At 36.8% G+C, this 144,179-nt stretch overlaps 7 protein-coding genes, 2 long non-coding RNA genes and 1 pseudogene across 13 annotated transcripts in view; 4 read left to right on the forward strand and 6 right to left on the reverse strand.

Moving 5' to 3' along the window:
* Positions 1 to 846, reverse strand: part of LOC145813708 (ATP phosphoribosyltransferase 2, chloroplastic-like) — a 5,979-nt pseudogene extending 5,133 nt beyond the window's left edge. The window contains exon 1 of the transcript XR_014356934.1: positions 790 to 846. The product of XR_014356934.1 is annotated as an ATP phosphoribosyltransferase 2, chloroplastic-like (transcript). The remainder of the gene's footprint in view (positions 1 to 789) is intronic.
* Positions 847 to 5,293: 4,447 nt separating this feature from the next.
* On the forward strand, positions 5,294 to 14,069 carry LOC114281775 (uncharacterized). Its single transcript, XM_028224350.2, has 11 exons — positions 5,294 to 5,735; positions 7,370 to 7,494; positions 8,078 to 8,522; positions 8,614 to 8,726; positions 9,314 to 10,103; positions 10,633 to 11,097; positions 11,362 to 11,550; positions 11,638 to 11,865; positions 12,344 to 12,698; positions 12,822 to 13,008; positions 13,356 to 14,069. Exons 1-11 carry the CDS (start codon positions 5,529 to 5,531, stop codon positions 13,837 to 13,839), a joined length of 3,588 nt encoding a protein of 1,195 aa, XP_028080151.2. The 5' UTR covers positions 5,294 to 5,528; the 3' UTR covers positions 13,840 to 14,069.
* Positions 14,070 to 19,479: 5,410 nt separating this feature from the next.
* On the reverse strand, positions 19,480 to 20,271 carry LOC145813711 (uncharacterized). The gene is made up of 2 exons (XM_082909610.1): positions 20,179 to 20,271; positions 19,480 to 20,046 (listed from the first exon to the last, which is right to left on the reverse strand). The coding sequence occupies exons 1-2, from the start codon at positions 20,269 to 20,271 to the stop codon at positions 19,480 to 19,482; spliced, it is 660 nt and encodes a 219-aa protein (XP_082765736.1).
* Positions 20,272 to 25,049: 4,778 nt separating this feature from the next.
* Positions 25,050 to 36,111, reverse strand: LOC114320668 (uncharacterized). Its single transcript, XM_082914451.1, has 5 exons — positions 35,634 to 36,111; positions 28,463 to 28,650; positions 27,538 to 27,636; positions 26,744 to 26,795; positions 25,050 to 25,596 (listed from the first exon to the last, which is right to left on the reverse strand). Exons 1-5 carry the CDS (start codon positions 35,956 to 35,958, stop codon positions 25,454 to 25,456), a joined length of 807 nt encoding a protein of 268 aa, XP_082770577.1. The 5' UTR covers positions 35,959 to 36,111; the 3' UTR covers positions 25,050 to 25,453.
* A 1,048-nt stretch (positions 36,112 to 37,159) lies between these two features.
* LOC114320669 (ATP-dependent DNA helicase Q-like 4A) lies at positions 37,160 to 82,483 on the reverse strand. 3 transcript variants are annotated; one of them, XM_028267727.2, is made up of 27 exons: positions 82,213 to 82,483; positions 77,085 to 77,153; positions 76,790 to 76,921; positions 76,529 to 76,702; positions 67,141 to 67,198; positions 66,220 to 66,651; positions 65,594 to 65,764; positions 65,376 to 65,506; positions 64,729 to 65,104; positions 64,459 to 64,590; positions 63,518 to 63,604; positions 63,286 to 63,413; positions 43,387 to 43,507; positions 43,153 to 43,304; positions 42,951 to 43,086; positions 42,116 to 42,239; positions 41,958 to 42,028; positions 41,769 to 41,837; positions 41,460 to 41,588; positions 41,224 to 41,382; positions 40,997 to 41,077; positions 40,710 to 40,871; positions 40,494 to 40,549; positions 38,613 to 38,724; positions 38,428 to 38,522; positions 37,820 to 37,897; positions 37,160 to 37,744 (listed from the first exon to the last, which is right to left on the reverse strand). In XM_028267727.2, exons 3-27 carry the CDS (start codon positions 76,807 to 76,809, stop codon positions 37,366 to 37,368), a joined length of 3,633 nt encoding a protein of 1,210 aa, XP_028123528.2. In that variant the 5' UTR covers positions 76,810 to 76,921; positions 77,085 to 77,153; positions 82,213 to 82,483; the 3' UTR covers positions 37,160 to 37,365. The 3 variants fall into 3 exon arrangements, with proteins under 3 accessions (XP_028123528.2, XP_028123530.2, XP_028123531.2); XM_028267729.2 differs by having other exon boundaries at positions 77,041 to 77,153; positions 82,213 to 82,470; XM_028267730.2 differs by having other exon boundaries at positions 77,072 to 77,153; positions 82,213 to 82,425.
* LOC145820046 (uncharacterized) lies at positions 51,010 to 51,583 on the forward strand. Its single transcript, XR_014360964.1, has 2 exons — positions 51,010 to 51,106; positions 51,191 to 51,583. It is a non-coding gene; the product is annotated as an uncharacterized LOC145820046 (long non-coding RNA).
* On the reverse strand, positions 53,150 to 53,547 carry LOC145820047 (uncharacterized). Its single transcript, XR_014360965.1, has 2 exons — positions 53,413 to 53,547; positions 53,150 to 53,317 (listed from the first exon to the last, which is right to left on the reverse strand). It is a non-coding gene; the product is annotated as an uncharacterized LOC145820047 (long non-coding RNA).
* Positions 82,484 to 119,542: 37,059 nt separating the features above from the next.
* Positions 119,543 to 120,992, forward strand: LOC145813722 (uncharacterized). Its single transcript, XM_082909618.1, has 2 exons — positions 119,543 to 119,635; positions 120,651 to 120,992. The coding sequence occupies exons 1-2, from the start codon at positions 119,543 to 119,545 to the stop codon at positions 120,990 to 120,992; spliced, it is 435 nt and encodes a 144-aa protein (XP_082765744.1).
* A 3,074-nt stretch (positions 120,993 to 124,066) lies between these two features.
* On the forward strand, positions 124,067 to 132,733 carry TH1 (thiamine biosynthesis protein). 2 transcript variants are annotated; one of them, XM_082914452.1, is made up of 10 exons: positions 124,067 to 124,246; positions 124,510 to 124,794; positions 124,903 to 124,977; positions 125,395 to 125,470; positions 125,546 to 125,621; positions 126,410 to 126,544; positions 126,990 to 127,054; positions 127,152 to 127,279; positions 131,055 to 131,311; positions 132,032 to 132,733. In XM_082914452.1, the coding sequence occupies exons 1-10, from the start codon at positions 124,193 to 124,195 to the stop codon at positions 132,561 to 132,563; spliced, it is 1,683 nt and encodes a 560-aa protein (XP_082770578.1). In that variant the 5' UTR covers positions 124,067 to 124,192; the 3' UTR covers positions 132,564 to 132,733. The 2 variants fall into 2 exon arrangements, with proteins under 2 accessions (XP_082770578.1, XP_082770579.1); XM_082914453.1 differs by having other exon boundaries at positions 124,181 to 124,334.
* Positions 132,734 to 137,999: 5,266 nt separating this feature from the next.
* LOC114320672 (serine/threonine-protein kinase SRK2A) lies at positions 138,000 to 142,612 on the reverse strand. The gene is made up of 9 exons (XM_028267735.2): positions 141,929 to 142,612; positions 141,666 to 141,740; positions 141,483 to 141,584; positions 141,329 to 141,382; positions 141,101 to 141,193; positions 140,930 to 141,022; positions 139,821 to 139,925; positions 139,628 to 139,726; positions 138,000 to 138,703 (listed from the first exon to the last, which is right to left on the reverse strand). Exons 1-9 carry the CDS (start codon positions 142,046 to 142,048, stop codon positions 138,368 to 138,370), a joined length of 1,077 nt encoding a protein of 358 aa, XP_028123536.1. The 5' UTR covers positions 142,049 to 142,612; the 3' UTR covers positions 138,000 to 138,367.
* Positions 142,613 to 144,179: the final 1,567 nt, after the last annotated feature.

The raw sequence follows: 144,179 nt of genomic DNA on the forward strand, positions 1-144,179 counted from the left end.
CTATTGAACGAATTGCAGTTTTGCTATTTATGTTAGTCAGTATTGTGGCTACAGCTTAGTTAGAGTTGCACCCAAAATGTGTGCCAAAACATACAGGAATATAGGTAGCTAATAATATACATACAAACATAACCTTCATAAAAATAACAAATATCACTTTGGACTAGTCATCATATTAAACTCTCCCCCAACAATTCCCATACGCAATGGTCAAGAAATCCTGCTCATTACTGCTTTTCCAATAAATAGTAAAATAATATGTACAGATTTATGAAAATGTACTAAAGAATAAAAGAACGAACCTGCAGGAGTTTTGAAACTTCAAATAATTAAGTCCTATCCTCCTACACATTCAGATTCAGAGCCTGAAACTATTATACCCTCCTAAACCAGATGATCCATACCCAAAATTATAATATCAGTCCCTAAAAAATACAAAATCAGTTCCAAAATCAGTCCGAAATTCAGAATATACCAGTCCCGAAAATCAGTTCCAAAATCAGTCCAAAAATTAGAATATATCAGTCCGAAAATCACAATATCAGTCTGAAAATCACTATATCAGTCCGAAAAATCAGATTGATGACAAAGACGAAAAAGAGGAAGATGAGAGAGTGTGAGGGAAAAATCAGTCCTATTGATTGTGTTGTGTTCTGCAGTGCCGAACAAGAGAATGAAATTGATGATAAAGAAGAAAGAGAGGAAGATGAGACAGTGTGAGAGAGAGAGTGAGAGGGAGAAGGAGAGGGAGAGGGAAAGAGAGACGAAGAAGAGGGAGAGAAGACATACCTGTTTCTCTTCTGTGCCGCTCCAGGTTGTGGAATGAGAAGACGAAGAAGACACATTTTAGGTCAATCTTGTTTATTCGGTCATTAAAAAAAAAAAAAAAAAAAAAGACAAATTCAAAACGACGTCGTTTTGACAAGAAATTTATTGGCGACGAAAATTATTATGTTGCCATAAATATCATTCACTTTTCAGCGACTATTTTAATTCCGTCGCCAAAAAATCTAAATTGGCGACAAACATTTTCGTCGGCAAATATTAATTTCGTCGCCAAAACTTTTTTAGCGCTCCCGCGCAGAAAATTAAATTGGCGCTAACCATTTTTGGCGACGAATTAAGATATTTGTTGCTAATAGTGTATTTTTTGGCGACCAACACATATATTGTCGCCAAAAACATACAATTGGCAACAAAATTCAATTTGGTTGCTAAAAAACGTCGCCAAAAATGCTTTTTGTTGTAGTGGCGGGTTATGGCGGATGTAGGTCAAACCCGCAACTCGCCCGTAACTCGAATAATTGTTATATTCCAAACTGTACCCGACCCTATTATGTTTGTGAAACCGCCCATATGTGTGCGGGTCGGTTCGAGTATGGCGGTTTGTGCAGGTCGGATAACCCGCTGCCCAGCCCTAGCATATAGCATCATTCTTTCTCTAGAAGCATGTTTTGCAAAAGTGCTTCTCTAATAAATGTGATAAAAAACAAAATAGGCTTTTTTGGCTATTTTAGCCACAAAAAACAAAATAGGCTTTTTTAGCCATAACAAACAAAACATCACATCCAACCCATAATCATTACATTCTTCTCTCACAAAAAAATTCAAAAAAGTCAAAAAGCCAAAAAGCCCTTCCCAAACCAAGCTTTTAAGCCCAGGCTAAAATAGCCAAAAAAGCCAAAAAGCCAAAAAGCCAACCCACTTCCCAAACGGAGGCAAAATTGTGCTAATTTTATTTTTTTGGGTTTATAATTTTTATTTTTATTTTTATTTTTAAAAGGGGTTAAAATTCATGATTGTCTTGCTTTGTAACTATTTTAACCTGATAATCCCTCGAACTCACATGCCAAACGAGTGCTCTATAAATTGAAATGCCTTTAAGAGTTCGTTTGGCATTAGCTTTTTTAGTCAACTTTTTTATATTGAAACTTTTTTAACATGACTTTTTTAATTTCGTTTGATTTTTGTTTTGGAACGTTTTTGTTAACTTATTGATTTCTCAAACTTTGAGGTTAAGAAAATCTCTTTGCCTCCGTTTGGGAAGTGGATTGGTTTTTTAGCTTTTTGGTTTTGTTGACTATTTTAGCCTGGGCTAAAAAGCTTAGTTTGGGAAGGGCTTTTTGAGTTTTTGATTTTTTTGACTTTTTTTGTGAGAGAAGAGTGTAATGATTATGGGCTGAGTGTGATGTTTTATTTGTTATGGCTAAAATAGCCTATTTTATTTTTTGTGGCTATTTTAGCCCCAAAACCACTTGCCAAACACCACCTTTTATTGCCCTATTGACAAAAGTGGGAAAAATAAAGGCTCCATTTGATTTAGTTTTGGAATTATGATTCTTTTTTTGGAGTTGTGATTTGAGTGCGAAATTGTGAGTTGAGTTTTGAGTAATTGAAAAATTGTTTAGTTATAAATTTTGAAAAATATTTTAAATTTTGAATTTTGAATTTTGAAAAGAGCGGATTGAGTTTACCTGATCGTCTGGCCGGGCATCTGGCCGGTTGACTGAGACAGTGCGATTTTTTTTTGTGCAATTGCAGCCTGTTATTTGAATATATATATATATATATATGTATTTGTTTTAAATATTTTTTATGAAATTATTTTTTTTAGATTTTTTATAAAATAATTAACAATCACATCACTAACCATCTTCAACACTATATCATCAAAAGAATTTTGAAAAGAGTTTTTTTTTGAGTTGTGTGTTTGGTTATTAGTTTTGAAATTAATTTTTGAATTGTATATTTGGTTATAAATTTTGAAAAATAATTTGAAAATTTTGCCTCTAAAATTATGATTCCTGAGGCAAACTAAACGGATCCAAAATGAGGTAAACTCTTAATGCAAAATTTATTGTTAATCACTCGATAAAGTTTACAATAAAATGAAAAAAATGAATAAAAAATTATGACCATCAATGCATTGAGGTTTTGAAAACATATTAGTTGAAATAATTTACATAATTTATTTTGGCAAACATAAATTATATGTTACTGAAATTTGTTTAGATACTTATCAATTTTTGAAATTTGGTTGTCAAAAGAAAAAGGGGATAATAATAATTAGCTTGTTTGGTTTTAGTTTTCTGAAATTTTTATTTTTTTATTTTTCGTATTTTAATATTTTGAATGAATTTTTTAATATTTTAAGGATTTTTTTTTTAAAAAATTTTATACACACCTAACATAAACACACTTAAAAAATATAATATTTATGAAAAAATCTTTAAAAAATACATTAAATACCAAAAAATACGAAAATTTAGTACATTTTTGTATTTTTGTGTATTTATTAATTTTTTAAAATATTTTACTATTTAGGTACATCTAAATAAAGTACATCTAAAAAAGTAAAAAAATTACTTAAAATTTTAAAAATATTAACTAAAAACAAAAAAACACAAAAAATTAAAAAATTAATTTAAAAAAAATTGAATTCAAAAAACTGAAACCAAACAGACTGAATAATATTATAAAAATGGTACAATATTGATTTACATTTTTTTTTCATTTATTTAATATTCTTCGAAATAAAAAAATAAAAAAAAAAATGGCAGCTTTCATCATATATAAATAAAAGGACAAAGTGGTCAAAGAGCCGAGGATAGGGGAGAGAGAACCGTTGGGAGAGCGTGACGACGTGGCAATCTTTCTTTCTGGATAAGCAAACAATTTTACGCATTTCGGCCTGTAGTTTCACATTCATTGCAAACGCGCCTTAAAATAAAAATTAAAAAATAAATTATGTTCACCTATTTAAATTTTGAAAAAAATATAATAAGTTATTTTTATCTAATTATATCAAATTTTGTTTAGTAAAATTAAAACCATTAAAACTAATATAAATAGTAAATATAGATATTAAAATAAATAAAGATAAATTTATATTTTAATAGGGTTTGACTCTTCACAAGTTGTTCATTTTAATTTGAAGGATTTGGACTTAGTAGACTCATTTTGGATCAATTTCAGTGATTCGATTTGTTCATTTTTTAAAACTAGTTGAGTAGAATATTTATAAAAAAAAAATTAAGATGATTAAATATTAATAGTTATATATTTGAATTAAATTTGTATTATAAAAAATAGATTGCTATTATTGAAATTATATTTATCGACATATTTTAAAACAAATATAATTAAATTAGATAGCTACCAATGTCTAATCATTTTATTTTTGCATGAATGTTTTACTCAACAAGTCTTAAAAAGTGAATGTTTGAAACATCAAAATCGGTTTCAAAATAGATCTACTTAAGCCCAAATACTCTCTCAGTAGGAGTGTAAAAATGGGTCGTGGCTTGTGGGCGGCTTGAAACTCACCTGCGGCCCGGGATGGACCCGGTCCCGAGCTCATGGGCCAGGGCTTGGGCCACCATTTTGAAGCTCGCCCTAACCTGGCCCATCGGCCCGCTTAAAGCCCACTTAAGGCTCGACCATCAGTCCAGTGTCTTTTTTAGTAGAAAATAATAAAATTTTGATAAAAAAAATTAAAAAAAAAAATGGTCAGGCCTGCCCAAGCCCGAGTCCCGAATATCTCTGGGCGTGGGCCTAATTTTTTGGTCCGTGGGCCGGTCCGAATATTGGCAGAAGTCCGCGAGGCCCGACATGGCCTGACCCGAGCCGGGTCAGATTTACACCCCTACAATATAGCAATTTAAAAGAAGTCAAACTCATTTAATATAAAAGATATGATAATATTATTTTTTTATTCATATTGATGAAAAGTGCTCTAACTGATATGTAAATTAAAATTGCAAAGAAAATTAAGATAATTATGTCAAAAATGTTGAATTAATTATATTTTAGATAAATTATAAATACATTTCTTAATATTTGCTTAAAAGACTAATTATCTCCTTTTAAAAATTACATCACAACTTTTAAAATTTCTAATTACATTAAATCAATTAATAATTTTTACTGATATCAAGAACATATTTCAAGTAACAGTTATGCTAATTTCATTATTATATAAAAATATAGGTAACATTTTTACCTTTTCTATCAAATTTTATTAAATGACAAGAATATTTATAATTTTTAAAATTATAAAAAATTAATTTATATTTTAAATAAGAAAAACACTATGATATGCACATTATAACTAAAAAAAAATATAATTTTAATTTTTTGAATTATAATTTTTTTTAAAAATATCATAACTAAGCACAATCTTAAAAATGTATTTATAATTTTCTTTTATATTTTCTCCAAATTTGGTGGAGGTGAGGGTAATTAATCCTTATTATTATTATTATTATTATTATTATTATTATTTTATTTTACAGAAAAAGCAAATATAAAAACTAAACTCGACAGCTCTGAAAACGCAAACACCGATACGCAACTCCACAGCCGTCGCGACCTTTCCTTCTCCGAATTCCCTCTCTCTCTCTCTCTCTCTCTAAAGACACATATATTGATTGATTGTGTATATACATATCGGTTCTATTTATCTATCTATAATTAAACGTTAATCGTTAAAGATTAGCAATTTGAACTGTTGTTGTAATCGGAGTTTGATGATGATTTCAATGGCGGTGGGAGTGGATTCGCCGGAGACAAGTAGGGTTTCCGGAGTTGCGATGGAGTTTCCGGCGACCGATGATACGGCGTCGCCGCCGAGGATTCCCCGGAGGCTTCGGAGGAGGCTTTTGGAGACCAAAACCTCTCCATCGACTGTCGAAGAAATCGAAGCCAAGCTTCGAGATGCCGATCTTCGTAGACAGGTCTCTATCTTAAATTTTTCGTAAATTAATAATTAGTTTTGATCGATAATTGGAAAACTTTTGTTCTTTGCTTTGCTTACAATCTTCTTGGCTCTGTTTGTTTTGTTTGTGAGGAAATCTAGAAGTGTTTTTGTGTATTTGGTTGAATTGGTGTCTAATTAAAGAATAATTGAACGCAACTGAACTAGTTTTGTTTGGGTTCAGTTTAGGTAAGAGTACCAAATTAAGGAAACTATTATTAATTTAAAAAAAAAAAATACAGTTCTTTTCTCCAGTCTGAATTTTGAAATTTTTTATACCCACTGTTTGGCTTGTGAGAAACTCGAGGAAAAGGAAGGAAAATTATTGAAAATTTCAGAAATTTGTTTTCGGTCTTATTTATTTATTTATTTTTTATAAATTATTATTATATAATTATTATATAAATAAATGAATTAATTATTTGGCTGATTTTGTTTCTATTATTAAGAATTAGATAGATGTTGATCAAAATCAGAGCTTTTCCTTCCATTTCCCAGAAACCAAACAAATGGTTCGTTTCTATTATTTTTGTAATAATTCTCTTTTTATTATTTTACCTTCGTGTTAGGTTAGAAGGTAGATGTTTCTTCTGTTTGAATTTTGTTTTGTACTTTTCCTTATGTGCTCTTTTTCTTTTCCTTTTTTTCACATGGGCATGTAATGTTGTTCACTGCTCTTTTTCACACTCTCTCTCTCTCTCTCTCTCTCTCTCCCTCTCTCCCTCTCTCTCTCTCTCTCTCTCACAAAAATTATTGCAAAATTTTGGATACCCTATTTTTCATTTAATTTTTTATTTTCTTTCTCTTCTCCCTCATCTAACTATATTTGCATTTTTGTCCCCTTTTTAATTTTATATTATATATATGTACTTTTTAGGCTGGGCCTTCATTTTTTATTTTTATTTTTTCTAGGAGGGAAGTGATTGGTGTTTAGTAATGGAAATACTATGGAACACACCTTATAACTAAAAAAAAAATACTAGCATAATTTCATATTTTATTAGTTATAACTAAAAAAAAAATTATCATAAGTAAAACACAACCTGAGGAGATATGGAACACACCTTATAATAAAGGGGACAAAAAAAACATAATTTCATATTTTCTTAGTCATAACTAAAAAAAATATCATAACTAAACACAACTATAATAAAGAACTCATGAATCATAACTAAAATAATGCCATCACGAAAGAAGAAAATGGCATAACTAGGGTGCATACGGTACACCTTTTCAAGGTGTGTATTTAGAATTTCCCTTAGAAATTTTATTGAGTTCACTTGTACTAGAAATTCAAGCTTATATTCACTTTATGAAAACTTTAATTCCATTAGTTCAATTTAAGTTGACATAATTTCACTTTTGCAATTTTGATTTTTTCACAATTTAGGTCTTGTTGGTGCAATAATTTGTTTGTAAAAAGGGTTTCAATTTTTTTTTAATTGTATTCAATTCTTTGAAAGTTATAACTTTGAATCCATTTTGCATTATGCAATCCATCCACAAAAAAATAAATTATGTTATTGAGGATTATTTAGTGTTAACTTTTAACAGCATCAACCTACCCGAGTTTCACTGATCTTTTTTTTTAAAATTTTCTTTTATTTATTGCAGAAATTCTACGAGAACTTGTCAAGTAAGGCTCGTCCGAAGCCAAGAAGTCCTTCGCAGTCTTCATCCCATGAAGAAGACCTAGGACAGCGCCTTGAGGCAAAGCTCCAAGCTGCTGAGCAGAAAAGGTTAATTTTTATTGCATAGTATTTGGTCCTTTATTATAAGCTTTGAGTAATAATTACTGCTATTGGTTAGGCTCTTGAAGAACGTTTTGTTTACATTTTTTGAAAAGCTTAGCTGGTTTATTGTTTGGGTGTTTGAAAGGTCATCCATGTCATTGCGTAGGCCCTATCCCAAAATATCCACTTTCAATTAAACAATTTTATTTGGTCAAATTACTTTTGTTTGTGATGATTATAATATTTTTGTTTCAGCTTGCTACTTAATTTTCCCCTCCATGTTCATGGCATTCTTTTGACTTTTTTCCCCTCCCTTTAAAGGCTTTGAAGATGTAATTGCACTCTACTTGTAATTCTCCAAAAGTTGTCCTTGTAACGTTCTGTTTATTTTGTTTATTCCATGGAAAGTTTTGTTCAAAAATTTCTCTTACTTTCTTATCCTTGAGAATGCAAAAGTTAATTGAAGATTCCTCCCCTCCTGCACCATGCATGGCTTTGAGTGAAGACTAGGATGACTACTCTGCTTATAGTAATGTACATATTCATAATTGACGGTTCACACGTACGCCTTTATTGTTTGGACGAACAGGTTGAGCATTCTGGCAAAGGCTCAGATGCGCCTAGCTAAGTTGGATGAGTTGCGGCAAGCTGCTAAAACTGGAGTAGAAATGCGTTTTAAGAAGGAACGTGCAGAGCTAGGTACAAAAGTGGAGTCGCGGGTTCGACAGGCTGAAGCAAATCGAATGCTTATTCTTAAGGCTTACAGGCAACGCAGGGCCACTCTGAAGGAGAGGACATCTCAATCATTATTACGGAGGATGGCTCGAGAAAATAAGTATAAGGAGCGTGTGCGTGCTGCAATTTCCCAAAAGCGTGCAGCTGCTGAGAAGAAGCGATTAGGGTTGCTGGAAGAAGAGAAGAAGAGGGCACGTGCTAGGATGCTGCAAGTGCGAAAGATCGCCAAATCTGTATCCTACCAGCGAGAGATTGAGAGGAGAAAAATGCAAGACAAGTTGGAGGACAAACTGCAAAGGGTATACACATGATAACATTTTCCACCAAATTTATCACCATTTTATGGCGCTTGCTTTATTTTTTTACTTGTGGAATTTGATATTGAAATAGGCGAAGAGACAAAGAGCAGAATATCTAAGTCAGAGAAGAAGGCTTCATAACTCTGTTCATGTTGATTGGAATATGCACAAGCAGGCTGACCTTCTCTCTAGAAAGTTGGCAAGGTATACATGTTCTATAGATGATCAATCATTAACCTTCAATATAATAAATTTCATAGTGTTTCTGTGATTTCATAATGATTCATTGTTTTAAAGGCATTGCTGCCTGATCAAGCCATATATAGCTGTCTATGAGCCCTAACTTTTACGGTGTTATTAACTTGAGGGAACTTTCTAATTTTGTTAGCTATTTGTTTATGTTGATTTGGATTTAAATAATGCATGTATTGCAGTGTGAATAACAAAAAAGGATTCATGCATCTGACCTCACTTAATTGGGACACAAAGCTTAGTTTGGTTTGGTTTAGTTGGTTTATATGTTTTAGAGTGAATGACGAATAGTAGTAATGCAACCACAGGTTTAAATTGAACAACAGCTATAATCAATTTCACTGGGGCTATCTGATTTTCGAAGGGGGAAAGCGAATATGTTTTTTTTATTTTCGCACTGTGGCTGAACCTTTTTTATTCCAAATACTCTCACATGCATGACTTTGGATTCGTAGTTAATTATTTTAAAGCTACTTAGAATTTTAGTTGGATATATAGTAGAGCCATGGTTTTACTTTGGTGGTTATTATGCTTTGTAGGTGCTGGAGACGTTTCGTTAAGCTGAACAAGACTACCTTAGATTTGGCAAAAGCTTATGACGCTTTGAATATTAATGAAAGATGTATGGAATTGATGCCATTTGAGCAGCTTGCTCGTCGTATTGAATCACCTGCTACCCTTCAGACAGTAAAAGCTTTACTTGACCGTCTTGAGAGCCGCTATAAGCTGTCAAAACCTGTTGTTGCTACCAGTAATCCTTCTAGTTCGGATGACATTGACCATCTTCTTAAGCGAGTTGTTTCCCCAAACAGGAGGCGTACACCCAGGAAATCACCTACCCAGAGCAAAGATGCCAAGAGACCAGTGTCTGTTAGAGAAGTTGCCAAGAGTCCTGTTAAATTGTCAAGGTACCAGGTGAGAGTTGTGCTATGTGCTTATATGATACTGGGCCATCCAGATGCAGTTTTCAGTGGCCAAGGAGAACGTGAAATTGCTCTGGCCAAGTCTGCTGAAAAGTTTGTTCGAGAGTTTGAGTTGTTAATGAAGATAATACTAAATGGGCCTATACAGAATTCTGATGAAGTGTCTGACCCTGAACAATCAAGACGTTTGACCTTCAAGTCTCAGCTTGCAGCTTTTGATGCAGCATGGTGCTCCTACTTGAACAGCTTTGTCGCGTGGAAGGTTAAGGATGCTCAATCGTTGGAGGAGGATTTGGTGAAAGCTGCCTGTCATCTTGAGCTGTCTATGATCCAGAAGTGCAAGATGACTCCAGATGGGGATAGTGATGGTGATCTAACTCATGACATGAAAGCTATTCAGAAACAGGTTTTATTCCTTACCTCCAAAGAATTCCTTTCAAGCAGAATCATTATACCCAATAAATAAAATTACACAACAAAATTTAGGTAGTTGTAATAAAGTTGGTAAACGTATTGCTAAATAAATTATTCTTTTCGAATCTTTTCATACTGATTTTTTTTTTTCTTTTATTATGCTTGAAGTGTTTCCAGTATGTAACCATAAAAGTGCATTTTATTAATTTTTTTCACGTGAAGATGGATGTAATATAGCCGACCCATTTGATGGGACTTAAGGCTTGGCTTGGTTTGGTTTGGTTTGGAAGATGGATGTAATATAGTGTGTATCACTGATTGATTGCTGGGGTGGGGTGCTGGGAGAGGTGCACTCAATTCATGCTAACCACTGGCAGTATCTGCATGAAGTGGCTACTTTTAAGAATTGAACATACATTTTCATTTGGAAGCCTAAGATTTTAACATTTGCGCCAACGAGTGTTTAATTTTGTTCTCCCACTGATGTGACTAATGGTCTATTTGGTTACTTCTGTTGAAAGGTCACTGACGATCAGAAACTTTTGAGGGAGAAAGTGCGTCATCTCAGTGGAGATGCTGGGATTGAACGAATGGAATGTGCTCTTTCTGACACAAGAACCAAATATTTCCAAGCAAAGGAGAATGGAAGTCATCATCCAGTAGGGTCTCCCCCAATCATGCATATTCCATCTCCAAACCCACCTATTTCCCGAGCTTTTACTTCTATTTCTAACTCAGATAAAAGAGGTAGTACAATCGAAGGTATTCAGAAGCCAAGTCCTGTTGTTCGCTCCTTATTTCAAGATGACTATCGTTCTCCACTCAAAGAAGTCAGCTCATCTGCTTCTAGCAGCAGTATGAACCAACTCCATGAGTCTGACGAGAAGTTGGCCATGGAGAATGAATTGATGGTGAATGAAGTTCTTCATGAGCTTACATTTGCAGATAGTTTGAATGTCACTCCTGAAGACCAAAGCAGCATGAAGGTTAGTATATTGTCTTGATTATTAATTTCTGATAAATCACCTATAAATAAATGACTGCTCTCATTTTGAAATTTTTATATCTATATCTATACTATAATATGAAGCCTACACCTGAGTTGGTGTAGACATAGACACGTCTCGTTTTTTTACAAAGCATAATGGAAATTGTGTCCATTCTCTGTGAGTGGCCACATGTTTGAGTTTGATAGGTTGACATTTTCAGCTGTTCGTATGGACTCGATTCCTCATTTCTTTACCCTGCAGGCAAAGATAAAAGAGACAATGGAAAAGGCTTTCTGGGATGGCATCACAGAATCTATGAAACAGGATGAGCCTAATTATGACCGGGTTGTTGAGCTAATGAGGGAAGTGAGAGATGGATTCTGTGAGATGGCTCCTCAGAACTGGAAAGAAGAGATTTTTGGAGCTATTGATCTGGACATTCTCTCTCAGGTAGCATGCTCAATCACTTTTTCTATTGTTGCGGCCAAGATTTATTCACTCTTTTTACACAATTTATTTTCTTTTTTCTTTCCTCAGGTGCTGAATTTGGGTAAGCTAGACATGGATTATCTTGGAAAGATTCTGGATTTTGCATTGATCACTTTGCAGAAGCTTTCTGCTCCAGCGAAGGAGGATGAACTAAAGGTTGCCCACCTGAAATTGCTGAAAGAACTAGCTGAGATTTGTCAAGCTGGAAATGGATCAAACCAATCATACATTGTTGCGTTGATCAAGGGTTTGCGCTTTGTCTTGGAGCAAATACAGGTATTTGTCTATGCCTTCTCTATTCTTTATATTTATATTTCACTCTATTGCATATTGTGCAACAATGTGGTAATAATATTTCCCTAGGGGTTGGCATTGTTGCAAGAATGAATAATGTAACTTCATAAATCATAAACTGCAAAATTAGCCCATGAGAGCATAACTGGAAATTGAATTTCATAAATTTTGGAGATCAAATTCATCACAAGTAGGTTGTCTCAGATAAATCTAATGTAAAATAAATTAAGATTATAAAGAAAACCGGGAACAACACTATATGATCAGACCAACTTTGTTTCTTAATTTGGAGAATCTTCTTTACGAGCCACAACTCCGGTAGGTAACCACTTAAAAGAGTGATTCGTTTTACAAACCATTGCCATGGATGCATGGGAATATGTCACATACCCTTATTTGTACATTTTCTGTATAATTTGTAGCCTGTGCATGAAAGCGATTGTTACACTTTTCCCCACAGGCACTCAAGCAAGAGATCAGCAAAGCACGTATAAAAATTATGCAACCACTTCTAAAGGGGCCTGCCGGTTTGGAGTATCTGAAAAATGCTTTTGCCAAACATCACGGACCTCCCTCTGATGCCTCTACTGCTCTACCTTTGACAACGAGGTGGCTTTCGTCTGTGTGGGATAGCAAAGATCAGGAATGGCACGAACACACAAATGCACTCTTGGAATTGACGAGGAGTAATGAAAGTTCTTCTCAGAGGCTTCTTCTTTCCACCACACTCAGAACGGGTGGAAGCATAGTCAAAACAAGTGGAAGCCAACTGACTTCAGTCCCTTCTACCAGCAAAAATGCAACAAATGCAACAGGTTTAAATGTTATACTCATTTGGGGTCTGTTATTTACTGATATTGTTGTTGTTTGAAATGAACTACTGGTACACAACGTGATGTACATACATTTAACACTGGGACTATGTTCTTCTGTTATAGGATCAGATAATAAACTAGAATGCAAGGGAGAGAAGGTTGATTTGTTAGTGAGGCTTGGCTTGTTGAAGTTAGTGACTGGTGTATCTGGGCTAACACAAGAAGCTTTGCCTGAAACTCTGAAGCTCAATCTCTCTAGGCTTAGGGCTGTTCAAGCCCAACTTCAGAAGATCATTGTAATTTCTACGAGGTATGTGAAGTAGATCATCCCCCACCCCCCCCCCCCCCCCTTCCTATTCATCTTTTTTAATTTAGTAGTGTGCTATGCAAACAAAGATTTATACAGAATTTTGATCGAAATTGATGTGGCAGCCTTAGCTACTATCACTTTAAAAACAAATGCCCATCAGCGTGAGTTATATTTTCAAGATTGCCACTGTCACATCACATTGTTCTGGCATGAAATTCTATATGAATTTATATTTTTATGAATCACATTCTGTTTAAAATTCTAGTTCCTTTTGGTAACAAAGGTTTCTGGCCAATTTTATCATTGTCTCACTGATGCGTCCTTTCTGATTCGCTTAATCTGAGCAGCATTCTAGTTCTTCGGCAAACTCTCCTCAGTGAGCAGATAGTACGCAACCCAGCAGACTTGGAAAACATAATATTGAGCTGTGTTAAGCAACTTTCCGAGCTTCTGGACTCCGTTGAGGACGCTGGAATCAAGGAAATCACTGAACTACTTGGTTCATTTACACAAGGTGATGACAAAACCGGTGACACCATAAAACTCGAGTCCCGGAAGAATGTTATGGCGAGGTTGTTAATGAAAAGCTTGCAAGCCGGGGACCCAATATTTGTTCGGGTGTCCCGTGCTGTTTATTTAGCTGTTAGAGGAGTTGTTCTTGGGGGAAATGGGCCAGGAGGAAGAGCATTGGCAGAGATGGCACTCCGCCAGGTGGGTGCAGCTTCTCTACTCGATATGGTGATGGGATCCAGTGAAGTGGTGTTGGTAGCGGCTACGGTGTCCTGCGGTGTCCATGGCCCATGGTATGTTCATTTGATTGAGAAGATGTGATGGTGATGGGTTAAACCTAAGAAATCTTTTTTAGGTCCACTTTGTACATTTTAGTTGCTGATTCTTCTTATCTTGTATAAATTGAATTGTAGATTTCTATCTGTATATGAAAAAAATGCTCTGTTACTTTGTACTACTACTACTATTACATGTGTGCAGTGTAAGTAAATTAGTGTATAAATAAACTGAAGATTAATTGCTATAAATGGCTTCTCTTGGTGTTTGGATTATTGCTTTCCTCCAGATTTCTTCTTTCTTATGCATCTGGGAAAAAAATTATGACTATTTTTCATGGATGATATTGGGATAATTAAAATGACACTTTCATGGATGATATTGGGATAATTAAAATGACACTCGTGATAGCTCAGAGGCCTCTCAGGGTTCAAATTTAAATTTGAGAGACCCATTTAGGCCATGCTTGATCTGCGGGGAGGGTTGGGCAGAGCTTTTTTTGTCTTTTGCTTTTGAGTAAATTTTAATTTTATTTGGCACTTTCTACTTTGAATTCAATTCAAGTAGTTCCATTTGTCTAACGTCATTTTAAAAACTAACGTCATTTCAAAAACTAATTAAGAATAACTACGTGACAATATTACTTATATTTAGCATCTATACAGTTCTATCAAAATTTTATTGTCAAAATTTGTTTTGACAATACGCAAAAATAGTTAAAAATAATTAATTTTTAAAGGGATTTCTATTTACACGTCATGAATCATTTCAGTATATACCAATTATTTAAGAGTATTTTGAGAAGATGGTTAAAAGTTAATATTAGCAATCAATTTTTTGTTCCTACTAAAAAATTATATGAATGGAATGTTAATGGTCTTAGTCAAAATTAAATTTTACAAAAATTAAATCATATGCCCATAGTTGTAAATAGTTACCTTAGTAATTATCTTGGTTACACTCAATCTGAAATAGTCTCCCTACTTATATCTGGATTTACAGGTTTGCTCAAATCTTGGTGGGATAAATAGTCTCCCTACTTATATCTGGATTTACAGCTATGCTCAAATCTTGGTGAGATAAATACCTAACTTCTGATACACGTGAAAGTATTCAACATGCTCAACAATTAGATGAAAATAATTTCCCAGCTGATTTTTAGCTTTTAACCAAGCTTTTTGACTCTTTTGGAAAGTGATTTAGGAAGTTGGTAAAAAATTGTTTTTGGTTTTTTTGGTTAATGTTTTTGGCTTTTTTAGAAAATGATTTGAAAAATTAGTAAAAAGTTACTTTTGACTTTTTTTTTGTTAATATTTGTTTACGATGTCACATCACAATAAAATGACCAAATTACCCCACCCAATTTAAGAAATTTATATTTTCATCCATGTATAACCCTAAACAACATAAAAAATATAATTATAATTTCACAAATAACTTTTTTAGACCGTCCCAAATGACTTTTATGTTAAAAAAACCAATCTAATTTTTTTAGACAAGCTGTAAAACACAACTTTTAACCAAAGTTTTCAAATAGACACTTAATACACACATGATAATTTTTAGATTATAAAAATATCTCAATTCACACTCTAACTTGCACTTTTTAACCTAAGCTAATAAACTGAGAACGCACCACAACACAATACAAGACCACGTAGACAAACAGGAGTTTTCTCTCAGGAACTAAGCTGACAAACGGAGGCTTTCAATCAGCCGGCGAAAGCTGTAGTTTGTCCAGCAAGTTTCATCTCTGATGAAGAAACGATCATCATCTCGTAGGTCATCTAACGATCTGCGATTCTCACCTAGGCTATGGTGTGTACAATCCGTTCCAACATTGCTACATTGGGTGAGTACAGAATTCTACAAAAATCAGTTTTAGTATTGTTTATAAATACATAGTTAAAGAAACTAACTAAACCGAAATGCTTAATTTTTTATGTATGGATAATATTTGATCAAATATAAATAATTAAATATTTTATAAATTTTTATGTATGAACATTTAATATCTAATTAAATATAAATAATTGAACATTTTATAAATGCTCAGCTCTTATTTGAATACATAATGAATAAAACATCTTCTATACGAACAAGACAAACAAACAAAAAAATTTCACCTTTTCATTGTTGTATTGTTCCAAATCAACAATTTGAGTGTCACCTGTGATGTGCAATATTTCAAAATCAATTGATTTCAATATTCTTAGCCTCCGTTTGGGAAGTGGGTTGGCTTTTTGGCTTTTTTGGCTATTTTAGCCTGGGGCTAAAAAGCCTGGTTTGGGAAGGGCTTTTTGACTTTTTTGGCTTTTTGGCTTTTTGGTGAGGTGTCATGTTGTTAAATGACGAAATTGCCCTTTTCCATTTTTTTGATTTTTTTATTTGGGTTTGGATTTGGCATATTTTCGGTTTTTTTTTTTTTTTATATACAAATTTGGCTTTTTGTTGGGAAAAAAAATTTGGTTTTTTTGTTTTGGTATTTTTTTTTCCAATTTTTTATTTTTGTTTAAATTTATTTATTTATTTATTTTTGGATTTGGCATTTTTTTGTTATATTTTTTTAAAATTTTTTTTATGTTATCTTTCGATTTCACGTATTTTGCTATTTTTTTTTTGAGGGTTTGGATTTGGCTTTTTTTTTTTTGTGTTTATTTTCTTTTTCTTTTTTTTCATATTGGGTGTCGATCTGCTGACTTTTGATTAATTTGTTTATTTATTTATTTATTTTTTTTGGAATTGAATTTGCCATATTTTGGTTCTTCTTTTTTATTTTAATTTTGTTATGTTGGGGTTTCGATTTTGCCTTTTTTGTTGTTTTGTTTTTTTGGAGGGGGGTTTCGCTTTGGCATTTTTCGCTTTACGTTTTTTTTTTTGACAATTTTTGTATGTTGTGTTTCGATCTCCCGAATTTTGCAACTCCAAATTTTGTCTTTTTTATTTTATGTTTTTTTTTTTTGTAGTTTGGCGGATTTTGCGTTAACTTTTTTTTTTGTTTGAAATTTTTTTATTTTGCGCTTGGATTTTTCATATTATGCTTAATTTTTTTTTCCTGTTACTTTTTTCATTTTCGGTTTGGATTTGGGGTATTGTGCTTAAATTTTTCGATTTTTATTTGGGAATTTATGTTTTTGTCTTTTTAAATTTTTTTTTTTTACTATAACTATGTTTTTTTTTAACTATGTTTTTTTTTTATCTTCGATTTTTATTTTTAACTAAGTCTTGTTTTTTTTAATTGGTATACAATAACTTTTTTTTAATATATTTATGTGTTTCATTTATTTGTAATTCACGTCGCACATTACAATTTGTGTATTAGTTTTCTTTTTAATTTGTTTTTATTTGTTTCACCTTTTTTTATTTTTCCAAAAGCAAAATTCGTATGGATTGTTATTTTTTAAGTTAGGCACGTCAGCAACTGGAAGGGGTTACATTCCCCTGGCAACTCATACATATTATACATAATAATATATTTGAATACAGTCTGTTCCACGTGTGTCATTACGTGACGACCATACGAACATTATTTCGAGTACTATATATTTCCTAACATTCCGTTATTACGCATGTAACATAATTTGTCACGTATGTGAAGGCGGACCAATGCCATATGGGGGTCCTCATCTCCAACCATTAAACCATCCTCGTCATGTTCAACTTCTGGTATGGCATTTACTATTGTCATAGCCTCTTCCTCGTCACAGATTGGCTGAACAGTTGTTGGGTTACCTGTGTTTCGCCGTATATAATTATGTAATGCCATTGACGCACCTACTAACTGAACTTGCACATTTGCAAAGTCATACCGAGGCATGTCTCGAATAAACCCCCATCAATTTTTCCAGGTACCGAAAGTGCGTTCCACGACACTGCGTAAGGACGAGTGGACTTTGTTAAATAATTCCCTTGGCGTGTTTGCCATCGCGTTTCTTGCAATACGTCGGAATTCTTGTTGGTGGTAACGGTGGCCTTTGAATGGTGCTAAGTAACCAATCCGGTTTACATAGCCAGAATCGACAAGATAATATTTGCCTGCATACATGACGACAATGTATGACACCAAAACCAACATTCTGCGTCATTTTCATATAACGCTCTGTCAGCAAATAAGTATTTGTTAACAAATCTAATAACATGGCCATGTGTTACCTTCGTCAGGATGTGGGAAGGGGACGTTGTCATTTGTTAGTATCTCGTTGAATATGCGACTATCATGCATACTTCCTTCCCATCCGCAAGAAATGAATATGAAACACATGTCAAAATCGACAGCGGCCATTATATTTTGTGTGTGACAGTATTTCCTACCGAAATATGTTGTCGCATCTGGCCCCGTAACCCATGCACTGACATGTGTTCCGTCTATTGCGCCAATGCAGTCCTGTCAACATGGATCATATGTTTTGTTTCGTAACCTTGTAACAAGTGTTTCACATTTGTCACGTGCAGTTAATAACAAAAAACATATATATTGTCTTGATTTATATGTCAATCATGTTTTGCTGAAGTACCTTGAACGGTAGGTATTTCCGTCTAGACCTCACGTATGGATGTATACGATGCTGACTGTATGTGGGCCGGCAATGGACAACAGTGAACTCTTTCATGGAATTTAATACGTTATGCACGTGCCTCGACACAGTCTCCCCAAAATGTTGGAACCGTTCCTGGATTTCCCGATTTTGCTTCCCTTTCAAGACATGGATAAACATCGCAACGCTTTCTTCAACAGCTAAGCCATGTGGACGTTGCGGGACTTGTAACCCAAAATCATTTACTAATGTCTCACACAATGCGGCAAAAACTTCCTTCGGCCTGCAAACATTTTCCTCAAAACGACCCATATGCCCCGCATATAGTTCGCATATCCATGTATTCCCGGTTAGTATAGAAGTGCGACATGGCGTTTTATGCATGTGTTTTTGGTACCATTCTGTCGCCAAGTGGCATGCTTGTAGAAATGTGCAGTTCTGTTCTTGTTGCAGCTGGACCGCCATTTGATTCAGCATTTCCATTATTTCATCATGGTTGCTTCCATCCCAGGGATTCATCGCGTTTTCGTTGATGCAAAACCTACAAAAGTGGCAGGCTTTCAATTAGTTGGCACGTGATTCATTGAGTTAAATTATATTGAATTTTGCAATTATACAATGCCGACATTGTTTTTAATGAACGCAATGCTGTCACCAATGTCCTTTGGAACGCATGATCATATGAATTGCAAAAAAAAAAGAAGCTGTTCAACGTATGCTTTACAGGGGGGCCATGGTTGTAACAACCACAAAACTAACAAAAGAACTTGCGACATATAGGCATTCAGAAGCGTGCATCGAAAACGTAATTCCCTGTCTTAAACGTAGCGCCACAAAATATTAAACCGTAAACATCCCATTCATTTCCCAAAAACGAAGCACAACCATGCTTCCGGTCTGTCAACCCATGCACTTACCTAAAACTTGTCACTGCCCGTAGCTAGCAAGAAGAAAAAAAAAAAGAGACATAATGCAAAACATGCACACACCACCATCCTGTTTTAGTACATAACAAACAGTACCATAAGTCTAAGTTTTAAAAAGGAAGAAAAAGACATGCATCTTCAACACTCGTAAGACCGTAGCATCACATCCGCCTACTCCCAAACAGGTTTGCAAATGGCCCCGACGCAGTACACTGGAGCTGCTTCTATGTAAGCCAGCCAATGATGTGGTCGTCATCAGGCTGGCACATCATGACCTCCCGGTAATCAGCGTTATCCATAAGTGTGGAGGCGAAATGGAATAACGGTGTACCAATCATGGCCGGAATACTGCTCAGTTTATGCATGCACTCGGAAATAGTGTACAGTGATTCGTTGCCTGTGAGGTGCCTGACCGTGACCTGCTGATTCTTCGAACGGACCACATCTGTCATTCTGTTCATGCTCTCCGCAATAACAGACGCACCACTTGTTGCCTTCTTCGACTTTGAAACACTTGTTGATGGCGTCTTTCTCCGTTTTGCCTTTTCAATCGACACATGCTCCAGTGAAGAATCAGAATCCACGTCCTGTACTCCTGTGGGTATCGGATCAGTGAATGGCTGGGCTCCCAAACTACGCACTGAATCAGATGAGTCCGTAGCAGCTTCAGGAATGTTCTCTCCCGGGGTCCAATGGTGCTTCCCAGTAGCTGCTGCCCCCATGAAAACCGTCTCCATCAAGTCACGGTGTTCCAACGTTTTCTTCCTGAACTTCGCACACACCTTGTTGATCTGCAGACATGTACATGTGTAAAAGAGGTTGACGTTATATTTCATATTCATAAATTTTATTGAAGTTGAATTAAGAAGTAAAAAATGTACTGGTAAATGAGAAATATAAAACTTGTTTCTACATGTACTTACTGATTCCATCTTGTCCCACCACTCGTCAGGTGCCTGAAACAAACCGGTGTCATAGTCAAAGCCTATCCCGGACACTCCCTTGCTTGAATCCATCAACTTCGTCCACGCTTGCCACTCTTTCTTCAACTGTACTTATTCTTCAACTGTTTAAGTCCATGTTTTTTTCCTGTTTTTCTCTGAAATTTCCTTGACAACGACTTGTACCCTGCCTGGCTGAGGACTAAGAATGGCCGATTTCCTTTACTAATCTCATTTGCAATCAACTGGAGGAAAACTCGGACTGAGTTACTGTCCCATGAGGCCTTGTGGCTTAGCTGAGTTTGTGTCTCTTCAAGACTGGTTGACTTGTCACTGACAACGCCTTTGCTTTTCGAGTGGTTACGAGGCGAAGTACGTGTGGAAGCCATTACTAATGTACAGTTACAAAAGATATAAATCACAAATTTGGTTGTTATATACACACGCACAACAAATGACACATTAAAAACAACAAACGCAGATATATGATGCCGAAGATGAAATTTGCATATACCCATTGAAAACATTTTTTACGTACGTACACAGGTTCCATGGAAGTTAGTAGTGGACAAAAACATGATAGTTAGTATTACGGCTCCCATATGCGACAACATAATACCATCGTACTACAAACATACTAACTACATACTAACAACATATTCAACACATACTAATGTCTTTGTACATACTAAGAACATGGTAACGGTGCTTACATACGGCACAACAAAATAACAACGACAATGCAGAGCACATACACAATGATCTTAAGCACACGCAAGGATTGTTGAATGTCTATGACATCAGCCCGCAATTGCATGGCAATTTCATCTCCGGCTGACGCATAGCCTTGGTTCTCATGGCTTCGTTCTTCACACCAACCAATCCAACTGACACAAGGCTGATGAGTGAAAAATATGCAACTATTAGTTTCATGGGTTGTTAATGTTCATTAAGTTATGACCGGTAAAGATTGGGTCACTCACCACAGGGAGGGGACATACAAAGTAGGAACGCCCTGGATTCTTGGTGGACCTGGAAATCCTAACAATACACGGGCCATATCCACAAGCACACATTCGTCCTGGCCATGTACTGGAAGTTGCAGTAGAGGTGAACGACGCCATGCTACGATTTAATATAAAGTAAATTGACATGAATGAACATGAACACGATTGCGTACTCAAATTAATAAATCTATGTTGTAATATATTTTGATAATGTTTTTTATGATAGGCAGCAAAATGGATTGGTGAGAATATATTTGTACTACATTTTTTATGATAGGCAGCAAAATGGGTTGGTGAGAATATATTTGTACTATATTTACGTTTTTGAATGTATTTATGATAAATTTTTTCATACTTACATGTACTCATATCTGTTTAATAAAACTTGTACACTCTTTATTGTTTACCTCTAAATTTGTAATATATAATATTAATACATTAGTAATATCTGTCTAACATTTGTTTAAGATATATTGGAAATAAATTATTTAGTTAATATATTTTTAATATAAATTTGATATATTTTGTAATTTGTTGGTAATATATGTACATAATATATGTGGCTTCCTTCCCAAATGTAGATCGAAAATAGTTATGGTGCTAATTAATTTATTTTTAGGAAATGAGAATTGACCCTTTCGTGTTGAGTTAAAAATAAACGCAAATTAATACATCTAATCTGTAATATATTTTCAATATATATTTTTTTTTATTTAAAAACATTTTGGAATATATGTACGATATGGTTTTCCATAATTAAATGTAGTCATATCTGTTTAATAAAACTTTTACACTCTTTATTGTTTACCTCTAAATTTGTAATATATAATATTAATACATTATTAATATCTGTCAAACATTTTTGTAATATATTTTTAGTCAACTGTTATTTTTCTATATTTCTAACATAAATTTCATAAATTTTGTAATTTGTTGTTAATATATGTACATATATCTACCTTCCTTCCCAAATGTAGTTCAAAAAATATTTACGGTGCTAATTAATTTATTTTTTAGAAATGAGAAATGAGCCGTTTGTTCTGAGCAAAACATATATGCGAATTAAGACATCTAATTTGTAATATATTTTCAATAAATTTTTTTTCTTCATATTTTGAAAATATTTTTTGAATATATTTATGATATAGTTTTTCATAATTAAATTTTGTCATATCTGTGTAATGAAAGTTTTACACGCATACATTTTTAACTCTAATGTATTTTTAATAAACTGTTTGTTTAATATATTTCTAATATAAATATAATATATTTTGTAATTTGGTGTTAATATCTGTAGATAATATATGAACCTTCCTTTTTATATAATTTAGTTGGAAAATATTTTTTATGTAATTAATTTATTTTCTTGAATTGAGAATTGACCATTTCGTCTTCAGTAAAAAATATACGCAAATTAATACATCTAATTTGTAATATATTTTCAATATATTTTTTGGCTCTTTTGAAAACATTTATTCATATATTGATGATAATGTTTTTCATAATTAAATTTTTACATATATGTGTAATAAAATTTTTACAGTGTTTACCTTGTAAATCAAAATTTCTAATAAACATTTCACATATATTTTTTTAATATCTTCGTAATATATTTTTAATATATTGCTTAATTGATTACAGTTTTTAATTTTGTCCTTTTTGGACCACAAGTTATATATATTTTGACAATTTGTTGTTAATATCTGTAACTTGTAACCCAGAGTTGGAATAAATTTTTTTTATGTAATTCAAAAAAAATTCACAAATGGAAATTGAGCATTTCTATTACGCAACAATCAGGGGAATTGAGCATTTCACAAATGGGAATTGTTAATTTATGTTAACCACAAATGGGAATTGAGCAACTCAGAAATGGGAACAGCATTTCTTATTTATATATAATAAATAAATAAAAAATGAAAGATCTGCATTTGAAACTATAACTGAACAGATATTCCAATTCTACACCAGATTTGCATTTCCGAACTTGTTTAAACAACGGTGCCTTCATACATATGGCCCAAATTTGTGATTCTGAAGCTCTATAAATCAGACCAACTATTTGAATCAGATCAGATATTATATACATACATGAATTCGAATGTGTGATCTGAAATTTTAGATTTTTCTTGATAATTATAAGCAAAAAATCAAAAAGACGAAAGAGTGTTTTTCGGATCTGAACACAGCTTTACCAGAATCTGATATTCATTCCCAATAACGTAAGTGCATTCACAGATTTGATTCAGAATTTATTTGAAAAATGGGTAGAGGGTAACAGTGGCACAATGTGTACATCAATTTCATAAATCAGATTTCATTCAGCTAAGGAATACATCAATTCAAACTTGTGATCTGAAATTTGTAATTTTTATAATTATAAGAACAAAATGTGTGAACCCAAGCAGAAAATCAACAAATCTGAAAAAACATCAGATTTGACTATGAACCCAAATCAGATTGTGATCTGAACAAAATGTGTAAACCCAAGCACACAATTTTTCATTTGTAATTGTGATCTGAGAAAAGGCAGATTTTTAATGATAATTATAAGAACAAAATCAAAAGAAGAAGAGAGTGTTTTACGAATCTCAACCTAGTCCGACCCTAATTACGCACAGAGTTGCAAATTTGTATATAAGAACAGATATATGTATATATATATATATATATCTGTCTCCAAAATGTGTGAACCCAAGCAAGACGAATCACTTCAACAGGTCAGTAATGAACCGGATTTGTAATGAACCCAAAATGGAAAAAAAAAAAAAAAAAAACTTTGGAAAAACAAAATATGAAAAAATTTAAAGATACAGATTCCACACTTCTACAAATTTGGGAAAAATCCCAACGTTGTATAAACAGAAAAGGGCTCCAGACATGAATCGTAAGCAGAGGCCCCACACACACAGATCTACGAAATCAGAAGGATTTCAAAGAGTTACCTGAAGATCGGTGGTGTTTGAGAGGGTTCCGTCTATTGTTCGCCGCCGCCAACGTTAGGGCCCAACCGTCCGATTTGCTGACCTGTTCGGGAGTCGTCTTCGCCGCCGCAGATGCCTACTCCGGCCCGATCTCCTCCAAAAAGCTTGGCTCAGATGTCGTCGCCGCTGGTAGCCACTAATCGCCTCCTTTGCTTCGTCTGTTAGGTTTTTGATTGTGTTGTGCGTTTGGATTCATTCATCAGTTGAGCGAAATGAATCTCTGATTTGTTTGAGGGTGTTTTCGTAATTTTACCCTAACAACGGTTCCTCTCCCACCCGTTGGAGAGCCTTTGTCGTGTAGTGGCTAAATAAGCCTAGTTTGTCGTCATCTGGCTAATTTAACCTCAACCACGCTTCCCAAACACAAGCTTAAAATCATAAAATTTCAAAGTCAATGTTTTGAGTTTAGATCATTTTACTTTTAGTTATTATTATCCTATAAATTTATTAATTAAATAATATGTAGTAAGAGAATTTATAGTGTATAAATAAAACCTCCCATTTTCAAAACCACTAGTCTTCCCCATTTTACTCTTTTAACACCCTAATACTTCTATTAAAAAAAATTCACTTTAGCGTCTTAATTTTACTTCATCAAACTTGGAGAAATTGTTACAAGATGATGGGCCCAATTGGAACTTGACTCAAAAGTTTAGCGATTAAAAGTCAGGAAAGTCGGGGCAAAATGAGATTAAACGTGAAGTACAGAGGTGCAAAATGAAATTGAATTTTTCCCTTCTGGCAACCAATCCAACCTTTCAACTTACATAATGCTCATTTCAGTCACATTCTGAGAATCAACATTTTGTCCAAACTGGAACTGGGGAAGCAGTGAAACAAGTTGTCAAAAGGCAACATAAAATATATAATACCAACAATGATATATACTTATTTAACACTCAGCAAAGACATTCCCTTTACAAAAATTACATTAGACTGCTCTTTGCCTCCCATTTCATCAAAAGAAGGAAAAAAAGAAAAAAAATCATCAACTGCCGATGGATGTTTTACTGAATTCAGGAAACTACTACAAACACACAGCATCATCCACGTTTGAACACAACTGATTCAATTGTTTCAGATAATCGGGTATGACTAAACGACTCTCAAATTGCCAGTCACGTGGCGTGTTGTAGAATTGATTTTGGGTGAATTTTACAGAAAACAAATATACAAGGGGTGCAACTTACAATCTCATCAGTCTGGGCGTGATCACAATCCTCTTTGAATTCTGAGGGGAAATTGTGTCACAATTGTACTGGATATTCAAGTCCCGTCAGGTTGGGCATCGGCAGCCAACTGCCTCACGCGTCGCAATTGTTGTCGTCTGCGGCAGAGGCCCACTATATACAGGATGAGAACCAGAGCAATGGAAATGTTATCAAAAAAGTTTATGGCATCCATACGACCTGCAGAATATGAGCTCATCGCTTGATATGGTAACACATAATAAATGCACAGGAAACAAAGACGTGGTTACCACTTTTCAAAAAAATTTACTTTCTTATTTTCCGTGATTTTTTGTTTTTACTGAATTTTTTTAATATTTTGAGCAATTTTTTTAATTTTTAGACATACCTAACATAAATATACCTAAAAAGTAAAAAAAAAAAAATTGAAAAAAACCTTTTAAAAATTCACCAAATACCAAAAATACCGAAAAAATACGAGAATTCAGTACATTTTTTTATATTTTTATGTATTTATTAATTTTTAAAAATATTTTTTCACAATTTTTTTACTTTTTAGATACATCTAAGTAAGGTGCATCTAAAAAAGTAAAAAAAATGCTTAAAATTTAAAAAATATTCACTAAAAACAAAAAAACACGAAAACCAAAAAATTCAATTTTCAAAAAACTTAATTCAAAAAACTCAGTTTTCAAAAAACTTAATTCAAAAAACTCAAACCAAACACGCTGAGGTGTTCAAATACTAAAACACGATGAAGGTGTACTGCTAGCTGACTGGTATAGATCCTCAAGATAATTAGCTGTAACCACTGCTGAAGAATCTGCTTCAACCTTCAGCTGGGTTGAGCATGGCTTAAAATTATGGGTAGGGGTGTTCAAAAAGCCAGTCAAATCGTAAACATAAACCGATACAAACAGCTCAGTTTGATTCCGGTTCCAAAAAATTAAGAACCGTTGGCTATGGTTTGGTTCACAAAATTAAGGCCTCAACGAACCAAAACATAATCAGAAAGGAAAAGAAAAAAGGAAAAAGCAGCACCATATATTAAATGGCACCCACCCGTGCGATCAGTTCATGTTCTTTTTTTTCCCCAAACAAGTCACATTATTGGCCTATCTGGACATGGAAATTCAAAAAACTATCTTGACCACATGATTGTGGATTGGCCCCAACCATATGATGATATAAACAAATTGAAGGTTCCACAACTTGAAATTTGTTCAAGCTCTTCAAGACAACTTCACTTTTCTACCATATAGAGATGGCAATGGCGGAAATGTGCGACCCACTTATTAACACCGCTTGATCTTTTATTTAGGTTATAATAAATTTGCTCATAAACAGTTTGGGTTCTTGGGTTCACCTGTTGGAAGGAAGTCTACAGGGCTAACAGTATAGAGGGCACCCAGCAATATCTGCAAACAAAAACAACAATCAAAATTAGCTTGATAAAACTAAGCCATGAAATCAATGTTTAATAGGACTTCTGGAACATGATAGAGCAGTTTATGTCAGTCAAAAGATCAAGTTACAGCATCTAAGGCTTTCATAATTGGGATTTGGGAGTGCTAACTAATCGCATCCAACTATATAAAGAATAATAAGAACCACATTGCACACTTCCTGATAATTTGTTGCAAGTGTTCTGTTGTAAGTACAAGAAGTACATTGTTCTCACAAGCAGTTTCATATGCTGCTTAATTTCTGGTTCAAAGGCTCATTTACTTTATTCATAAAATTAGAAACATCTATGAGGTTAAAGTCTCATCTCCTAATACTTTCAGCAATATATGAATATGTAAACCTAATAGTTCATTGTCACCACCAGAAACCAAAGAAAATATTTAACTCATTATGGCAACATCTGTTCTTAGACATCAAACTCTTCTTAGATTAACAGAATCTGCATGAATAGTTTGTACAAATCGTCAAAACGTGCTACTTACTTTTTTCTTTTTATTTTTTTACTAGAATTTTAAGTATACATCACAACTTGATTCAATTACGACTTGGGAAAGAAGAAATCACCTATCAGTTACACACATCTAGAGACATTACATTACAATGCAAAATTTTCAAAAGTAGATAAAAAATAATAAATAAAAAAATAGCTTGTTGTATAACTTCTGATTTGTCCAACTATTGGATGAACTTAACTGCAAAAAGCCGCACTTTAAAAAGGTGATTATCAGCCGCATCAGGATCCATCATCTCACGAAATATTCTCTTGATAAGCAATGGCAACTCACGCATTTTCTGTTTGAGAAAAAAAGACATAAAAAATATGAATGCTCGCAAATAATTTCTAATGCAAAATTACTTGAAGCATGATCGGCACAATACATTAGAAGCATGCATGAGGTAAAGGCTAGTAAAATCATATCTTGTTCCGTGCCCCCATTAAGTTGTCAATTTTGAAGCTTTTCCAGCTACAAAATATATATGTATAAAAAAAAGGAACTACAAAATACAGCCGTTGTTTCCACAAGGGCATTTGGTTGGCACAAATATGTGACCAGACAACTTATTCAACTTACAACACTGATATTACAAACATGGAACTTACGGGGAAAAACTATCCATAAGAAAATTACTTTAGATATAATAAATTAAATGCATATATAATAAGGACCAACATATGATATAATAAATTAAATGCATATAAGTGCACATATCACTTTAGATTAGACAATCCAACAATGATAAAATTTAGAATCACCGTTATTAGAAAAATCAAATTCCAAAAATCCCAACTATCTGTATAATATAGTGTATTTCAATGAAGAAGAAAAGAGACTAAGGCCTCGTTTGAGAACCATCTTTTTTAGCCAAAAAGTCAAAAAATTACTAAATTAGCCAAAAAGCCAATAACCCATACCAAAAAGTCAAAAATTTTCTTTTCTCTCTACTTTTTGCACATCTTTTCGTAAAAAGCCAAAAAGTCATCCCAAACATACTAGTTTTTTTTAGCTCATATTTTAGCCAAATAGCCAAAAAGTTACTAAATTAGCTTGTTCCCAAACGAGGCCTAAATATACTGTTTAAAAACAATACCACAAACAGATAGATATGCCATACCCACCATAATCAGGCCAGATATGCCTCCAACAAAAATACGGTTATACTTCCGAACATTTTCCAGAACCTCAACATCATGGCGGTGGTCAAATGATGCCTCTGGTATCAACCTGGTAATCAGCTTAGAGCACATGGGGCACTTGCAAGGTTGTAGTGCTGCACCATGGTTCCAATACTGCAAAATGCAATCAGCTGTACGAGGAAAACACCAACCTCGGTAAATCATTTCCAAGCAAAAAATCCAACTCCATGATAAAACAATAGAGCATTAGTCATTTTCAACATGTACTTATAATTTCACTTTTATCTCCTAAACTATTCTCATTTTTTTCTATTTCATCCCTACACTATCAATTTCATCTATTTAGTCCTTAGAGTTTCTAATTTCAAATCATATAGAGATTGCCCGTCCAAATCAATAATGGTAGAAACCTAACCTAATGAGCAAAAAGATAATTTAATCTAAATCATGCAACCAAACACCCATATTCTTACTCATTCTATATTAGATGACTTACATCCTACAACCAAAAACTCATCTTCTTCGATACTGCTCATTTAGTATAATTGGAGATAGCCCGTCCAAATCAGTAATGGTAGAAACCAAACCTAATAAGCAAAAAGATAATTTTAATCTAAATCATACAACCAAACACCCATATTCTTACTCATTCTATATATTAGATGACTTACATCCAACAACCAAAAACTCATCTTCTTCTATACTGCTAATTTCAAAGTGGTGAGTAAAAAAAAAGTGTTTGGTTGTATAGTTTCAGTTGTTCAATTTTTTAAATGATCTATTTACCCATCACATTAGAATTTAATGGTTACTGATTTGGACCACATTATTTGAAATTAGAAACTCTAAGAAATTGATAATTTAAGGATGAAATACAAAAATGAAAATAATTTAGGAAATAAAAGTGAAATTAACCCTAAAAACATATAGTTCTTGAAAGTACATGATAAACTGAAAGAGGATCATGTCCTAGGTGAGAGTAGCTCTTTCCCTGAAGCTAGAGTCCTTAAAAATCCCATAATAACAGCACAAAACAAGGCCAGCGACTAAAGCTCAACCAAAACTGATACCAGCAAAACAATGGTGATACCTGTTGTGATGACTAAACGTTTAAGATAACTCTATCACAAGTGAAAGAGAAATTGAGAGAATTGAGAGAGTAATATTGAAAGAGGTTTCTGTATTATTAACACTCTACCTGAAACAAAATTAGAGACTCCATTATATAGGAGTTCTGATACAAGACATCATGATGATGGAATGGAATAAAATAATAAAAAGGACGCCGAAAGGAGGAGGCGCCGAAAGCAGCCGAAAGCCTCTGTCGATTTACTATATTCACACTATCATATATAGTATTAATAATGATATATATATATAGTATTATATAGTATTATATTAACAGTATAATATAATATTAACAGCCCCCCTCAAACTCAAGGAGGACAAACATCAACCAACTTGAGTTTGGAGACAAGTTCAACGAAGCGACCAGGAGAATGGGCTTTGGTAAAGATATCAGCAGGTTGATCAGCAGAGGAGATGGGATGGAGATGGACAGTACCATGAGTGACGTGTTGACGAATAAAATGACAGTCAATCTCAATGTGTTTGGTGCGATCATGAAAAACATCATTGTGAGCAATTTGAAGAGCACTTTGATTGTCACAAAAGAGGGCAGTAGCACCAGAGGGGGAAACACCCATGTCATTAAGAAGCCAACGAAGCCAGAGAAGTTCCTGAGTAGTATCAGCAAGAGCACGATATTCAGCCTCGGTACTGGAGCGAGCAGTAAGAGATTGTTTCTTGCTGCGCCAAGAAATAAGAGAATCACCCAAGAAAAAGCAGAACCCGGTAGTAGAGCGCCGGTCAGTAGGATCCCCAGCCCAATCAGCATCGGAAAAGGCACGAAGCTGGAGAGAGGAGCGGGCGGAATAATGAAGTCCATGAAACAAGGTACCTTTGAGATAACGAAGGATACGAACTAAGGCGGCATAATGAGGGGTACGAGGAGCTGACATAAACTGGCTGACAATATGAACGGCATAGGCAATATCAGGACGAGTAACAGTGAGATAGACAAGGCTGCCAACCAGCTGACGATATAGGGTAGCATCAGAGAGAAGAGTGCCATCAAGAGGTGTAAGACGACTCTGAGACTCCAGGGGAGTGGAGGCAGTCTTGCAATCCGTAAGACCAGCACGGGTGAGAAGATCAGAGGTATATTTAGCCTGAGAGAGAAAAGACCCCGTGGAATCATGGAAGATTTCAAGACCCAAGAAATAGCTGAGAGGACCAAGATCTTTCATCTCGAAATGACGGCTAAGAAACTGTTTAAGGCATTTAATACCATCAAGATCGTCACCGGTGATAATCATATCATCCACATAAAGGAGAAGCAAGGTGGTCCCTTGAGCAGTGTTGCGGATAAAAAGAGCAGTATCATAAGAACTGGAGGTGAAACCACAGTCATGAATAGTGGAGCTGAACTTGGCAAACCAAGCGCGCGGAGCTTGTTTGAGACCATATAGAGCACGCTGAAGTTTGCAGACTTTATGAGGGGGAAAAGTAGATCCAGGGGGAGGTTGCATGTAGACCTCCTCAAGAAGAACACCGTTGAGGAAAGCATTTTTCACGTCCATTTGATAAAGATCCCAGTGTCGGGAGGTAGCAACCGCAATCAGGCTGCGAACAGAGGTGAGACGAGCAACAGGAGCAAACGTCTCTTCATAGTCAATACCATATTCTTGGTTGAAGCCTTTTGCAACAAGGCGGGCTTTGTAGCGCTCAATAGATCCATCAGAACAAGTTTTGATTTTGTAGACCCATTTGCAACCAATGGCAGTCTTGCCAGGAGGAAGATCAACAATGTCCCAAGTGTGAGTTTTGTCTAAAGCCTGCAATTCATCAGTCATAGCTTGCTGCCAAAGAGGATTAGAGCGAGCCTCACGATAGGAGGTCGGTTCATAAGTGGAAAAAGCAGTAGAACCAACAATAAAGTCACGAAGACGAGTAGAAGGTTGAGTTACCCGGTGTGGTCGAGTAGAGGCAGGAGGAGCCAGAGGGAGAGACTCACCAGGAGAGGAGGATCCCGAGGAAGCAAGAGCAGGACCATCAGAGCGAGCAGGGGCCTGGGACAGACCAGAAGGCAAGGCAGTCTCGAGAGAGTCCGGCAGGGGCGGTGGAGAGGCCGGCAAGGGTGAGGGAGGAAGGTCATCAGAGAACAGATCCGTGGAAGGGTCAGTAAAAAACAGAGAGGGTGAGGGAACGGACAAACGGAAGAGAGAGAGAGAGGAGAACATTTTGTGTTCCCAAAAGACTACATGACGAGAGATACGGAGGCGCTGGGAGAGAGGGTCCCAACAACGATACCCCTTGTGTTCAATACCATACCCTAAGAAGCAACAAAGGCGAGAACGTGGTTCAAGTTTGGTACGTTCATGAGGTTGGAGAAGAACAAAACAGGCAGATCCAAAGACCCTAAGGTTGGTGTAAGGAGGACGAGTGCCATGTAGACGCTCATAAGGAGTGTGATTGTGAATGACAGGTGTTGGGATACAATTGATAGTGTAAGCAGCAGTGAGAGCTGCCTCGCCCCAAAAATGTTCCGGACAAGAGGAAGACAGTAGGAGAGCTCGAGTAGTGTCAAGGATATGTCGATGTTTCCGTTCAGCACGTCCATTTTGTTGAGACGTACTGGGACAGGAACGATGAGGTTGAGTACCATGACTCTGAAGAAAGGAAAGAAAGTCAAGATCTTTATATTCCATGGCATTGTCGGAGCGAAAAATCTTAATATTTTTAGAAAATTGAGTTTTAACCATTGTAGCAAAATTGTAATAAAGTTGTTTGAGCTCAGAGCGAGTTTTCATAAGAAACAACCAGGTAAAACGGGAAAAATCATCTATAAAAACAACAAAATAGCGTGCACCTCCCATAGTAGGAGTAGGAGAAGGTCCCCAAATATCAGAATGAATGAGATCAAATGGTGCAAGAGAAACAGAGTCACTTTTATTAAACGACAAAGCAGGTTGTTTGGCAAGTTGACAGGACACACAATCTAAAACATCAGAACTTACATGACCTAAACAACCACTGGAAATTAGAGATTTTAAACGACCAACAGAAAGATGGCCTAAACGACAATGCCAAAGATGAAAAGGAGATAAAGGAGGAGTAGTGGTAGCAGTGGTAGTAGTGGTAGGAGCTGTGATCTGAGAGGAGTCTGGAACATGAAGATGGATGAGTTCGTAGAGACGTCCATGCTTACGGCCTATCCCAAGAGTTTGCCCCGTCCGAGGGTCCTGCACCAAACAACCAGTACGAGAAAAGGTAACAGTTAGACCATGCTCACATAATTGACTAATGGAGATAAGATTTAAAGTAAGAGCAGGCATAAGATAGACATGGGATAAAGATAAGTGAGAGGTTGAAACAGACCCAACATGACTTACAGACAGAAGAGACCCATCAGCAGTATGGATAGAAGGAACATGAGGAGGAGAAGATAGAGGAGTAAAAATAGTAGGGTCAAAGGTCATGTGATTACAACAAGCGGAATCAAAGTACCAAGAAGTGTTACCTGCGGTGACAGATAAAGCAGTAGATGGAGGAGTACCGGAATTCTGCCAAAAATGTTGAAACATGGCTGCGACATCGGTTTGAGAGTAGACTGGAGTGGAAGGGTCTATAGAGGCAGAGGAAGGTAAATCCTCGGAGGCAGCAGCAGCAGTGCGTTGAGCAGGTATTGGTTTAAACGGAGTCCCAGAACGGTGAAAGTGGCTGCGAGAAAAATTCCCGGTGGAAGGACCATTGCGAGAGGCACGGGCGGGATTGCGGAAGCAATCTTGTTGGAGATGACCAGGGCCAGTCTTGTTACAAAACCGACAAAGACGAACTGGAAAATTAACCAGAAGGTGAGTCGATGGAAGATTGCGGTTGTGACAGTAATTGCAGGCATTGGACCTTTGTGGTGAAGGTGAGGAAGGAGAACTTCGAATCTGGGGAGTGGCAAGAACAGAGTCCACAGGATGTGGATGGAGAGTACCAAATCGAGTTTCCTCGGACAACAGTTCTGAAATTGCTTGCTCAAGAGTGGGTAAAGGAGTTCGATGAAGGAGAGATGCGCGTACTGGCTCAAAGCGAGGAGTGAGAGCCATGAGAAACTGAACCAAGCGCTGTTGGTCACGGTAAGTAGTAAACAAGGTAGCATCCTTAGTACAGTCCCATGGAGGTTCAGAAAGAGCGAGCTGATCCCAAGCATAATACATTTGGGAGAGAAAATCATTAATGGTTTGAGTGGTTTCTTGGCGCATACCGTGAAGATGACTCAAAAGCTGATATTGGTGAGCAAGGCCAGTAGTCTGATAGCGTTCGTGTAAAAAATCCCAGATGGCTTTGGCAGGAGAGGAAGCAGAATCAAGTTGGAACCGACCAAACTGAAGGCTGATAGATGTAATAGAAGTATTGCGAAACCAAGTGATGATCTGATAGTTTTTACTATCCCAATCTTCCAGTCGGTCGATATATTTGGCAGTGGAGTCTGTGGCAGCGGAATCTGTATTCTCGGGAACGGGTTTGCACACATCCCCAGTAATGATGCGCCAAAGTTTCTTTCCTTTGAGGAAGCCAGACATAGCTTGTGCCCATAGGACATAATTAGTCCCGTCAAGAATAGCGGAAATAGGGTGGGTAGTGGAGTCTAGGCGATCCATGAGAGAAAAATAGCACAAATGAGGTAGAATCTGAAAAAACTGAGGTTACCAGTGAATTCAGAAGGTCGAAATTAGTCAGAAAAGGAGTGAACTGACCAAAAATATGACCAAAAAGGCCGAAAAAGGAAAAGTCAACGAATCTGGTCAAACAGGCTGATGCGCGGCGCACGTTAGCAGAGAGTGGCGCGGCGCACGTTAGCAGGCGAGAGGCACAGGCGCACGGAAGCAGCTAGGGCTGACGTCGGCTGACGTCAGAAACACGCGGCTCACGTTAGCAGATGAAGCCGGGGCGCACAATAGCACCGGACAGTGTAGGAGCGCGTAGAGCGCGTCTGAATCGAGTGAGCGCGTGGCCGAATGTTCCGGCGGCGCGTGGAGGCGCGTGCAGCGGCAGATGATGATGAATCTGATGGCGTTGGCTTCGTCGTGAAGAGACGAAGGTGATGGTACTGTCCAATCTGTGTATTAGGTAAGGACGAGGTACGCAGTAGTGATGCAGAGACTTAGGACACACACCTGTGCTCTGATACCATGAAAGAGAAATTGAGAGAATTGAGAGAGTAATATTGAAAGAGGTTTCTGTATTATTAACACTCTACCTGAAACAAAATTAGAGACTCCATTATATAGGAGTTCTGATACAAGACATCATGATGATGGAATGGAATAAAATAATAAAAAGGACGCCGAAAGGAGGAGGCGCCGAAAGCAGCCGAAAGCCTCTGTCGATTTACTATATTCACACTATCATATATAGTATTAATAATGATATATATATATAGTATTATATAGTATTATATTAACAGTATAATATAATATTAACAACAAGAAACTACAGATGGAATACAGGGAGAGAAAAAAAAATGACATTTCCTTCAGAAACTAGAAGCATTTCGTAGGTTCTTGATTGTTCTTGGGGAAATTACGGTACAGTGGTGATTTTAAAAAATATTTACACATACATGAAAAAGTACAGAAAAATATTTTCATTGATGTGCAATTTTTTTACACATACATGAAAAAGTATAGAAAAATATTCTCGCCAATAAGTACACCAAGACATATTGTAACTATCTAGGCATATTTTGCACTCTCTGATGTATTATCTCTCCTGATCAAATAGCCGTAGTCGAATTTCTTGCTTTCTCAAGTCTCAAAGTAACAGAAAAAGGCCACAAGGTTCTTCATTCAATTATGGTTGTTTTCTATTTAATTTTCCTACATTTTCTAGAAAACCAAACAAGTGTTCACTGATGTATTATTATCGCCCGATCAAATAACCGCAGAGTCGCAACATGTGAAATTCTTGCTTTCTGAAGCCCCAAGTAACAGAAAACCGCACAAAATCCTTCAAATTATGGTGTTAATTTCCTACATTTTCTGGAAAACCAAACATTTGGGAGAGAAGAGAGAGAGAGAGAGAGAGAGAGAGATCTGACCGCAGTACCAATGGCCGCAAGGGGCTCGGCAGGGGACGATGAAGGCGCCGAAGCAGATGGGACAGCAGTCATCGACTGGAGGACTGTCAATTCGTCTCTTTCTCTCTCCAACATCTCTCTTTCTCTCACCAGACTCCTCATCCTCCTCCATCTCCGTCTCCAACTTTCTCTCACTAGCTTGGTCTAATTCGGTAATTCTCTCTGTAGCTGAATCGGAACTCCCCTTCGTCTCATCTTTATCTTCGTTATCAGTGAAGAAGAGATTATCGGTAGGGTTTCGATTTCGTTTCTTCCACAAGAAGCTCAGCCGATTCAAGAATTTCATCTCTCTCTCTGTCTCTCTCTCTCTCTCTTCTCTTGTAGCAAAGGGAGGAGGGCCTGTCGTTGTTGCAGTGTAACGATCAGACTGGTTTTGGAGTTAAATGCCGACTTTATGAACCAGAAAAGCGGTGACTGCAAAGGGAGGGGCAGTCATAAATTTGTTTTTAAAATAATAATCACTTCACTTTGGTTGTTTTTAATTTTCTAAAAATATTTTTAGAAAATTTTATTTTCTTTGTTTTCGTTTTTTTATTTTTATTTTTATTAATTTTTTTTAATATTTTAAAAAATTTTAAACACGTTTATAATTTTTGTAAAAAAAATCTTTTAAAAATTCACTAAATATCAAAATATAAAAAAAATACGAGAATTCAATATATTTTCGTATTTTTATATGTTTATCAAATTTTTAAAATATTTTTTCATAATTTTTTTATTTTTTAGATATATTTAAATAAAATGCATCTAATTTTTTTTAAAATGCTTAAATTTTTTTAAATATTCACTAAAAATAAAAATAAAAATACGAAAGACAAAAACTCAATTTTCAAAAAATTTAATCTAAAAAATTCAACCCAAACACACAATAATATTAATATTAATAAATTACACCCACTTCCTCTAATATTTCTTTAAAAATATATATATATACAGTTCTATCAATTTTTTTAATAAAATTAAATTGTTAAAAATTAATAAACGCTAAAATAAATAAAATTAAATATAAATTTTAATAAACAATAAATAACATCATTTGTTTATTTATATAATATAACTAACAAATTATTAATAAAAATTACACAACAATGATATCAAACAAAAATTTCAAAATTCATACCCAAAGGCAAAGCAAATTCCTCAAATACAAGTTGATAATTTAAACATAATTATATTAATTTTTCTTAAAAATTTAATTTATATAATATTTAATTCTATTTTTATCAACAATTTATTAATCGTATCGATAAAAAAATATCATATATTTTACACTAAAATGTATATTTTTTTCCTTCTTTATCCTTGTTTTTTAACACCATCTACATCAATTCTAGCTCCTATAACTTTGCTAAAGGGATCAGTATGATTATTCTAAAACTGTGACACTAACTGTATTTTGTTTCAGAAGGGTTTGTTTCGGTCACATTTGTCACATTAAAATCAATTTGTTTCAAAATGATCAAATGCATTCGTCCTGCCAAAAAAAGTGGGAAAATAAAATAAAATAAAATTTAATTTAATTTGCCACCCACTAGCTTTGATATACACTGTACACATCAAAATGTATCCTCCTATTACATTCGATGGAACAAGAACCTTGCTCCAACAACCTAAAATGCATTGACAAACAACATCAAACATGAAATGCTTGAGATGATAATTTACCTACCCAATAAAACTATTTCTTGGTTTTTCATTGCGCTGACCAGTAAGGTAGCACTCTTCCTCCTGCATTCCGTTCCACGTTCAGATCTGACACGTTATTTTCAATGTCAAAGTCAGTGTCATCAAAATCTAGATCAACGTTAGCAGATCCGTTGTAATAATCCGCCTCGCTAAAATCAACAACCTCGACACTTCTGTTTTGCTTTTTCAGTGCCCTTTTCTTTGATCGTCCTGTGCTTTCCATGATGTCATCGCCATCTTTGGAAACCCTAACTGCATCTCTTCTCCGCTTTATTGAATCCAAACTGTCATTACTACCGCTGCTGATTTTCTCCATCTTGTAGTGTTCTTTGATGGTAGCTTCAATGGTTTCCAGAAACCGATCTCCATACTTGCTTAGCTTTACACTAAATTAAACCAATATATTCATTAAAATGTGCCTGCTAAGTAATAATGATAGATAATCTAACCTTAAAACTTACTTTCCAATGCCATGAATCTCGAGAAGTTCTTCCTTAGTTCTGGGAATGCTCACGCTCATCTCGTGCAATGTAGCATTTCTAAGTTGAGAAAGAACAGAAACCGCAACATGTCAGGACATTAGTTTTGTCAGCTACATAAAGGCGGGAAGGGAACAGAAAAATCTGAATGCTGAAACAAACATTCTAATTTGTAACAAGCTGAATTTTTCCAAATTTAGCTCTCTATTTGTTTGTTTGGACAAAAATATTTTACAATAAATGTTTTCTGCATTTTCCAGCATTTGGTACAACAAAAAATGGAAGTAAACAAAAAAAATTTGTGGTCAATGCAAAACAAGCTTTTTTTGGAAAAAAATTGTTTTCTATCTTTGCAAGGCTGAAAACATAGAAAATGTTTTCCAGACTAAAATCTTACCAATTCCACCACCACTAGCAGATAAGTTCTAAAGTTGCAACCAAACATAGGAAATCATTTTCCGTGGAAAACATTTTCTTGCCAAAACAAATGGAGCAGAGATGCTTGTCAAAAAATATTTAAAAGCAACAGTCAGAAGTGAAGGATATCATAACCAACAGCAACAACAACAAATGATGGAATGAGACCTCACCCAAATATGTGGTGCGCCAAGACCCCTTCCCCACCTTCTTTAATAAGAATAGTACGAAGCAGTCGCAGAGCAGCATACAGTTTGGCTGATAGATTCTGTATACATGAAAACAGTTTATCACAACAGCTAGAAAATTAATGAAGCATAGTGGACAGAGAAAGAGACCGATAAGGACTCAAACATACCACGTCAACTCCATGTTGAGGTTCGGAAGGACTTTGCTTTCCAGGTCTTAGTAAGCCCTTTGCTGGAGTTGCTTCGGATTTGCTCAATTTACATGCATTAGCAGAAGGGAATCTGCAAAGAACACCAAAACATCAGAATCAGCATGCATTTGCAAGTGTCGGTAAAGCCAAAAAGGCAGACATCTGCGACTACTGCGATTTGCACTTCATATTATTTATTGATGTAATAACTCCGGCAAATGTCAATTGAGTCAGCCAACATAAAGCTAAGCTTCAATTATATTATTTAACAACCATACATGTTAAGTCACCAATTGTTTCAAAAGCTTAAGTTGTTACGAAATGGATCTAACAATGTATATATATATTTTTATAAATAAACAATTTATTGAAAGTAGCATCAAGATGATGCAAAAGAATACAAAAAGAGCCCCAAAAAAAGGGGAGCCGCCACCCCTAACCAATCAGGTCATCCAAATACTCGATAAAAACTAACACATATGGATCCACCCTCCCCATAACCCAACCATACAGGACTACTACCAACCTATTCTCTAACCACAAAGCAAGATGAGGCACCCCTGAAAAATACACCGATTCCGCTCGAACCATCCGATGGCACTTCCCAACACACTCCCCCCCCCCCCAATCCCAGCTCCAAAGAACCTCAAACACCCCTCTTTGTTGAACCCATGACACACCAAAAATAGAAAAAAAAGAAAGCATCCACAAACGATTAGGACAACGAATGAGCAAGTGATCCATAGATTCCGCATCGCCACAGCACATACGATGCCAATTCACGAGAATATGACGGTCCAAATCAAATTATCAAATGTTAGAATCCTATTTAGGATCCAATAATGTATATCAAGCTATTCAAAAATACAAGCGGTCATTAAATTTTTAAGAAATTACAATAATTTGTAGAGTCTAATAAATTCATAGATAACTTGAGCAGAAAGTTAAGTCAGCATGAATGAAAGAACCTCGCATAGGGTCCATGTTAAATGTGACAAGAACTTAACAAGCAAACTATGATAACATGGGTTGTCAACAAAAAAGAGATGTGTACGTTAATACTGAGACGAGTTAAAGCATCACAAACACCCAATCCTTATCTTCTATAGCAACTTTGTCTCCTTTTTTTTTTCTTTTTTTTATAAAAAAAAAAAAAAAAAAAAAAAAAAAAAAAAAAAAATTGTTGTTTTGGGAACTAGCTATTTTAATTGGGTTTTTTAACTTTTTACAAAAAGACGTGCAGAAAAATAGAGAGAAGAGTTGACTTTTTGGTACTGACTTTTTGGCTATTTTAGCATGTTCCCAAACTTGAGTCTTTAGATTCCACAGTAGATGTTTGCAAGCTAGACCCAAATAAGACATTGATAGAAGAAACTAGTTTACATGACAAATCTGCCACAGGCTAGCATAGGCATCAGTATACCTCCTATACTCAAACCATAATTAAATTTAAGACAGTTGACCAAATAATGGATTGTTTGGAAAGACAATCAAGCTACATTTAAGCCCGTTAGTTGTGGAAGGCCAGGGCTCAATGCAAATGGTTTTGAAGCTACAACCGGCAGCCACAAATGGAGCTCTAAACAGAGGGCTACATACAAAAAAATCTTAAGAATTCACATATGTACACAACTATACACATGTATGTAAAGTGCCTTCCGGAAAATGAAGTCCATCTGACATCAAATAATTAACATGCTGTATCTGACATAACAGTAAGGAAATATCTTTAATAAATCACAACTTAAAATTCATCAAAACATGAATTCAAGGAGTTAAATCACTACTTTCAGCAAAATAATGACAATGCTGACAAAAATTTAAAAAATATAAATAAATAAATCAGAGTGAAGGCTAAACCTTAATGTTATTTTCTGAACACCAACGCAGAGGTTGTAAGCCTTGGATTCATTAACCTGAAGATAAAAAATTCTAATGACAACTGCAGTTCTCAGATATCTACTAACCAAGAAAAAAAGAAGGGGAAAGAAGATCAAATATTTGTTGCTTTCAATAGCAATTATTTAACATGAAAGGTCAATTATAAAAAGAATTAAAACCATAACATGCGTTTACCTTTAATATAGATGATACAGATCCATAAAAATCACTTTTCTTTACATCCTCCACAAGAAAATCCTCAACAACAAGATGGTGCAATATACGCGAGGCTTCACCTTTGGCTAGATGTTTTCCAGCTCCATGCAGCTTCAATGTTTCATGTTTGTGTTTCTTGACCTAGGTATAGAGTAATGGCAAAATCTGATACGGTTAACTAAACACAAGGGTGAAAAAAATAATAAATAAATAAACCCAAAAAAAAAGAAAAACAAAGAAAATACTTCTTAAGTAATAGAACTTACAAATTGGCTTAAGGAGCCCCTGTAGACTTCCACAATATGAGATGATGAGAACTGTTGCCGTGTTAACTTCACGACTTCAACCTAAGCATTATACAAAAGGCAAAGAACTGTCACACAAAACCATCCAAGGGCTAAGATATATTAATAACTGCTTCTTCAATATCTAGCAGGAAAATTAAAAATTAAAAAAAAAAGAATTGACCAAAGAAAATAATATAATTCCGAACCAATTGCTTTGCAGTCTCAGTGACATCCTTCTCAATAAAGCTTTTGTTCTTGGAACAATTGTCACATGTTCTTTTGCAGTGGGAAGAATTAAATTTTTCACCAAAATGAATAAGTTGTAGCAGACGTCGACAATCAACATCATTTTCACAGTAACTGACCTGAGAAGAGTTCAGTTGAACAAATTAAAATAATCAACTAGGTTGACATCAACAAAATAAAGGCTTTTGACTAGTACCATTCTTCGAATATTTTCAGTATTTGTCTCCCGTAACCTTCCTGAATTATCCATATTTGTACGCTTATACGCAGATGGCAATGGACTTTGCTCCACGGCTCCTTGAGTAATCATATGCTTGACTCTGATCTGCAGAAAAATGGAAGCAGTGTGGAAATGTAAAGCGGCAAAATAAGGAAGAAAATGATAGAAGCAAAAGGAAAAACTTATTATCTCAATGTTAACCACAGCCAATGTCCAATTGCAGCGTACCGATTTCAAAATTTAGCAAGAATCAATAGAAAGATTGGTTACAACAAAGTAACTTACATAATCACTGTAACTGTAATACAACACACAAGATGAACGCTGACCATCTCTACCAGCACGACCACATTCCTAAATATTGAAGAAAAATCAAAACGATTTTTATTATTACCTACACCATGGTATTTCTCTGTCAAAAGTTATTAACAGAATCAGAAAATAGGAAGACAGCAATGCCCTTTTCATAAATACCTGATGATAGCCTTCAATGGATTTAGGAAGAGAATGATGAATGACAAAGCGAACATCAGGTTTGTTGATACCTGAAATATATATATAAATATAAATATATATGTTACTATACACCCATAATAGCTTATAAAGGTGGTAACAGCTGTAATCAACTATACCCATTCCAAATGCCACAGTTGCACATATGATATTAATCTCATCCTTGCTCCACTGCTTCTGAATAAAAGCACGTTGAGCAGGATCCATACTCCCATGGTAAAAAGCTGCTTTATGTCCGCATTCCTAAAAAATGAATAACTTCTCATAAGCAATCAAAAAAAATTCAAGCATTACACTCTTGCTGAATCCTTAACCTATCATTACTTATATCAATATAAGATCAAGCTTTTACTTAGATATGCAAATCAAAGAAAAGAGAAGAACATAACATGATTTAACGTGAGGTATCTCAAGGTCACTGTGGAGGTTTAGTAATTCATATTTGGTGGAAGAGGAGATGAACATAAGGCTCCTAATGGGAACAGTTCATCAATCTAGTTCCTCGTTACTGAAAAAGGTTGTGATTTCAAGCAAATCTACTGTGTACGACTCTTCCATTCTACTAACAAATGGGAACACATATTGCACTTCAACAAAAGAACCACAGTCTAGAGTTCATTAAAAGATGCCCAGAAAGTATCTTGCATGTTTCCATTGTTCAACTCAACAACCATGCTTACCACTTCAAAGATCCAAAAGGCCTGAAAATTAAAGAAATTCCTGTCCGCTATTACAGATTATCAAGAAAATCTCAATTGACAACCAACTCAAGGACATCAACAGCATAAATGATAGGTAAGGGTCAATTTTGATATACTTAGTAGTCAATTAACTAGACAGGGAAAAAAAAAGTGAGGATAGGAGATTGCCCATGTTATTATATCTTCCAATTGGCAAGCGCATTAGACCATTCCCTCACAGAAAATAATAAAGCTATCATAAGAAAGAATGAACCTGTAACTTTTCAGCAACTTTTTCACAGTCCATTCTTGAGAGACAATAAATGATCCCGCATTCATCAAAATGATTTTCTTTAATGAAATTATCGATGTCTTCCACGCATTTTTTTGTCTTGGGAATAACAGAATACCTGCGAAGTTCAAAAAGGAGGTCAATTCAACTTTCAGCAATGACACATCTTCAATTCAACCCTTACCATAGATTTGGCCGGTTGAAACTTTGCCGAAAAACAATGCAGTTGACAAGACCAAGAGCCTGCACTACATCTTCTTTGACACTAGCAGTGGCAGTCGCAGTCAAAGCCAAAACTGGTGTATTTGGAAACTTCCTTTTCAAGAGACCAAGACCCTGGACAAATATAGCAAATAGTTAACATCAACTTAAAGATACACTATCTAATATCTGAAGTAAATAGTTAAAAAGCCACAACCTGGTAGTCTGGTCTAAAATCATGTCCCCATTGGCTTACACAATGAGCTTCATCAATAACAATCCGAGCAAGAGATTCACGAGCATGTAGGCTCTCCAAGTGTCGCAGCAGAACATCACTTCTGCACTCAGACAGAAGGTCGTCAGAATTTAGAAGATTTAGTACTTACACACAAATGTTTAAATACTATCTAGTCTTTAACAATTGTTTGTACTTGTTTAAAGCACAGTTGTGTGCATGCATTCCACATTCACCTACAGTTATACCTCAAAGAAATGATAATTAATTTTGGTTTTCAAATACCTGTTACATGAGATAAAGTTGGATGATCATACTAATAACAAATCTAAAAAGTTTATTGTAGCTGCTCAATTACAGAGCATGGTTGGCAAATTTAATAGAACTGCTAAAAGAACTGAGCTGCTCCCAAACAACTTGGGCTTCGCTCATTAATGAAATTGTTCAAGCTCATTGACCCATTAAACAAGCCTCATAAAAGCTTAATACATGGTTGGCAAATTTAATAGAACTGACAAAAGAACTGAGCTGCTCCCAAACACAACTTGGGCTTCGCTCATTGTAGACACAAATTTTAAAACATGAAACACATTTCAAAATTTTATGTTACAAATGTCCACTGCTTAGTTTTTTGGACTAAGCAGTGTTAATTATTTGAATAGCAAGTTCCTATTTTCGATCTGTATTTTAGATCGTTAATTACAGATTTTATATAAATGAAACCTCCGATTAATGAAGAACAAAATAAATAACATAAGACAATTTAAGAAAAATAAATATTTTATTGAAATTTTTATAGGTTTTGAACCCTCGAATACAAAGTACAATTCTTGGGTTTGGAACCCTTTATCTATTCATCCCCATTTTGTGTTTGTAGCGTAGTTTCTTGAGTTCTCTAGGCTTCTTGTCTTCTAGCTCTTGATTTCTTTCTCTCTCTCTCTCTCTCTGATATTCTCACTTTTGATTTTCTGATCCCCCATCTTGTGTGATGGTCCTCATATTTATAGAGGGCCATCTAGGTCATAAGAATGCCTCATCCCCAATTTGAATTTCAAATTGAATGATAGCGCTATTTGAATTTTGAATGATAGCGCTATATAATTAATCGTATATCTAATTAACCAGATTGATCTTTGAGGTTTCATCCTGTGTGGTGTCCTTACTGTAGGCTCTACAGGTGCCATTTTTCGTAGGCTCCACGTGTCACTTGAGCATCTTGAATAACGTCGTTGAGATACAACATCGTTTTATTTATGCAATTCAACGGATCATATTGATCTTTTTAGGAAGTGATTACCTACAACCTTCCTATCATAGGCTCTATACGTGTCATTGACTGTATTTGAAATTTAAACATAAATATGGTTGAAATTTATGTGCCAACAAATGCCCCCTCGTGACTTACACAAGTGAATTTTCTTAATTGTGCGAGTCACGACAAATTGACACTTTTATCTAGATCCTCTTTAGGTCTTGGATGGGATTATTTCTTGGCCTTAGTCCCTTTCTGCAACTTTTTAGGCTCTGTATTTTTTTTAAAAAAAAATGGGTTGATTGCTCCTTATAGTCCATGGGCCTTTTATTATTTTTTGTTGCATGGGCCCCTTTTTTATGGACTTCGGCCTTTTCATGGGCCTTTTTTTTTTTGGTATGGGTCTCTTTTCAGGGACTTTTTTTTTCATACGGGTCATGGGTAAGGTCTAAAGATTTAATTGGACCTTTCCTTTTGTAGGCCTCCAACTTGCCACCATTTTTTTTACAACAGAATTTTTTCTAGGCCATCATGGATTTTTCTAGACCATCATAGACCTTTTCTTTTCTAGGCCACCATTTTTTAATTAGGCTTTTGCTTTTGTGGGCCTCCAACTTGCCACCATTTTTTTTACAGCATATTTTTTTCTAGGCCATCATGGATTTTTTTAGACCATCATGGACCTTTCCTTTTCTAGGTCACCATTTTTTAATTCGGCCTTTTCTTTTGTGGGCCTCCAACTTGCCACTATTTTTTTACAACAAATTTTGTCCTAGGCCATCACGGATTTTTCTAGGCCATCATGGACCTTTCCTTTTCTAGGCCACCATTTTTTATTGGGCCTTTTCTTTTGTGGGCCTCCAGCTTGCCACTTATTTTTTAGGATCAGATTTTTTTCCAGCAAATATATATATATATATATATTAGGAGTTTGTCTTAATGGTATAGGATGGATTTGCATTGGTAAAATTTCTAATCCTACACAAACTCTTGCTTCTTTGGAGTGTTTCAAATCATACCTAAACTCTTGCTTCTTTGAAGTATTTTAGGGGACCACTACCTCCCTTCTTAAACAAGAATTTTTTGCTTTATATAACACCTATCCATGCAAGTGGACAATAGATATTTTTTCTCCTGCAACTTTGTTCTCCCAGCAGAATTTTTTGTTTCCAACAATTTTCCAGCAGCCTCTTTTTTTCCTTCTACAAATTGTGTAGTGCATATTAGGTCTTCATCCTTCCAACTTATTTCCAACAGAAGTTGTCTGGACATTGTCTTTCTTCTTTTCCCAGCAGAAGCTGTTCTCCTTACACTTTAAAGAAGGCACAAAAGAATTCCTTCAAATTCCTTTTAATCAGGTATGCTTCCCTTATGCTTTCATCATAATATGAACCTATCTGTTGCTTTCTTTTCACCTTTTTTTTGTTTGGGGGGGGGGGGGGGGGGGGTTGCTGCCAGTCATGAAACCAAACGGACTTTTTTATATGATGGCAAAAAACTGTCACCCTCTTTGTTTAAAACAAAGACAGCCCATTTTGCTAGACCATAAACCCAAATAGTCTAACAAACAAAGACCCTTCTTGAAATCGAGACAACCATGTAAAAAAAAAAATAACTATAGCCCCCTGCCCCATTTTTTAAGTCTGTCTGTCACAGTAAAAATCTGTTTACTGCCCTGTTTGTTTAAAACAAAGACAGCCCATTTTGCTAGACCATAAATCCAAATAGTCTAACAAACAAAGACCCTTCTAGAAATAGAGACAACCATGTAAAAAAAACTGCAGTCCCTTTTTAGCTGCTGCCCCATTTTTAAGTCTGTCTGTCACAGTAAAGATCTGTTTACTGCCTTATATATATATTTCTTTTTTGAAGTCCTGCAAGCATTTTTGTTGCTAGATCATGAGCCCAAGTAACGTCCTTGTAAACATGAGCAAAGAGCTTTTTTGTTTAAAAAAGAAACATGCTACTAATAAAGTCTCGGGCCCTGTTTAGAAGCTACAGTTTTTTTATTTTTATTTTTTTAAACAACCATACCAACTTCATGGATTCATAAATTTTGCATGCAGTAGCGTCCCTTGGCCTTACAGGACTTCTATCTGCATTTTTTAAGGCATAAAATTTATTTTCTTCAAGAGAGAACAAGTTCTCTTATTGGCAATCAAGTTGTTCACCAAGGATACAATATGTCTTTTATCCATAGCACCTTCTTCTTCTTTTTTTTTTTTTTCCTCTCTTCTCTGCTGCTGCTGCTACTATGTTTTTTGCTAACCATGAATCCAAACAGAAGCTTTTCTTGTTTTTTTATGATGGCAGGAAAAAAAATCTAATATACCCTTGATATACCATTTTTTTTGTAATAGCATGTATTTATTTATTTATTTAGCAGATTTTTGCTAAACCCAAATATGAACAAGAACAGTCTTTTTTTTAATTTTTTACAACAGCAACCTGTTCATTGCTTTTTTTTTTTCTTTTTTTTTTCAGCAACCTGTAAACAAAGTCTTTGCGATATGACTAAGGAACCTGATGCTTGTATCCTTGAACAAATGAGGAACAGTGGATATTAATTAATGACAAACAAGATCCAAGTTACACAAGAGTCTGCTTTCAGTTTGCTTTCCCTTTGACTTCTTTGGCTGAACCCTTACAAATTTTCAACCCCTTGCTTAATTTTTTTTTTTTTTTTTTTTTGAAATCTAATCTAATCAAAGCATGCCCCCTCGTGATTCGTGTAAGTGAATTTTAACTCTACGAATCACGACAACGAAGCATTTTTATTTTTTTATTTTTGGCAATTATTTAATGCATTTTTACCTCTTTCCCAGGCGACACGCAAGGCGTCAGAGTTTGTTTGTAGGTATCATTGCCCCTTCAGCCTAATGGCAATGAGTATCTTGACTCCTTGGCAGTGATTGTGTCCGTTCACCCCAATGGCTTTAATTCTTGGCAGTGATTGTGTACCTTCACCCCAATGGCTTGAATCCTTGGCAATAATTGTGTCCCTTCACCTTAATGGCTTGAATCCTTGGCAGTAATTGTGTCCCTTCACCCCAATGGCTTGCATCCTTGGCAGTGATTGTGTACTTTCACCCCAATGGCTTGAATCCTTGGCAGTGATTGTGTCCTTTCACCCCAAGGGCTTGAATCCTTGGCAGTGATTGTATTCTTCACCCCAATTGACTTAAATCCTTGGCAGTGGATGTGTCCTTCACCCCAATGGCTTGAATCGTTGGCAGTGATTGTGTCCTTCACCCCAACGGCTTGAATCTTTGACAGTGATTGTGTCCTTCACCCTAACGGCTTGATTCCTTGGTAGTGATTGTGTCCGTCACCCCAACGACCTGAATCCTTAGTAGTGATTGTGTCCTTCACCCCAACGGCTTGAATCCTTCGCAGTGATTGTGTCCGTCACCCCAACGGCTTGATTCCTTGGCAATGAATGTGGCCATCACCCCAACGGTTTGATTCCTTGGCAAGGGACTTTCGTCAATTTCTTTATCTTATGACATTATTATTGTATATTTGCCTTCACTGACCTTTTTTTTTTATTATTTTTTTAAGGCAGCATGGAAAAAACACTTGAATATCTTCGACGTGACGAAAGGGATGTATTGGATAAATCTGGTCCGAAAATAATTTGGCACAAACCTATCACCGCTTTATTGTCACCCACCAAATTGGATCCTTACATCCCTTTACATACGGCTTCCGAAGACTTGGTCAATACAGGAATTCAAAACTGCTGGGAGATTCTCGAGAAAGGGCACTCCAAATCAATCAGTTCAGTCCTCGTCTCAATCCTCCGCCCATTTTCTAAAGACCTTGACTGTTCTGAATTTAATATTCTTTTGAAGAGAATGAAACATGAAAAATTGAAGTGGGATAATTCTTTTAATGTCCGCGGCATCTCTACCCATTTGCAATTCCCTATATGGATTTTTTAGTTAAATGACGTTCTTTCCACATTTGCCCCTATTTTGAAGAAGTGTGGGATTTATGCCGCAATCTATGTATCCCAGTTTGCTTATGCTAGGAATGTCGCTTTGCTCAAAGGATTCTTAGAGCGGTGGTCACCCGACACCAACACTTTCTACACCATGTACGGCGAACTTGGGATCTCTTTATAAGACCTTCATTGTATTAGGGGCCTCCCCATCTGTGGCGAGTTTTATGAAGAGTTCACCCCCTCCAACGACGTTTTATATTCGTCCCAGACATCCAAGGCGTTTCGTGGACTTTTCAACATTTACGCCAGCTCTTTTCAATCCAAGAAGTTTAACCATTGGACTTTCACATTTATTGACGAATCCCCAACTTCGATTAGTGGTTTTCGACGAAAAGACAATATCCCTAATGATGTGTATCTTTCCGATTTTTTTGGCGAGTTGGCTTAGTGGATTTGTCTTCCCTCACTCTTCCACTTTCATCTTCTGTTAAGGACTCTTGTATCGCCACTCGCAATGATGGTATTTGAACCTCAAGTGGTAACACTGCTTCTCCTCCAAAAACCAACGAATAAGGGGTTGCTTGAGTAGGAGTTCTGTGCGAAGTTCGATAAGCCCACAAAACTTCTTGTAACTTTTTGTGCCAAGTTCTTTTGTTCTTATCCATCATCTTCTTGAGAATTTTGCACAATGTCTTGTTGAAAGCTTCTGTCAAACCATTGGCAGGTGCATGATATCTTGATGAATAGTTGTTTTTGATTTTGTACTTGGCAAATAACGTGTTTAAAGCATCACTCCTGAACGGCTGTCCATTATCCATGATGACACTTTCTAGAATCCTGAACTTGTAAATGATATGGGTTCAGATGAACTCGGAGACAACTGTGCTTTTTATATCCTTTAAAGCCACGGCCTCTGCCCATTTTGAGAAATAGTCAGTATCAGCTAGGATGTATCAATATCCTGTTGAAGATGGAGGTACAAAAAGACCAATAATGTCCATACCCCATGCTACAAATGGCCAAGAACAAGTTGTTAAATGTAAAGGCTCTGGGGGTTAGTGAAGAAAGTCCCCATGGAATTGATAGACTTGGCATCTTTGAGCATAATCTATGCAATCTGCAATCATAGTCGGCCAATAGTATCCCAACCGTTTTAGCTGCATATGCAATTTAAGACCACTTTGGTGTGCCCCACATACACCCGCATGTAATTCTGGCATTACCTCTTGAATACGCTCCTTGGCTATACACCATATGTACATTCCATCCAAAGACCTTTTGTATAACTCATCTTTCCACAAGACGAATTTGGTAGCCCTACGTTTCACTTCAATTCTTTTTACTTTATCTTCAGGTAGCCTACCATGTTGAAGGTAAGCTATGAATGGTTCCCGCCAATCCTCCTCACTTTCTCCTTTCGTGGTGACGACTAAGATTAGAACCAAGTCAGAAACTTCTTTAAAAGGTTGTAACACCCTTCTTTCACCTACTGTAATAATAATTGTTTTGCTATCTGGTAAGGTGAGTGATGCAGCCAAACTTGCTAGTGAATCAGCTCGAGCATTTGTTCTTCTCTTCACATGGAAAGTATGTGTTTTGCTGAATTGCGAAAGCAATTGATCAGCCCTTTCATGATACGGGATGAGACTTGTTTTCTGAACAATGTATTCTCCACAGAGTTGCTTTACCACTAGTTCTGGATCTTCATAAATTGAGAGTTCTTTAATAGGAATTTGTAATGCCAATTCTAATCCAGCAATTACAGCTTCATATTCTGCCTCATTATTGGAGCATCTTTCACTTAAGGCGAAAGAGTGGGTGATTATAACATTGTCTGGAATCACAAATACAATTTCAATTCGAGCTTTATTGTTTTTAGGATTTTCTTGCTTTTTGCCATCTGGACTCCTTGAAGCTCCATCGAAATACATCTCCCATCCTTTCTGGATTTCTACTTGCATAACCTCTTCATCTGGTAAATCAGTTACTAGAGGTGAGTCATCAAGTATAGGATGTGCTGCCAAAAAATCTGCTAGAGCCTGCCCCTTTACAGCTCTTTGGGAAACATATTCAATTGCGAATTGTTGGAGAATTATAGCCCACTTTGCAATTTTCCCTGAAAGTATATATTTCAAGGGGTCTGCTCTTGATATCAACTCGACTTCGTGTTCCAAGACAAAGTGCTTTAGTTTTTGCAAAGCGAACACTAAAGCAAGACATGCCTTTTCGATAGGAGAATAATTGAATTCTGCTCAAACCAGATTACGACTCAAGTAATACAAGGCATTTTCTTTCCCATGCTCATTGTGTTGTGCCAACAGTGCCCTTAACGAACCATCCAGGGCTGTTATGTACAACAAGAGTGATTTCCCTTTTATTGGGCTCATGAGTACTGGAGGCTTCAAAAGTGTTAAAAATCAATGTATTATTGATTGATTGTTCTTGATTGATATTTTGTATTACAAATCAGAGTGGCATTATATAGGAGAGGGTTTGGGTAGTAGGTGAGGAGTAGTGGAGTGTAGTAGGTGAGTGTGAGTAGTGGAGTGTAGTAGGTGAGTGTGAATGGTAAAGGGTTTGGGTAGTAGGTGAGGAGTAGTGGAGTGTAGTAGGTGAGTGTGAGTAGTGGAGTGTAGTAGGTGAGTGTGAATGGTAAATTCTAACAGCCCCCCGCAAACTCAAGGAGGATAGAAACTAACCAACTTGAGTTTGAAAAGAGGAACAAAACAAGAAAATACATAAAAATAAAAATAAAGATAGGAGACACTGTATGGTCGTGTCAGACCGTTGGTGAAGACACTGAAAGGTGGTGCCATAACGTGGTAGAGGACACTGAATGGTGGTGTCATAACGTTGTAGAGGACACTGTATGGTGGTGTCATAACCATGTAGAGGACACTGGATGGTGGTGTCATAACGGTGTAGAGGACACTGGATGGCGGTGTCAGACCGATGTAGAAGACAGTTTATGGGGTCATGTCGGACCGTTGGAGAAGACAGTTTATGGGGTCATGTCGGACCGTTGTAGAAGACAGTTTATGGAGTCTTGTCGGACCCTTGTAGAAACTAACCGGAATCAATGTCGGGACAGTTTACAGAGTCTTGTCGGACCCTTGTAGAAACTAACCGGAATCTATGTCGGGACAGTTTACAGAGTCTTGTCGGACCCATAAAGGAGCTAACCGTAATCAATGTCGGGACAGTTTACAGAGTCTTGTCGGACCCATAAAAAAAATCGCATCCTCAAAAGGTGCGCCCAATTTTTCAAAATGCGTGCCATCAAAAGGCGTGCCCACTTTATCAAAAGATGTGCCATGAAAAGGCGTGCCAGTTTGTCGGGCGTCAAGAGGCGCGCGATGCGCGTGGCTGCCTTGGCTATATAACCAAGACGAAGGCAGAGGCTGAGACAGAGAAAAACTTGAGAGCGATAGTCTGAGAGAGATTTCTGAGAGAGATTCTGTAACACTCTGTTTTATGAGAAAGAGTTCTGAGAGAGATACTGTGTGACACTCTGTTGCCTAGAAAATGGCTTCATCGTCTTCCCGCGGGCTGCTCACCCTCTTTCCCGACCTCAACGAGTCAACAAGAGAGAGAACTGGTGCGGTGGCACTGGAACCTCAACCAAGCGCCCCGGAGTTTACTCCGTTGAACTTTCCGATGCGGTCTGTGGAGCAAAGAATGGCAGTGCAGTCGGATGTGGAGGCCAATCAGTATACTTTGAAGGCATGTGTGGAAAGCATGACGGCGGTCACAAACTTGTCGAACCGGCTGCAGAGTAGGACAAATGAGGTACAGCATTTAAACTCCCAGCTGGCTCTGCTCCAACGCATGTATAAGGATGCGCGAGCAGAGATAAGCGTGCTAAGGGCAGAAAATAAGGAGCTGAAGCGGAAGGCCACCGTGATGTTCCGATTTGGAGGGCCGCCATATGCTGCAGTGGAAGAGTATGGGGGAGTGAACGTGTTCGGCGGCGTGAAAAACACGGAGGCAACACCGTCAAGGGCCGGCCAGGACGGAGGCAAGAAGAAGAGACCTGCAGCAGAGTAGAGAAGAAAAATCCCACTGTGGGTGTGGGTGTGTTTGTTGGTATTTTTTTTTTTTTTTTTTTTTTTTTTTTTTTTGTGGGGTAAAATTGTGATCGGGGTTGATCCCTAATATAAATAAAACAAAGTGTTGTGCAAATCTATAATTTTTTTTTTTTTTTGTTTTTTTTTGTTTTTTTTTTTTTTTAAGAAAAAAAAAATGTAATGAAAAATTATTTGAAAAAGGCTGGCTCACTGTGCGTGGAAAAGTGTTGAAAAGAAATAAAGAAAAGAGGGAAGTGAGTTGGTGGACTAAGCACTGAGAGAAAAAAAAAATGAGAACAACGCTGGTGGAGGAATATAATATAAAAATATATATATATATATATATATAAAATAAAGAAAGGTGGGGGGAGACAAGCCCATGTGAGGCAATTGAGAATTATTATTATGTTATGGCTGGCTCACTGTGTGTTGTTGTATAAAAAAATAAAAACAACAAAAACGAAAAAAGGTGGAACTATTAAAAAAAGGTGATAGGTATGTGGGTAGTGGAAAACAGGGGTGTGAAAGGGGCTCACCAACTAAGTGGTGTTTTTAAATAATAAAAGAAAAAAGAAGCACAGGGCTCTTTGGTTCTCTCATCAAGCATCAGTATTGCCCTCCGAGGTGTTCTGGATTCACTGCGTAAACCTGCAGATTCCAAAATGTTTGTGTTTGGGACCAAAGCTCTGGAACAGTTTGTGGACGTTTGATTGAGTGGCCACAGTATTGCAATCATATCTTACAAATATCTCATCTGCGTGGTACTCATTCTGAGCTTGTTGCATTCATTGAACGGGCACTTTCCAGGATTTCAGCAGGTCATGCAGAGTCAGATGGAGCACACGGTGAGATATGGGTGAAGGCGAAGATGCCGGCGGCGGAGAACGTGAACAAGTTGAAGATGAGTTTGATGAAGGGCTCTGATGAAACCACAGAGAGAGAGAATTGTATGTGTGCTGTCTGTGGTTTGTGCACTCAGCAGGTTGAAGAAAGGAAATTTAAAGGTATGTGTAGAAAAAATTTAGCAGACTAGGTGGAGGTCCGGCGGGCAGCTAAGGTGAGGTTGCCGCCCGCCGGGAAAGCGAAAATATCAGGTTCTAAACCTGCTCTGATACCATGTTAAAAATCAATGTATTATTGATTGATTGTTCTTGATTGATATTTTGTATTACAAATCAGAGTGGCATTATATAGGAGAGGGTTTGGGTAGTAGGTGAGGAGTAGTGGAGTGTAGTAGGTGAGTGTGAGTAGTGGAGTGTAGTAGGTGAGTGTGAATGGTAAATTCTAACAAAAAGATATTCCTTAATACTATTAAAAGCATTTTGGCACTGTTGATTCCATTCAAATGGAACACCCTTTTTCATCAATCTTGAGAATGGCAAGCATCGACTAGCCAAGTTAGGAATAAATCTTCTGATATAGGCCAATCTCCCTTGTAGCCCCTTCAATTCCCTTAAATTTCGCAGAGGAGGCATTTTAGCTATGGCTTCAATCTTGGTAGGTTCAATTTCGATCCCTTTGTTTCGAACCACAAACCCTAAAAAATTTCCTGAGGAAACTCCAAATGCACATTTTAGTGGGTTCATCTTGAGTTTGTATCTCCTCAAACGTTCGAAGATTCTTCTCAAATCTTCCACATGGTTTTCCTTTTCCTTTGTCTTGACGACAAGATCATCAACATAGCATTCAATGGTATCATGGAGCATATTATCGAAAATTACAGTCATCGCCCTTTGATACATGGCCCCAACATTTTTCAAACCAAAGGGCATTACCTTATAGCAAAAGACTCCTCTCGAAGTCCTGAATGTAGTCATTTCCTCGTCTTCTGGTGCCATTCAGATTTGATTATATCCTGAGTATCCATCCATAAAAAACAAAGTTTCATACCCAATAGTTGCATCTACAAAAAGTTCAGTGATAGGCAAGGGAAAGTCATCTTTAGGACAAGCCTCATTGAGACCACGAAAATCAATGCAAACCCTGATTTGACCATTCTTTTTCTTGACTGGCACTATGCTTGCTAGCCAGGTTAGATATTTGACTTCCCTGATAAATCTTGCATTGATAAGCTTGTTGACTTCAGCTTCAATTTGGGTTGTAAGCTCTGGTCGAGTTTGCCTCTGAGGCTGTTTACCTGGCCATTTCTCAGGGTGAATTGCTAACTTATAGACTGCAATCTCTAGATTAAAACCAAGCATCTCACTGTAGTTCCATGCGAATATATCGCGATACTCCCTTAAGAAGGAAATATATTGCTGAGCTTCTTCTTCCTTTAAAGTCGCACTAACGAAGGTTGGTTTGTTTTCTCCTTCATCACCCAGATTTACCTCACGAAGGTCATCCACAGTAGCTTGGCCTCCAGCTTCAAATTCTGTTGGTGCAAGTTGAGCTTCATCTTGGTCAACATCTTCCAACACATCTTGAGTGATAGTCATGTTTATTGGAAATCTTTCCTCATCCCCCGATAGCCTAACCCTTCTATCCTTGCGGTGATAATATCGCCTTGCTAGATAGCCTGCCTCTGCAAAGGTGTTAATGCAAAGACAAAGGGTGTCATTATTCCTGGTATTTTTTCAGGATCTAAACCAACTTTTACCAACATTTGTATAATTTCTGCACTGAAGGTAGGCTTCTCAAAACTCGAGATGTTTTCTTTTGGCGCTTGTTCAACTTTCACTTTTTGTTCAACATCTCCAAGTGAATAGAATATGATGGGTTTCGACCCTTTTCCTTTAGGAGGGACCACAATCTTGTTATATTTCTCCACATAGGTGCATTTGGTCCTCCTCAATGGGAACGTGAACTCACCCTTGAGATCCAAAATTGGATTTATTGTGGCTAGAGCTTTTGCCTCCAGTTTCCTTTCAGACTGTAGCACATATCAAAAAGTTCTTTTTGTTGAAACTGTAGTAGACTCTAGAGTGTCTTTGACATTCGGAGTATCTTTAGACTTTTTCACATCTCTTCCCTTTCTTTGTGAAGTCTTTGAATAGAAGCGAGCATCAGCATAATAGGCCTCTGCTTTTCCAAATGGATCATTGTCAGCCACAATTGTCCCCTCTTTTTTGGGTGAAGGCAACGGGTACTTGATACATTGGTGATAAATTGATGGTACTGCATAATGATTACGCATCCATGGTCTTCTAAGCAAAGCATTGTAGGAGGTGTCTACATCAATGACCAAAAACTCCGTGCTTTCTTCAATATGCCCAAACTTGGTTCGCAATTCAATCTTCCCCATTGGGCATTATTCATTCTGATTAAATCCTTGAATGACCAAACAACTTGGGCGAATTTGTGAAATTTGAACCCCTAATAAGTTTAAGGCCCTCCGAGGCAGGAGGTTTACCGCAGATCCTCCATCAACCAAAATTTGAGAAATTTTCACATCATGGATAATCCCAGTGATAAACAAAGGCCAATTATGGTATGTCATTTCAGCACACATGTCATTATCATCAAAGGTTACCATAGCCATGCATGTAGTTGTCTTCTCTTGATTTCTACTCTCAATTTCTTTGTGGAAATCCTCTGGCTTGGACAAGGCATATATTAAAGACTTCTGAAGCTCTAGAGACATTTTCAATGCATCATATACGCTCAACAATGCTGGAATTTTCTTTAGATGAGCTAGTACATCATATTTCATTTGCTCTTCCTCCAGCAAAACCTGTGGAACTTCTGACGTTTGAGGGTCCCGAGGATTTCGTAATTTCCTCCGATAAGTCAAGTAAGTCTAGCGTACTTCAGCAATCGCCTTTTCGTTGACCTCAACTTCTTTTGTTCCCTCACTTATTTGGACCATGTTAACTGGTCTAGTTGCAAGGTGATCATCATCATCAGTCATTTCTCCATCTTCCTGGAGCTGCATTCTTCTCCAATTTCTTAGGTATCGGGAGTCACACCTATAAAAGCATTGGGATTCTACAAAACCGTTCTTTATGGCCTCCTAACTAGACACTATGACCCCTTCGAGGGAGCAATACCAATCAAAGGCGATCCCCTCCAAATAAAGGGAGAATTGTTTTAGACAAAGTGCTTGATTCTGAGCTGTTTCCCCACACTGTTTCAAAAAAAGCCTAATATGTTTTTGAGGATTTCCATACCCTTCATATAGGACAAAATTCAAAAGTTCGTATCCTTCAAGAAATGGTGTTTGCTCTACCCATGAAAGGAACAAATCCCTTGGGCGATAAGTGCCCATCTCTCGAAGATCAAGGGTAGTTTCAATTTTCTCCTCAATTGCGCCTTCTATGAAATCATATGATTGAGAAGATGTACCCTCGTCCTCCAAATGTTCTGACATCTCGATTTCTATTGGCCACAGTTTATAAAATGTCCTATAGAATCGATCAGCCATGGTGTCCCAATCTGGGATTGAATTAGGTGGCAGGCTGAAGTACCAATCTGCTGCCCACCCCTCCAAAGAAAGAACAAATTGTCATAGAAGTAATGCTTGCCATTTTACTGTGTTTCAACATCGTGCAAGGAAACGAACCATATGGCGCATTGGACAACCTGTCCCATTATATAAAGGAAAACGAGGTACTGCATATCCTCGTGGGAACTGAACCCATTCGACTCAATTAGGGAAAGGGTGTCCGGAATTTGATTTCTTTCAATAATCAAATTTTGATGGGCTTTAAAACCCTCATCTTTCAAAGAGACTGTTACTTTTGCCTGATGTTCCACTTCCCTTCTAGCTTCAATTTTTGCTTTCTCATCATCACCTGGATTGCGAATGATATGTATTTCTCGCTCTTTAAAGTTTACATCCACAATGATGACATTACAAGGAAAGTCAAAATTGTCACTTGATACACTTTTTCCATCGTATGTCCTGGCTGGGGATGTGTATGGTGAACCATCAGGAGAAAAGTCAAGTTCGCAATCTTCATTAGGATCCTAAACTCAAAATGACTTTGCTCGTTTATTTGAATGTTTCCATACTTCATCATCTGACTTACACCTGTCATTCACCTCATCATCCTTGAAGTGCAGTCGTTTTTTTGCCTTTTTCACAAGCTCAAAGTCGGACCTACACCCAGTGTCTCCTTGTTCTGTTCCCTTTACATATTCTGGAGTGCTTTGATAGTACATTGGTGGTACTGGCGAATATTTTGGAAAAAAGGCTTCTGGTGTGTACTCTGGAGAAGCTGGTGTATACTCTAGAGAGTCAGGTATACAGATAGGAGATGTAATGCAATCTTCTTCCCTAACTTTTGAACCAACTTCACCCTCATCTTCCTCGTCATCACTCAAAACAATGATGGTTAGGCAAGGGGCCAAAGTAAACTTTTCCTTCCTTCTTTTATCAAAGTATGTCTGTAACTACACATATTGAAATTTTGAAGGCAGAAAATCCTCCAATGTGACTGGGACAAGGGGACATTGCTCTAACTGCTCATCAGGGACCAATTTCTGCCCTTTTTCCTTCTTTGGGTTTTTCTTTCCTTTTTTCTTACTTACTTTGGCTTTTTTTTGTTTCCTAGAAACTTTTGGTTTTTTTTTTTGGAAACTTTTGGCCTTAAGTTGTTGAAGCAACCACATTTCTAGCTTTCACAATGGCATTTTGTTTTTTCTTCATGCTTTTTGATTGATAAACAACTCATTCACCTTCATTATCATTGTCGATAGTGATTGGGTTAGCAGATGCTTTCTCTTGAGGAGGGAGCTTGATAATCTTAGAGTCCAAAAGTTCCTGAATTTTATCTTTTAGAAGAAAGCACTATTTTATCGGATGGATAATCAAACGATGGTAGGGGCAATACTTTGGATTGTTCATTTTTCCTACCTCATGTGGTCTTTTCACCTCAAGGAGAGCAATTAACTTTTGCTCCAACAGATCTTCAAATAAGTCCTCAACCAGATCATCCGTGAAAGAATATTTCTTCTCCAACCTCTCTTTCATAGTCACCTTATTAAATTCCTTGGGCTTTTTAGCCCCTACTACAACGGGACCCTTCTTTCTGGTTTCAATTATAGTTGCAGTCGAGGACTTAACCCTTTCAACGACCCTAAGCCTCCTTCGTTTAGCTAGATGCAGCTCCATATCATGAGCTCTAGTGCATAGATCGTTGAATCTTTCAAAAGTTTGAGCAATAGAGAGCTCATGTCGGAAGTTGTTAAGACACATCCGAATTAACTCTAATTACGTAAACTTTTGAGGACAGGCAAATGTCAAAGCTCGCCATCTTGCAATGAAATCTGTAACTGTAACAGACTCATTGTCACGTTGCTTGGTCTCAATCAGTTCTAGTACTCCAACTCGCCTTTGTGTGTTGCAGAACTGTTTAAGAAACTCCTTCACCATGGAATCCCAATTTCGGATTAATCCCTCAGGAAGGTTAACATACCAAGTAAATGCAGAACTTTCAAGTGATTGGACAAATAGCTACAAGCACAGGGCCTCATTCTGGGCTATTAGCCCGCATCTTGAAAGAAAATGAACCACATGTCGTCTTGGATCTCCTGTTCTATCAAACATTTTGAAATCTGGTTGGGAAAAACTAGAAGGGAATGGAACAGCATCTACCCATGCTGGACAAGGTTTTGTAATTATTCGAAAGTTCTCATCATCTTTTTCCTTGACTTTCTTTACCTGTCTCCTCACCATATCATCAATCACGGCCATGAGCATTGGATGCATACCACCACTGGTTAGATCAAAGTAACAAGGACCATTGCCCCCTAGGGCTAGTGTGCTTTGTATGCCTACGGATGTCCCCACAACAAGTTATGCCATTTGTTTGGGTGCACTTCCTATTCCTGTCGTTTGAGCCTGCAACCATTGCATTTGCTCCAACATAGCAGCCATTTCCCGTTCTCTTCTCTCAAGTTGTTCTTGTAGGGCCACCACTTTTTCCTTGAGACCTTGGTCTTGTTGGACCTGCGAATTTTCACCTTCTTTCTCAACCTCAGTCATCATAACTGCAACTTTGTTGACATCTCTCAATTCATTGTTTCCAATATCCGTTGAAACAGACGAGATAGTGTTAATGTAAAATGTAAATTGTAAAATGTAAACTACCACCCACCTACCACCTCCACTACCACTCACTCCACCTACCACCTCCACTACCACCTACACCTACTACCATCTTCTCCTCTATATATATAGGTATTGTAACATTCAATATATCAATCAATAATACATCAATTCTAACAGATAGAATCATCTTGTTCGTACAAAGGATAATCAACCCCCACAACATTACTCATATTTGAAGCATTTGACTGCGACGCTTTGTTTTAAGCCTCACGGGTTATAGACCTTGTTACAGGCCCTTTTCTTATTACCTCCATAGATAGTTCGATCAAGGTAGAAATATTTTCCAAAGGTTGCTTACCCTCTTCCACCTTTGACTTTCCAACAAAGACAGGACTTTCAATTTGTTTTTGGCAGTTCATCTTTCGAGAGAGCCTTTTCAATAGTCCTATAACATTTGTCGCCACTGTTCTTAGTTCCAGTTTCTTGAAGGCTTTATTTCTTCTTCGCCTTTGTCTTTTCGAAACTGGACCATCTGATGATATATCAAGTCGAACCCCTAGGGGCATAGAAGGAACCGTTTGCATTTTTGCAAATTCCTCATGAATTTTCAAAACAATCCCTACATTTTTAGAGCGGACCAATTAATGTTGATTCATATCCCGTTGGGCCAACAAATGTTCCTTATTCGAACCTTATCAGGCCAACAGGTGTTCCTTATTCGAACCCTGTCGAGCCAACAAGTGTTCCTTTAGCTCCTGAGAGTTGACTAAGATTTGATTTGACCGATTTTATGCTCTGAACAGAACTGTCAGTTCGTAGGCCGCAACTGTTTTTTCAACAACAGGGGTTTTTTTTCCCTCAACAGGAGTTTGAGTCATTACCCTCCTCCCAATGGCCATAATGATAGCCATGTTTTCAACAGAGGCCCTCTTTTGGGCAGACTCCACCATTTTAATGAAGTCTTCTACCCTTATGAGTAGTTGGGCCACAACATTTTTTGTTGCGCCTGCTAAAGCTGCAACAAAGGCCATAGTTGCAACCTAATTAGCCTCTTTTGCCTGAATTAGAAAGCTCTTCGTTCGAGCTATAGCCCTCACAGTTGCGTACTGCTTCGACGCTTTCACATAATCTTCAGTAATCTTTCTCAAACTTTCAGCTTTCTGGAGAAGTGTGACTTTCTTTGTCACACCAGTTACCTTTGGGACAGCCAAGAGCTTTCGCTCCGAAACCCCTTGGGCAATTAGGGAAAGAAGTGCATCTTTCCAGGATTTCGTTGCTTCTACCTTTGGGACAGCCAAGAGCATTCGCTCTGGAGCCCCTTAGGTGATGGGTGCTATCTCCACCCTTGGTGATTTCAGAACTACTGAACTGTAGGTTTGTCTCTTGACAGTTGCTTCAGCATTCCTATAACAAAAGAATACGTCAGTAAGTTTCAACTATATATATATATATATATATTTTTGTTCTTCAAAAGATGGGAGGAGAAATAAGTCCCACTGGGCGTGCCAGAATTTGTAGACACAAATTTTAAAACATGAAACACATTTCAAAATTTTATGTTACAAATGTCCACTGTTTAGTTTTTTGGACTAAACAGTGTTAATTATTTGAATAGCAAGTTCTTATTTCTGATCTGTATTTTAGATTGTTAATTACACATTTTATATAAATGAAACCTCCGATTAATGAAGAACAAAATAAATAACATAAGACAATTTAAGAAAAATAAATATTTTATTGAAATTGTTATGGGTTTTGAACTCTCGAATACAAAGTACAATTCTTGGGTTTGGAACCCTTTACCTATTCATTGCCATTCTGCGTTTGTAACGTAATTTCTTGAGTTCTCTAGACTTCTTTTCTTCTAGCTCTTGATTTCTTTCTCTCTCTCTCTCTAATATTCTCACTTTTGATTTTCTGATCCCCCATGGTCCTCATATTTATAGAGGGCCATCTAGGTGATAAGAATGCCTCATCCCCAATTTGAATTTCAAATTGCATGATAGCGCTATTTGAATTTTGAATTTTGAATGATAGCGCTATATGATTAATCGTATATCTGATTAACCAGTTTGATCTTTAAGGTTTCATCTTGTATGGTGTTCTTACTATAGGCTCTACAAGTGCCATTTTTCGTAAGCTCCACGTGTCACTTGAGCATTTTGAATAACGTCGTTGAGATACATCGTTTTATTTATGCACTTCAACGGATCATATTGATCTTTTTAGGAAATGATTACCTATAACCTTCCTATCATAGGCTCTATATATGTCATTGACTGTATTTGAAATTTAAACATAAATTTGGTTGAAATTTATGCGCCAACACTCATTAATGAAATTGTTCAAGCTCATTGACCCATTAAACAAGCCTCATAAAAGCTTAATACCTCAAAGTTAAATTGATTAAGAACCAGTTCCAACAACAATAGGTTCAGTTCAATCAGGTTTGGCAATTTTGGAAGTAAGCTTCAGTGGATTTAGAAACTTTAATCATGAGAACAAGTTATTTAAAAACTTCAAAAAATTTCAACATACAATATAAAAGCCTGAAAAGGTACAACGAAAAGAAATAGACATCATCACTATGCTGTAATCACTAATTTGCATCAGTAATGAAAAGAGTGCGGGACTCTGCCACAGATCAATCTTTAATTACACTAATCAACAAACTGGTAGGCCTGTAAACAAGGTCAAGGTCAACCAAAAAATACAAGGGTTAATTAGTGTGAAACCCTACTAGATGATCTTATAGAAGGATAGGTCTCATAGGAAATCTATTAACCCATGTAATCACACAGAAAGATGTTTGTTAGCTGAACTCCTATTTTTAAATTCCCATCTCATTTTCAAACAGTTTTACCCTTGGAATCACAAACCAGCAGCAATGTGTGTGAGGCATTAACATGTTGGGTGATTATTTTTTGTGTTTCAGATCAAATCAATCTGTAAAATAGAATAACTTTCATTGTATACATCAATTTTTTTATAAAATTCATATTTTTTGAAACCATTGGCCAAGATATATCAAACAAGATCCATATTCAAAACTAAGAAATTTCTTAATTTTTTCGATATTGTGCAATTTCTTAGTTCAAACCGAGATTTGTTTTGAAACAAACAAATTTCTCACTTTCTAGACCCCACAAAATGTCGATCCCAGTGACCAAAAACAGGAATTTTTCTCAAAACTTTGAAATTTCTCAGTCTCAAAAAAGCACTTCTTTTTCCTGGTTCCGCAATAACTTGGGTAAAATAGACAATAATAATAAACTCCAACATGCCATTTAAGCACAGGTCAAGCTCAATTTAAATTTAAACAAGCTTAGTTAAACAGACCAATTGGCTTTGCTGGGTTTACAGCCACCTCTTAGGTTAATGGAACACAACATAAAATGATTGTTTCCCAACATGCACATCATGAACATAATTTGATCAGTAATATCTGGTTTTAAAATTAATCATAACATATCTTATCATCTTGTAGTAACTCAAGCATCATTTTCTGTCATATTTAACAACATGCATACCATGCTCTTTTACAAAGGTTAATGAGATTTGATACGGTAATGCTAACAAATTTTGTGGAAATGCATTACAAACTGAAATAACCAACACTCACTTCGCAACTTTCTCAGGTGTGACATATAAAAGCTTGTATTTGCAATAATCTGAGCAAAGCTCTCTAAATATCTCCTGTTGATCAGTCCACTCCATATTCGCACTTAAATAAGCAGCAGGTATGTTTGCCTATAGCGTAACCCAGGAAATAAAAATGTCAAGTTGAATAAGACATCTTATGAAACCAGATGAAAACAAAGGTGTTCCTGAATTAATAATCTAGCTGACATTACCTGCAACAGATGCATTATTTGATCTTGGATGAGTGACACAAGAGGTGAAATTACCAATGTTATTCCTTGACAAATAAGAGCAGGGAGCTGCAAGAAAATAGTACTCAAAACAACTCCAATCCTAAAATCTCTAATTTCCTAAAACATATGACAGTAACTATAATAATATTATACATGCAAGACTAGTCACATAATCTATGAAAGTGACATAACAAACCACTAGCACCTTTGAGATAGAGAAAGCTTGCTTTGTTGAAATACAAACTGGACCAGCACGTCAAATGCATTTGCAAAAAAATTTCAACCATCAATAATTTAAATGGAAAAACCATAAACACAAAATGAAGCATTAAACAGGTTCGTACACTCTTAAGTTTTACACTATTAGGATTCATTAGCTTCATTATATAAAATCCTAACAGTTGCTATCTAAGAAGCACAAATACAGACATGTCAATAAGGTAATTTTTTTAAAGTGTAGGATACGACACGTGAAAGACATGAGCAAAACATATAGTTTTATATATTTATTATATGTCATATATATGAATATTTCATTTAAAGATAATTAAAATGTGGAACATAACACTAATTCCTGAAGTATAAAGGACGAGTGATTAATAAATGTAAGTCTACATTGTTTTCCTTTTATCATCGGATCCCAAGTTATTTTCTTCAAATTTGTAATATGTTTTAGGTGTGTCTAAGGGATATACACGGGTGTCCGCCAAGTGTCCAAAGTGTATCCAAATCTTTTTTTTTTTTAATAATAGGGCAAGTTTGGACGTGTGTCTAACACATGGTGGGAAATGTTTGACATTGACACAACACCTTAGAAGTGCCCATGCTTCTTAGGTTGCTGTCAAGAATCAGAGTGCATATTCTTAGCATGACCATAATAAAGCACCTTCATTGACAAAGTTTATAGAAAATTATTTTACCTGATACGTCAAGCTTTTTCCTCCTCCGGTTGGCATTAAAACAAAAACATCATGTCCACTCATTGTAGCATTGATCACCTCCCTCTGGTTGGGCCGAAAGGAATGATTTCCAAACACTTTCTTGTTACTGGCCTGTGAGCAGAACCAACAAAGACAATGAGAACAACATTTAGTATGGATTAGATTTCAAATTAAATATACCAATGAAATATGTTGACCAATCAATAAAAAGAAAAGGAAAAAGTATATTTGCACTAATTTGATACACACCTCCAGCTTATTTGTCCAAGGGAAATCCCGACTACTCCATTTTTTGTCATTTGAACCTTCAATATAATTGACTTCAACATACTTTGGAACATACGGTTCTCTCTCCACAGGGAATGAGGAAGCACCAAACATATCTACGGAAGATGAAAATGAGGATGAGTTCCACCCATCATATCCATCAGCACGATTGATGATTTGAGACTGTGCATCAGCCCTAGTGGAATCAATCCTGAATTCGAATGTTGGAGGAGTCCCATATTGAAAAGCTCTAGGAGGGGCAGTGGATGCAGAAAATTGCGATTTTTGTCTTTCCTCATCAACTGGTATAGTTTGAAGATATTTCTCAAGCTGTTGAACTTGCTTATTCAGCTTCAACCTAGCAGTCAATTGCAGGTATGCATAAAGAGGAATCAGATAGGTTTTGTACATGCTCTGAATAGAGTAACACAGAAATGGGGGATAAGCGAAAAAAGAAAAAGAAGAGAAAGAATAAGAAGATTGCTGATGCAATACTATCTATGTGACACCTTTTGTGATGGTGCTAGTTGCCCAAAAATCCTATGCACCTTTGTTTATTTGTATGTTTTCCCATGAATTTCTTCTCCGTCGATATGAATAAAAACACAAAAACAAGAGGAGAAGCAAACCTGTCATGGCGAAGCTTCTCTATTTGATCTGAACTTAGGTCAGCAGCATTGTCAAGAAGCTCATTTGATATGGCAATGAGCATGTCCTTCATATCTTGTAAATGATTTGACGCTTCTGGACAAAGTCCTAGCTGTATCAATTTCAGGAATCAAACATGACGTCCTGACAGTAATTGAGAGGGCATCACAATAGAATAGATAACAAAACAATTCAATACCATAGAACCATGACTGCAGTTCAAGCACAACTCTGGTGGCAAACATGTCTCATCTCTTGCAGCATTATTTTTACCTACAGTTGGAGTAATAGGGGGAAGCTTTGAAATTGATGGTTGAGGCGTGCAAGTTGATTGGTAGTGTTCCAAAACTATTTGGTCCACATCAATGTTCTGAAACACAAAGTTGATGGTGAGATATAAGATGTATGCTCATAAACCGAAATTTATTCGTATATGTCTAACATAACATGAAGTACAATTCAGACGAACTCAGTTTCTAGTATTTATTCAGGAAAAAAAAATACAAGTAAATTCATCCAAAGGTTGGCTAAGTGATTACAATAACCTAAACCATTAGCTAAATGGCATGTCTTTTGCCTTTTCATAAGCCTTAATGCTCTATTGACTCGGTGATAATGAGCAAGTCTTGAGCATTTGCTTATAATACTGTTGGCATCATCAGACAAGGCCAATTCAACTCAACTGAGTTAATTCTAAATTCACAGGGTGCTCACAAGAGAGTCCTAACCTGAATAACTTCTTGTCATATTTGCCTTAACATAGTAGATTCAGGTCAAACAAAATTTTCATTTGATTCTGTCCCATAAGTCCAAACAATGAATTACCTCGAGTATGTCGTCATCACCAATACAATCGGGAGACATGTCCACAGAACCTTTCACCTGACTTGTCTGTGCCATATGATTGCTGGATATTCCATTTGTAGCTCGTGCAAAAGAACTATTGATCATTGATGTATACCTCTCATTTTGCCCCTTTGAAACCTTTCCATCTTCTGCTACACTACTTGGATGTAATGGAAAAGAAACACCAATGCACTGTGTGGATTCACCAATTTTGGCATTTGTTCCACTTAAATTTGTGTGTGTTTGCATATGTCCTGAAAAGCTGTTATTCACATTTGATAGGCTTTGCTGAGTAGTTCTTCTGACATTCTGCAATGCGTTAGCATTAACATCCTTAACAACTGGTACAGTTTTTCCAGGTTTTGCATAGTTCCTGCAAGATAAATGACGACTGGAAAGAACTTGCCAAGCCTGCAAAAAGCATACAATCCAAAAGTAAACGCCACATGAGAACAATAACCATGACAGCAGCTAAACCAATAATAATATATCTGAATTCGTATGGGCTAAAATCAAGTAAAAAGCATTCAAGGGAAACACGTTTATTTCTAAACTTAAAGCAAAACTAATCTCACTGAAGGCACTATATTTCCTCTTGTTATTAAAAGAAAATATAGTAAGAGAATAAAAGTATGGGCAAGAAGAAAGGGGAAGGAAAAAAATCACCTCAAGCCACACACACACACACAAACACAATTTAAATGATAATTTAAGAAAAACAATGGGACAACAATTTACAGTATGCTCATCAAAAAAGCAGCATTTTTTAGTGAAACAAAACAAATAAATAAACAAATAACAATCAACATGGCAAGACAAGTACTCATAATAACTAAGTTACCAACTAAATCAATTGATCGTAAAATTTACCCCAAATCACCTGCTTAATAGCGTCATTACCTTTTCAACTTGTGTGGCCTGCACGCTTTGAAGATTCAGAACCTGACAAGCCATTGACCTACAATGGATGGGGAGAATAATATAACAAAAATTAAATGATGAAAGTATTGGTCAATTTCAATATCATATGATTAGAACAAACTTGTATACATCCAAGGAAACATTTCTTCAAACTACTCTAGAACTGCAAAGTAAAGAGATAAAAAAAAAAAAAAAAAACTTAGAAAATATGAAGAAGAAGAACTCCGAAAATATGAGGAAGAAGGAATATATTTCTGTTATATTCAAAACTTCTTATCTTACAAGACCAAATGACACTCCTTATATAGGAGATATTACAAACATCATCATAACCCATTATATGCCACTTACATATTATATATTACCACTATCTACCACTATCATATTATATACTGTAGAAATTTAATGTATAAAGAGAAATGATTGTATTATTGATTGTTATAATGTTATATATATATTACAATGATTCATGATTCCTATATATAGAAGAGGGTGAGTGTGTAGTAGGTAAGGAGTAGGTGAAGTGGAGGTGGTAGTGGTGTAGTGGTGTAGTGGGTTAGGTTTAGTGGAGTAGGTTTAAGTGGGTGAAGTGGGTGAAGTGGGTGAAGTAGGTGATAGGTTTTAACAGCCCCCCGCAAACTCAAGGGGGATAGGAACTAACCAACTTGAGTTTGGAGAGAGTTACAAAACAAGAAAATACATAAAAATAAAAGAGGATAGGTGACACTGTATGGTCGTGTCAGACCATTGATGAAGACACTGGATGGTGGTGTCATAACGTTGTAGAGGACACGGTATGGGGGTGTCATAACGTTGTAGAGGACACTGTATGGGGGTGTCATAACGTTGTAGAGGACACTGTATGGTGGTGTCAGACCGATGTAGAAGACAGTTTATGGGGTCATGTCGGACCGTTGTAGCTGACAATGTTGTGACAGTTGTTGTGACAGTTTACAGAGTCTTGCTGGACCCTTATAGAAACTAACCGGAATCAATGTCGGGACAGTTTACAGAGTCTTGTCGGACCCATGAAGGAGCTAACCGGAATCAATGTCGGGACAGTTTACAGAGTCTTGTCGGACCCATGAAGGAGCTAACCGGAATCAATGTCGGGACAGTTTACAGAGTCTTGTCGGACCCTTTAAAAAGTCGCACCCTCAAAAGGTGTGCCCAATCTTTCAAAAGGCGTGCCATCAAAAAGCGTGCCCAATCCATAAAAAGGCGTGCCATCAAAAGGCGTGCCTATCAAAAGGAGCGCCCATGTTGTCGGCGAGCGCCGAGAGGCGCATGATGCGCGTGTCTGCCTCGGCTATTTAACCAAGGTTGAGGCGGAGGCTGTGCAAACCAGTCTGAAACCGCCGAAAATCCTTTGAAAAAACTCTTCCGTTTCTGAGAAAGAGATTCTGGAACACTCTGTTGCCATTCTGTAACCAACCCTTCTCTGAAACACTCAGCAACCCATAACATGGCCTCGTCTTCCCGTTCAGCTACCCAGAATATGGCCTCTTCGTCCCGTGGTCTACTCACTCTCTTTCCCGACCTCAACGAGTCAACAAGAGAGATAACTGGTGCGGTGGCCAGTGAACCTCAACCAAGCGCCTCTGGTTTTGCTCCGTTGAACTTTCCGATGCGGTCGGTGGAGCAAAAAATGGCGGTGCAAACTGATATTGAGGCCAATCAGTATACTTTGAAGTCATGTGTGGAGACCATGACGGCGGTCACAAACCTATCACACCGGCTGCAGAGTAGGACAAATGAGGTGCAGCAGTTAAACGCCCAGCTGGCTCTGCTCCAACGCATGTATAAGGATGCGCGAGCAGAGATAAGTGTGCTAAAGGCGAAAAATAAGGAGCTGAAGCGGAAGGCCACCGTTATGTTCCGATTTGGAGGTCCGCCATATGCTGTAGTGGAGGAGCAGGGAGGAGTGATCGTGCCCAGTGGAGTGGGAAACACGGAGGCAACACTGTCAAGGGCCGCCCAGGACGGAGGCAAGAAGAAGAGATCGGCGGCAGAGTAGAGGAAGTGAGGTCGGTGGGTGGCCGTCTGCAGAAAAAAAAACAAATCGTTTTGTTTTTGTTTTTGTTTTTGTTTTTGTTTTTTTTTTTTTTTTTTTTGTGTTGTAAAATTGTGATCGGGGTTGATCCCTGATATGAATAAAGCAAGTGTGTTTTGCAAACTCGAATGGTAGGTGTGGTAATGCAGAAAAATCAACTGGAATGAAATTTGGTATTTTTTGTTTTTGTTTTGTTTTTTTTTTATGTTTTGTTTTGTTTGTTTGTTTGTTTTTGTTTTTTTTTTTTTTAAATGTGGAAAAATGAAGATAAAATAAAATAAAGAAAGTGGGGATAGTGGGATCAGACTGATTGATTAAACAATTTGGGAAAGATGGGTTGTATGAAAAGATGAGAACCAGCCCATGTGGGTTAGGGAATGGCGGTGGAGATTTTCACACAGCCAAGTCTCAGCTCAGTGGTGGTGATAAGATTTTTCAAAAAGGCGTGTGAGTGTGAGAGAGAGAGAGAGAGAAATTTGTGCCGACATATTCTTCTAAGGATCTTGAAGGAATACTTGTCAAAAAAGTCGAGGAATGCCCACAGACAAACTATAATCAGGACAGTGTATTGGAGTTGGTGGAAGAATCTGCAAATCACGTTTTTGATGTGGAAGGAAATGAAAGTAAAGATGTTTCACCAAACTGGTGGGGCTATAAATCTGGGTTTGTGTCAGGAGGTTATCTTGGAGCCGAATCCAGGAGAAAGAAATCCCTCCCAACTGAAAATGGTCAAAATTCTTGGAACAGGGTTGCTTTGCACGAAGAAGATCAAGAAAATCTTTACAAACTCGTCCAAGATAAAGATGGAAAAGTATTACATTGGTGAAATAGATACATCAACCATCTTGGGCTTGGCATTGGCTGTTCGGAGTTGTTGTGAAGCCTTGAAAGCTGGCATACAGTTGCAGGGATGAGGCCAGTACATCCAGCTGCTTCAAGCTCCTCATGCGTCCGACGGTAGAAGGCAGTGAACCCTGGAGGTGGTTGAAGCGAACATCAAATTGGTGTGAGAGAGGTCTTGCGAGTTGATGGAGGTCTCAAATGGTTGAGATCCGGCGGGCGGTCAAGGCAAGGTTGCCGCCCGCCGGAAGGCGGAGAACACCGAGAACACCAAGATCTTTAACCTTGCTCTGATACCATGTAGAAATTTAATGTATAAAGAGAAATGATTGTATTATTGATTGTTATAACGTTATATATATATTACAATGATTCATGATTCCTATATATAGAAGAGGGTGAGTGTGTAGTAGGTAAGGAGTAGGTGAAGTGGAGGTGGTAGTGGTGTAGTGGTGTAGTGGGTTAGGTTTAGTGGAGTAGGTTTAAGTGGGTGAAGTGGGTGAAGTGGGTGAAGTAGGTGATAGGTTTTAACATATACATGCCACTATCTACCACTAACACCACTATCATATTCTATACATGCCACTATCTACAACCAACACCACTATCATATTCTATACATACCACTATCTACCACCAACACCACTATCATATTCTATACATGCCACTATCTACCACCAACACCACTATCATATTACATGCATGAACACAATTTCCAGCACTCCCCCTCAAGCTGGTTTGAAGATATCTTCCATAGCCAGCTTGCTAGTCAGCTTATCAAATTGCTTCTTGTGTAGTCCCTTCGTTAGCACATCAGCTAATTGTTCACCTGTTGGAAGGTAGGTCATACAGATTATGCCAGCATTGATTTTCTCCTTGATGAAATGTTTATCCACTTCTATATGTTTTGTGCGATCATGTAGAACTGGATTATGAGCTATAGATATAGCTGCTTTGTTGTCACAATAGACCTTCATAGGTGTCGGGTGAGAAAGCTTTAATTCTTCAAGAATTCTTTTAATCCACATTACTTCACAGATTCCATGGGCAACAGCTCTGAACTCTGCTTCTGCACTACTTCTAGCTACCACATTCTGTTTTTTACTCCGCCATGTAACTAGGTTCCCACCTACAAAGGAGCAGTATCCGGATGTTGATCTCCTGTCTGTAACACTTCCTGCCCAGTCTGCATCTGTGTATACTTCAACTTGAAGATGTCCATGTTTCTTGAATAGTAAGCCTCTCCCTGGAGTTCCTTTCAAATATCTTAAGATCTTATAAACGGCCTCAAAGTGCTCTGCCCCTGGTGAGTGCATGAACTGACTTACCATGCTGACTGCAAAGGCAATATCAGGCCACGTATGAGACAAGTAAATCAATTTCCCTACAAGTCGCTGATATTGTTCTCTCTCTTTGACTTCTTCAGCCTTAGCAGCTTGTAACTTCAAGTTAGGCTCGATCGGAGTCTCCGCCATCTTACAACCAAGCATACCTGTTTCTCCAAGGAGATCAAGAACATATTTTCTCTGATTAACGAATATACCTTCCTTGGATCTTGCAAATTCCATTCCGAGGAAATACTTGAGGGCTCCCAGATCCTTAATGTGAAATTCTTTTGCGAGTTTCTCTTTGAGGGCTGCTAACTCTGCTTCATCATTACCAGTTAAAATGATGTCATCAACATAAACAATCAAAATTGCAATTTTACTGTTTTTTGAATGTTTATAAAATATTGTGTGATCTGCTTGACTCTGCGAGAAGCCACAACTGATAACTGCCTTCCCAAAGCGTTCAAACCACGCTCTTGGTGATTGTTTGAGTCCGTATAATGACTTGTTCAATCTGCATACTCTGTCACTTCCAAGTCTCTGCTCAAATCCCGGCGGTAGGCTCATGAACACCTCCTCTTCAAGATCACCATTGAGAAATGCATTTTTAATGTCAAGTTGATGTAGAGGCCAATCTGAATTTACTGCAAGAGATAACAGTACTCTGATGGAATTTATTTTAGCAACAGGAGCAAACGTCTCCTGATAGTCGATCCCATAAGTTTGAGTGAAGCCTTTAGCTACCAGTCTCGCCTTGTATCTCTCAACGCTTCCATCTGCGTTACATTTTATCGTAAACACCCATTTACACCCAACTGTTTTCTTGTCTTTGGGTAGATCAACTATCTCCCAAGTACCACTTCTCCTTAAAGCATTCATCTCCTCCATGACTGCTAATTTCCAATTCGGATCATCCAATGCTTCCTGTATATTCCTTGGAACAAACAAGTGTGAAATCCTAGATGTGAAAGCTCTATGGTTTTTAGACAGTCTTTGATAGGAGAGGTAATTTGCAATAGGATGTTTAATGCAATTTCGGACACCTTTCCTAATTGCTATAGGTACATCAAGGTCGGAAATAGAAGGAATAGGATTACCTAAAATTTCGATGCCAGAACTCGGGTGGACATTCGGGTCATTAGGATGGACATTCGGGTCATTATTCCTCAGATGAAATCGCTTCCTAGTATAAACCTGAAGCTCAGGATTTAGATCATTTTGTAGTACTTCTCCCCCTAAACAAGAATCTTCTTGACTAGGCACCATAGAACTTGGTTCTCCTAAGTGATCATTATCAGACAGATGTGGTTTTTGTGTAGGATAAATGACATTGGGGAGCGGGATAGAAATATCCCAAAAACGGTCTTCTACTCCACTTGTCTCCCCCTGAAGAGAAGTGTTGGGGAAATAGGATTTTGTTTCCACAAATGACACATCCATACTCACATGAAATTTCTTGTTTTGAGGATCGAAGCACTTATACCCTTTTTTGTTTGAGGAATCACCCAAAAAAACACATTTTATAGCACGGGGGTCAAGTTTTGAACGAAATTGACTGGGAACATGAACATAGGCAGTGCATCCAAAAACTTTGGCGGGTAAATCAGAAAACAACCTCGTGTCAGGAAAAAAAGTTTTGAGACAATCAAAAGGTGTTTTGTATGTTAACACCTTTGTAGGCATCCTGTTTATCAAATAAGAGGCTGTTAAAATTGCTTCACCTCATAAATATTTAGGAACATGCATGTAAAACATTATAGCACGTGCTACTTCAAGTAGATGTTTATTTTTTCGTTCTGCAATGCCATTTTGTTGAGGGGTATCCCGACATGTAGATTGATGAAAAATTCCCTTTTTTTCCAAAAACTCACCCAACTGCTCATTGAAATATTCTGTTCCATTATCAGAATGTAAAATACCAATTTTGGTTTGAAATTGGTTTTCAATCATATTGTAAAAATTTGTGAATAAATTTTTCACGTCAGATTTTTTATTCATCAAATAAATCCAACATAAGCAGGTATGGTCATCAATAAATGTAACAAACCATCTTTTACCAGAAAGAGTAGTGATTTTAGAAGGGCCCCAAACATCACTATGAATCAAATAAAAAGGTTTTGAAGCCTGGTAAGGTTTTGGCAAATAAGTAGAGCGATGAAATTTTGCAAAAATGCAACTTTCACAATGAAAAGAAGAACAATCAATCCCTTTAAATAATTCTGGAAATAAATGTTTCAGATAAAGAAAACTAGGATGTCCTAGCCTATAGTGCCATAGCATTATTTTTTCTCGAACAGAGATTGAACTAGTACTATTAAAGCTCTGAGCTTTTTTATTACTAACAGGTACTTCATCAAAGTAGTAAAGACCTTCAAGCATCCTAGCACGCCCAATCATCATCCCCGAGTTCTGGTCCTGAAATTCACAATGGGATTCAAAAAATGTAACACGACAATTAGAATCCTTAGATAGTTTACTGACAGACAAAAGGTTACAGGCTAAGTTGGGGACGTGAAGAACAGCATTGAGATTAATTTTCTCAGTTAGTTTAATAAATCCTTTCCTGCAATAGGTGAAAAACTACCATCGGCTATTCTGATTTTGTCATGACCAGAACAAGGGAAATAGGTACTAAATAAATGGGAAAAACTAGTCATGTGATCGGAGGCACCGGAATCTATGATCCACGGAGAGAAGTTTAGGCAAGAGAAGGCTTTAGGATTTCTACCTGTTTGTGCCAACAAAACACTAGGAGTACCGGTTGAGGAGTTGGATTTTATCAGCTTTAAGAGTTGATCAATCTGCTCTTTGTTGAAGGGACCTGAATCGGCTTCATTAGCGGTAGGAAAGCCACGATTCTTCTCTCCTTATTTGCTGCTTTTCCAGTTGACAGGTTTGCCATGAATCTTCCAACACGTTTCGCGTGTATGGCGAGGCTTGTTGCAAAAATCACACCAGACCCGTGGCTTATCATCAAACCTGCGCTGGTAATTTGCAGCCTTGTTGGCCGCAGCATCGCTAATTAAAGCAGAAATTTCAATTGATTCACCATTACCTTTTTTCTTAAGCATGACGCTCCTTCGGCTCTCTTCCCTTCTGACTTCGGCAAATACTTCGCCAATGGATGGGAGAGGAGGTCTGCCAATAATTCTTCCTCGCACTTCATCGAATTCAATGTTGAGGCCGGCAAGAAACTTGTAAATACGGCTGTCTTCTACAGTTTTCTTGTGGTGGTTGCAGTCGTCAACCGATTTCCATTCGTATGTGTTGAAGATGTCAAGATCCTGCCACAACCTTTTCAACGAATTGAAATATTTGGTGACGGAATCATCTCCTTGACGAATCTCTCCCAACTTCAAAGTTAATTCGAAAACTTGAGATTGATTTCCTAGGTCAGAATACATCTGACTAACATTATCCCACAATTCTTGTGCAGTAGTATAGCACATGTAATTAGAGCTTATATCCTCCTCCATGGAATTGACCAACCATGTCATAACCATGGAGTTTTCAGCGTCCCAATTGTCGAACAGCGGATCATTAACAGCAGGAGCCTTCTTGTCACCAGTGATGTAACCGATCTTTCCTTGCCCACGGATATACATCCGGACAGATTGTGACCAGCGGAGAAAATTATCACCATTTAGGCGGATGGTGGTGATTTGGACAGAGTGAGAGTTGGACGTTTTCACCGGAATGGCAGCGGCAGGGGTTGAAGTGGTTCCGGACGTGACTTCCGACATGGCTATGACGGTTTTAGGGCTGCTGTGTTTTTTGTTGCTCTGATACCAACTTAGAAAATATGAAGAAGAAGAACTCCGAAAATATGAGGAAGAAGGAATATATTTCTGTTATATTCAAAACTTCTTATCTTACAAGACCAAATGACACTCCTTATATAGGAGATATTACAAACATCATCATAACCCATTATATGCCACTTACATATTATATATTACCACTATCTACCACTATCATATTATATACATGCCACTATCTACCACCAACACCACTATCATATTCTATACATGCCACTATCTACAACCAACACCACTATCATATTCTATACATGCCACTATCTACCACCAACACCACTATCATATTCTATACATGCCACTATCTACCACCAACACCACTATCATATTACATGCATAAACACAATTTCCAGCAAAAAAAAAAAAGGTCTTGCAATTAAGAATTTTCAGTTGAAAATTCAAAAATGGAAAAACATAGGTTGCGTTTGGTAGAGTTTTGTAAATATGATTTGAGAGTATGAGTTGTATTTTGAGTTTGTGAGTTTTGAAATTATGATTTGAGTGTGAAAAATTTGTTTGGTGAAAAAGTTTTGAAAAGAGTTTTGAATTGAGTGGGGAATTTTTGATGTAACATATGATATTTGATACAAAAATTTACAACTCATAACCAAACATACAACTCAAAATTCTATTAAAACACATAAAAAAAATTTAAAATTTCAGAAAATATTTTTTTCGAATATATAAAAATTAACGTATGTCAATTGCCAAACAAAAAAAAAAAAAAATTCACTGTTCCGGTCAACCGGTGGGACGACTGGTTAGGCCAAATTTGAAAAAAAAAAAATTCGAAATCGCGCCTGAGACAGAGTTTTCTGCAGAGTTTTGGAAACGTGATTTGAGAACTTCCAAACATCATATTTGAATGTGGGTCTAGAATCATTGTTTGGAAACACAACCATAGTTTTTTTTTTGTTAAGTGTTTCAGTTGAAAATTCAAGATTCACAAAACATGGTTTTTTGTAGGCCCTAAACTTTTAAGTTATAATAAGATGTTAAGAAACATTCAAGATATAGAAAAGACAAAGTGAAACTGCAAAATGGCTCTGTCAAGTAAAAGAAAATAATAAGCATGACATGAGAACAACTCTACTCTTAAAAATGACATTTGTTACTCTCAACAACAAAGGATTCAATTGCCGAAAATTGAAAGAGATCTAATGAATTATGGTCACTCATGAAGTACTTTTCCAGATTCCTTTTATAAAGATCTTGTAGTGTATTAGAGAATTGTTACAAGAGATGCTAGGGAACATAAAAAAAAGGATATGTTCTGCACACTAATAGGATGGAACAAGTAATGCTTGTTATAAATAACATCAGTAACATACCTTGCGCTTGTTGATGCTCCAGTACAAGGTTTTTGTGCAGACAACGAGTAAAGAAAATTTGAACTCAATAACTTATTTTGGTTTGAAAAACTATCATGTGCATTGGCATGTTGCAACCAGTTAACTCTAGGCAGTTTGTCACCACATTTAGAACCTCCAACTGAATTGGTTCCACTGCATCTCAACCAAAAATAAGAAATAAGTCAAAATATATAAATGTAAAAAGAAATAGAAGGATTAGGAATACAATTATTAGCTTGCCTCATGTGTTGTTCCTTCATCACTACTTAACATCTTTGCCTATTGCAACTTATGGTCCCCTCAAAAACAACATATGAAAACAGCAACTTGCCAAACACAATTCCACTCACGGCTAACTCAGGGCAAAAGATCCTATAAATAAGAAAGCAATTCAGGTCCACAAGTAATTTAGAAAAACATAGAAAATATGAAAACAAAGCAGTGAATTGCTAAACAATGAAACATGAAAACAAATGAACAAGAGTGCATACAAGAGGATGGGCATAAATCTAAAGACGGTACTTATTGCTCTTGCCTTGAATAACTTTCTTTAGTCATCTGTGAAGACAGTTCATTAACTTAACCATGCCCATATACCAAAAACCTGCAATTAAATTAACAAATAAGTAATTGGTTCAAGCCAAATAAATAAAAATATTAATCACCAGTGTCAAGTAGTTCAAAACAAACAAAAAAAATATAACTATGAATTAGTGGTTTCCAAAAATAATGTTGTGATCCACGAGTTAACATGCACTAAATGAGGGCAGAAGTAAATTAGTAATACATGACTCATACTTGCAGCTACCTTCATACAAACACATAAGCTGGATTCAGCAGTCTATTGACCAGTAAATTCTTTAGCGAAATTTAGTAAGATAGCCTAAGTGGCACCCATCAGTATGGTTTTTTTGTTGGCTTTTTTTTAAGCCAATAAGCTGGTTTATTAACTCCTCACAACAGAACACTGAGTATTTAGAATCAAGAATGTCCCAGTCATCCACAAGTTACTCTAGGTTTGTCAAAATTTGACCTACCATTACCTCTCTAAGTCATTAAAACAAACTAAATGGACCACTCAACCAAATCACTTTAGGCACACTTCTAATGAAAATGATTTTTTTGAACACCAAAATCAAATTTCCAGGAATAAGGAGCTCTGAAATGATGTTAGACGTGATCCAATGTCCAGATGAAATCAAGTAAGTTACCGCCTTTGTCACGTCATCTTGGATTTACACCTAAAACTGGATGCTATTTTTATTGTATAATGAATCGATTAAGTAACCATTATCTTTGAGCATATGACTTACTCTAAGGAAAAGAGATAGAGCAGTTCAAATAGCTCAACAAATACTTAAGCATCTTGTCACGTGGCTTGTCCCTATGGATACAGTTCTTAATGAACCAAGAATGGCTTCTAGGACACAAAGCCATTAAGGATTACAAGAAGAAACTGATTTTGGAAATATCCAGAAATCAACCTCACAAAAAACTAATAAAAGGAAAAGAAATGATTATCACGGAACAAACCCCAACCTAAGAGTTAGGGCCATGACCGGCCATTGTAGTAGAAGCTACCCGAGGCCAATTCAAAATCCACTAGTGCAAACAGCAAAAACTTTGATTGTGGAATATAAGCGTCTTATAATTTATTATAATAATAGAAAAGGTGGTTAATCTTTCATTGAAATAATAAATCATGTGCCTAGCTTGTGGGTAGTTTACTCACATCCCTTGTATTCTTCATTCATTCATACATACATCACTTTACATTACATTCAAAAGGTTTGCATGGAAAAGGGAGAGGTTTGGCGTAGGGAGGTGGCGGCAAAGTACGGGTTGGGAGGAGGGAGCACAGTTCTAAGGTAGTGGGGGATTCTCGTGGTAGGGGCTTGTGAAAAGGCATTTGGATGGTGTGGAGGGAGTTATGGAGGTGGGTTGGCTTTCAGGGTAGGGAAGGGGAAAAGGGTGCAATTTTGGAAGGATGGGTGGTGTGGGAATCAGAATCTTACTTCTTCATTCCTGATGATTTTTCGACTTGCAATGGTGGCTACCTATTTGGTGATGTATAAGGGGCAAGTGGTTTGGAATGTAAGGCTATGCCAACAAACCCAAGATTAGGATGTTAGACAGTTAGTGGATTTGATAGTTTTTTTGTATGGTGTTAGAGAGCTGGGTGTAGGGGACAATTGTTTAATGTGGCAGCAACAGGGTGCTAAGGGTGTTTTTTCGGTGTTGTATTTTTTTCGAGCCTTGGTGGGAGATGAAGATACCCTTTTTCGTGGAGGAGTATTTGAATTGCTAGAGCTCCTTCCAAGGAAGCATTCTTTGTGTGGACAATGGCGTTAGATAGGATTTTCACAATTGATAATCTTGTTTGTTGTCAGCGAATTTTGGTTAATTGGTCTTGTATGTACTGTAAGACTGCAAAGTCAATTTTTTTGTCTTCTTCTTCAGTTCTCTGTGACATATCAACTTTAGGTGTTCTTTCCTATGTTTGGTATAGTTTGGGTGCAACAACGAAATGTTGACAACATTTTTCACAACTGGTGAGGGGGTAGGGTTAGGAAAAGATGTAGGAAGGCATGGGCTCTTGCACCTCCTTGTCTGATGTGGATGATTTGGCTAGAATGTAATTGATGGATTTTTCAAGGGGTGGAGGAGCATGTGGCTCGTTTCAACTTTGAAGGATAGGCCTTTGGTGATTTTGTATAGTTGGGTTTTGGGAAGAATACCTGTAGATTTGTTTTCTTTTGTGGATTTTATAGATACTCTTCATGTTTAGGGATGGTTTTTTTTTTCTATTGATTATTTTTCTTTGTATTTGTTAGCGTTGTTTTGATGCTTTTCAATTAATAATATTGACTTTTATTTATCAAAAAAAAAAAACCGTAGCAAATGTTAAATTCATGATGCTAAAACATAAATCATCTTCCAAATAGGATTTGTATATGACTATACGTACACATCCAAGTTCCATAAGCATGTAGGTCACAATGAAAGGTTTTTTAGTGAGGGTTCTCAGGCCATAAACCTCTAAATCTCCTTGTCTAATCTCCAACACATGAAATCATAGGTGAGATTAAGGATAACAAGTGAGTTAGCTGTTCATGTGAACCAATTAAACTCACTCTTAGGCTTACAAGGCCTCATTGAGTCACAAGAGTTGTTTTTCCTTCATAACATACCCAATTAGCCAAACAAGGATTTTAACTTCCTAATTGATTCCCAAATTCCTTTAGGATCTTCCTAAGACTGTGGCGGCCACAAAATAAAAAGATTCTCTTACTAGTCTTCTATCAAAATTTCCATATAAATGTGGTTTCTAATTATCAGGACATTACACACACATAACCAGGCATGTACACTGGTTATTTTATTTTATGCTTTAATCTTAATTTTTATTTTGGGGTGTCATATGGATCCTCCTGGAATCCTTCAGTTTTAGGACTCCATTGCAATTCTCAAAGCTTGCACTTTCCGCCTGTGTTGTTGGAGAGACAAGTCTACCAAATGATAGATTTTCACCCATATGTGACTAAAGGTCATCTAGTCTTCTAACCATACACCAAGCATGGAAAAAAGCAAGTTACACCAATGACTACGATTTCAAGTCAACGAAATTAGCCCTTATTGCTTTATGCAATGAAAGAAATTGGCAGATAATTATATTGGGTTGAGGGAAATATAAGAGAGATTAGATTCATCTGACTTTCAATAGTTCCAATTTATCCACTTCAAACATCTGTAGCTGATTCTGCTGCAATCAGCAAGCCTTCAGAATCATATATTACAGTATATATGACTGGGTCGTAACTCCAAAAGTTGTCTTTTTGACCTTTGGTTCTTGCATATGACCTTAATCTATTCACATGTATGGAGAAAAGTTGATCAAATGTAGTTTATAAATTGAATAGTGATAAATAATTCTTCTGTTGTATCATCAAAGTTTACTCTGCCTATCTTTCTAGATCTGCAATTGAAGCTTTCATCCATTTTCAAACAACTCATTCACATAATATGAAGTATCTTTTGTAAATAAAAATTAAAGCTAGATTTTCAAATGTGTATGTGTATCTATAAACTAGCATTGGCATCACTTGCATTCTTCCTGTCTAGGTTGACAATGAATCATACTTGCCCAGCTGCATTTCAAGTCTAACAGTGTGAACATGCTATGAAAAAATTATACAGTTCTGTTGTTCTGTTCATAAGACTAACAGTCTTGTGCAAGGCAGAGAAACATGCTAATTGGTTTTGTAGATGGATTTGACAATTTAGTAGAAATATATTGTGAAGGTAGAACATGTAAAATGCAGATGACATGGTCATATAATCCTTACTCCCTTTTATATTTAACTCTAGTAATCAATAACAAGTAATATGACTATTAAATTTTAATAAAACTGTCATATTTTTTTCCCTTAATTAAATTGCCATATGTTACTGATCTTTCAAAGCATGATTAAACTCAGTGGATATGTAGTCAATCCGCCTATTTACAAATGAAAAACAGTTAGAAGTCAATTTTGCTTCTAAAGGAATACTTGCAACTTAAAACCCTTTCTTATCACATCAAACATTGATCCCACACAAAGGTCATATCTCCATAATTTATAAACTTAACACCCTATTTCCCCAACTTATGAAAACAAAAGCTAGCACCAGCTTAGAGGTCCACCTGATGTAATCAAAGTTCTTGATTTGCTTCCCTTGAGCATTCCCACATTACCCAAATAAAAACACACCATTAAATAAAAAAAAGGGCATTTATTCATAAACTCCTCTTCACCTACTTATATTTCAATTAGGATTGTTTTGGGAAGTTGGTTAAAAAAAAATTTTTTTTGCTTTTTTTAGTTTTTTTTTTTAAATGTGTAAACAAGTAAGGTGATGTGACCAAAATAGGTTAAAAGTCAAAATTTAGCTTTTAACCAAGTTCCCAAATTAGCCCAAATTATTTTCTTATGTTCCAATGGTGACATAATTACCAAAATGCCCCTAATAATAATAGGGTAAAACGTGCATTAATGTTCACATAGATAGTGTAAATGTTCCATGATGTGAATATTTATACTGTCAAATTTATTTATTTATTTTATAAAATTACATATTAAAGTGAGATCTTATTTGATAGATCTCATTAATTAGGTTTCAAAAATATAAATTTCATAAAAATACATATATCTGTGTACAACAAAAATTATGAATTTTTAAAGTATAATATATAAAAAGTGCAAAATAATCCACACCAAGTTGCTAAGGGTTGAAAAATATTTGTAAAGGTAAAATTGTCTATAAAATACCTTAAATATGAGAAGTTGGATTTGGTGATCTAATAAATTCCCCATAAAAAATAAAAATAAAAACAAAATCTTAAGAAAAATATTCAATTTATGTTTAAGTGCTTTCATTAATTAACTGATAGTTCAACAAACTGTATCTTCATTTGGGAATGAAATGCGAAAAATAAACAAACAAACCCTAGAAATTAAACAATGAAGCTATAAACAGACATTGAAACTGAACGAGTAACTCTGGTAATGTAGAACAAGCAAATCCTGATTTATATAGAACGACAATCAAACAATCAGAGATCTGAGAGTCAATATATGACAAATTAATGCTTCAGAAAAAAAGAAAAAAAACAACATAGTTACCAGAAAATCTGTGTGGGATGGCCACGGATGTAGAGAGAGAAAGTGTGCCTTATCTGTGAGAGAGAGAGAGAGAGAGAGAGAGAGAGAGCGAGGGAAAAATTGGGGTTTCAAATCGCAGCGCGGTGTGGATTGGCGGGCTACGTTAAGGGAAGGTTTTCATTTTCAGGAATGTTAACATTCACACCCAAAGAAATGTGTTAATGTGAATAATGTAGTTGGAAATTTCACACTAGGGAATATATTTGGAGGTTAGGTTTCAAATTTGATTTTCTTTCTTATGCACTTTATTTTCTTTATTTCTTTTTTTTTTTAAATTAAAAACAACTTTTTGAACAAACTTCTGTTCTTACCTAGTAATTTTTAGGAACAATTACAGTTCAATGTAAGTTTTTCTAAATAATCTCAGATTAGTGATGAATTTTATGAACATTAATCACTTTGTTTGGTTCTATTTTTTCAAAAACATTTTTCAAAAAATTTTATTTTTTGTTTTTACTGATTTTTTTAATATTTTAAGTAATTTTTTTACTTTTTAGACATACCTTACATAAATATATATAAAAAATAAAAAAATTGTCAAAAAAAACCTTTTAAAAATTCACTAAATACCAAAAATACAAAAAAAAAACGAGAATTCAGTACATTTTTTATATTTTTATGTATTTTTTAATTTTTTAAAATATTTTTTCATAAATTTTTATTTTTTAGATACATCTACGTAAGATGCATCTAAAAAAAATGTTTAAAATTTTAAAAATATTCACTAAAAATAAAAAACACGAAAACTAAAAAAAATTAGTTTTTAAAAAACTTAATCGAAAAAACTCAAACCAATCCCACTGAATAATTAAAATTTTAAATTTTTTCATAAATTTATAATCATTTTGTGAAAACCCCACTAAATTATGATTTTTTAAAATTTTTACATTTGTGGAAAAATTATGATGAGAATTGCAAATTTTTAAAAATTAAGTAAAGTGTTTTGTTTTTTTATAATAAAATATAAATTAAATGTTCACTCGGTCCATGAAGGGTGTTGTCCAATATTATGAGCATATTGTAGGTCGCAATTCGATAATTCAATTATTTTAATTTGTACACTTTTATGTGTATATCACTATTAAGATTAGGGGTGTGCATAATACCGCCAAAACCGCTGAAACCGCCAAAACAGCACCGAACCACACCGCCAAGGCAAATTCGTTATTATTTGCCAATAGAACCGCCGGTTTTTGGTAAGAAAAATGGCAAATTCTAGTGACACTTTTATCAATCCGCCGGTTTCTATTTTTCTTCCAAACCGCACCGACCCGCACCGCTATTAAATCATGTTTTATAAGATTCTAAAAAATTTTTTTTACTGAAGTTTGCTTGTTGTTCTATACCTTAGAATATAGTATTACATTACTGCTCGAGGGGAATTCAAGATGTCAGTAATCCAAAATAAAGTTGGATTCCAATTCACTTTTTAATCTTTTTTTTTTCTGGCCATGTTGCTACACTTGCTGCATCAGAAGAAAGTTTCGCAAGATGCTTAACATCACGGTATCTCTCGTCTTTTTTTTACTCTTTGATTTAAGTTTTGTAATTTGAATTATATTTTTTATAAACCGCCAATCCGCCCGAACCGCCAAGGCAAATCCACCATTATTTGCCAACCGAACCGCCGGTTTTTGATAAGGAAAATGGCAAATTCTATTGACACTTTTATCAATCCGCCACCCGCCATACGGTTTCTATTTTTCTCTCAAACCGCACCGACCCGCACCGTGCACACCCCTAATTAAGATTGATCGTATGTCGTAATTAGATGATATGATTATATTTATTTTCAAACAAAAATAAAAAATGTTAAATCAAAATGAGCAAAAAGGAATAAACGTGCAGGCAAACTTGCAAATTTAAGCGCAAAAACAGGATGAAAATGTTTGAGGATCCTCCTGGCATTTTTTAAGCTAGTCACAGCTGATATATCTGAACTTTGTTACGAGAGAGAGAGAGAAACTCTCTAGTTTTCTAAAACTTTCTTTAACTTCTTATGAACCTAAAATAAAAAAACAAAAACAATATATAATCATATACCCAATGAATGTAGTTGATTTTTAAAAAACTAATTTTATTAATTTTAATTTTTAAGTTTTAACTTTTGTTCCTAATGTTAAAATAATGTGATTTCAACAATTGTAATTAACATGGACAGGCCCACAAAGGCCATGAACCACTATAAATAACCTGAGCCCATCATTCGAGGTCCAATGCATAACCCTGCCGATGGAGTCCGGAACAGCTGGAATCCAATATGGCACCAAGAACCAACAGCATTCAGGCACGCGGCGGGTGGAGGACGAACCACATCAGTAGACAAAGATCTGCAAAGTTATTGCCACTGCACATCACCATTAATGCAGTCCATCACAGCATTTATTACGACAACACCTCTCCGTCGGAACAGGACCCCCTTACCCTAAGCAAGGTAAGCTACAGCATAAGCTTTCGGCAAGGAGAGCAGGTCGGAAGGGACAACAAAATGATGACAAAAGGATATAAGCAACTGTTGTAGACAATAAAAGGTTAAGTTTTCTATCTCTAATCGTCTCCCATATACTCGACTTCTCTTCCTAACTTGCTCGTCGGAGAGTTCACTGGGGGACTACCCCGTTCCCCGTTGAACTTGCCTGCAGGTTATCTAGTGGGCTTGATCATTTGGACACGGGCTGGAGGAGCTTGGACTTGTCTGATCCATTCACTGGGACGAACAGCATTAACAGTTGGTGCCGTCTGTGGGAACGCTTTGCTCCTCGCGCCAGTTGTGATCACTGTCGCCGGAGGCCCCGTTCCAACAACCTCTCTCTTCTACCCGTCAAAGTGCAAGGTCACGACTAGACCCATGGCTTCTCACAATAATGTTGCCGACCATCAAGACGACCCCCCCAATCCGAACAACCCACCACAGTATTTTATCGAGCTTACCAACAGTATCAACCGCATGGCCGAACAAAACCAGGCCTTGATAAATGCTTTACTCCAAAGGAACCTTCTGATTCCTCCTCCACCACCTCCAGATATTCCCCCCAACCAAGAAAAAACCCCGAGCCATACTGCTCCCCAACTCCATCCACCCAACCTGGAAGGTTTGCAACCTCCCCACCCACACATAAATCCACCACCACCACCCCCACACCCGTCGGTCGTAGCACCAGCCCCTGACAGGGAGGCCAGCAACGTCCAACCTCTACTGACTGACCAGGGGGACCACGTTCCACTCTGGGACGTCGAGCTCCGCGCAATGAAGCTCCAACTCCAAGGGGTTATGCAGAACATTCAGCATAAACCCTCTACCACGGCAAATTCACCATTTGTTGCCTCCATTCGGGACAAACCTTTGCCCGCCAAATTCAAGATGCCCGCCATTGACTCCTTTGATGGTACGACAAACTCAGTCGACCATTTGGAGACCTATCGTACACTCATAATCCTTCATGCCTTCCCCGATGAGATCATGTGTCGGGCTTTCCCCGTAACACTGAAGGGGTCAGCCCGACTGTGGTTCAGTCAGTTACCAGCGGACTCTGTCTCCACTTTTCAGTATCTCAGCGACTCCTTCCTCAGCCATTTCATTGGAGCCCAACGCCAACCACAACGCCGTCCTGCAACCTAACTCCTCAACATCCGTCAGACCGAGGGGGAGTCACTACGTAGCTTCGTTACCCGCTTCAACACCGAAGCCCTACAAGTAGCGGAGAATGACGATAAGGTCATCCTTACGGCTTTCATGGCCGGACTGCGATCGTCCGATTTCCTCTTCTCCCTCTCCAAAAACCCCCCGACCTCTATGGTAGCCCTATTATCCAAAGCTTAGAAATATATGAATGCCGAAGATTCACTGGCCGATCGCCAAGATCCAATATCCAAAAACCCGCCCCCCAGGGAAAAGAGAAAAGACTCGGAACCAAGAAACACCCAGTATAATAGCCAAACGCCCCAATATCCCGACCGACCTCCTCGCACTGATCGGTCGGCACCAGCACGACCCCCTGATCGGTTTGAGCGGTACACGCCCCTCAATTCTCCTATGGAACAAGTTCTCCACCAAATCCAATGGGATTACCCCCCCAAATGGCCCCTGCCTTCACGAACCCCTTCCAACCGGAAAGACCAGTCCAAATATTGTCGCTTCCACCAGGACCACGGCCACAACACTGATGATTGCATCAACCTCAAGGATCAGGTCAAGACCCTCATTCGTCAAGGGCGTCTCAACAGGTTCACAAACACCCGCCCACAACAGAGGCAACGAACCGAGCCCCTCAGAAACAACCGCCGACGTATCCCACCTCGGCAGCCAGCCCAACCTGACCAAGGCCATGACCGCCTCCCATAACAGCCTCAGCCCCCAGGTAACCCCCCTCCGCCGGTTGGTGAAATCCGAGTCATTTTCTAGCGGCCTTGCTTGCGGCGGACCGTCCTGCTCCGCTCAGAAAGCAGAGCTCAGGAAAATAAGGTAAGGTTCGAACAAAGCAGTGGACACGGTAGACCAACCTTCCAAGCAGCCCAAGAAGTGGACAGAGCCCATCACCTTCACGGACGCCGATTGTACAGGCATCCGTTATCCTCATGATGACCCCCTCGTCATTTCTGCCCTTCTCTCTAACTATAAGATCAGGCGGGTTCTTATCGACAACGGTAGTTTGTTTGACATCATATTCCTCAGTTGCTTCCGCCAGCTCAAAATTGGAGAGGAAAGCCTGTCCCCCCTCCAAACCCCCTTGGTCAGTTTCACTGTCGACCGGGTGACCTCCATCGGCTCCATTGACCTCCCCATCACTATTGGCGAATATCCACGGCAGACTACCAAGTTACTCACCTTCCTTGTGGTCGACTGTCCCTCTGACTACAACATCATCCTCAGTCGCACCACTCTCAACGCTTTCCAAGCTATCACTTCAACCTATCACCTCGCCATAAAGTTTTCCACCGACCAGGGGGTCGGGACAATACGGGAAGAGTAGACCATCGCCAGGGAATGTTATGTCGCCTCACTCAAGGAAGTCAAGTTGAAGGAGGCCATGATCATTGAAGGACTTGACGCCCGAGATGAGGATGAACTAGTCAGAGGCGAACCGGTAGAGGAGCTCGTTGAGATTCCCATCGATCCTATCAACCCAATAAAAACTGCTAAGATTGGCAGCCAGCTATCCCCCCAAGCCAAGGCCGACCTTACCGCACTTCTGACCGAGCACAATGATGTTTTCGCCTAGACTCATTCAGATATGCCAGGCATCGACCCTTCTTTCATAATTCATCACCTCAGCATTGAGCCTCATTTCCGACCTCACCGCCAAAAGCAGCGTATCTTTCATCCGGAGCGCAATACTCTTATAGCCGCAGAGGTCAACAAACTCCTTGAGGCCCAATTCATCAAAAACGTCGACTACCCTAAATGGTTGTCAAACGTGGTCCTCGTCCGCAAGAACAATGGCAAATGGTGACTTTGTGTCGATTACTCAGACCTGAACCGAGCTTGTCCCAAAGACAGCTATCCTCTGCCCCGCATAAATCTGCTGGTCGATGCCACGGCCAGTCATCAAATGCTCAGCTTCATGGATGCTTTCTCTGGCTACAACCAAATTCTCATGCACCCGTCCGATCGGGAACACACATCCTTCATCACCGACCGAGGTACCTACCATTACCAAGTAATGCCATTCGGGTTGAAGAACGCTGGGGCCACCTACCAACGGTTGGTCAATACCGTCTTCCATCACCAAATAGGTCGGAATATGGAAGTATACGTCGACGACATGCTAGTTAAGAGCAAACTCTCCACTGATCACCTGACCGACCTGCGGGAGACCTTTGCCACGCTACGCAAGTACCAAATGAAGCTCAACCCAGAGAAATGCGCCTTCGGCGTAGGATCTGGGAAGTTTCTAGGTTTTATGGTCAGTCAACGAGGCATTGAAGCTAACCCTGAAAAGATCAAGGCCTTGATTGAGATGCAGTCTCCCAGGACGGTCAAGGAGGTCCAAAGACTCACTGGCCAAGTTGCAGCCCTCAACCGTTTCATCTCCTGTGCGACAGATAAGTGCCTACCATTCTTCAAAGTTCTTCGGCAAACTTTTGAATGGACAACTGAATCTGAAGAGGCTTTCCAGCAGTTAAAGCAGTGCATGGCCAATCTACCCCTCCTTTCACAAGCGATTACGAGCGAGTCCCTCTTCCTCTATTTGGCCGTCTCAAGCACCGCAGTCAGTGCAACTCTTATTAGGGAAGACGACTCTGTCCAACGACCGGTCTACTACATCAGTCGGGCTCTCAGGGGAGCAGAGCAGAATTACCCCATGTTAGAAAAATTATCCTTAGCCTTGGTCACCGCCTCTAGACGACTCCGTCCTTACTTCCAAGCCCATTCCATAGTGGTCCTCACCGACCAACCCTTGAAGAAGGTCATGCAGCAACCAGAACTTTTCGGCAGACTTATGCAGTGGTCGGTGGAACTCAGCCAGTTTGACATCTCTTATCGCCCTCGAACAGCAATTAAGGGACAGGCTATCGCCGACTTCATCTTGGAATTCACTAATCCTACCCCAACCACTGCCTCCCCACCCCTGCCAGCTCCCATCGAGCCAAAAGACCCTCACTCTTGGACTCTCAACGTCGACGGATCATCCCGCAGGCAAGGTAGCGGGGCTGGCCTCATTCTCACCAGCCTTGAGGGTGGTTATTTCAAATGTGCGCTCCGTTTCTTGTTTGAGGCCAGTAACAACGAGGCTGAATATGAGGCACTGATAACAAGCCTTCGTCTCGGCAGGGACATTGGTGTCAGCCACATCCGAGTGCTCAGCGACTCTCAGCTCATCGTCGGACAGATCACGGGCGAATTCGACGCCAAAGAAGGCACAATGCGGACTTACAAGGACAGGTCCACAAAGGCCATGAACCACTATAAATAACCCGAGACCATCATTCGGGGCCCAATGAATAACCCTGCCGATAGAGTCCGGAACAGCTGGAATCCAATATGGCACCAAGAACCAACAGCATTCAGGCACGCGACGAGTGGAAGACGAGCCACATCAGCAGACAAAAATCTGCAAAGTTATTGCCACTGCACATCACCATTAATGCAGTCCATCACAGCATTTATTACGACAACACCTCTCCGTCGGAACAGGACCCCCTTACCCTAAGCAAGGTAAGCTACAGCATAGGCTTTCGGCAAGGAGAGCAGGTCGAAAGGGACAACAAAATGATGACAAAAGGATATAAGCAAATGTTATAGACAATAAAAGTTTAAGTTTTCTATCTCTAATCGTCTCCCATATACTCGACTTCTCTTCCTAACTTGCTCGTTGGAGAGTTCACTGGGGGACTACCCCGTTCCCCGTTGAACTTGCCTGCAGGTTATCTGGTGGGCTTGATCATTTGGACACGAGCTGGAGGAGCTTGGACCTGTCTGATCCATTCACTAGGACGAACAGCATTAACAGTAATAATATGATTTTAATACGTCTATCTTTAAAAATTTAAAAATATTAGAGATTTCAAATGTTTTATTAAATGTTTTACCAAATATCTCACATAGTGTTGGATTCATATCATATGGGTTGAGTCATACACTATTTGGTAAAATATTTGATATAATATTTAAAAGGCAGTGGCTTTGGTCTAGTCTAAGATCGGACTAGACTGTGCTGCTGGGCCCGTGGGGGCCCACCACGGGTCCCGTTTTGATAATTCGAGCCGTTCAATGTGTAAAACTCATTGAGTACTATATGCCTGTAAAAAATCACATTGATCGGATATCAATAGCTATGTGAACAAAACAGTTTTTTTATCAACCGTTAATTGTTTCACCGTCTATTTTTTTATATAAAGCTGATTTGATCACATAACTATTGATATCCGATCAACGTAATTTTTTACAAATATGTAGTACTCGACGAGTTGTACACATTGAACAGTTCGGATTATCAAAACGGACCTAAAAAATGGGCCCCATGGGCCGAATTAGACGGGTCCAATCTTGATCTCAACTTGAGACAAGCTGGACCCTATTTAAAATTCCTAACATTACTCTTAAAAATTAGACAATATGCTTTTAAAATTACATTGGTCAAGGTAATGATGCTGTGAGCTAATAGCGAAATATTTTTCCTGTTCAAAAAAAATAAGGCTAAGTTTGGTATCTTTAAAAAAAGTCAAAAAGTTAAAAAGTATTATCCTATTTAAGTCACATCACTTCTCTACCGCGTCAGTTTAAACCCAACTCATATTTTATAAAAAGTTAAAAATATTTAGAACATCCCAAACAACCAATAGCCAAATATTTCAAGCTATAAGTGTGTAGTCATAGAAGTTTATATGCCTAGTTAACAATTTATATTTAAAACCATTATGAGTTTTGGAAAAAAAACAAATTATTATGCTTTTATGTTTAATCTTGTACTACTTTTCAAAGAATGAGACGGTTCTACTGCAAACAAACTAAGTCAAGGTGAATTTTAGCATATATTTGGGTTTGTTTCTTAAGATTTTAATGTATTTGATTTCGAATTTGAACTGAATAAAAATTTAACGAATCGAGCTCGAGCCGAGTTGGCTTAGACTTGACTCGAGCTCAAGCCTGTTCACAAACCTTAATGAACCAAAAAAATTAAAAATTTATACTTAGGTATGACACTAAAGTTAGAATTAAAATTTTGATTATACGATTATATATATAATATATATAAACATTCTTAAAAAAAAAAGGTCAAACCAGCTTGTTTGGTTTTGGTTTCTATAAACACTTTTCCAAAAAATTTTACTTTTTTATTTTTCTTATTTTTTTGTTTTTAATAATTTTTTAAATATTATAATCATTTTTTTTAGACACACCTAACATAAATACACTTAAAAAATATAATTTTTGTGGAAAAAAAAAAATTAATTCACTAAATACCAAAAATGCATAAAAAAATGGTACATTTTTTGTATTTTTGTGTATTTATTAATTTTTTAAAATATTTTTTCACAAATATTTTACTATTTAGATATATCTAAGTAAGGTACATCTTAAAAAGTATAAAAATTGCTTAAAATTTAAAAATTATTCACTAAAAACAAAAAAAAAACACAAAAAAATAAAAAACTCAATTTTCAGAAAATTGAATTTAGAAAACTGTTATTTAAATGTACTATCTATAGTTAACTATTATTTACATTTATATTTTTTAAATATATAATAACATATTTATCTTATTTTTTATAGATATTTTTATATTATTTAATATATAAATAATAAATACTAAATGAGCTGAACTTTAAAATGTTTGGATTTTTTTATTAAAAATTTAACGACCCCGAGTTTGAGCTCGAGTACAAAAAAATTTAACAAACCGAGTTTAAACGAGTTCTTACCAAGCCGAGTTCGAGTCTATTCACGAACAATTCTATTCATTTGCAGCATTAGTTGTATCTTAATTTTATTTATTTAAGCACCTATTTTGAATGGATGTTTTAGTTCCAATTTTTAGAAATTATTTGTAGGCTGGTTTTGTTTGTTTTTGTATGTAATGGTTCACGAATGTTGCCAAAAAATTCGAAGGCTCGCCAGAGAACTCGAATTCTCTAGAAATGGTGAGAGGCTGATTCTCTAACGGTCACAACTAGAAACACAATAGCAAAGAGATGATGGAGATGAAAGATTGGGTGAAAAGGAAGCCAAAGTAGTTAGAGAGAGAATAATGGCAAGGCTCTCCTATGGATCTTCCATTGAATCTTCCACTTTCACTCTCAAGGTAGATAATGGAAAAGGAAAATTAGTTATCTCCCAATGTCTCTCCAAAATCCATCCCTTGTAAGGTTATGGATGTGCACTATTTATAGGCACCTCATGATGTAGGATATAGCTTATGTGCAAAGCGCATAGAAAATATTCCCTCTAACCATTTTGTCAAAGGAGGTGACCTCTCCGAGGATAAGAAAAATCTCGAAGAGGAGATCAACCTCTCAACGAACTCTTATTCTTAACCACACCTAACCAATGATCCGCAATCATCCCAAAGGGTAAGGGGTAGTCGTGGAGGACGCCCTGCCGCATAAGGGTTAGGGATAATTCAAGAGAACGCCCTACCGCAAATATTGTCGTGTCTCAGAGACCCCATAAATCGTGCCACCTTGACCCGGGCTAGTTTAACCGAAAAGTGAATTTATTTCCACTTACCGTCCTCGGGATCGGATCCTTTGTTCAGACTCCATCATGCCCATGGTTCTGATGCATAGATCCCGAAAAGCTCCGAGCCCACAAGTATTTTGGGACTCATTAATGAATTGACTTTTAGATTGCATCTGAATCCATTTGAAGCCAAGCGCTTTGGATCTATAGGTTTGTAAATCTGAACCTTTTCGAGTTCGAGTTCAAATAGGTCTCTAGGTTCGTAGTTCCAAACTCCTTCAAGAATAAGCAAATACCTCGGAGAATGGATCTCCTCTAAGGGTTTTTTCTCTTCTAAGAGTAACAGTTAACCTTATCGGATACTCGTATGATTTAGACCTTCTCGAATGAGCTTCTTGGGTTTTCTTTAGAGACATATGCTTGAAATGTATCCTTCTCGGCCCAATTTGTTGACTTTCTTGTGGATCTGTTCAATAGAATTCACTTGGTCCATTTGGCAATAATTTCTCCAAACTCGCTAATTTATGGACTTTCCGATTGCGTTTTCATTGGGCCCAATTAATTAGTGGGCTCAAGCTAACCCCTCTTACAATTTTTACTGTATTTTTTTCTTTATATTTTAGACATTTTTAAAAAAATTGTTAGATGCATTAAGATTAGGTGCATATAAAAAACAAAAGAGTTTAATTAAAATACGGAGAGAAAAAAAAAATCGATAAAAACAAACGGGCACATGGGCTTTTTTTTGAATTTTCACTTATTTTTAATATTATTTTAAAATATTTAATTATTTTTTTAATAAAAATATTTATATGCATATTGATTAAGTGCGTTTAAAAAATACGGGAAAAAAAGGGACTAAAATATGAAAGAAAAAATAATTAAAAATAAACGAAATTTTATTTTAAAATAAATTTTCAAAAATCAAACCAAATTTATTTATTTAGGCACCTATTTTGAATGGATGCTTTAGTTTCAATTTTTAGAAATTATATGTAGACGGGTTTATTTTGTTTTTATTGTACTTTTTTCTTCCTATTTTAGACATTTAAAAAAAATTTGTTCGATACATCAAGATTATGTGCATATAAAAAGTAAAAGAGTTTAATTAAAATACGAAGAAAAAAAATCAATGAAAAAAAAAATCTGAAAGAAAAAAAAAGGAAAAATTATTGAAAAATCTCACTTGGAAGAGTTTTAGTCTAAGGAGTCCTCTTTGTTTTTTAATACTCTGGGAAGTCCTATCTTTTTGGTAACATGATCCACAAGATCCCATTTGCTAATTTTGGAATGGATTAGGTGACATGTTTGCCCTTTCTTCGTGTAACGTATTTAAAAGGATTTTTGAATTCCATTGCTTACACTTGTTTTGATGTGCATATTTTTTGAAAGATCAAATATGGGCAGGATTTTGTGGGTTTCTAGGGTTCATGAGTATTTAAATTTTGAAAAATGTTATTAAATGTGAAAGTGAACGTGAACGTTCTTTGAGGTCACGTTGCATGTACATTATTGAATGATGTGAATGTGCGATGTAGCAACCATATGTATTGAGTGTATGAACTTACCATTTACGTTGAAAATAATACAATGATTTGTTGCGGAATCGCATCAACACGGTAGGTGTTAGTATGTGTGACTGTTGCAATGTGACCATGTGTTTGGTGCCACAGATTTTCAAACGTGGCTCACCGGCACCACATCGCCACATAACATTACACAATGACCAATTGCACGAACCACATGAGAACATTTACACCCCAAACAACACCCAACACAAATCTATTAAAAAAAGAACACAAAAACACGTCCATTGGTAAGATTTTTTTGTAGGAGATTCTGTATTTTTGGTTGATGTGGGATGGGGAGTTTCTTTGACTACATTATGTAATGTGAGATCCAATTCCGCTCAAAGCGAGATTCACAACAGTTTCAAAATTCTAAAAACTAATGAAATTGATTTCAAAATCTGCGGTTGCCACATTTGGGATGAAGATTTGAACGTGAATCGATGGTCCATACGAGTGTGAAATAACCAAATGGAAATAATGAAATGTTACTACGGCAAAATCCTAGACGACCAATGAACCTATCAGCTTCCTCAATTTTGTGGTGGATGCATTTGGGTTGGATCCGAACCCACAATAACGCATCTAGAATTTTGGATCCCACAGATGTGGTCACTACTTGCAAATGCAACGTCCTCTGGAGTTGGCAAAACCCATGACCCAATTGAATATGGGACATCCAAACCAAGACGATGAATGCAACATTGTTTGTGACAAATCACTCGACAACAAACACACCGAATCAAGGATGTTGGTCAAAACCCTCAATTTCTATTAGGCCTGAAAACGTTTGATGTACTTTCCAAATGAGAATGATACAAGACCAAACCGGATGCGATCTAGTTTCAGAAAACCCTAAAATTTGCACAATTGGAATCAAAATGAAATTTACTGTTGAAGTTTGCATTTTCTTCGATCGGACTGAATGTTGGACAACATATCTAATGTTGTTCTATGCGTATGGTGGTAATAATGTTGTCGTGATGCTCGACGTGGCATTTACGTTCACATTGTAATCCACACTAGCACAACACCCTTTACAAATCTGCCAACAAGATTGCCTCATCTATCAGTCCCAACTCGATGTTGTCCACCAACAAACACGCCTAACCCAAAAAGAAGGGATTCTCCAAACAATTTTCCTAAATTACCTTGTTGTCGCAACTGGTTTGGCCTCAAGACACCAATCACGACGACCATGGGGGTTGATTCATGCATGTAGAATGGAAGATGGACAGTTTCCGAGCAACATCGGCGACTGATGGTTTTCTGAAACTTCTACCACATCACAAGGTTAATCAAACGGTGTGGACTACATATACCATATCATCAGCTTCGGATACGGGGTAGGTTGACCCAACGAAATTATCGTCAAAAAACATTCTAGGTCGGGAATTGGGTTTCAGTGTGGTGACGTGGGTATACCAATCCAACGTATCAAAGCAAAAAGGTCTATAGGAAGCTTTTCCATAACGTGGCAGGCCAATCTAAACAACTCAACATTCAACTCATTAACTATGGGCAAAAACGTAATACAATAAAAAATGGGACTTCTCAGATCATAATAAACAAGAGTGCTGCTATTAGCACCTGCCAAAATTCTTTGGACCCCCCATTTTACAATTTTTTTTATTATTACAATTATACCCTAAAGTAAAATTACATTAAAAGACATTATTAAATGGAACACTCACCTATCAATAAGAACTAATACTCTATAATATTGGACACCCACCCCCACCCCCATCTCCACCTCCAACTCCAACTATACGTATTCCATGTTTGTAAACCCTAAACCTATTACTTTTCATAACCACCTAATATAAACCCTAAATCTATTATTTTTCATAATCATCTTAAATCATGAATGTATCATCTTCATCACTATTATCAACGCTATTGAACTTGAAAGTTTTGCTTCAAGTATAACGTATACTTCATCACTTATTTCACTGTGTAGAGCAATGGAGGATGAGGACAACAATTCTAGCGAGACCGGCGTTCCATTAATAAGTTTATCTGTCTTGTATTAACATTCTCGGTCGTTTTCGGTCGTTCTTATTTCGTTCGAGCTGTTAGGTACTGGTTTGCTAGCTGTTAGAATTATGTTCGGTAATACAGTACTGAACATAATCCTTTCGTTTAATACATAGGTTTCGAACATTAAGGCAGATAGTCAGTTATATAATTTTCTTTATTAAACTAACTTAGAATGGAAAAGAGTGAATTGTAATGGATTTAAGTTATGTATTTTGAATGGATTTAATTCATGTTATTTTAAGTTGTGAATTGGAATGGATTCAAGTTACACAGTGATGAACAAATTTTGTTCGGACATACAGTGCTGACAGGATCATTATTGTTCGACAAAACAGTTCTGAACAAAATACATTTTTTCGACTACACAGTGGTGAACAAATTGTTTTGGGCTACATTCAGAATTCTGACGGCGATTCAGACGATGATTCTGTTTTTCCTCATCTTACAAACGGTTATGCAAACCCCGTAGAAATTGGAGTATCTTCAATTGATCTCAGCGATGACGAAGATACAAAAAGTAACGAAGAAGATGATGATGAAAGGACGAGAGAGGTTACTAATTCGGCGATACGGAGAGCGTTCAGAGAATATGAGAGTCGTCGGAATACTCCGTTGACGGTCGAGATGGCGACGAGAGTGATGGAGGGTTGGGGTCCAAGAATTCTATACTGAACCAAAGCTCCAAACTCTAAAGATTGAGTGAATCAGGGAAGGAGATGGATGAAAAATTAGGTGAATGTGCATTTCATTGTGAAAATAGTATGAATATGGGTAGATTTGGTAATAAATGGGGTGTGTAAAAAAATATTATTAAAATTTAGAGTTTAGGGTTGGGGTTCAAAGAAATGGGGGGTCCAAAGAATTTTGGTAAGTGCTAATAACCGAACTCTCAAACAGTTGAGACTAAATGGTTTATAATTCATCCATATGGGATTTATAGGTCAATTCTCCCCCAAAAAAAAATGCACATAGGTTCCAATCCGTACTTTCATTTATTTTTAGTATTATTCTAAAAATATTTAAGTATTTTTTTTAAAAGAAATATTTATATGCATATTGATTAAGTACATTTAAAAAGTATGGAACAAAAGGGCTAAAATATGAAGGAAAAAATAATTAAAAATAAATTTTGAAAAATCAAACTAAATAGACATTGAACATTTCTGCTAAGGTTTTGAAAATCAGACCAGTGAGCGAATCGAAAAGGGACTTAGTGGACGGGTCACCGGTTCAACCGTCGGGTCAAAGCGGTCGAACCATGACATCATAATTAATATTATATAAAAAAATATAATTATAAATTATAAATAAATAAAAATATATATAAATACTCAAATAAAAATAAAAATTGTTGCATAGTATTTATTAATAATATTTAATAAAGTCATAATTGATAAGAAAAAATCATTTGTTTTAAAGAAATTAATTTTTTTTAACATTCCCTCCAAACAAATTAATTGAATGCTAGATTTAATTTTGGAGGGAAATAAAATTTTCAACTCTCTCTTTAATCAATATTATTCAAATAATTTGAATAAATCCCATATAGAATTTTGTAGGTTCTCTTTGAAAAATCTTTTCTTATAAATAGCAATAGACTTTCATAATCTACTTAAGCTTCAATGAGACTTCTCCTCATGAAAGGAGACTCTTCAAATAGGATTTTTTCGTCAAAATTTTGAAAAAAAATATATATATATATAATATATAAGAAAGAAAGAAAGAGAAAAGACCAGAAAGAAAAAGAATAAAAGATTTTCCAATTGTTGGGTCAACTCAAAACTGGTACTGGGTCACTGGTTTTCTCAGTTGAATAGGAGGTTCTACCGATTTTGACAATCTAGGATGGTTTTCAACCTAGTCCAATTTTGAGGGTTCTTTTGAACCGGAACTAGGCCTGGGTCCTGGTCTGACTGACTGGTCCGGCCCAGGTTTTAAATCATTGATTTATAAATAAATTATATTTGAAATATTGTAGTGTACTATCAATTGTCTTAGACTACTAATCAATCACAATAGTTGTATTTAGTTCAAGGATTTTGAGAAATATTTTGAAATGAAATGGAAAAATAATGGTAAAATATGAATAAAATATATCTATATTTCACATGATTTTACGCACATTTTTCATTTTCCTTTCCAAATCTATTCCAAATCCATGAACCAAATATATGTTTCTATCCCAACTACTAGTAATAAAACAGATTTATCGTAATAAAAATAACTAGAAAGTTTTTTTGTGTTTTTGAAAGCGTCGAGTAACTTTCCAAATGGCTTGCGGACAAAAATTCAATATTACCCAATTTGTTTCATGGTCCGTCCCAGTCTGCTTGAATGTCTAGCCCGTCTAACTCATAAAAGATGATTTAAGGTTTTGGACAAATGTTTGTAATCCGAGTCTGCTCATAAACTCATCCCATAAAAGTTCGAATGGATAATTCTAATGTTTAATGTTTTTTTTGGGGGGGTCTTACATTTACTTTTATTTTTTGTTCTCGTCTTTAAAGTTTTTTGTTTTTTTTTTCTTCTATGTTTTTCCTCCACTTGTAGGTATTATATGTTACTTGATTTTATTTTATTTTTTAAAATATTGATTTAAAAAAAATAAAAAATAAAAAATAAAAACTTGAATTATGTTGAAAAGTAAACAAGAAAAATAACTAATGAAAATATTTAAAATATGTGAATAAAAATGTGTAGAATTTAATAATACAAGGGTAATGAAAAAATGTATAACTTGATTCAATATGATTTTGAGCCGTAATATTTAGATTTATGAGTGGAGCGTAGTTTTAATTTTTTTAAATAGGTTTGATTTGTATCAACGCCATTGACTGGTTAAAATTCCAAAAAAATGTTAAAATATGAGATTTGGACATAATTGAGTAAACTCGGCCTATCTCATTAATAGTGCTGAGTTTTATAAATGAAGGCCATATTTGTTTGGCCTCTTAGTGGAGGGGATTGAATTAACAATCTATAGGTCCATCAAAACTATGTTTGGTTGTGCTTAAATGTTGTTAGACTATTAGTTAAATTTGACTACCAATCCCAATTGGAATCCCCCTGAGTGTGAGAATTGCATACCCATTGGGGAGATAGGTTTGCTAATCCAATCCCCTTGGGTTGAAAATAAAAGACCATTTTTAATATTATTATGTTTTAAATAATTTATCAGTGAAAGAAATATTTATTTATTTTAATAAATGCTAAAAAATATAATTTTTTATATTTAGTAAATTTTTAAATAATTTGTAATCAAAATTTATATTTTTTATAACAATAAAATAATAATTATAATATTAAAAATTACTAAAAATTAAAAAATATTCAGTGTGTTTGATTTGAGTTTTCTAGATTAAGTTTTTTGAAAATTGAATTTTTTGGCTTTCGTATTCTTTTGTTTTTAGTGAATATTTTTTAAATTTTAAACTTTTTTTTACTTTTTTAGATACACCTTAGTTAGATGTATCTAAAAAGTAAAAATTTTGTAAAAAAATATTTTAAAAAATTAATAAATACATAAAAATACAAAAAATATACTGAATTCTTGTATTTTTTTTTTGTATTTTTGGTATTTAGTGAATTTTTAAAAGATTTGTTTTACAATTTTTTTTTTACTTTTTAGGTGTATTTATGTTAGGTGTGTCTAAAAAGTAAAAAAAAAAATTGTTTAAAATATTAAAAAAATTCAGTAAAAACAAAAAAATACGAAAAATAAGAAAGTAGAATTTTCTGAAAAGTATTTTCTGAAAAATGAAAACAAGCAAGCTGATTAGTTTTATATATTAATATTATTTATAACATTACTAATCCGATAGTATACAAACAAATACTCTTTATCCTATATTTCCAATTTAATACCACCACACTGATAATCTCCTAATCTGACCGTACTCTTAATCTCCTTAATCTTATTGAGCCAAATAAACGTGACATAAGGGCATTGCAAAAATAAGTCATAGTTAAGGGGGTGTAATGCAATTTACTCATAATTTAATTATTGCACTTCATCTTTTTAATTTCGAGACACTTATGGGTCCATCATATTGACCAGATTTATTTACTTATAAGTATAAACTAATAAATTGATCACTATATATTTATTCATTAATATCTATAATTTTTACTCATATTCACTCACTCATTTTCACATACACAAAGAGCAAGAGATATGATAAATTTATCACATAAAAATAAATATGAATTTGAAATAAAGGAGGCGGTGGTGATATGATAGCTGTGTAGATCGATGATAATGAAATGTAAATATACAACATCAAAATGCAAATCGACAACGATAGAGTATATATTTATGACGCAACAATGATTAAAATCCAATTTTTTGGATATCCCATAACTTTCTTTAGATCTCAACCATTGATGGTGTAAGCCCCACACATACATAAGTGGGTCTTACACAAACATCAATGGTCGAGATCCAAAGAGATTGTGAACGTCCCAAAAAAAAAAGATCCTAAACATTTTTCATTTATGACGATAGTGATAGATATGCGACAGTAGAAATGGATGGACGACGACAACGACATTCTAGAGGCACCTCTCCACCTCATTCATGAGAGAATCAAGTAAAGAAAATGGTTATTCTTAGTGTCTATGACCGTCAATTTTTGTATAATTTACCGAAGCAGAAGAGAATATGCAAATACAAGTGTGCAAAAAAGAACCACCATAGAGAATTCTTACAACAAAGTTCTGAGACACTCAAGATTAATCTATGACAGCCTTACCAATACGAGAATACTGCACTGAAGCAACTTCACTATCGTGCATTAAAAATCATATTATTATTCACCCAGCAGAAGAATATTACGAAATTAACTTATAGGATATTTACAATGCTTTGTGGGTGTGAGAGCCGAATATTAGGGGATGCAAAGAGGGCGAATATACACTTAGAAAATCAGGATATATATTATATTCAGCCCCGTCTTGTACGATCCAGAAGCCAAACATCCTAATCGGCTATAGAACCAGTTCATGGAGGAGCCGAGTAGGAATTGGTGTACGACAGAAGGAGCCGAATGAATAATCACACGGTGGATTAAAAGTGGGCCCGACCTTGAGGCCCAAAAGTGAATATAAATAGAGGAACATCAGCCAAACAAAGGGATGTGAGAGATAACCCCAAGAAACTTGAGACATAAGCAAACGTGAGACATATACTAACTTGTCCGTCGGAGTGCTAATTCCGGCACCCTCGACCAGAGTGTTAATTCATTTTCAGGTGGCAATCAAAGGAACAGGAACGTCCTTCAAGATCCAAGAGTATTTCCAAACCACTCTTCCATAATTGGTACCGTTTGTGGGAATACTCAAATACATCCATGGCGGGCGTAACGGAAGATCCTCCGATAGTCGCTAACGAAACTACACCAAGAGACGACCTTACACCAAGAAACATGCTGGGACAGGAGAATATCGCCGTGTGACATGCCTTGAACTTTGACTCAGTAGCTCAGACATCACCCTCAACTTCAATGCATGAGACAATGCAGACGATTATGGATCAGGCAAAGTAAAATGAACAACGGCTGAAGAGCGTGCTGGCTGAGAATAAGCGCCTGCGCCAGGATTTGGCCTTGGAGGTGGCGAAATCCCAACAAGCCGCATGACAAGACCGGGGTCGACCTTCGGGCAAGAAGGATGGTCGCTGATGTCGACTTCAGAAACGTAATACTGATAGTGATTCAGACTCACCATCCCCAGAGCCTAGAAAAAAGAGCGCGTTGATGTATCCAGCTCGTCTGAGAGAAGTCTATATGTACGGCATAGAAGAAGGAAAAAGTGATGATTCGGATGAATGGGTCATTCATTGCACGAATGGGTCGTGTTTATCTTCCTCATCCGAATCATCGCTTTGGCATCCAGCACGAATAGGTCATTAATCTAGAAGAAACTCTTCGTGAATACTCGGCCTGCTATTGAGAATGCTTTAATCTAGTTGATGATGCTTGTAATGATTCCATGGCCATCACCGCTTTTAAGATGGGATTGCATCCCGACAGCCCCCTCCGCAGTTCATTGACCAAGCGTCCCCTCAAAACCGTCTAGGCATTAATGAAGAAGGTTGAATAATACTGCAAAGTGGAAGATGATGCCCTTTGAGTCAAAGCCGGACGTAAAGCTGTTGAGACGGCCACGTCGGGAGTTGTTCAACCGATTAACTCCGTGCCTCTAAAAAGCCCCGAACAGCAGAATCGACCCAAACGAGACAAAAGGCATGATTCGCGCCAATCAACCGACCAATGTTCAAAACGAGCTAATGAACAATACCAAGTGGATAATAGGCGCACAAGGCGTCTGGGAAAGAAATACATGGAGTTGACAAAGCCGATCAATAAGATTCTATCGAAAATACAACACCTTCCGTTCTTCAAGTGGCCGCCCAAGATGACGGGACCCCCGGATACGAGAAGACAAGATAAATGATGTGAGTATCATAAAGACCATGCTCACGACATCGATATTTGTTTTTCTTTAAGAGATCACCTGGAAAAATTGGTGCAAGACGGCCGTCTTACACAATACGTCCGAAAGAACAATTCAACAAATACAGTAGCTCTACGGCCGGAGTCACCCCCTCTTGGTGTAATCCATATGATATATAGCTTGCTGCCACCACCAGAGGTGCACACAATCTAGTTACTGTCTAGCACACATAGCTTGATGACGCTAGCGAAACGGCCACACGAAACTGGAAGGATTAGTTTCAATGACAGTGATTTAGTTGGAGTGACCCACCTCCACACTAATCCCCTCGTCATCGAGCTACGTGTAAGCAGATTCACCATCGAGCGTGTCCTCATTGACCAGGGCAGCACTTCGAAGATAATGTATTACAAAACTTTTGTCAAACTTGGTTTTACCGATTCGGACCTATCTCCACCTGATTATCCGTTATTCGGCTTCAATGCTAACCCGGAGTACCCTTTGGACAAGATCACACTACCCGTATGGGCCAGAACTAGATCAGTAGACGTAGAGTTTCTGATTGTCAAGCTTCCTTCGCCGTATAATCTGATCACAGGCAGAACTTGGTTACATATAATGTGAGCCATGCCAAGCACCTATCATCAGCTGCTCTGTTTTCCAACTAAATACGGTATTGAACATATTCGCGGCTCCCAGCAGTTGACGCAGACATGCTATCTTTTGCCTACAAAGAGACCAAGGGAACTGGAAGTGCATTCAATTGTGGTACCAGATAGGGAGAGTCTCAAAGACATTGGGAGGATCCCAAGTGACAAAGCAACCGAAGCCCTGCATCGGGTCAAAATTGACAGAAATCCTGACAAGTTCTTCATGATCGGCGCTTCCTTGGATAACATCGAAAGGCAGAAATTGACAACTTTCTTACTCGGCAATATTGATGTGCTTGCATGGACTGCATACGAAATGCCAAGAGGAGATCCATCAGTGGCCCAACACCGCTTGAACGTTGATCTGAAATGTAAGCCAATTGTTTAAAGAAGTCGGCAGTCAGCCGCGAAGCATACTTCGACCGTCGTTGAAGAAGTAGATATGTTACTTGACGCCAGGGCGGTCTGCGAAGTAACTTATCCTACATGGTTGTCCAATACTATGGTCGTGAAGAAAAAGAATGGCTCTTGGCATGTCTGTATGGATTTTACGGACTTGAACAAAGCTTGTCCCAATGACTGTTTTCCCTTACCTAGAATAGGCCAACTCGTAGACGCAACGGCACATCATCAACGTATGAGCTTCTTGGATGCCTACAGAGGCTATCATCAAATTGCCATGCATCCAGAGGATCAAGAAAAGCCGCATTTCTCACCCCAAGAGAAACCTATTGCTACAAGGTCATGCATTTTGGGCTGAAGAATGCGGGGGCAACTTATCAAAGACTAGTGACTTCCATGTTCAAGGAACAACTTGGCCGTACCATGGAAGTATACATTGACGATATGGTGGTCAAATCCAAGGGAAAAGCACTCCCATCTAGCCGATTTGTCAGAAACACTCGGCATTCTTAAAAAATACAAGATTAAATTGAACGATTCTAAGTGTGCATTTGGTATCGGCTCCGGCAAATTCTTTGGCTACATCGTTAACCACCACGGAATCAAAGCCAATTCAAGGTAGATCACGAAAATTCTAGAGTTTGGATCCCCTCTGTCAGTCAAAGAGGTTCAGAAGCTAATGGGGATGGCAGTCACGCTCAACAGATTTATCAACCGTTCCATAGATCGTTGCCGACAATTCTTACACACACTTCGGCAAAGTAGAGCATTTGATTGGACTCCCAAGTGCCAGGCCACTTTGGACAGCTTGAAATCTTACCTCCGATCAGTTCCACTATTTGCAACACCTGCAGCCGCCGATCCACTCATTTTGTTTATGGCAGTATCCGATCGGGCCGTCAGCGCCGTATTGTTAAAGGAAGAACTAGGGGAGCAACGACCAGTTTACTATGTGAGCAAAGCTATGGCCAACGCCGAGATACTTTACCTTCCATTAGAAAAGCTTATCCTTGCTCTCGTTATGGCTGCAAGAAAACTGATGCACTACTTTCAGGGGCATACCATTAGGGTGCCAACAGAATATCCCCTCCGGTCAACGCTCCGCAGCGCGGAGGCGTCTGGGCGTGTCTCAAAATGGGCTCTTGAACTCGGCCAGTATGATATCCAGTTTCTACCTAGAACTTCCATCAAAGGGCAAGTGCTTGCTGACTTTGTTGCCGAGTTCACAGGATCCCTGGCCGACTTTAAGTCTGATCAAGTGCAAACTAAGCCCGACTGGAGAATATATGTTGGCGACGTTTAGCAGATGTATTTGCAATGGATCATCTACCCAGCGTGGTAGTGGAGTCGGCATAATAATCATGACCCTTGAAGGAGCAATAATCGAACAAACCGTCAAATTGGGATTCGACGCATTAAATTATGAGGCTGAATATGAAGCATTGTTAACCGGCTTGCGAAATGCTCTTCACCTCGGTGCGCGGTGTTTGCTTGTTTTCTGTGACTCAAAGCTACAGTCATACTGTCTTGCCTTAGTTCCATGAACTCTGCTACTTTCCTGTCCCGAATACACTGCGGGAAGTACTTGTCATAGAAAATCTCCAAAAATTTCACCCAGTCAACATCTTTATGATTTTCTCGCATTAACATCCACCATCTTCTTGCCTCGTCTTCTAGCATAAAAGTGGCTAGAAGCACTTTCTGTGTCTCTGAACAGAGGAACACTTCAAACAGTTTCTCAATGCCGAGAACCCATGCTTCGGCTTTCAACGGATCTAATCCCCCGTGGAACTGTGGTGGTTTCATTTTCTTGAACTCTTTGGTGAGTGCTATTATTTGATCATCATTCAGATTATCTGGCACGAGTGGTGCCGGAGGTGGAGGTGGCGAGTGTGGTTGCTGCCACTGTTGTTGCCACTCCTGTTGCTGTCTCAAAGTTTCTGCCATTTCCTGTATCAGTCTTTCCATTCTGTCTATTCTGGCAGTAGAAGACTCCTCTATCTCATCACCTCTTGTTCTCACCATCTGATTAAACTTGCATTATTTTTCACACAAAAGATTCACAAGTATGCATATACTAAAGAGCATACATATTCAGATAATTTGCAATGCAAGCAAATCGCAACTTATAACACATAATTGTTCGTATCAAAACATTTAAGCATATTTTTGATGCTTTCAAATTCAGACTTATCACATGAATGCATATTACTCTTTTGGACAAGTGTGTGAGTTATTAACTCGTGCTCTTATACCACTCTGTCATGACCCGAACCCGCCCCCGTGGGTTAAGGACATAACCGGCCAGTAATCACGAGATTACCTACGGCCTCAAACCAAACCAAGCGTATTTTAACAGAGTTAACGGGGGCTAAACGGAAGCAATTTAAAACTTTGACCATGGAGCTGTGCTTACATGGCACATCAAAACAAACCATACATATGTACATTAATAGCTCATAACAGAAGTACTGTACCATAAAGTTCTGTATAGACAGGATCATCCAAACTAAGTCAACCCATGAAAACTAAATACAGACATGTTCAAAGGCTTCGCCAATGTGACAACATAAAACAAAATGACAAAAAGGCGAAGACGAGTCTTGTGCGTGAGACGCAAGGGCTGACTCTGCAAAACCTTTGTTATTCCACACATACTTCACTGGGGCTGGGTTTGGACTTCTCTTGGCTCACCTACAAACACATGAATGAGCGTGAACGATAGCCTAGTGAATAATATCAAATAAAGGAGTTACACAAACGGTACGTAGAACAACATGCATCAAACAGCCTTGGGTCCAATTCATGTTTCTATTTAACATATATATATACACAATTTAAGTCAAGTGACTGTGGTTCCAAACATACTAGCCTTTGGCCCATTTATCTTTCATTTGTCAAACTGGCCTTTGGCCTATTCAGATTTTTATGTCAAACTGGCCTTTGGCCCATTCAACTTTCATTCATGTCAAACTGGCCTCTGACCCATTCATTGATGTCAAACTGGCCTCTGGCCCATTCATTCATGTCAAACTGGCCTCTGGCCCATTTGTTTATTCATATCAAACATTTGTCTGTAATTCAAACTAGCAAACTTATAAGGCTTATAAGGAAATAAACAATTGGACAAATGACGACTTCAAGACATCGATATTACTCACAGTGATCGGTTGGTTGGTTTGCCCTGGAGCCCGACCCTACACATTTCATAAACACAAAAGGGTCACAAACAATTCGATCCGTTCTAAATTTACATATTCCTCTTTAGGTTTCATTCTTATCTCTTTAACTTAATTACAATGCTCAATGCATGCCTAAGAGCACTTAGAAGTGAAAGAGAACAGAAAACCAAACACAGGATGTCTTATCAAAATTTCAGCAAGCAGGGTCCCCGCTCGAGCGTGGACTTACCCGCTCGAGCGGACCCACGAGGGCTGCAAAAGTACTGGATCTGTCAAATTTACGTTAGATCGCGAACTCTAGCGCTCAAGCGGAAGGCCTCTCTACATGGTTCCCCGCTCGAGCGGACACCATGTCTGTTGAAAATATTGGGAACACGAATTTCACGCTCGAGCGGCGGTTTTCCCGCTTGAGCAGACATCAAAATTCTGGAAAATCCAGAACATGTTCTTGAGCTTGAACTCGACATTCAAAGGCTCTAAATGCATGCTTTCAGCTCAAACTTCACATATACATGTACTAATCATGGTACAAACACCAAATTACAACATTATGAAGATCAATTTCACAATTTAGTCACATACATGTCCCAATTCACATCAAATTCATTTCCAACATATCAAACTCATACATTCAAACTCATATTCTTATAAATTGTACATGCATGTGACATTTTACTCTCATTCTCAACTTAGATGATGAAGAAATGGTCAAAAGCATGAGCTTTAACTAAAATCTCCCATGGATTATACATTTGTGCTCAAACATGCAATTTCAAAGCAATTACACACATGCATGCATACATTGATCTCCAAATCACCAAAACCAACTCAATTTCATTTTAATTCTTGCTCTTGATTACTCAACTAGCTTGAATCTACAAACTCACAAACTTGAATCCATGAAATACTCACCTAGGAGCTTTAATTCTCACAATCTATAGCAAATTCTTGAGAAATCTTCATGGTTTCCAAGCTTTTAAGATCAAACTTCAATTGTGAGCTCTCTCTCTCTCTAAGCCGACCCTCTCTCCTTTTCTTAGAGTTAAATCAGCCAAATGAATACCAAGGAGGAGAATTGGGTGTATAATGCCCTTAATAAGAAACTCCCTTAGTCATATTATTTTAAAATTAAATGATTTGAGCACTAAGTCATTATTTTAATCAATTTAATCTGGTCCGAATCAATTTTTCAATTAAATTTCACCATAGGCTTTAAAAATTATGCCAATCATAAAGGCGCAGTCAATTTCAGTTTCGGTGGCCGATAGGGCCTTCAATTTAATTTCCAAAGTAGATAATCAAACAGATATTCCTACGGTGAACAAATAGAAATTCAAAACCACATATTTTTATATAATGACATACAAAATCATATTAAACACATAATCATACTCATATTAAGGACCAATTAACATATTACGGAATATGAATATCACAGTAAGCCTTGAACGGAAAAGTATAGCTTTGATATAAGGGTGATGTTGGATCAACCCTCGCGGCTTGGAGGGCCTTGGTCCATCCATGCTTAAATCTGCGATTCTCGCATCAACAAACCTCATTGGCTAGTTTTTCCTTAGTCTTATCTATTCTGTTTTTTTGGCTGTCATGAAAGCCTTTTTTGGAAGACCTAGCCTTCGCCGATTCAATTGCGAACATGCTGGCCATTTCTCGATCGGCGATCGCGTGATCCAAAATTTGGTGATTTACTCGCTCCGCAACAATCGGATTCACTTGACTCGCTGAGTGAGTCTCAGAGGCGTTAGTTCTCTTTAACTTATTTTCGGCCTTCTCCGCATGGGCTAGCAAGCTCTGAATGCAAGCATCCTTTTGCTCTATCTCTCTTCGTGCAGCACGTAGACGCATGCCGATTTTGTATGAGGTATACAGACCCTTTACCGCTCCTTGAACGCCCTTTCGGAAAACTTCGTAATTAGCCTGGCCAACCATGGCCTGCTGTACTTTTGGTGGAAAAATCTGTCACGCAAACTCGTCTGTTACATTTGAGTCGCAGATGATGTAATCTGCCTCCATCATCAGTTTGTTCCCAACAAAAATCAAAAAGCTCAACGGATGCGATGTCGTACTGGGTTCACCTCTCGAGAAATGAGAGTTACCTCGTTGTTGCTTTTTCCTTCAGGGTGACCTACTTCGGTGACGTGGGGAATGGCGTTTCTTACATTCCCTCGACGTCCTACTCACCGTGCGCGTAGGCTCACCATCCCGGTTCATCTTGCGTCCAGCTCTGCGAGTGTCCTACTTTCCCTCCTACTGTTGAAAGATAGTCTTCTTGCCATCTACAATCGTCCACATTTCTTTTTGGAATAGAATGCAATAATGACACCTTTGCGCACGTAGCCCCCGTCTCATTTATTGATTATGGGGGCCGCGCTCCCGAGGCAATCTCATCAATTCTCGCATTCTATGAGCCACCGATATTTGGCGTTCCAGTTCATTCTTTAACTGGGGCAAGGGCAGATTTGTTAATCCTAGCGGCTAAGGATTCGCTAACATAATCGGCCAAATCTCAGGGCCTGGCGTTGATTGGATCATGTGCCCCAGCCATTCCATGAGCCATCGGTATTCGGCGTTCTAGTTCATTCCTTAACTGGGGCAGGGGCAGATTCGTTAATCCTAGCGACTACGGATTCGTTAACCTAATCGGCCAAATCTCAGGGCCTTGCGCCGATTGGATCATGTGCCACAACCATTCCATGAGCCACTGATATTCGGCATTCCAGTTCATTCCTTAACTGGGGCAGGGGCAGATTTGTTAATCCTAGAAGCTAAGGATTCTCTAATCTAATAGGCCAAATCTCAAGGCCTTACGCCGATTGAATCATATGCCCCAGCCATTCCATGAGTCACCGATATTCGTCGTTCTAATTCATTCCTTAACTGGAGTATGAGCAAATTCGTTAATCCTAGTAGCTAAGGATTCGCCAATCTAATCGACCAAATCTCAGGGCCTTGCACCGATTGAATCATGTGCTCCAGCCATTCTATGAGCCACTGATATTCGGCGTTCCAGTTCATTCCTTAACTGGGGCAGGGGCAGATTTGTTAATCTTAGCGGCTAAGGATTCGCTAATCTAATCGTCCAAATCTCAAGACCTTGATTCGATTGGATCATGTGCCCCAGCCATTCCATGAGCCACCATTAAATGGGGCAAGGGCATGTTCATGAATTCAGTTGGCTAAATTAAAAGACGGCTAAATTGCTAAGTTACGCAGTTATCTAATCGGCAGCTATTTGGTGAGATGTTTAATTCACTCATCTCATGATACTACATCATATTGGATTGATAACTAGCATGCACAATAGACAGTAGTCATTTTACCCAAAGTAGGGAAGAGCAAAAATCTTCATTAAATAACAAAGATTGAGTACAAATAATAGTAACAAGCAAAGGAAATTTTCATTAATAAATTAAGTACAGATAGTGATCATTTTATACATGAAAATTACCTTAAACAAACAGAGAAATCTATGAAAATTACCTGAACTAACAGAAATATACTAACAAAAATTTACAAGAACCATGCATGAGAGATGCCTAACAAAAATAAAGATATCACCCTAGTCAATCTTCGGGGTCAGACTCCATTGGCTCAACGTCCACCTGCTCGTATGGAATCGGCTGGGCCAATGCCACATTAGCGGCAGTGAAGGCTTTGAGTCAGTCGTGTTTGAAGCCCTGATTCTCGAATTTGGGGACTTCGTCCACATAGTTCTCTAAGGCGGAGTCCTTCCCAGCTTGAAACGCTTTGGAAATCTCGGAGTTGGCTACTTCCTTCGACTTCTTCGATTCTTCCAAGTCGGCTTCCAGCTTGGCAATCATCTCCTTGGCCAACTTGAGCGCATCTTCACTCGCGTTTGCCCTTTCTTCGGTGGCCAATCTGAGCTGGTCAAAACTCTTCACCTTTTCTGCCTCGGTGTCAGCTCTTGCGCGCTCATCCGCCGCTCTCGCCACCTCGAACTCAGCTCTTTGAGAGGCCTCTATGGCCTTGCCCTTCTCATTTTCAATTTCGGTTTTCAAAAAGCCGATCTGCTCAATAGCATCATGTTGGCGACGGTCGATCTCGACTAGCCTGCCTACCGTCTGTAAAACAAGGAGTTAGAATTTAAAAGTAAAGGTAATAAATAATAATATACATTTATATGCACGTAGGCGGAAAACGGAAAATAAGGTTACGCCATGTACCAATAGGGCCGATTGAGCGGCAAATACTATTGACAGCAAATCTGGCTTCACACAAAAGGTCGCCTTGTCAACCGACAGGGGAATTAAGGAAGCCATACCCAAGGCCACTGCCGGATCTTTCAAAGCCGACGCGTCGGATGCAATCGGCACGTTCTCTATCCTTGGTTGGACGATGAACGGCGCGACTGAGTCCAACTCTTCTAAATACGGCTGTTTGTCAGTGAGTGATTCCTCAGGGTCGGCTTCGCTCTCGGCGGGACGCTTCTTCCCCCTCTGATCGGCCTCCTAACTTAACCCTTCAACTGCATGCTCCGTCTCGGCCGTCTCAATTTGAGCCGTTTCTTCCACGATAACAGGCAGAGAAGACTCAATCGCCACAGCAGGTTCAGAACGGATGGTCTCGGCCCTCCTCCGAGCGGCCATCCGTTCAGTATTTTTGCTCCTTGCTAGCTGCGTAAGCGACTCCCCCGCCATGTTCTCAGTATACGAGCCAGGGAGATCTCCTAAATCAGTAAAAATGTCTTCAAATGAGACATCCCCTCGACCTGACGTAGATAGAGGGTTGGATGGACTAAGGCCGGCTTCTTGAAAAGCTGAATTTAGAGCTTCGGCAACTTCTTCGGTTTCCAAAGCGGACTGAATCGGCTGCTCGGCGGCTTCCTTGACTACTGGTTCTTCGGCCTACTCAGAATCAGAAGCCTCCAAACCAATTTGCCTAAGACTTTTGAAGCGGGGGAAGATAAGGGCCGTAAACTGTTGTTCGCTCCGTGGAATGAGAATGTTTTCCGCTGTCAAAAACATTGTGTAAGTCGGTTCGTACCTCAGAAGTATATGGGCCGCCCTTCCTTGCTTTTGGAGGTTTGGACGACCAAAGAACTGGAGTGCAGTTTTGATTTCCGCAAGCACAGCGTCGTCAACCGAAACTAGAACTTTTTTCAAAGCATTACCTGCACAAATAAAACGATAAGTACGTGGAAATAAAGCCGAGTAAATATAAAGTAGATAAACGTAAAGGAACTATACGGCAACCTGGTTCGCCTCTCCGTCTAGGTATAGGATCTAGGTGATCTTCGCCTTCGTCGAATTCCCAGTTACCTCGGACAACGACCATGACATCATCAACTTGCTTGCCAAAGCTAGCAAGCATAGTCACCAAGTGATGATCGGTGTCCTTGGCCTTAAGAAAATAGCGCCCCTGTCGGCCAGAAGATTTGGCCAAGGCATAACAATGCCGAATAGCAGGTATGCCAAGATTGATCCTAAGTCATTGGTTCAACTCTATAATCCCCATTATGATTCGAAAAAAATTTACATTAGATTGAGAGGGGATTAGACCCCAATGGCAAATGATGGCTCTAAGAAATGGGTGAAAGGGGAAACGGACTCTGCTCTCAGCAATTGATAGGAGAGGAAAGATGATTGTACTTTCATCAGTCTTCTCCATATCAAGGGTGTTGTCTGTCACCAGTGACAGATGGACATCGTCGGGGATGGAAAAATGGCATCGAAAATCGAAAATTTGATCCGCAGAAAGGATTTCTTTCAAATGTTTTGTTATCCTAGCTAGTCTAAGGAGTATGATAAACTAAAAACAAACAAGGAAATGGGATTTGAAATGAAGGTGAGGAGAACTTACAAGGAGCAGAAGAGCTAATAAGAAACGGAAGGAGGTTGTAGAGATCGCAAAATGGAGGAGATATACTGAAAGGCAGACCAGGAGCTTTGAGTATTCAAAAAACATGCATTCGAAGGGACATCAAAGTTTAAAATCACAATAGATGAAGGAAGCGTACGGAGGGACGGGAAATTGTAATGATGACTAGAAAGTGTGTGCGTTTTGACACTTGCGTTGGAAGAGGTTAACCGTTGAATTTATGTTTTGACTTTTCAACTTCGAAACCAAACACGCCGACTAACTAGTGTTAGTGGGGCAATTGTGGGAGTTGAATATTAGGGGATACAAAGAGGCCGAATATGCACTTAGAAAATCAGGATATATATTATATTCAGCTTCGTCTTGTACGATCCAGAAGCCGAACATCCTAATCGGCTATAGAACCAGTTCAGAGAGGAGCCGAGTGGGAATTGGTTTACGACAGAAGGACTCGAATGAACAATCATACGGTGGATTAAAAGTGGGCCCGACCCTGAGGCCCAAAAGCGAATATAAATAGAGCAACATCAGCCAAACAAAGGGATGTGAGAGATAACCCCAAGAAACTTGAGACATAAGCGAACGTGAGACATATATTAACTTGTCCATTGGAGTGCTAATTCCGGCACCCCCGATCGGAGTGTTAATCCCTTTTTAGGTGGCAATCAGAGGAACATGAACGCCCTTCAAGATCCAAGAGTATTTCCAAACCACGCTTCCACAATGGGTAAACAGCGACGACGACGGTAGTAGATAATAGTGACTTGAAGGTTTTAAAAAAATAATGAAGAGAGATAGAGATACAAGAGAAAATGAAATAATTTTATAAATAATAATTTAATCAGGACAAGACTTATTTGTGCATTAAAAAGCCAATAACATTAATGATATTTAAATCTATATAATGAGACTAGTTGACATTTAGAGCATGTTTGTTTGGATGGACTAGATAAAGGGATTGTAATCCATTGGATTGTCAATCTTGAAATACATAGTCTTTGAACTATTTAGTTAAAAATAATATGTCTCACATATTTGTTTAATCATGAGATTAAATATCAAAAAATAATTATTTTAAATTTTAAATTTTTTTCACAAAACTAATTTTTTTTATAAAAGAAAATTTAAATTAATTTATAAAAATTACACCAAATATGTTCTAAATATTTGGAGGAACAAATTATTTTTGGGTAAATTATGGTATCACCCCATGAAGTTTGATCAAATTACATCCTATCCCTTGATGTTCTGAAAATTACATTCTCATCTTGTAGTTAATAGTCTTATTGCACAAACCCCTATTTATATCAAAGATAACAACTCTTAATAGAAAAATAGAGGAAATTACATTGAAAAAAAAAATTAAAAAGAAGAAGAAGAGAAAGTAAACAAAGTAAGAAAATAGAGAGTGTATGAGTTCAATATTATCATTCCGTCTAAATAATTACAATAACAAGAGATTAGTATAATTTTATAAACATAATGGAGTGATATGCGGCGATTGAAATGGATAGACGACGACAACGGCATTCTAGAGGCATCTCTTCACCTTATTTACGCCACTCTGAATAAATCTTGAATCATCCTTTCTTTGTGGGTGTTTGGAAAGTCGCTATTTTAGTAGGTTATTTTAGTTTTTGATTGTTTTAGTAGGCTAAAATTTTTGTGTGTTTGAAAGATTATTGAATTTTTTTGTAATTGGATATGATGTTTGTCAGAGAAAAAGTGAATTGCTTATGGGTTTAATAATTGATTATTTTAACTTATTTTATCTTTTTATGAATTTTAGCCTAAATTAGACTAAAATTTCATTTCCCAGACAATCCCTTTATTGATGGGAGAATCAAAGTAAAGAAAAGTAAAGGAAATGGTTATTCTTAACGTCTATGACCATCAATTTTTGTATAATTTACCGAAGCGAAAGAGAAGATGCAAATACAAGTGTGCAAAAAAGAACTACCATAGAGAATTCTTGCAACAAAGTTCTGAGACACTCAAGATTAATCTATGACAGCCTTAGCAATTCGAGAATACTGCACTAAAGTAACAACATCATTGTGCATTAAAAATCAAGTAGCTTATATAGTTATCCCACCATCACAAATTCATAAGAAGGCTTGTGATTATTGGATTGGGGATGGATAGTGGGATTTGCCTCTTCTTGCCCATTAGCTCCCTATAAATATTTTGTCACGATTACAAAGGGTGCTTCTTGCAACCCATGACACCAATCCAGACCACCAAATTTGGAAGAATTCTACTTGTCAACTTGGTAGAGAGAGAGAGAGAATGAATAAACTGTATATTGATTATGTTCAGTAATTTACAAGGAGCAGATTGCTCTCTTTTATAGAGAGGAAAGTATGATACATAGGATGCTAACAGTGTACATAGGATGCTAACACCGAAAGCAGAAAGTATACAACATCATTAGTATGATAGCTATATATTACACTATATTAAACTAACAGCCCCCCGCAAACTCAATGAGGGTAAGCATCAACCAGCTTGAGTTTGGAAACGAGATCATTGAAGCGACTAGGAGAATGAGCTTTTGTGAAAATATCAGCAGGTTGATCAACAGAAGCAATAGGGTGAAGAAGAACCGTGCCACGGGTAACATGCTAGCGAATGAAGTGACAATCAATCTCAATATGCTTGGTGCAATCATGGAAAACATCATTGTGAGCAATCTGAATGGCACTCTGATTGTCACAATAGAGAGAGGTAGCACCAGAAGAAAAAAACACCCATATCAGCAAGGAGCCATCGAAGCCAGAGAAGTTCCTGAGTAGTATCAGCGAGAGCACGATATTCAGCTTCGGTACTAGAGCAGGCAGTGAGGGATTATTTTTTGCTGTACTAAATAAGAAGAGAATCCTCTAAGAAGAAACAAAAATCCGTGGTTGAGCGTCGATCCGTAGGGTCCCAAGCCCAATTAGCATCAGAAAAGGCACACAGTTCAAGAGAGGAGGAAACAGAGTAGTGAAGGCCATGGAACAGAGTGCCTTTGAGGTAGCAAAGTATGCGAAGGAGAGTAGTATAATGTGGAGTGCAAGGAGCCGACATGTACTAACTAACAAGATGAACAACATAGGCAATGTCAGGACGAGTCAAGTGAGATAGACAAGACTACCGATGAGCTGGCGATAAAGAGTAGCATCAGAGAGAAGATCCCCATCAAGAGAAGTGAGACAAATCTGAGGATCAATTGGAGTAGAGGTAGTCTTGCAATCTGTAAGACCAGCACGGGTCAGAAGATCAGATGCACATTTGGCCTGGAACAAATAGGAACTAGTGGAATCATGGGAGATTTCAAGGCCTAAGAAGTAGTTAAGAGTACCAAGGTCCTTCATCTCAAACTGACGATGGAGAAAACGTTTGAGGTGAAGAATACCAGCTACATCATCACCAATGACAATCATATCATCTACATAAAGAAGAAGAAGAGTGGCGCCATGAGTAGCAGTCCGAACAAATAATGTAGAGTCATAGGAGCTAGAAGTGAACCCAAAGCCATGAATGACAGAACTTAACTTAGCAAACCAAGCACAGGGGGCTTGCTTGAGACTATAGAGGGCACGCTGTAGTTTGCAAACCTTATGAGGTGGATAAGTAGACCCAGGTGGAGGTTGCATGTAAACCTCCTCAAGAAGATTACCATTAAGGAAAGCATTTTTGACATCCATCTGAAAGAGCTCCTAGTGGTGAGCAGCAGCAGTAGCAAGCAAACTGCGAACAAAGGTAAGTCGAGCAACAGAGGAGAAGGTCTCCTCATAATCAATGTCATATTCCTGGTTGAAACCCTTGGTAACAAGACGAGCTTTGTAGCGCTTAATAGAGTCATCATAATGAGTCTCGATTTTGTAGACCCATTTGCAGCCAATTGCAGTCTTGCCAGGAAGAAGATCAACAACATCCCAAGTATGTGTTTTGTCCAAAGCCTGGAGTTCATCAGTCATAGCTTGCTACCAAAGAGGATTAGTACAGGCCTCACGATAGGAGGTAAGCTCATAAGTAGAAAAGGCAGCAGACCCAACAATATAATCACGAAGATGAAGAGGTGGTTGAGTTACCCGGTGTGGCCGACCCGTGAGAGGATCGGTAGGAGGAATAACTGGTGAAGAAGGAGGAGACGGACTAGAAGGTGCAATGAGAGGTGAACCATCAGGGAGAACAGTCTGAACGGGATCAAGGAGCAACAAAGGCGTTTCGATGAAGGAGGAACCTGTATCAAAGTTATTAGAGAAGAGATCGATGGAAGGATTGGTAAATATGACAGGAGTGGAGAGTGCGGGTAAGTGAAAGGAAGAGATGGAGGAAAACATTTTGTGCTCCCAAAAGACTACATGGCGGGAGATACGAAGACGCTTAGGGAGAGGATCCCAACAGAGAAAGCCTTTGTGTTCAATCCCATAGCCAAGAAAGCAGCAAAGACGAGAACGAGGTTCAAGCTTGGTATGTTCATGGGATTGAAGCAGAACCAAAAACCTGAAGATTGGTGTATGGAGAGGGAGTGCCATGTAGACATTCAGATGGAGTTTGATGATGGATGACAGGGGTAGGAACACAATTGATAGTGTATACAGCAGTAAGGGCAGCCTTCCCTCAAAAGTGTTCAAGGCAAGAAGAATAGAGAAGGAGAGTGTGAGTAGTGTCAAGAATATACCGATGTTTCCGTTTAGCACGTCCATTTTGTTGGGATGTGCCAGCACAGGAATGATGAGGCTGAGTACCATGACTGTGAAGAAAGGAAAGGAAATCAGTATCCTGATATTCCATAGCATTGTCAGAGCGAAAAATTTTAATGTTTTTGGAAAATTGGGTGTGGACCATTTTGGCAAAGCTATAATAAATATGTTTAAGTTCAGACCGAGTTTTCATTAGAAAAAGTCAAGTAAATCGTGAATAATCATCAATAAAAACAACAAAATAACGAGATCCCCCCATGGTGGTAGTAGGGGATGGGCCCCAAATATCCGAATATATGAGATGAAAAGGAGCATGGGAAATAGAAGTACTTTTATTGAATGATAAAACATGTTATTTTGCAAGTTGACAGGGTATACAATCAAAGGTATCTGGAAGTACATGACCCAATTGACCACTAGAAACCAAAGATTTTAAGCGACTAACATAAATATGTCCTAAGCGACAATGCCAAAAATGAAAATGAGACAAAGAGGAATCAGAAGCAAGAGCAGCGATCTGTGGGGAGTCATGAACATGAAGTTGAATGAGTTCATAGAGACGTCTATGCTTACGGCTGATCCCAATAGTTTGTCCTGTCTGAGGGTCCTGCACCAAACAACCATTAGCAGAAAATGTGACGATTAGACCAAGTTCACATAATTGACTAATAGAGATAAGGTTTAAGGTTAGAGTAGGGATATGATAAACTTGAGGTAAAGATAACTGAGATGTTGAAACAGTACCGACATAACCGACAGACATAAGAGAACCATCAACAGTATGAATGGATGGAAGATGAGTAGAGGGAGAGATGGAAGATAATATAGTAGAGCTGGATGTCATATGATTACAACAGGCGGAGTCAAAATACCAATAAGAGTTACTTGGAGTCACAGGCAAAGCAGTAAGAGGAGGTGTTCCAGAGGTAGAGAGACGTTGTTTGAACATGGCCTTAACATTAGTTTGAGAAAAAACAGGGGCAAACGGAGCAAGAGACTCAGAGAAATCCTCAGATGCAGCAGCAGCAGTGCGATTAAACTGTCGATGAGAGTTCCCCCTAGAAGTGCCACTGCGAGAGGAGTGGCTAGTGGAAGATAACCAAGATGGATTGCGAAAACAATCCTGATGTAGATGATCAGGACCAAGTTTGTTGTAATAGCGGCAGGGTCAGACAGGGCAATGAACCAGAAGATGAGTAGAAGGAAGGCCCCGATTCTGACAATAGATGCAAGTAGTGGTCTGTTGGGTCGGTGAGGGCCGTGACTGAAGAATGACAAGAACAGAGTCCACATGATGAGTCTGGAGAGTACCAAGACGAGTCTCCTCATATAACAGCTCATAAATAGCCTATTCAAGAGTGGGCAATGGAAGGTGATGAAGAAGAGATACACGCACGGGCTCAAAAGAGGGAGTGAGAGCCATGAGAAAGTGGACCAACCGCTGCTGATTACGGTAGATAGTAAATAAAACAGCATCTTCAAGGTGAGACCATGCCAGTTCTGAGAGAGCAAGCTGGTCCCAAACAAAATACATTTGAGAAAGAAAGTCATTAATAGACTGACTGGATTCTTGGCGCATGCGGTGAAGTTGACTCTGAAGTTGATATTGATGGGCAAAACGGGTAGTCTGGTATCGATCTCTCAAAAAATCCCAAATGGATTTAGCAGGATTGGGAACAGAGTCAAGTTGAAAACGGCCAAATTGAAGACTAATTGAGGGAACAGAGGTATTCCGAAGCCAAGTAATGGTCTGGTAGTTCTTGCTGTCCCAATCTTCAAGTCGGTCTTCATATGTGGTTGTTTGTTCAGCGTCTGCTTTCACCAGTTTGGTCACATCCCCGGTGATAATACGCCAAAGTTTCCGTCCCTTGAGGAAGGAAGACATGGCTTGGGCCCACAGTACATAATTGGAACCATTAAGAAGAATAGAAATTGGATGGGAGGCATCATGGCGATCCATAATAAAAGTGTAGTTGAGGGTAAATAAAGAGAAACAGACTTGTAAGAGCAAAATTAGGTAAAACAGAGTGTACCAATGAGTCCGGAAGGTCGAAAATAGCTGAGAAAGAGGGTCCTATGCAGAGATGACGTTAGTAGAGGAGAAATGATATATGCGGTGCACAGTAGCAGGAATGGCGTGTGGCGTACCGTAGCAGAACGACGCACACGCGGTGCACAAAAGTAGAATGATGCACGCGGGTGTACAATAGCGGAACGGTGCACACGCAGCGCACAATAGCAAAACGGCGCACGCGGGTGCAAAGTAGCAGACGCCGCATGCTAGGCGCACAATAGCAGGCGCAGCGCACACAAACGCGTGAGGGCACGTATGAGGGGGGCGGCGGAAGCTGAGACACGCCGAACACAAAGGTGGCGTGACAACGATTTTGGTGATGGGGAGTTGGACCGTTGGAATCGTGAGGTGATTCCGAAGAGGTTGGTGTAGTGCCCCTGTGTATGAGACTAAGCACCAAAAATAGAAAATCCTAGAAGTGTAGAACTTTGCTCTGATACCATGTTAACTTGGTAGAGAGAGAGAGAGTGAATAAATTGTATATTAATTATGTTCAGTAATTTACAAGGAGCAGATCACTCTCTTTTATAGAGAGGAAAGTATGACACATAGGATGCTAACATTGAATGCAGAAAGTATACAAAATCATTAGTATGACAACTATATATTGCACTATATTACACTAACACTATTAAGGGCATTTTTCTTACCAAATCAGTTTTCAAGGTCATCCATGGCTCCAGTAACAATGAGGATACACATCAGGGGTGGACAAACTTATAGAAATGTTCTGCTCTTAATAGATGGAAGCACTTTGCTTGGCTTGTGCGCCATGACCCTCACAAATTTAATGAAATGTCGCCGTAATATTAGAATGACTGCTGAATGTTCCTTGTGTGATGCATCCTTGGAGACTACCCTTCATGCCATTAGAGATTGTGATCTTTTGCAAAAACTCTAGCAACAACTTATACCCCCTTCGTATTGGACTTTATTTTTTTCTTTACCCTTGTGTAAATGGGTGGATACAAACCTGGGGCCTCCTCCTTGGCCCAATCCTTTTGGTGATGATTGGACATTGACTTTCATGGGTACCCTCTCCACTCTCTAGTTGTGGCACAACAAAAAAATCCATGACTCCGAGTTTATCCCTCCAGCTTGTCCCATTATGTTTATTCATAAGCAAATTGCAGAAGTTGTGGTAGCTAAAGCTTTGGGCACTGTTCGGCGACAAGAAGCATCCATTGTTATAAGTTGGACATGGCCTTCCTCTAACTGGGTGAAGTTGAATACTACTGAGTCAGTGCTTGGGCTGATAGGCCCAGCGGGTACGGGATGACTCATTAGATCAGAAACAGGAGAATGGTGTGTGGGCTTCCAACACTTCATTGGTGAGACTGCGGCAATAGCTACAAAATTGTAGGCCGTATATTTGGGACTCCGTCTCACTTGGGAGGAGGGATTTCGATCCATCATTGTGGAATCGAATTCCACGGTTGCCATTCACGCTATCCAGAGGCTAGAGAAGACTGATCTGAATTTTAATCTCTGCCAACAAGTTAGAGCTCTAATTGACAGGGATTGGTGTTGTCATCTTCAGGTTGTATGGCAAGAAGGAAATAGCTGCGCTGATTGTTTGGCCAAGTCTGCTAGTAGGCTCCAAAAAGATACTAATGTTAAGTTGTGCAATCCACCCACTGCAATAGCTGCTATATTAGCAAGTGATTTGTGTGGTGTCGGCACCGTGTGTAGGGTCATCTTATAGTTTTTGTTTTGGTTTGTTTTTGCGCCTTTGTCTCGACAAATACCAACAAAAAAAAAAAATCATATTATTATTCACCCAGTAAAGGAATATTACGAAATTAACTTACAGGTTATTTACAATGCTTGGTGGGTAAACGGCGACGACGACAGTAGAGAATGGTGATATGAAATTTTTGAAAAAATAATGAAGAGAGATAGAGATACAAGAGAAGATGAAATAATTTTATAAATAATAATTTAATGAGGACAAAATTTATTAGTGCATTAAAAAAAGTCAATAAAGAGAAGATAAAATAATTTTAGAATAATGCTATATGTATCAATTAATGTAATAATTATCAGTGGCAGAGTCAATAAGGGGCACTTATTGATTGCAACTTTAATTTTTTTTCCCTAACCAACAATAAGAAGATAATAATAATTTTTGAATTAATATTAAGTACAAAAATTTAAATAAATTATTACACATAAAAATTTACAATTAATTTCGAGTAAAATCGAAAAAAAAATATTGCGTGTAACTAGTGTATCATGAACAATGTAAAAAAGTAACATATTTAAGTCTTAAAATAAATTATATAATAGTAAGATAAATAATATTTTTACAAAATTTGAATAAAAATCTCATATAATAGTGATATCACGTTATTATTGACATATGATATCACCAACCAATAATAAACAACATATGAAGTTGGAACTCTACATGCAAATATAACTAATGCTCTAGTCATTTTTACATATATATATATATATTGAGATTAATTATACTTGCATATCAATAATGATAGATATTACCTTTATATTGAGATTTTTTTTTTACAAATTTTTCATACATAAAATTATAATTTGCTATAGTCACTTCATTTTCAATAAAACAATCATTATTGTTTTCATAAATTTAAAAATGCCCTTGACATTTTATTTTAAATATTTTGTTTTGTTTAAAATTTGATCATATGCATTTGTAAAAAAAAAAATCCAAGGGGGCACTTGACCTCCATGGTCACATGGTGGCTCCGCCACTAATAACTAGTATACTAACAGATAATGTGGTATAATCTTAGAGATTTTGGATATTTATAATTTGTATAACAGGTGAGGTCAGTAATAATGAAATAAACTAGTTGATATACTAATGTGTACATTAATTGATGTATGTAGCACCACCGATAATTTTATAAATAATAATTTAATGAGGACAAGACTTATTAGTGCATTACAAAAGTAAATAAGACTTAGGTCTCGTTTAAGAACATGCTATTTTAGAAAAAATTTTAGTTTTATACGAAAATATATTCAAAAAAATAGAGAGAGTGATGTGACAACTTATAATATTTAATTTTTTTTACTTTTTGGTTAAAATATTTAGTTACCAAACGAGACCTTAAGGATATTTAAATCTATATAATGAGACTAGTTGACATTTAGGGCATGTTTATTTGGACGGCTTAGATGAGGGGATTGTAATCTATTGGATTGTTAATTTTGAAATACATAGTTTTTGATTATTTTGTTGAAAATAATATGTATCACATATTTGTTTAATCATGAGATAAATATAAAAAAATAACTATTTTTAAATTTTAATTTTTTTCACAAAACTAATATTTTATTTTTAAAAAAATTTAAATTAAATTCTAAAAATTAAACCAAACATGTTCTAAATATTTGGAGGAAAATTTTGGTTATATTATATTGACATCTCATGAAGTTTGGTCAAATTACATTCCCACCCTTGACATTATGAAAATTACATTTCCATATTGTGGTTGATAGTCCCATTTCACAAACCTTTACTTTATATAAAAAAAATAACTCCTAATAGAAAGAAAAAAAAAAGAAAGAAGGAAATTACATTGAAAAAAATAAAACAAAGGAAAAGAAGAAGAAAAAAATAAAGAAAATAAAATAGAGTAAGAAATGGGAAAGTACATGAGTTCAATATCGTCATTCCGTCTAAATAATTACAATAACAGGAGATTAATATAATTTTCTAAGCATAATGGAGTGATATGTATTAAATCCAAATATCAAATAGTGTAAATGTAATATACCGACTATTTTTTTATTAGCTAATCTAAAGAAGTCTTGTCTAAGAACTGTATATCCCACCAATCCGATCAACTATTTAGATATCGTTTTGGGAATAAATTATTTTAATAATTTTTTAACATTATACAAAAAAAAAAAGTAAAAAAATATAAAAAATTATATGAATTTTTAACATTTTAAATAAAACATGTAAATACCAAACGAACTAGGAATGGCAACGGGACGGGGCAGGGCCAGGGATCACCCTCCCGTTCCCGATCCCCGAAGCTACAAACTTCCTCGTCCCTGACCCCGATCTCCGACGGGGAACCCCTCACCCCCTCGGCCCCGCCTCCAAAGGGGATCGGGTTTTCCCAACCCCGAAAAATCCCTGTAACTCTTTCTCTCTGTGTTTAGCTTTCTCTCTCAATAACAAATCATCATCAACAACATCATCGATCATCAACAACAACATCATTGATCATCAACAAAAACATCATCAAAAAAAAAAAAAATAGAGACAGATCTAGTGGGAGGGAGGAAATCGACAATGGCGGTGGCGGGATATTTTCAGATCTGCCGTGGCAGATGGAGGAGGAGGCGAAATGTAACGGAGTATGAAGGTTTGATGGTGGCCTGGCGGAAGAGGAGCTGACGGAGGACGAGGCCGCGAGAGGCGACGGAGGAAGAGGCGGTGGTGGACTGGAGGAGTCGACTGCGTCTGTTGAGAGAAGAGAAGAGAGAGAGAGTGTGTAAGAGAGAGACAGATCAGAGAGAGGAGCGACTGTAGTGTAAGTCAACCAAACCCTAAATACATATATATATATATATATATATAAATTAGGGCTAACCAGAGTGAGGGGTAGGGCTGAGGCGGGGCCGGGGTCGGGGCCAGGGATAAAACATGTATCACCGTCCCTGGCCCGAATGTCACCGTGGATTTATTTTTGAATACTATCCCTAGCCCGTTGAGGGGTATTTTTTTTTAAAAAATCACTCTTATCAAGAACGAGGGGCGAGTCTCCATCAAATCGGATTTAAATTGCCATCCTAAAACAAACCATAATTTACATTTTTTCAACCAAACAACAAACTAGTCCAATCCCCATTTCAATTCTACAAACAAACACCCACTAAGCTGACCAATCTCTAGCCTCTCTTCCTCACATGGGCCACTACGACTGTTCCCAAATCCTCCCCAGTTCCCTTTTCTTCCCCAAGGTATAATCACCATCCTCACACCCCCGTCTCTTTCACTTTCTCACTGCAAATTTTCCTTTTGTTTCCCGAGAAAATCAGGGAAAATAAAGTAAAGTTCTCTCGGAATACACTGAACAGCATTGTTGATTTATTTATTTACTTATTTCTATCGATAATCATAAAAGGGGCTAGTTTATTTTGCTTTTGACTCAATTTGATTGTGGGTTTGTATACATGAGTGTGTAAATGTACTAAAAAGCTTTGAATTTGGATAATTTTGTCAGAATTGTTCGCCACTAAGCGCAACCCAAGTTTCCTCAAAAGGGTTTGGTCAATCTAGGGTTTTGGGATACTTGTTTGCAAATTCAACAATTCACCAAGCACCTTGTATTGTTGCAATGCAAGAAGATAACACTAAGTTAAGAATTCCACATGTTCTGACTGTTGCTGGTTCTGATTCTGGAGCTGGTGCTGGAATTCAAGCTGATCTCAAGGCTTGTGCCGCCCGTGGAGTGTACTGTTCCACTGTGATCACAGCTGTCACTGCTCAGAACACCATTGGAGTTCAGGTCTGACAGCATTTTCAAACACCCAAAACCATAGAGACGAAGAGTTATTGTTTGAATTTTTTATTTTAAAGTTTGTATGAATGTTCAAGCATGTAACTTCGTTGTCAGGGTGTGAACATTGTGCCCGAGGATTTTGTTGCAGAGCAATTAAAGTCCGTGCTGTCTGACATGAATGTTGATATTGTAAGTCAGATATCAATGATTGGCAAGTGTGTTGATTCATTTGAATTGTGTAGATTTGTTTGGTTTGTCTTTTATTGCATTGCACCCATTGGCTATTGATTCATTTGTAAGCAATTCAGTTGTATTGTCAAATCTATTGAGTTTCGCGCTTACATGTTAGGCATACAAGGTTCTTGTGCAGTAGAGACTAGAGTATTGAATCCGTACCGTGATTTACATGATAAGAGTTTAGATAGCAGCACCTAGTTCTTGGCTTAGAATGCATTTACATATAAATAATATAGATATAGATGTATTGGCATGGTAAATTAGTAAAACCTACAATATGCATGCAACATGGACATCACTCCTGAGTTAACATTATTTTGTGGATATTATTGTAAGTGTTGAGTGTGATGTAATATGTAATGATGTTAGGTGAAAACAGGCATGCTTCCTTCCATTGGCATAGTCAAGGTTCTTCATCACTGTCTCAAGCAGTTCCCAGTTAGAGGTATGTCATGGTACTGTTTTCCTGGTTGCAATTGTAATAGCTTTTGAGTCGACTTAATTGAACCTTTGAAGGCAGCTTTAGTCGTTGACCCTGTAATGGTATCTACAAGTGGAGATGTACTGGCTGGACCTTCCATTCTTGCTGGATTTCGGTATGCTTTTATATTCAAGTACATTTATGGTTATTTGCATGCTTAAATTTTGTAGTTCCATCAACTTGTTTTGCTTACTTCTATGTGACTCGCTAACCGATTCCTTGTGTATGCCTTTTTCTTTATATCCAATTTGAGGATCAGAAAGTAGTTACCATATTCAGGGAAGCAAGAATAGAATTATGTTGATTGATGCACTTTAAACTATGTCACGGTTGATGGAAAAATAGTTGTCCATGTACATTAATGATTTTTAAGAGGCAATTTTTTCCACCCTTTCAAGTTTCATCATTGCTAGAGCTGTAGGGATTATGAGTGTGGAGTCCCATGTTAGCCCTTCGAATATTGTAGTGGTTGAAGCTGCGATTAGGATTGTGAGTGTGGGCAGTGGTTCTTCTTGCATCATTTGACTATTTGGGACGATAATCCTTTTTATACTGGGTATGGTCTTTGTATTGAAAAATATTTGTTGAGAAGGTCATTCTTAGGACAGATAAGGTTGACAGTCGGCCTCAAGGATTTAGGGAAGAAGCTTTTCTTTATATAGCCTTCTGCAGCTTGAAGCCATAGTTCAATTTTAAACTGTTTGGTAAAGATCATGGGGAGGACTGAGTGGGTGTCGGTAATGGAAAAAGGGTTTTTCATATCTAATAATAAATTAGGTACATTTTCATTTTCTCTTATTAATACAATTATGTGGTGGAAAATCTTCAGAAAGACCATGGTACTCTTGTGGGAAATCTATCTGATTTTTGTTTTTGTTTGTTTGTTTTGATTTCTGATTGCAGGGAGGATCTTTTTCCCATGGCTGACATTGTAACTCCAAATTTAAAAGAAGCATCTGCTTTACTTGGTGGTGTTCAATTGGAAACAGTCGACGACATGCGTTCTGCTGCAAAATCTATCCATGACATGGGTCCACGGTTAGTGCTTTGCATTTGAGTTTTTATTCTTTTTGAGTTAGGCTTAACAGAAGCTGCCAAACTTTTCCACAATCCCTCCAAAAGTAGGAAAAATTATATGTTGACACCTTGTTGTTTGGCACCAAGTCACTTTAGCCTTGAATTTATTGACACGACACTTATCTAGTCTTTGTGAAGGTAATTGACACGTCACCTTTCTCATAGATTCAGTAGAGTCTATTAGTAGAAGTTTGGGCAATGATAAAGATATGAATGCCAATTGTGATTTGTGAGAGGGAGGTTTAAGTGTCATGCTAGACACTGTGAGAGGCAGGTTTAACTTTGAGTTTGCATAGTCAATGTGTACATATGGGCTTGCTCTTTTATTTCTTAGAGCAGATTTGTTTTACAAAGACTAGACAAGAAGAAGAATTGTAATTCGTAACAGCTTTGTTTTTGTTTTCAGAAATGTACTTGTCAAAGGAGGTGACCTCGCTTCTTCATTGGATGCTGTTGATATTTTCTTTGATGGTATGCTTAATGTATTCATTGGGATTTTTGAGTCCTAACTGTGTGTATCTCTAGGCGGTGTCTTTTGCTAATTTGATTTCTTGATTTGATCTTCTAGGAGATAATTTCTATGAGCTGCGTTCACCACGTGTAAGAACTCGGAATACTCATGGAACTGGCTGCACTTTGGCTTCGTGTATAGCGGCTGAGCTTGCAAAAGGTTCTTTAATGCTATCAGCTGTTAAGGTAATCTATTAAATGTTTGTATTTCTGGAACTTCTAACAGTTATGTGTGCATTGCACCAAAAAAATAAATAAGGCTGCAATTTTTGTTTTTGAATGTAATAATGGTGGTTTTGAGTTCAGTTTCACCGTTGACATAGACCCAAGTTACATCCAAAGCTTAATTGATCACTTGATTAAGCTTATTGCCCTCACTCTGTCAAACCAGAAAGAAAGAGTGGCATTTTCAGCAGATGACTGGCCTATAACTTAATATATGAAAAGACCTTTGGCAGGGTAAAAAAAATTGAAAACAGATCCGTATAGCGGGTTCCATATTCAGGATTGCTTTTGTTGCCATTTGCTTTGTGATAGTTGTCACTATCTGACTGATGCACTATTTGACTGCTCATGTTTACATGTTTTTTGAGTTAATGTTCCTGAATGTTGTTGCTTGTTCTTAAAACTCTTCCCCCCCCCCCCCCCCCCCCCCCCAAAAAAAAAAAAAAAAAAAAAAAAAACTGGATCATCTATTGTTAAAATCTACCTACTCCACTAAACCTTCACCCACTTAAACCTACTCCACTAAACCTAACCCACTACACCACTACCACCTCACCTACTCCACTAAACCTAACCCACTACACCACTACCACCTCCACTTCACCTACTCCTTACCTACTACACACTCACCCTCTTCTATATATACGAATCATGAATCATTGTAATGTACATCAATATATATCAATCAATAATACATACAATTTATTCTCTCCTTTCTCTATATCAATATATTTTTTACATGGTATCAGAGCAGGTTTAGAATCTAGTATTTTTCGCTTCACCGGCGGGCGGCAACCTCACCTTAGCCGTCCGCCGGACCTCAATCTATTCCGCTTATTTTCTACACATACCTTCCACTCTCCACAGCCGTAACTCTGCAAGAAGAGATCTCTAAGCTCTCTCTCCTTTCTCTCGAGAGCATGTTTTTACCGCTGCTGTACATTGGATTGATGCAAGAACACTATGTCAGGCAAGGAGGAAGATGTCAAAGAGCATGAAGGTGTGGATGAAGATGTCCCAGAGGACTCTGAAAAGGCCATGCCATCACCCCAACAGGAGGAGGAAGCTGTTAAGAGCAAGTATGGGCCCAAGAAACCACCACTTATTTGTAAGGACCATGAACGTGCTTACTTTGACTCTACTGATTGGGCTCTGGGGAAGCAAGGTGGAGAGAAGCCCAAAGGACCACTCAAGGCACTTCAACCTAAACTGCAGCCAACACAACAGCAAACCCGATATCGGAAATCGCCTTGTGGTCCGTCAGATGGTGAAGGAGAGAACACTCCATCAGAGGATGCAGCTGCAAATGAATGAGAGGCCACTGTTGGTCTTTTGATGTTGTGAGAACTAGTGGTTCGTATTCTAATATCTGAATAGGCGACCACTAAATTTCTGCACTCTCTTTCCACGCAGTTCCCAAACACATCCACTACCTCACCTTTATTTCCATTATTATAAATGACACCCACCAATTTGTCAAGTTTCCCACCATTTCGTATGATGACAGGAGGAGACAGCACATGGAGGGGACACACACAGCAGCACATAGTCCAAACCCATTTTCTTTTCTTCTTTTCTTTCTTTATTTATTTCTTTCTTTTCATTCCTTTATTACATCTATACCCATATCCATCATCACCCTCTTTCTTTATTTATTTCTTTTAATCACCTTTTGCACCCCACTTTCCTTTTATTTATTTTATTTTATCTTCCTTTTTTTCGTAATCAAAAAAAAAAAAAAAAAAACATCCACCCACATGGCATGTCCCTCAACCTTTTGACAAGTTATTTTTCTTTTTCTTCTTATCCCCGTATTTATCATTTTCGTTTTTTCCTATATATATATATTAACAAAAAAAAAAAAACAAAAACAAAAAAAAACCAACAATACAGATTTGCACAACAACTTTGTTTTATTTATATTAGGGATCAACCCCGATCACAATTTTACACCAAAAAAAAAAAAAAAAACCAACAACAACAACAACAAACCAAAACACAACACCAAGACGGCCACCCACCGACCTCACTTCTTCGCCTATTCCGCCGGTCTTTTCTTCTTGCCTCCGTCCTGGGCGGCCCTTGACGGTGTTGCCTCCATGTTTCCCACTCCACTGGGCACAATCACTATTCCCTGCTCCTCCACTGCAGCATATGGCGGACCTCCGAATCGGAACATCACGGTGGCCTTCCGCTTCAGCTCCTTGTTTTCTGCCTTCAGCACACTTATCTCTGCTCGCGCATCCTTATACATGCGTTGGAGCAGAGCCAGCTGGGAGTTTAACTGTTGCACCTCATTTGTCCTGCTCTGCAGCCGGTGCGACAAGTTTGTGACCGCAGTCATGGTTTCCACACATGACTTCAGAGTATACTGATTGGCCTCAATATCAGTTTGCACCGCCATTTTATGCTCCACCGACCGCATCGGAAAGTTCAACGGAGCAAACACAGAGGTGTTTGGTTGAGGTTCACTGGCCACCGCACCAGTTCTCTCTCTTGTTGACTCATTGAGGTCGGGAAAGAGAGTGAGTAGACCACGGGATGAAGAGGCCATATTCTGAGTAGCTGAACGGGAAGAAGAGGCCATGTTTTTTGGGTTGCTGAGTGTTTCCGATAAGGGTTGGATACAGAGTATTTACAGATTGTTTCAGAATAACAAGTTCAGAGGTTTCAGTCTGGTTTGGTTTCCTCCGCCTCCGCATTGGTTTATATTGACACAGACGACGCGGCTGACATGCCGCTCTGTCGCTCACGTGCCTCGCCGCGTCTCCGGCTCACCTTTTGATGGCTCGACGCTTTCTGTCGGGCACGACTTTTGATGAAGTGGGCGCGCCTTTTGAGGGCGCAACTTTTGATGGCACGCCTTTTTATGGATTGGGCACGCCTTTTGAAAGATTGGGCACACCTTTTGAGGGTGCGACTCCTTTATGGGTCCGACAAGACTCTGTAAACTGTCCCGACATTGATTCCGGTTAGCTCCTTCATGGGTCCGACAAGACTCAGTAAACTGTCCCGACATTGATTCCGGTTAGCTCCTTCATGGGTCCGACAAGACTCTGTAAACTGTCCCGACATTGATTCCGGTTAGTTTCTACAAGGGTCCAGCAAGACTCCGTAAACTGTCACAACATTGTCTGCTACAACGGTCCGACATGACCCCATAAACTGTCTTCTACATCGGTCTGACACCGCCATCCAGTGTCCTCTACACCGTTATGACACCACCATACAGTGTCCTCTACAACGTTATGACACCCCCATACAGTGTCCTCTACAACGTTATGACACCACCATCCAGTGTCTTCACCAATGGTCTGACACGACCATACAGTGTCTCCTATCCTCTTTTATTTTTATGTATTTTCTTGTTTTGTTACTCTCTCCAAACTCAAGTTGGTTAGTTCCTATCCCCCTTGAGTTTGCGGGGGGCTGTTAAAATCTACCTACTCCACTAAACCTTCACCCACTTAAACCTACTCCACTAAACCTAACCCACTACACCACTACCACCTCACCTACTCCACTAAACCTAACCCACTACACCACTACCACCTCCACTTCACCTACTCCTTACCTACTACACACTCACCCTCTTCTATATATACGAATCATGAATCATTGTAATGTACATCAATATATATCAATCAATAATACATACAATTTATTCTCTCCTTTCTCTATATCAATATATTTTTTACATCTATTCTTAATATTTATTTTATCTGACTCCTCATAGGTAGCTAAACGCTATGTTGGATCTGCCTTGGATTACAGCAAAGACATTGCCATTGGAAACGGGCTTCAGGGTCCTTTTGATCATCTATTAAAGCTCAAGAGTAATGTCCACAATTCATGTAGACCACAGGTGTTTGACCCAAGTGATCTCTTCTTGTATGCTGTTACTGATTCGGGGATGAACAAAAAGTGGGGTCGTTCCATCACAGATGCTGTCAAAGCTGCCATAGAAGGAGGTGCCACCATTGTCCAGCTGAGGTTCGTAGCTCTTGTTGTGCATTTATTGTTATTATTCTTTCTTCAAAATTAGTATTTCTATGTACGTCATGATTTCTAACTAGTTTAGACATTCTCAAAACTTCCAATGGTTCATGGAGGCCTTGTATACAAGTTTTATTATTAATTTAATATATTGCATGCATGCAACTAATTCCATGTTGTTATCTAGAACTACCTTCTATGTTTTCTGTACCACCATTGATTTTTTTTTTTAAATTTTTTAGGTCGTTACAAAGTAGTTTTAAAATATTTTCTTAAGGTATAACAAAATTTAAAAATATCTAAGATGTGTTGTTTCAAAAACCATTGAATTTTTAAATTAAAGAAGCATATTTTCAGATGGAATCATATTTTTATTATTTCTGGTTATGAAAAAATTACCAAACTAAAAACATGCTTCAACAAAATTTGTTGATGCATTGTGCATGTCTCATCTTATCAAAAATGTTGTCTTCCATATCTTTGAACAATATTTCCTTGCACTTTTCAAAGCTCATCTATTTAAATTGCATCGGTTATGGATCAATTTAAATTATATGGGATGAAGTTCCACAGAGGAACCTAATGAGGAAAGATTGGGAGAACAAATATTTGAAGGGCTTCTCAGGTCTACAACTGCATTTGAAAACCTAGATTGACCCATAAATGGACATTAGATTTCGTAGCGATGACTATTTTGTCTCCTTTTCATGTTTGAAGGGAAAAGGAAGCTGAAACGCGAGATTTTCTTGAATCAGCCAAGGCATGTGTTGAAATTTGCCGTGCCTATGGTGTTCCTCTGCTGATAAACGACAGAATTGACATTGCCCTTGCTTGTGATGCTGATGGCGTGCACGTTGGTCAGTCTGACACGCCTGCTAGTATTGCTCGCACTCTTCTTGGGCCCGAAAAGATCATTGGTGTGTCATGCAAAACGACAGAGCAAGCTCATCAAGCGTGGGTTGATGGTGCTGATTACATTGGTTGTGGCGGTGTATATTCAACCAACACGAAAGCAAACAATATCACTGTTGGGTTGGAAGGGTTAAAAGCTGTGTGTTTGTCTTCAAAGTTACCAGTGGTTGCAATAGGTGGTATCGGAGTTTCAAATGCACGGGCTGTGATGGAAATAGGCGTCGCGGCTCTGAAAGGTGTGGCGGTTGTTTCAGCTTTTTTTGACAGGGAATCCGTTTTGAATGAGACCCGGAAGTTGCATGCACTGCTAAAGGAGACAACCTCATCTGTAAAATGAAAAAAATAAAAATACCGGTGATGACTCAGTTCTGTTCGTGTGAGTTTTGTAATAGACATAATGATTTCTAAATTACAGACTTGATTAGTTTTCTCTAGGATTGATGGAAGAACAGGATAATGTTTTTGTGCTTCAATAAGTTCATAGTAGTGAAGAGGACTGTTGAAGAACATGATGGTGTTATTTTGTGGTATATCTTCATGTTGTTGTATGGAAGTCGGTGATCTAAAGCTCATGCTCATAACTATTCTATATGGCCCACTTGGATCATTCATTAAAAAAGAAAAAAAGAAAAAAGATTGGATTCGATAATTATAATTATATAATTTAATCACATTTATTTTAAAAAAAATAAATAGTTTGTTTTTAAAATTATTTATTTCTTAAATACAGATTATATGATTATAATTATAGAATTATTGTGATTTTATTTATGAATAACATGCACGTCAAATTTTAAAAGATGATCACGGATTGAATTATTAAAATAGGCTTAGTGAAAGATCAACATAACCCTTTATGAAAGCAATCTTCAAAGCCAATTTTTGGTTAGATGAGAGTTTCTGAAGGCTAATTAGAATCCATCCAATTGTGGAATTTAAAAGGACTTGTTTGGCATATAACAGTTTTATTTCGAAAGTTAAAAAATTAAAAAATTTATAACTTACATTAAAAAATTAAAGATTTTTGTTTCTTTTTATTTTTTGTATATATTTTCGTAGAAAGTTAAAAAATCATTTCAAATATACCAAATTTTTTTACCTCATATTTTAACTTAAAAATTAAAAAATTATTAAAATAGTATGTGGCCAAACAAGATCAAAGTCAGAAGTCAGTGGATGAGTCTGATTGTACTAAATTCGCGAATCAGAGAAGCTACCGGCACCAGATCTCTCATAACTACCAAAAGGAAAGATCCCCAACCTTGCATTATCAAGGGGATCGTAGGAAAAGTTAGAGAATCTTATTTCTTGCATTATCTTGCAAATGTAAGCTCCTCATTCCATGTTTGTCCTTTTCATGTGGATTGGATTGTATTATCTAATTTTGTCCACTTATTAGGGGTTTCAATTTTATGATTTCATCTATTTATAAAAATAATTATATTAATTTGATAATCGTAACTTTATGGTCAGTAATTGTTTTTTAAAAATTAACAATAAATATGATTATGAAAATATAAAACATCTATTATTTTCAAAATAATAAAATCACAGGCCTATACTTTTTGAATTAGTTAATTAATTAATTATTTTTAATAAGTGACCTATACATAGCAACCTATAACAACCTAAGAAGAGTACAAACGAATACCATAATAAATCTCAAAACTTTAGACAACAAAGTTTTAATATATTATATTAAAGACTCTAATTCATTATGTGAACCGGTAATAAAGCTAACTCTTTTCAAAAAAAGACACGGCCACGAGGCAATCCATTTTCATTGCTTGCTTGATACTTCTCTTTGAAGTATTTTGACAAGATAATTAAAAGTTATTTTTTAATTTTTAATTTATTGTTTTTTTTGGGAATATAATTTTTAGTCATTTTTTTTTATTTGTAGTAAAATTTAAAAGTTGGTTTTTTTGGCTTTTTTTTTTTATTTGGGAAGTTGGTTTTTAGCCAATGGTGAAATTACAATTCTACCTCTCATGAGTCAAAATATGTTATATGGGTGAAGTTGTAAATATTTTAAATTAAATAGGAATAATTTGGTCATTTTATTGTGATTTGACATCATAAACAAATATTAATAAAAAAAGCTAAAAACAACTTTTTATCAACTTCCCAAATCATTTATCTAAAGAAGGCAAAGCTTGGTTAAAAGTCAAAAAATCACTATTTATTATCTTCCCAAAATAGGTGGAAGTGGAGTCATATTATTTCTCACATTTTTTTACACATTTTAAAAAAAAATTAAAAAAATCAAAAAAATAACTTTTAACCATATTCCTAAAATAATTATTTCCGGTATTCTTTTGTATTTTAAGTTGATGGTGGTGGGTGTTGATCCAATCCAAGAATGTGACTCAACAAATTGCATAAATTATTATCAACGGCACATGATGTCCTTCATTCATAGTGCTCAATCAATTATACATAATATATTCATTTTTCATGTGCTTGGAGGACCAACCAAGACTTTTTAAAATAAAGAATTTCAATTATCAATTCTTCAAAAGAAAAATATTATTTATACAAAATTTATAATTAAAATGATAGGATAATGATAGTGATATTTTTATAATTAGTTTCATTTAAATAATATTTTGTTTTAAAAGATAAATCTCAATATAATTATATCATTATATATATATATATATATATTTTATTGGAGTAATTACACTGACATGGTATTATTGAAAAATATTTATAAAAAAATAAAAAATCTTATAAATATTAATTTTTTATATTTTTTTTAAATAATTTTTTATTTCTCCACTGGTATATGTTGTTGCCCTTTTTTTATTTATATATCACTGTCTACTGTGCAATACGTCAACATCAAAGTTGAAGATATAGGTTGAAATTATGGGTTGTCAGTTTCTGATTGTTCATGAATCATATGGCCATCAAGCCCATCATTACACCCCCACCAATAACACAAACAAAAGATTAAAAAATAAGAAAAATGTTTGGGCCCTAATTTTGTGGCTCAAATATGACTCAAATGGTCAAAACGACGTCGTTTTGGCCATTTTGATGTTGTTTTGTACTCAAAACGATGTCGTTTTGGCCATTTGAGCCACAAAATTTGAGCCCTCTACCATTGCTGAAAAAATAAATAAACAAAAAAATTCACAAACGCAAACACACAACTAGATGTTTGGGCAAATTACAAACATTCCCTCGAAATTTGGTGATAATATAAATTTTTCTTTAAAGTTTGAGAAATTATAAATTGTCCTTGAAGGTCAAATTTGCATAATAAATTAGGAGAAATTTGTATGAAAATAAAAATCTCAAGGGGCAATTTGTTATGAAAATATAAACCTCAGGGGGCGGGATGTAATTTTTCAAATCTCAGAAAAAAATTTGTATTTTCACTAAATCTCGAAGGGGTGTTTGTAATTTGCCCTACATATTTTGATTAATGTGTCTATCACTCTTGCTCATTTTGAAAGATTTTTACACTAAAATGTTTGGAGGGTATGTGTAGGAAGTCATTTTTTAATGATTTTTTATTAAAATATAAAGTGAAAAAATTAATATATTTAAGAAGAATTTTTTAATTTTTATGAAAAAGTTATAAATGAGAAGGAATATTTGACTTTATAGAGTGAATGAGAAAAAAATCTTTAAACTTTTTTATACGGGTTGAATTTTTTTAATTTTATAACTAAGATAATTACTTGTTAAATGAGATTTAAATGACTATATTTTCTCTCTTCCTTTTGTTATGTAAATAATAAAAAAAAACTATATTTAAAATAAATATAAAATAATATGATAAATTTTAATTTTATCACATTAAAATAAAATTTTATTAAAATTTTTTATATTTAAAAAAATTCTACTATCAAATTATTCTATATATTAAGGGTTAGTTTGGAAAGTGGGTTGACTTTTTGACTTTTTGATTTTTTTTAATTATTTTAGCGTGGACTAAAAAGTTTGGTTTGGGAAGGATTTTTTGACTTTTTGATTTTTTGACTTTTTTTGTGAGAGAATAGTGTAATGATTATGGATTAGATGTGATGTTTTATTTTTTGTAGTTAAAATAACTTATTTTATTTTTTGTGACTAAAATAGTCAAAAAAATCCCTAACCTAACTTGCCAAACGGAGGCTAAATTATGAATAAAGATTTGGTGAGGATGTCATTCTCCTATTGGGCCCCACTCCATGCATCTTGGTCTTGAGTCCCATTATGGTTGCTTTGCCGACATGGTAAGACCATCAATCTATGAATGGCCAATGGAATTTGATGATTGGTTTTTAAAATGTGTTTGTTTGGTTATAATTCTCATAAATTATTTTTAATTGGGTTTTTATTGATTTTTTTATTATTTATATTTTAACTAATTTTTTTTTTTATATTGTAGATACATAAAGATTAGATGCATTTAAATTTTTTAAAAAATTAACTAAAATATGAAAAAAAACAAATCACTAAAAACAAATAAAAACCCAAACAAAAATGCACACAATTTTTAATTCAAATTTTTGTCTATTTTTAGTTTTTTTTATAAATATTTTATCCATTTTATTTTATTTTTTAGATGCATCTTGATTAGATGTATCTAAAAAGTACAAAGAATTGATTAAAATATTTTTAAAAATACTAAAAATAAACAAAAACTTATTCAAAAATAATTTTTAGAAAATCAAATCAAACAGACATTTAAATCTCATTTTACAACTACCACTGTAGTTTTTAAACTATTTTATGAAGTTATTAAATTTTGTGAAGTCATATTTTCAAAGTAAAATTTAAAATTATATTTTTATACTTTATATTCAAGTAAGTCATTTGTTAAAAAATTATATTAGTCTAATAATAAGTATAATTATATGATTTTATTATATTTTAAAAACTAAATAAATACAAGTATATATTATTGAAAACAGATTATCCATTGTCTAAAAAGCAGATATGGTAATTCAATAATTTAGTCCTCGTTTGAGAAGAGATAATTTTAGCCAAAAAATAAAAAAACAGAAACAAAAGAAAATTTCAATTCATACGAAAAAATCAAAAATTTATTTTCATTCATTATACTTTTTACATATTTTTTCGTAAAAATTTTAAAAATCATTCTATTTCCCCCCCCCCCCTCATATTTCAGCTAAAAAATTAAAAAAAATATTTTCTAAAATGGGCCGTTAAACAACTAAATAAAACCAATTATAAAACAAAATACAGCAAACCAACTTTAAATACATACCATGACCCTGTTTGGTGAAACTTTTTTTAAGTTAAAAGTTAATAATTAAAAAACAGAAATTAAAACATTCCTACTCTAACTTTTAAATAATCAATTTTTTTCAACTTATTTAAATTATTTCTGCCTAATAAACTATAAGCAAAAATTACATCCAATAATTTGATACAAATTTTCAAAATAAAATAAGTTATAATCACCCTAAAAGTTATAACAAACAGTCTCCAAAGCACCAACGGGGGAAGGTTCCCAAAAGCAACAATATCAAGGAAAGCATATCCTCTGTTTGCTTATGCAGAAAACCACTCCCAAAACACTTTTACAACTCAAACCCACAACACAAATATGAAACCCTTTTTTTACAGCTCAACCCACAACAGACACAAACCAAGAAAAGCCAAATGAAGCACAATTTCAGGTACACGGAACATGGAAGAAAAACCAACCCACCCATCATTAACCTTCAATTAGGAGACCCACATGACAACCATGTACCCAAAAATGCAATACCAAATTAAATAAATAATAATCAAATAATAAAAAGAAAGCTACAAAACAAATAAATATTTTATTAATATGGCTACTAATAAGGGATAAGGCATCCATACATAGCAGTCGCAAGGGAGAAAAAGCTCCCAAACCCAAATTCCACATTCTTTGCACAGCCCTTGAGAATGGTAGTACACCCTTGTGTACCAGACTTCTCACAGGAGTAACCATGTCCACTCAAACCCCAACTTTCAAGTTCAACATTAATAGCATTACACAAACAAACACTATAAAATTTACAGACTTTCTTATTCAAGCCCATTTCCTAAGCAGTTTGAAATGACTCTATAACCACGAAAACACACTGACAACAGAGATACCAAAGTTAGAAGGCTCTAATTTTCTCTAGCAAATAAAAACACATCAAATCAATCATCTCTGGGGAGATGAACTCCACTAGCATGTGCCTCCTTAACTGTCTTATCATATTCGTCTTCTTCATCTTCTTCTTCCTCGGCTTCTTCGTCTTCTTCTTCTTCCTTTCCTTCATCTTCTTCCCCTCCCCAACCAAAACCTCCAATCGAGCGGGAAACCGGAGGAGGAGTTCTAGCCTCTTCCACGATTTTCATAATCTCCTCCACAGTTTGGGGGGAAAAGCTCGGGTTTTCTCTCCTGTAATACATGGCTTGAGCTGCTTCAGTTAGTTCCCTTGGCAAGTTCTTCAGAAACCATGGATGGTTTTTAATTTCCTTAATAGTGATCCTCTGCAAAAACAAGCAAAGTTTAGAACTGTAATAATAACCAAATTGGAGCTCATGTTTGAGAAGTTACCAAGCATATCTAGATCCGCTCCGAGCACTTGTACATCATGCTCGGAGTCGGAATTCATATGCTAAGGGTTATGGCCTAAAACTTTCATGAAAACAGACTGTCCAAAGTACATCACTGGAAGAATACCAAAGTGCGCAAACATATGAGGAAAAAAATGACCCTTCAAGCATTCGGCGTATAATACATTTCAATGTGATTAGGGATGATAGCATCAATCTATATTTACAAAATCCCACTCCTTAAAGAAGAAAATAACGGTGGCAATTTTGGTGGTTTTTATTTTTTATTTAAAATAATAATAATTTGAGAGGAGGGTACATCGAAAATGGGAAAATAAAAGATAGAGAAATTTGGTACAAGGTATAACTAGATTTAAATCGTTGCTTCAAACATTGACCATTGCAATCAAAATGTTAGAAATAAGGGTACACATCTTTTCGCCAAGGGTTTGATATAAGGTATTCTGTTTAGTTTTGGGAAACAAATGATGATACGGCCAAACTACAAACAGATTAATTAGACAGCCAGAAAATACATGAGCAACGGCCATTACCCAAGCCCACAGAAATAGGATAGAGTTGCATGAAATTCATAGTGCAAGCACTTGCAGGACCTAATGTGACAATAATACCTTTTCTTGTCCACATAACATGATGCAATTAGTAGCAATAATTCCAAGGATATTACACCTAAAAAATGTGTTTGCAAGAGAGAGAAAAAAGAGAAGTACCCTAACGCATTTAGTTTGTAAATACAAATCCAACTTGGCAATAGAAGCTGAGATGATGCAACCAAGGTTGGTGCCATTCCAATCGTCAAAAAACAAGTTAATTGAATCTCTAGAACAACATACATACCCTGGCTGAATTAGCAACAAATATACGAGAAAGGAGGTGTCGACAATCTTGAGATATATGAACATAGTCAGGGATCTTGTAATTAACTGCCATTATTCGCTGCAGAAAACGACGACATAAAACTCATATCATAAGTGACATAATCACCATAAAATAATTAATGAACAACAAACCAAAAAGAAGGAAAACTTACATGAATAGTTTTCCTGAAATTCTTGGGGTCTTCTTGATCTTCAAAAGGATATGCTCCAACCAGCATTACATACAAGGTCACCCCACATGACCATACATCCGCTAACTGGACAAACACACAGAAATTAAAAAAACCAGCAAAGTCAGAAATCTTCATATTCTACCCAAAACCAACGAACACACGCCCATGCACACAACGAACATCTCCATGGGCATTCAAGTAAATAGGCTTTCTATTCAGTAACACAAAAGATTGATATAATGGACGCATTTCTGATCAATGGTAACTTAATATTGACTGTATTTCATATCAATAGTTGCTAAATCATCCACAGGTAAACAGGTGAAACTAAAATAATCCAGTTAACCTGTCCACAAGATGTGTTCAACCATTTTTGCTGTTGCAGAGATTATATGATGAATAATTCAGTCTGTGCAATAACTTACTATTGCATAGGCATATGAATGAAATGAGAAAGAGGAGTCCTAAGTTTGCTTTCGGATCAATGGATTTGAAATACACAAATTTGGATTTAACTCTTTAAGGACGTAACTTTGAATTTGATTTTGAAAAGATCCAGGGATAGATTTCTCATTTCAGAGCCTTTTATCAGAGGATTTGAAATAACAATGTAAAGAGAGTTATTTGAAATCCATCTCATGTAGGATGCTAATTGCAAAAGAACTATCATTGATGAACCTATACTACCTCTACATTGCCGCCCTCCTCAAACTCTCCCAGTCCAATCCTAAAACCAATCCTCCGACGCATTACAAAATTGAATTCTTAAAGCCCTCATTTCAAATCCATCAATTGAAATATGACTTTAAAAGAATGGAGATAGATGCTCTCTGTATGAACATAAAGCAAGGCTATAACAGAAACTCAGACAGGATACATGGCTCAATATACTCATATATAAACCCTGCATAAGCAAGCAAACGTGTAAAGAAACCAAACTTGGTTGTTGTTGGTTCAGAATCAACAGATAAAGTGAGACTGCTTCTCAAACAAATGTCCATTTTATGAAAGATTACAAGATAATAGACCCGGTTACATTTTTAAGCATTGTGTGTGCTTCATACAAAATAAAGATGAGAGAAAGTTACCTTGCCATCATATTCTCTCCTAGAAAGAACCTCCGGTGCAATATATGCTGGAGTACCAACTGTTGATTTGGGTCTCGAATGCAGTAGAGATGACTAAACAAAAAAGTACAATGACAATAAGTAGATGCATTTGTCTTTCAAGCAGGTCTTATTTGAATTAATGATATAAACCTTGGAGTAGCCAAAATCACAAATTTTCAGTCTTGGTGCCGGGCTTCCGTCCAACAGGGTATTCTCCAGCTTCAAATCTCTATGGCATATTTGCTGCACAATTGGAAATAATTACGAAATTGCAATAGCAGTGTAGAAATATAGCAAATATGTTGTTAGACAACTATGTACCAAATAAGAAAACTACACATGCATTCCTGATTTTATTTTATCCTAAATTTCAATTACCATGGAGTGACAGTAGCTGACTCCTGAAATAAGCTGTTGGAAAAAGTATCTAGCCTGAAAGTTTTGAAAGGGAAAAACATCATCAAATCACCATATAAAGATAATTTTAAAAGATTACAAAATAAATAAATAAACTCTGGATTTGCTAGAAAACCTCATCTTCGCTGAATCTTCCAGCATTGCAGATTCGTTCGAAGAGCTCACCACCCGCCGCGTATTCCATGACAATAGCAAGATGGGTTGGAGTCAAAACCACCTGTGTATCCAAAAAACCCAAATTAAAAATCAATGATTATCTCTTATATAAGATCTAGAATACCCAAGGATCAGTACTAGCCTCTTTGAATCGAATTATATTAGGATGACGAAGCGATCTGTGATTTATGATCTCCCTTGCTACATTCTCATCAATCTGCCACCACACAAAATTCATAGTAAACCTCAAAAGAGCAAATAGAGACATATAACAGCTTAGAAAATCTCAATAACTCGCTAAAAAGTTGTGATTTTGCCTAAATAGAGAGTGAGAAACAAATACCAAAACTTTTACAAATCTTCAATTGTGTGCTTTTATGATTCAAATGTCAATTACACACGAACCTTTTGCCCTCTTTCGATGTATTTCATGGCGACGAGCTCTTTCGTTTCTTTATTCCTCATAAGCCTCGCCACACCGAAATTCCCAGATCCTATATCCTTCACAAGCTCGTACCTCTCCATTTCTTCACACTTTTCTATAACAAAAACCCTAAATCAAACCTTCAAATCTCCAGAAATCGAGCTTCAATTCATGCCTTTGAGCTCAAACAAATGATAAACCAATCCAATAACAAACCCTATTACTAGAAACAGAAACAGAAACAGAAACAAAGATTCTCCATATCAAGACAAAAGAAAGTCGAATCTGCGAATTTAAGAGCTAGGGTTTCCAATTCAGAAAGATTGAAAGGGACAATTCGAAGAAAATGATGACGTTTTGAAAGGGAATTGAGAAGGTTCTGCAGTGAAGAAAAAGTTGCTGAATTTGCAGAGATTTGAAGGGAAAAAAAAAAAAGTGAGAAATGTCCAAACAGAAGCCAAGAAAAAAAAGACTGTGTGACCTTTCGAGATCGAGAGAGAGAGAGAATCTGAAGAAGCACAGTGGCTATACATGCATACAGAGAGAATATGTATATAGAGAGAGAGAAAATCGCTGATTCGGTGTAGTGGAGAGAGAGAGAGCGCATCACCAAAGCTGTGGAGAGAGAGAGAGAGAGGGGTGTTTTGGGAAGTTGACTTTATAATGAAAATTAAAAGTTGAATTTTTTGTATTTAAAGATATTTGAGAAGTTTAGCGTGCGTTTGGTTGTGTTTTGTAAATGTGATTTGAGAGTATGAGTTTTATTTTGAGTTTGTGTGTTGTAGAATTATGATTTGAGTGTAGAAAATTTGTTTGGTAAATAGTTTTGAAAATAGTTTTGGAAAAGATGTTTACACGTGTAGAAAATTGATTACAAATCACAACCAAACAGAAACTTAGTTTTGGGTCATTAGTAAAATTATAATTCTACTTCTCATGAGTTAAAATGTGCTAAAAGTTAAATTTTTTGTATTTAAAGACATTTGAGAAATTGGTTTTCAATCACTGGTAAAATTATAATTTTACCTCTCATGGATCAAAATGTTCTACATGAGGAAAGTTGTAGATGTTTTAAATTAAATGAAATAATTTTGTTATTTTATTATGATTTGACATCATAAACAAATATTAATTAAAAATGTCAAAAGTAATTTTTTATCAACTTCTCAAATTATTTGTCTAAAAAAACCAAAAACTTGATTAAAAGTCAAAAAAATTCAACTTGCTTTGTTTTTATTTTTTAGAAAATACTTTTTAGAAAATTCTACTTTCTTATTTTTCGTATTTTTTTTGTTTTTACTGAATTTTTTTAATATTTTAAACAATTTTTTTACTTTTTAGATACACCTAACATAAATACACCTAAAAAGTAAAAAAATTATAAAAAAAATCTTTTAAAAATTCACTAAATACCAAAAATATAAAAAAAATACAAGAATTCAGTACATTTTTTTGTATTTTTATGTATTTATTAATTTTTTAAAATATTTTTTTACAAAATTTTTACTTTTTAGATACATCTAACTAAGGGGTATCTAAAAAATTGAAAAAAATATTTAAAATTTAAAAAACATTCACTAAAAACGACAACTAAAAAACTAAATTTTCAAAAAATTTAATACAAAAAACTCAAAACAAATACATTGATTACTTTTTAGCATCATATCAAAATAGACCAAATGGGCTGAAATTCTGTTGGGTTGGGTCTGATTAATGGGCAGGCCTACCTAGGCCCAATTATGGATGTTGAAGTCTATTGAGATAATTAGCCCAAACTTTGGAAAGTAACTTTTTGATTGTTTTAACTATCAAGTAAATTACAAATATATTTTTTCAAATTTGTTAAAATACGAATTATTCTTATAATTTAGAAAATTACAAATACCTTTTTATTATAATTTTTTATTTAACATAATTAATTAAAAAAAAAATTCTATCTATTCACTTATACAATAATAAAATTATCTAAATTATTAATTAAAATAAAAGTTTACTATTATTAAAACTATTAATTAACTTGATGATTTATTAATAAAATGACCTATTTGTTATGAAATTATAAATCTTAGGGGACATAATGTAATTTCTAAAACTATAGGTGTAATTTGTAATTTAAGTAAATCCAGAGGGTGTGTTTGTAATTTACCCTTGACTGTTTTAGTTTGTGCTAAAAAGTTTCGTTTAGAATGATTTTTTTTTTACTTTTGTGAGAGAAAAATTGAAATGACTATG

Source organism: Camellia sinensis, chromosome 2 (assembly GCF_055761805.1).
Source record: "Camellia sinensis isolate YWXY chromosome 2, ASM5576180v1, whole genome shotgun sequence".
Classification (NCBI taxonomy): domain Eukaryota; kingdom Viridiplantae; phylum Streptophyta; class Magnoliopsida; order Ericales; family Theaceae; genus Camellia; species Camellia sinensis.

Bases quoted from the DNA above. Each gene is read 5' to 3' on its own strand.
- LOC114320668 (XM_082914451.1), bottom strand. From the start codon at position 35,958: ATGAAATTCTTGAATCGGCTGAGCTTCTTGTGGAAGAAACGAAATCGA. The intron at 28,651-35,633 runs GTCAGATCTCTC...TTCCTCGTACAG, and splicing joins TTGCGGCCATTGGTACTGCG to CTGATTGCATTTTGCAGTAT. The intron at 27,637-28,462 runs GTGGGTATGGCA...TTTCTCAAACAG, and splicing joins GCATATCTGGCCTGATTATG to AAAATGCGTGAGTTGCCATT.
- LOC145813722 (XM_082909618.1), top strand. From the start codon at position 119,543: ATGAGGGGGGCGGCGGAAGCTGAGACACGCCGAACACAAAGGTGGCGT. The intron at 119,636-120,650 runs GTGATTCCGAAG...ACAAAATTGTAG, and splicing joins TGGACCGTTGGAATCGTGAG to GCCGTATATTTGGGACTCCG.
- LOC114320672 (XM_028267735.2), bottom strand. From the start codon at position 142,048: ATGGAGAGGTACGAGCTTGTGAAGGATATAGGATCTGGGAATTTCGGT. The intron at 141,023-141,100 runs GTTTATATCATT...TTTTTTGTTTAG, and splicing joins GTGATTTTGGCTACTCCAAG to TCATCTCTACTGCATTCGAG. The intron at 138,704-139,627 runs GTATGTATGTTG...TTGTTTTTGCAG, and splicing joins TTGTTGCTAATTCAGCCAGG to AGGATCACTATTAAGGAAAT.
- LOC145813711 (XM_082909610.1), bottom strand. From the start codon at position 20,271: ATGGATTCAAGCAAGGGAGTGTCCGGGATAGGCTTTGACTATGACACC. The intron at 20,047-20,178 runs GTAAGTACATGT...ACATGTCTGCAG, and splicing joins GGTGGGACAAGATGGAATCA to ATCAACAAGGTGTGTGCGAA.
- TH1 (XM_082914452.1), top strand. From the start codon at position 124,193: ATGGGCCACTACGACTGTTCCCAAATCCTCCCCAGTTCCCTTTTCTTC. The intron at 124,795-124,902 runs GTCTGACAGCAT...CTTCGTTGTCAG, and splicing joins AGAACACCATTGGAGTTCAG to GGTGTGAACATTGTGCCCGA. The intron at 127,280-131,054 runs GTAATCTATTAA...GACTCCTCATAG, and splicing joins TAATGCTATCAGCTGTTAAG to GTAGCTAAACGCTATGTTGG.
- LOC114320669 (XM_028267727.2), bottom strand. From the start codon at position 76,809: ATGAAGGAACAACACATGAG. The intron at 76,703-76,789 runs GCAAGCTAATAA...GTTGAGATGCAG, and splicing joins ATGAAGGAACAACACATGAG to TGGAACCAATTCAGTTGGAG. The intron at 43,508-63,285 runs GTGAGTGTTGGT...GTCTGAGTGCAG, and splicing joins ACACCTGAGAAAGTTGCGAA to AAGTGATGTTCTGCTGCGAC.
- LOC114281775 (XM_028224350.2), top strand. From the start codon at position 5,529: ATGATGATTTCAATGGCGGTGGGAGTGGATTCGCCGGAGACAAGTAGG. The intron at 5,736-7,369 runs GTCTCTATCTTA...TATTTATTGCAG, and splicing joins ATGCCGATCTTCGTAGACAG to AAATTCTACGAGAACTTGTC. The intron at 12,699-12,821 runs GTTTAAATGTTA...CTTCTGTTATAG, and splicing joins AAATGCAACAAATGCAACAG to GATCAGATAATAAACTAGAA.